We start from the raw sequence: 142791 nt of genomic DNA on the forward strand, positions 1-142791 counted from the left end.
TCATGAAGTTAGAAACACAAATGGGAGGGACAATTAGGAGAGGGGCTCTAATACACTAGAAACCTCATAGTTGTTCTTGATTTCATTACATTTTACTGCATTGATGTTGTACATTAAATCATCTAATCTATCCTCTGCCCTGTGCAGGAAGAGATAGGTAAATAAATGGGATTGCGGATATTGCAGTTAATAACATTTTTCTATTTATAGTACCACCGACATCTGTAAGAGGGATCACTAGGTGTGTTTTATACAGGTAAGAAGAATAACAACCTATGGGGATAGTTGCTTTGTAACTCAACTCCAAGGAACCAAAGAGGCATCATCCAGATTCAGCCTCACAGAAACCCATCGCATGTCTTAGGGGTTGAATGTCCATGGTTCCGAGCATCTCCTGGAAAATGCTGAAAATCCTCACTCACTGAATGGAAGCTGAGTGCTCTCACCACATTTGGGAAGGTGTGAGAAGTGCCTTTCAATAATGGGACCTTAAACTACAAGGCTGGGGAAGTAACACAATAGGACCCCCTGCCTTAAAATACAAAGGTGAAGACTTCTCTCAAGGAATGTGTTTGCTGCCCTCCTCCCTTTCTTTCCCCAGATCTTGCCAATTCCTGTATTCTTCCAGATTCCTCAGGTTGGAAGTGTCCTGATAAATAAGAAAAACTAGAAGGTAGGAAAATTTTTGGACGTTTGTTTTCTCTAAACTATCGTGTGATCAGGCTGTTGGTTCATACCTTCTGTTGTTGGGAGTTCATCAAATTGCTATAAGAAATAATAACTGGCCTTTTCTCTTCAAACCCTGATGATTTCCATATTTCCCCAATGTAAATTCCCCCACTCTGCTTGTCAAAAAACCAGCCATCATCATCTGCACCTCTCTGCAGCACCAAACAGTGAAGTTTCCTTCAAGTCCATTACCATCTCTCCAGAGCGATAGGACTGTTTTGCATTCCCTAACATTTTTCATCATGAAGCGCATCCCAGAGGATTTCTGAAGTGCCTGGTAGACCTGGATTCCTCAGATATGGCTCCCTTGAGCTGAGATGCTCTGAGTGGCCTGGTTTCCCAAATGGTCTCAAAATGGAAACCTCTTGCATTGCTTTTGAAAATCATGGGTATTACTGTTCCTATATATTTAAATAATCTTTCTACCCTGAGCAACTCATGGCAGGGTAAATGCAACATTCTCTGAACAGTGCAGAACAGCTTTGGTCATTATTTTTGTGCTTATGAAGTCTGAAAGTGTACACAAGGAGCATCATATGACACACGAAGACAGGACCGTACAGAACATCTGTCCGTTACGTTCTGCAGAGTTATTTATGCAAAGAAGTGAAAGATGACATCCAATTTCACCTCTGATGTTTGTAAGAAGCAGAAAAGAAATTCCTCTCTTTTGGAAGAGGAGCTCACTAGTGTAATTCAGGGCTAAATCCTGCCTGATGTTGAGCATTTCTGCTCAATTCACCCTGATGTTTTGCAGCATGCTTCCAGTGCATTCTCAGCATCCCCCTCTCCTTCATTCATTCCACAAACTCTCTGTTGCCTCTGAATCTGGATGAATTGGGACACAGGCTCATTCTGCCCAGGATGGTGTTGTGGAGCAGCATTTCTTTGGGCTTCCTGTCAGTTATGTGAGAGATACCATCCTGCTTCTCAGCGAGACTAACAGGGGAAACTAATGCTATTGTCGGATTTTTCCCCTCCTCTTGTTTAACTGACAGAAGCCCACATCAAGCATTTGTGTATCCATACACTCCTTAATGGTTTGTGTCTCTCATCTAGGAAGCTGCTAGATGAGCCAAGTGTACTTTAGCTTAGCATTTTCTTGTTAAACAGGATATTTGTGGGCAGAAAGCAGCGGATGTGTCTGGGAGGCCTGGCGCAGCACAGTGCAAGGAGGGTCACGGGGGGCGGCTGTGGCACAACAGGATGGCAGCCGTCGACTCCGAAGCCTCTGCTGCCAGTGCTGGCAATCCTAATCCTGACCAGCGGTTACCAGTTGGGAGCAAGAGAAAATAGTTATTTTTTGGCATCCTAGGTGCTGGCACACCTACGTGACCCTACGAGGAAGCTGTATCTGGGGTGGGGTGGCAGCAGGACTGCAGAGCTGTGACTGAACACCCTCCCGTCAGGGCCGGGATCGCAGGCCACCAGCTGTGTGACAAGAAAACACCCTCCCAGCGACAAAATGCTGCCCTGACCCGCGCGGCTCAGCCCTCCCGCCCGTGAGGGCGGATCTGTGAGGGGCCCGCTGCCGGTACGGCCTCCCGCGCACCTGCGCCCCGTCCTGCCGTGGCGTCGTTGAGGGAAAAATGCCCTGAAAATGGCACTGAGCTTCCCCGCATCGCCCCGGTCCGGCCTGGCCCGCCGGGCTACGGCCCCACCGCGCCGCGGCTGGCGGGGTCGCCCGCCCTCAGCCTCAGCCGCCGCCGCCGCGGGGGGGTGTCGGGAGGTGCTGGGGGCGGGGCGGATCTGCCGCAGCCCGCCTATCGCAACGGCCGGGTGCCGTGACGGACGTGCGAGGCGCGCAATGAGCGAGGTGCTGTCGCTGGGAAATGCAGGCTCGGGCGCGGGTTCCGGCCAATGAGAGGCGCGGGGGCGGGCCGCGGGCGGGGCGATGCGTCCCGCCCCCGCGGCGCTGCGCGCGGCCGAGGCGGAGAGGTGGGAGCGGGCGCCGCCGCCGCCTGCTCGGGCTGAGCGGCCGCGGGGCCGGGCGCAGCGGGCAGAGCGGGCAGCCCAGCGGGACGGACGGGACGGGGACGGGCCGCCACAGCAGCCGCCAGAGCAGCAGCAGCAGCAGCCGCCGCCGCCGCCATGGATCACTACGACCCGCAGCAGACCAACGACTACATGCAGCCGGAGGAGGACTGGGACCGGGACCTGCTCCTCGACCCGGCCTGGGAGAAGCAGCAGAGGAAGGTGGGCGCATCCGCCTCCCCTCCGCTCCCCTCACGCACGCACCGCGGGGCCGCCGGCACCCGCCCCAGCCGCCCCAAACGGCCGCAGCGGGGCCGGTGCGCGCCCGGCCGGGGGCTGGCGAGGCGGCGGGGGCCGCGGGGGCGGGCGGAGCGGGCAGGTGATGGCGGGGCGGGAGGGAGGGAGGTGCGGCGGCGGGTCCCGCCGCAGCAACAGATGTCCGCCCTGTCACCGGCGCCCGGCCCGCTACGGCGGGCCCGGCCCGCAGGTGCGCCCGGGCGTAGCGGGGCCCCCGGGGGGCGGCGGCGGGCCCCCCCGGCAGCCCCCGCCGGCCGCCCCGCTGCCCGCGCCCCGGCCCCGCCGGCCCGGCGGCGGGACGGTAACTGGCTTCTCGTTTGAATGGTGTGGTTTAGGGCAGGGCTTGCGCGGAGCTCATGTCCAAAAATGGTAACATTCGGCCCTTTTTTTTTTTAAACCGTAAGGGTGGCGGTGGGGAGGGGAGCTCAGGAGGAGCTCCAGCCTCGCCGCTCTTTAGTTACATGCTTGTTTTCCCTCCTTCTTTGAAGCAAAAGCATCCTGTATTAGATCACTCTGGAATCCTAATCCCTGAAACATTTCCGTTTTAGTCACTTCGTCAGGCAACGATAAAGCAGAATTTGAAGCAATGCTCATGCTAACATGGCCGGGGCACCTCGGGGTGCAGCAGGCTCCTGCCGCTCTTCCCAGCCAGTCACTTGTTCGCTCTGGGCTCGCACGTCGGATCACGCCTTGCTCTGCCCGAGCTGCGAGCAGGCAGGAGAATCCCCAGACCTTCCCTACTGGAGGGGAGGATATTGCCTATTTATGCATAGATGATACATTTATATATATAATGTGGCCTGAGGTGCGGGGCTTCTTGTAAGCAGCTGGGAGCCACTGGGAAGGAGGGCACACCAGTGAGAAGACTCTTCTTCCTCTTTAGTCCCTCTCCTTCCCCTCTCATCTGCTTCCAGATGAAGCGTTTTCAGGTTCTCCTGTTCATAGCTGTCTGAAATGGTGCCACTGAGAAGTTGCTCCCTTGGAGTCTGATGAGTTAATTGAAGGTGATAGCTACAGAGCTGCCGTCAGCCGTTTCCTCGCTTGGAGGGACTTGGGTGGTGAGAGTAGACAGCATGAAATTAAAGCACACAAACAAGGGTATTTAATGGAGAAAGAGTTGGTGGCGTGTGAGCTTACATTTCAACAAAGGAGAAAGAGAGGAATGTAATCTTGGTCTGGGGTGTGAGTGCTGGATGGCTTACCTGAAGACCAGGCTCTACTCCTCTGAGGAGGGAAGTTTCTTCCTTTTCAAAAGATCTGCCTGGCTGTGATCCGTATCTCCAGTCGTACGCCAGTATCTGGCTAACACATCTAGGAACAGTCAGTGGGGCCCAGGGCGAGATGGGCAGTATTGCTCACAGGCTGTGAGGGGAAATTGTTGGCGTACTGTGGGGTTTTCTGCCTTTCACGGTGAGGGGAAATATTTTATATGTAGTGGGACACTGGCTTGGTTGTCAGAAGCAGGGGTTGAAGCTTTGGCTTAAAAAGAAGTCCCAAAGCCCAAGCTGTGGTACGTGCCCTAAAGGCCATGCTCTTTTAATATTACCTCCTTCCAGGAGTTAAGTCCTCTTGGTCCTATCACAAGAGGGGGACAGAGAGCTACTCTGTTAACTTGGGTTACTTGTGCAGAGGAGGGGAGAAGCCAAGAGGGAGTTTTAAGGAATTAACACATTTGTTTCAAAATAATCCAAGCCAATTTCTTTTGATGGTCAGCCGCTCCCAGTTGAATTTGATGTGGTGGGTGTTACTTGCCAGCTGGCTGAACGCAAGGGCTGTGTATAGTTAGGTGCCCTTCTCTGGTGGTGGAGTCACTCGGTTGTTTCTCTTCCTGCCGATGGAGAGCTGAAGCTGTTCCCTTCTGCAGCGGGTGCAAGCTCATAGTTTTATCGTGACCCACCCCTCTGGTGTCTGTAGGTAGGAAGATCAGGTCTGGGAGTGGTGGCTCTTCCCAGTTGCAGCCCATCAGGCTACCTCCCCCCCCCTCAGAGGGTGTGATGACCGGCCCCCAGCCTGAGCAGGCTTTGCAGATACTGAGGGACAGTCTTGTTCCCCTCCCCAGGGTCTGAATGTGACTGAAAGCCCTGTTGGGATCTTGGGGCTTGCTTCCTTTGGAGGTGGGGAGATAACAGTATCCACCAAGCATAAGCCTGGGATGTATGGTGTAGTAAAACTGCTACCCCTTCTTACCTGTGAAACAAAATCATTGCAGTAATTAAATGTTCATTACTGTACGTGTTAGTTAATAGCTTACTGAGGTGAACATGAGAGATTCATGCTTCCCAAATATTCCTGTAGGCTCTCTTCAGGCTCAGTATTTCTTGGTTGACTCATGTGTTTTAGGTTTTCCTTCACCTAAGGAATAGCTAGAGAATTTCTGACAGAGGAAGTCTGTCTGATTTAAGTACTACCAAATTATTGTTGTTGTTATTATTTATAGCACTGAAGCCGGCCAGCCAGTGAGGCAGACTTGAAACTTTTGTGCTCAGACCCTCTCTGGGAGGGTCTAAAGTGGTGGCACGGTCAGTAATCCAGTGAGCAAATGCCTGTGCGAGAAGTGGCCGTGTCTTGCTGGTTGTTTGCAACCCAGCCCCTCCTGCCCCAGCTCAGTAAGGCTCTGCGGGCTGGGGATAGCTGTGCCACAGTGCTGTCCTGCGTGGTTTTGTGCAGCTGGGACTAATTGAGACTAGGGAAGCAAACAGCAACATCTCTAGACTCGCAGATGAATTGAATCCAGCTCCCCTTCTCCTGGCTGCACGGGCTCAGCAGAGCTCATGGCAGGCATCAGAAGCGGGAAGATCTGCTGATTTGTAGTAACGGCCTCAACAGGCGTGCTGTAAGAATGACAAGTTTGCTGAGTTTTCGGGAGCTGGTTCATGGGTTTCCTACCTGCGCTGAGACACAGATACGACAGCTTTCGCTGTGTGGGGTGGTGCTTGAGATACAATCTCATGGGCTGCTTTGAGATGGGTAAATGAGCTGCAGAGTGAATTTCATATTAGGAGGGTGAAGTTTGGCCTCTTGAACGTGATACAGAGAAGAGACGCTGGTCTCGCACCTCTTCCCACCTGCCCCTTTCTGGGAAGTCACTGTTTTACAGTGTAGGGATAGAGTGACAGTTCCTGGGAGGAAAGCAGCTTTCTACGCAAAGCCTATTTTTCATGTCTATCAGAAGAGGTTTTAAAGAGCTTGTTGCAGCATTACTGTTCATAAGCAGCAAAAAATATAATGTGCAGAGCAAATTCAGCTATTTCTCTCTTGATATAAGCCTCTGCACAGCCTTTTGTGCAGGAGCAGGGGGTCTCTTCTGGGGATTAAAATACTTTCCCCTTTGCACCGCTGAACTCTTCTCAGTAGTTTCTTCTAACAGCCTTTTCTTTCTTCTCCCTTATCTTTTCTTTCCTGTCTGAAGTCAGGCCTCAAAGTAGCACTAGCCAAGGCATAACAAGATTGATCCTGCTGTTGCCCAGTGTTACAAAGCAAAACTTGCTGAAAGCCATTGCAGCAGTCTCACCTAGCTGTCAAGGTAGAGAAGCATGCCGTGTAAAAAGTATGTACGTGGGTGTTTACTGGCCAAGAGATTGTCACTTGTGCCCACGAGGACATTTCTCCCTCTTGATGACAAATGGCCAGCTGCAGTGTTCAAACTTTCCCCGAGTCACCTGGGGGCTTTTGGTGAAGGAGCTGGGTTTGGCCTTGAGGGACTGGGTGAGCCACTTGGTGCATGCCTGGCTTGTCTTCGCAGGTGAAGCGAAGGGTAGTGGTGAGAAGGACAACCTCCTGCCACCACCTCCTGAGTGTCCCAGGGAGGTCAGGAATGACACTGGGGTGAAGCTGGTGCTGCTTTGAGGTGCTGGTAGGGGTCAGCCCTCGGGCCCTGCATGCAGTAGGCTCTCCTGTTGGCCGCTCTTGTTTCATGAACTGGTTGCTCAAGGTGCACCTCCTTCAGGGTTTATTTTAAAATCTGGCCTGAAGCAACTTGTCCAGACTGTAGAGCTGGGGCGGGAAACTTTAAATGCCAAATTGCTTTCTGACCTGACAGCTGCCGTCTTGACAATATGAGTAGGAAGCAGTGTTCATCTGCAGCATGTAGAAGACAGTCATATACAACTTAAATGCTGTAAGGAATGATAGTAATGCTTTTCTTAAAAAAAAAAAAAAAAAAATTCAAATTAATTAAATGAATGTGCCTTGTCTTTATCCAGTGCTGCTCAGCCTCACCAGGTTGGCATTTTGGTGGCAATGTGGCAGTAAATGATATCTCTGGCTGAGAAAATGGCACTGTTCAGATTTATGGTGCTGCTGAAGCAGTGATAGCACAGACTTCGGCAGCACCTTTTCTGCCCTAAAGTAGTACTTACTTAATGCAGTTATTCATGAGCTTACAGAAATTCCCGGTTAGAAATGGCAGTCTCCCAGAACCCCTGTTGCCACTCTGTGCCATGCACTGCATGTGAAGATACACATAAATGTAAGGGTGATCCTATAACCTAAAAGCCACGGGTCTCGTGGCCCTACTGTGTCTGCATCCAACAGGTCTTACTGCTCTTGTTATGATTTGAATTTTGCTGTGCTAATCACCTCTCTTTTTGAGGTGGGGTTGTTAATGATAGAAAGTACCTGTTAAATAGAGCCCAGGTCCCTCATGGAAACACCCCACCCCCAAGCCTGCTGGTAGCATGCTCAGATCAGGTGGTATGAGTGTGACTAATATCTCTGACAAAATGTAAAAGTCAGAATCACAGCTTCCTTTTCCCTTGGATTGAGTGTCATCTCATCCAGACAGGGTCTATTTTGAGAAGGTTATCTAGATTTCCAGAAAACTACAGTTGTGGTAGCTGCTGGGATACCACACCTGATCTGTAGTTTGCTAAAATTTCTTTCAGTACCATCATAGATTCAGCAGTGAGGTAAATAAATGTGCGTTGTTGGTGAATGTACAGCACTGGGTCCCTCTGCTCCTGCTGTGTGTGACACTGCATAGTGCTTGATGGGCCACAGCGAGGGATGGTCCTTGCGTGGTCTTTGCAGTGTGGGTGTGCTGTAGGAAAGGTGGCCCTGATGTACCTGAGGATCCTCTGTGCCTTATTTTGCACCGACCAGTATCAATACAGAAGCAGAATGGTAAAATTTGTAAGGCTGCTCGCTCAGCTGCTCTTTCACAGTCAAACAGGCAGGCAATATAGGTCACCAGATACCTCTTATCTTTCAGATCAAGCTTTTGTTGTTCAACATAGGTAGCTTATTGCCAGATACTTGCTCTTCAAACCATTAAATTCAAAAGTTGCTGTAGGGGGCTCTGGAAATATCTGGCTTTGTAGATCAGTTATTTGTCCTTGTGTGTTAGAGCTGTCTCATACTTTCTGTGATCAGGTTTCATCAGGATGTGTGCTTGTGGGTTTTTTAACAAGAACATTATTATTCATTGTAACCTCTTGGTGCATGATGAATGAGGCATGTGCGCTTTGTAGTGACTTACCCGCCCGTTCAGCATCCTATTTAAGGGGGAAAACTAAGGAGAAAGCAGGCATGGGTTAAAAAGGAGACTGCGTGTTCTTTTGGGGGGCTCTATAACAGATCCCAAGGATCAACTCATGAGAACACAGTACTCGCCAAACTGGATTGAACCGTTCCTTCTCCTAATCCTCTAGGGAAGGATGAAACACCTCAAAGGCATCCAGCTACCAGCCCAGTGATGTAAAGTGTGTCTGTCTGGGGAATTTCTTGCTGACTGCTTCAGGCAACCGGTTTAAATTCTTGTGCCTGTGATTTGGTAATGACGTTTTTTGCCATGCATAAGTGCAAAGGCTAGAGAGGATAACATTGTTTTCCTCCCTGACCGCTTGCAGTGCTCAGTGACATAGCTTGGGGCGTCTGACATGCCATGTAGGGTATCTTTAAGCAGAAGCTGTTTGGAAACTTCAGTTTTCTTGGCTGTCTGGTGAGAACTTGTCCTCTTAGAAGGAAGCAGGTGCTTTTCTATGAGGTGGTGTTGTCTGGCTATGAAATTCAAGTGTAACTGGATGGTAGCTGTGAGAATGTGGGCCAATAAACCTGTTCAGTAAAAGAGTTCGTGAACACTGGGATCACATTGTTAGAAGCTGTGTATGTTACAGTGGAGACCCAGTGAATGGTACCTGCTCTTCCCAGCACTGAGGTTACCACCACGAATGGTAGTAATACGCTCCCCAGCTGCTCCTGCTGTAGGCACCTTGCTCTTCTCATGTGTGCTGTGCGAGAGGTGCAGTTCTACAGCCTAATGTGTTGCATGCATTTTTGACTGGAGGAGGAGCCTGGTTCAGTTGGCGTTCTCTGCCAGGTTATGAGCCTGTGTGCTTTTCTGTGCTGCCTCACTGGGATCCACTTAAGACTTTGGCCTGGAGTTCTTAAGGCACAAGCAGCAGTGACAGAGATGGTGAAAACTTGCACGGCTCTGCTGGGGGAGGACTGAGAGCATTTTCCAGCTGCCTGTGGATTATCACTGTAGTGCCTGACACTTAGGCTGTTCTCCGGGGTGCACTTACGCTAGCAGAGGATGGCTGTGCTCTTTCTGACGATGAGGTGCAGAAAGCAGTCACTGTAGAAAAGAGGCTGGAGAGCTGTCTGCGGAAATGTTGGGAAGCTGCTAAAATACAACATATACAGTGGACTGGTCTCACTTTAACGTGTTGCATCTGCCTCAGGGGCTCGCTGGACTGGTCTCACTTTAACGTGTTGCATCTGCCTCAGGGGCTCGCTGGATGTACTGCTGTGATTTTTAGAGGTATTTTGTGCAGTCTAAGCAATGGTGTTTGAGGAGGATGGGGGACAGAGTGCAACAGAGTTTACTCTTCTTTTATATAGGAACATAAAACTGATTTCTTGCCATGTGTGACTGTTGGAAACATGATGGTTACTGTAAAGAACATGCTTAGTGTGACTTCTACAAATCTTGTATAGCCATGTAAACCGCTCTCATCCCCTGAAAGCCATAGGTGAACTGTGCGTGTTGGGGGGAAAACATGTGTGGTATGCTTGGCAACTGCTAGGTGAGAAAAACTTGACCTTAGCAAGAATGGCAGAGGGTCATCTTCATAAAGGCATAACATTTGCTCTAAATCTGGGATTTTGGGGCTGAAGCATCTTACACAGAGCTTGGATCTGTTGGGATGAGTTGGCGTAGAGTGGTGAGTTAGGCTTGTCAGCAGCAGGACCTTCTGTCTGGTGCTAGACATGACAGAAAAGTCTCTTTTATTGAAGTCTGTGGAGCCACCCACCGCTTTATTTTGACCCCAGCATGTGAGACTGGCATACAGGTTCTCAATAGAGTCACCCAGATCCCCAAGGCAGAACTGGGGACTTCTTGGGCCAACCCAAAAGATGCTTAAGTGAGCAAAACCACTAGCATTAATATGATTAGCAAAAAAAACTTGCTTCCTCTTCCTCTCCTGCTGTTGCCTTCCCTGCTCTCATTCCCCCACTGCTTGAGAGCAGAACTTGGTCATAGGATGTTGATGGTGTGTCCTGGTGCCAGTTTAACCTCTTGGCTCCCTGTTAGGCAGTAAAGCAGAACCATTTTTTCCCCATGTTGTTTTCCTGTGGTTGTGTCTTTCCTGCTCAGCTGGTAATGTGTGTATCCTATTGGTAAGGGCTGTGTCAGGCCTTTGCAAGCCAACCCTTGTACCAGTTGCAGCTGGCTGACCTCAGGCTTTAACCTGCAGTTGTCCCCTCTTCTTCTCCTTCTTCCAAATCTGTTGCTGCTTTGAAGCACTCCAACATGAACAAGGCTCTGCAGAGACCTTCTCCACCCTCAGTGCACTGAAACAGCTCCCATTGACAGGGCTGGGGTATGCATGAATAAACAGAGGGGATTTTGGTCTCTCATCCAGATGAATCTTTGATTTGTCATTCTATCTGCGTAGACTGAAAGCCTCCTAGAAATGTGTTCATCCCTGTGGTGTGGGAAATGGCAGCAACTGGCCTTTCCATTGTATTAGAGCCAAGATGGGAAGTGCTGGCAGGTGAAAAGGCTGTGTCTTGGCTATTAACGCTCACTACAGTGGACACCACTGATGTGAGTCTCCGTATATCACCTGTCTATTGCTCAGATTGGAGTGGTTTCAAGTAGGTCTCTGCCAGTAATCCAGAGCTTCTGGGCAAACTTACAGAAACACACTAGTGTGGATAGTTGATAGGCAGGTGAGGCTGCAGGGCAGGCTTCTTAAGCAGCAACTTGTTCCACATCCTTTTAGATGGCTTACGTGGTCAGTGGGAAGGCAGGAATGACCTAATGTGTCAGCTGGTTGGTTCTTTGCTCTTCTGCTTGACTTTGCAGTGACTGTGCATTACTGTGGTGTAGGGCCTGCCTTTCAGCATAGCACAGGTGGGCTCTGCTCATGCATCTTATGTGTGACCCTTGTGATCTTGTATCTCTGTGCCACACAGCGCAGTGTGGATGGGCAGCCTGTTTGCCCTGCTCCTTCCACAAGCAGAGTGCTGTATGGCTGGAGAAATTTCATGCAGAATACTCATGCTTCCTTTTACAACACTAAGGACAACTCTCCCATCCTACAGAGGTGCTGAACCAAGGCCAGTTGGCAGCAGAGGAAGAACTTCTGCTTTCCACAGCCTATGGATCAGGCAGCCAGGGCCCTTGCTACTCCTCGCTGCAGCACATGATGCTAAGCACTCGAACTTCACTGCTGCTGTAAATGGAAGTTGTGCTGTTACATCTTCGCTCCAGGAGCTAGCCCGTAAAGGCCTCTGAGAGATGAGGGAGAGCGAGAGAACCATGTATGGTCTCTCCATCCTAGCCGAGTGTTCTTTTCTTCATCATGGAAAGTGATGCGTACATCCCAGAGCCCTGTTTCCTGGCCAGATTCCTTGGCTTTATAGGAGCCGAGTTTCTCTTGCTACCCAGTGTAGTTACCTGCGACCCCCCTCAGTTTATTTAAATGTACCCTTCAGTAGATGAGTTAGTTCTGCTACTTAAATGTATTATCCCCAAGGAAAACTTTAAAATTTGGCTCTACAGGTGAAAACAAAGCAAGTTAATTTCTTAACTGCTAAACAATGCTGAAGAAAGGACACTTTGTTTAAAGCTGTTTAGACCAGGTCTATGCCAAGGTTTATCACAATGGAAAATACTTACTTTCCTAAGGAAAACTTTGATTGCAGCCAAAAGCAGTTCCAGCTTTTTAAGTGTATTTATGCTTCCAGGTGAGTTTCCTACATGTCTTATCTGGTTCGGGAGATGTGGAGATCTCCCACTGATGAGGGAGGGGAGAGCAGTAGCTCAGATGCAAGGGCATGGTGGGAAGAGGAGTGTTGGGGTACATTTGTTCAAACCTCTGCCTTCCCTCTAGCTCTGCTCGTGGTGTTGCTGTACAGGAGGAGCATCTCCAGAGGAAGCATCGATCTTGGCCACACCTGGCTCCACACACAAAGCGAGACCTTGCACCTTGTCAGTGCTTGCTCATCAAGCACCTTTTGGCGGCGGCACTTGCAGGCGGCTGCGCTGCGCAGAGAAGGCTGGGTGGGGGCAGCGGGGGAGTACATTCATGAACACGAACCAGTCTGTTTCAAAATGGCTAACGCGTGGAAACTTGCCGTTTCCCAAGGGTTTTGTTGGGCCGTTGGGGAACTCTGGCCAGGGATGAGACTATTTCCAGCTGTGGTGAGCCAAGTGTGAACTCACTCTGGGCAAGATGCCCAGCTCCGCTGGTTTTCTTCTGCCAGAAATCCTCACCCTCTAGCCAGCAATACCAAACTCAGTTTCTGCCAGTCCTCAGCTAAAGACTTCTGAAGGGAGAGGAGAACAAGAAGACCAAGCAAAGCAAGATACTGCTGAGAAGGGGGTGAGGGGAGGCACTGAAGAGCTTGCACAGGGGGCACAATGGTGGGGTGTCACCACTGAGGGGTGGCTGTTGTGGGTGAGGGCTGGCAAGGGGTGTAAGGACCCACTTTTCCTAGAGCAAGTAGAGAGGACAAAGTGGTGGGTGTGCAAGGGGTTGGCTTTCTTTGGTTAGGCAGAGCTACCCAACCAGCAGGGAAATACTGCTGGCAGTACCATCAGGGTAGTCATCTGGGAATGAGTATTGTTCCCTTCATCATGGTTTCAACACACTGGGGACTTCCTCTGTAAAACGGGATATTCCTTTTCTCTTTTGTGGAAAGTGTTGCAGGGCAGAAGGTGCCCTTCCAGGGGGAGGCTGTGCATCTGGGACCTCTTGCCCTCCACAGAAAAGGCATGGCCACAAAAAACTTCATCTTCTAGAGCTGGCAGTCCTTCTTGTTGCAGTCTCTGTGCATTGGGATAGGACTTCTTGCAGGGATCCATTGGTCCAGCTGCTTTTCCACAAAGACTGCTCTGCAGTCAGGTGCTGCAGAAGAACAAGGAGAGGTGTGAGAGTCAGATGAGCAGGGAGTCTCCCTGTGTGTTCCTTGCACGGATTTTTAGCAACTGGAGGGACTAAGGGATTGACGCCCGTTACTGTGGTCCTTCCAGTGCTGGCAACAACTGCTAGTGAAAGGAAATTTCTAGCTGCTCTTTCTGGTGAGTGCCTTTGGCTCCTGATACTGTGGGTGTTTGCATTCGTCTGTTTGGAGTTAGCAGGTCTCTGTTAAAGAGTTTCTAAATGCCTGTAGTCACAACTCCTTGCATGCTGAGACAAAGCATCACAAACATGATACTGTGTTGGTAACTTAGCATGCACACACCTGTCTGCAGCCTGTCTTCTGGGTCCAGTCATGCAGAGGTGTTGGAGCTGACAAGGCCAGTGTATGAACAGGAGACCTTCTGTTCCTGCAAGCGCACCTCCTCCAACACTGATAATTTTCATGTGCAAATGTATCATTTAGTGACACATTACACTGCTCCTTGCTGTTGCAGCCTGTTGCAAATGGTCTGACCTAGCCAGCTACTGACAGCCTCCTACAGGGTGGACTGCTGAAAGCCATTTCCATCCTAGACCTGAAGGAGTATTTCCCTCCCCCTCCTATAATGGCTTGTTTCTTTAAAGCTGTTAACTGGCCATAATCCAATCATTACTACTGTAATTAGTGAACTGCTTACAGTAACTAAAACACTTGAAGCGTAATATACTCTGTGTTTGTGGAGCTTGGAACAACTGTTGCCTGCAGTCCTGTGAGAGGCAATTACTGCTGATGATCCAGGGGTGGGTGCAGGGGACACAGGGCAGCCTGGCACAAGCCACAGCTGCCTCTCGTGCCAAGCCCCGGATGGTGCCACGTGGGCTTCCCACAGGAGGGAGAAGCTCAGGAGCCCTGTGGAGGTGAGCCAGTGTGCCCAGCTCATGGTGATCTCCTGCTGCCCCTTTGTCAGAAAGGAGCCTGCTCTTTGCAAGCTGTGTCAGAGGCTGCTGGTGTTGGGTGGAACTTGCAGGGCAGCGGGTGGCATTGAAGGTATGACGTAATTAACATTTGTTTTATTGCGTGATAGAAAATGCCTACATTGCGGCAGGCTCAATGTTTCCTCTTGCTGTCAGAATGCCCTCTTGTCCCAATGCACAGTGTCTGTGCTCTTCCCCCACCCACCAAATTACTAACTTTGTAGGCAAGGCCAAGAGACTTCAGCTCCTGGCCCCGCAGATTCATTCTGCAGGACTTGGGGTTTCCAAGCAGACACATCCCTCTGCTGTGTTCTTCTGCCACTTCTCCTTTTGGGCTTTCCTGAAGGCTGCTCCTGCCCCCTCCCCTTCATACCCTGACAGGAGGGCAGTACCAGCACACTTGTCTTCAGCCTTTGTTCTGCTTCCTCATTGTTACCTCCCAAGATGAAGCTTGTAGTAACTCAGGCTCTTCCTTCTTGGGGAGGAGGAGGACCTTGGTGAGGAAGGACTGTGGGCAGCTTTTAAAGTGGAGAGCCCTCCTGGATGAGAAGGGGTGAGGGTGAGTGAGTACACACAACTGCAGCAAGCAAAGGCCCTGCAGTGGTGAAATACCTACCTGCCTGGTTGCCAGCTGTCAGCTGGCAAGCGTGCTGTACTCAGCAGCTGAGTAGGGTATTCATTTGCAGTATTTGGCCTGTGATGGGGTCAGAAAAACGAGAAGTCTTTTTGGCCTAAAAAAACCCCCAACCAACCAAACAAAAAAAAACCCAAAAATGCAACACACCTATAAAACAAACAACCAAACAAACACCACCCCACCCCCCAAAAAAACCCAGCCTAAAATCCACTCCCATCACAGGGTTTTCATTTTGCTCTACAGCAATTATCATACTGCTTTTCCAGGCTTCATTCCTGTGTGGTGCTGGGCAATAGAGGCACTGTAAGATGCGTGGTCTGCATTGTGGCCCCTGGCAGGTGAAATGAATAGAGAAATAACTTCTGATGAGAATGAGTTTGTTTCATGTGCTCTGGATTTAGCTTAGGAGGGGAGAGATGTTCTCACCCCTCTGGATCTTGTGCGTGCTGTCAGCGTCAGCCGCTGCTGTCTATATACTTACCTTATTGCCCCAGAAATCTGCTGTTGTCACTGAGTTGCATGAAAGATTGAAAATGTACTTATTGCCATGTAGGTCAGAGTGGTCAGTAAGGTGAGGAGCAAGTCCTAGAGTGCCAGTGGCCAGAGATCTATGTGGTGAGCCCCATGATGTGCCAAGATCTCTTCCTGCTGGCCTGAGCAGTGTCTGCCTGTTGCCTTGCCCTCTGCCTTTGCATCTGTCTTCATCTTCCTGCAGTCTCTTGATATATTTGTAGCCTGCAGGGTGCTTGGGGAAAGGGACAGTGTTTCTGTCCTGCGTTTGCACAGCAGAACTCTGATCTGTGAGCGTGGTTCCCAGATGCTGCAAGACCACAAGCACTGAAGCAATGGTAACTGGTTGTAGATAGACTCTTTTTGGTTTTTTGTGTTTTTTTGTTGTTTTTTTTTACTTTTAAGTGTTATCTTAAGACCACTTGTGCTGATTACAGCACATAAAAGTTGTTTCCCTGTTTGTGGTACTCGTTTACAATCCACTTGACTCAAAGAAATTTTTTTCAGTTCCGTATTCTTCTGCACTAGCACCATGCGTTTGACTTGCTGTTGGTTATAGGTGCTAGCGCAGCCACTATCAGCACACCCTGCTTGAGTACTTTCAAGTCTCTCTTCAGGATCAAGTCTAGTAATAGATGCTACTCTAAAGTAGTGGTGCTTATGTATTTCTGTCATCTTTAGCTTCAGATGTCTGCTTTCAGTCTGCCACTACGAAACTGCAACTATAGCTGTCCCTTTCTCCACACCCTTTCAACTCTGCTAGTGTAATACAGCAGGTTTTTGTAGCGAGTTTCTGCTGTGGGCATAGCCAAAGAGAATAAAATCACCAGCATGCTATTTTTTGTTAAATTTTGCTTTGAGTTTAAAGCCTCTGATGGTACTCCTTGAGATCTCTTCTTCTATCTATTTTTCCCTATCTTAAATTCTTCCTCTTCTCCCTTCCCTTCCTTGCCCCACCTTCATTAACAGGAGCTGGGAAGGGAAATCTCTGTTCCCATCTTACTCTGCCATTGTGTGCAGTGATCTCATATGCTTTGGACTGAAGATTGCTGTTCTGCTTAGGTGGGTTGCTGGCTTTCATGGTCTGATACATTAACAAAATGATGTGGTGCTGGAAAGAGCTTTTGAAATGTTTCGTTAGTAAGTTTTTAATAATTATCTTAATCTCTTTCACGTAGAGACTATTTTGGTGGTGTCACTTTCCTTCAGAGCTTATTTGGAAGTTCCTCGCTGACAGTGGGCTCCGGCAGCCTCTAACTGAGTAAGCCTTGCTCTGCTTCTGAGCAGGGCAGCAGCAGGCAGGCTTGAGCTAGCGGAGTGTCTACACTGGGCACATTCAGGCTGTGGGCATCGGAGGTGTGGATTCTGTCTACACAGCCCATCCAAAGGAACAGCTCTCCAGGCAAAGAGCAAAGCTCTTCATCAGTGCTGGGGTGCAGTACACTGTAAGGGGTGTCCTTTGGATAAGTGTGGCTCTAGGTCTGAGTGCTGTCCTGATGCTATAGCAAAGAGTGAGGCATTGGTAAAACTCGCTTGGGTTTCTGTTCCCCTCTGACCTTCTTGTGTGGTGGATTGCTAAGTCACATTCTCCTATGACTTCTTCTCATGTGAACCCTTAATGATGTTTTGTAAGGCTGCTTATTTGTCATGAAACTGCAGTGCACCAGAACTACCCTTCCAATCTTAGTAGAAGAAAACAGAAATATTAGCTAGACATGCCTGTTTCTATCAAACTGGGGCTTAATTTACCCCTATTTGCTCCTTGCTTTGCCTTCCCAAGAGGATATGAGTGGGCAAAATGTTTTACATATGTATATTGGGGATGACGTACTGAGAGCTCTTAATGTGGTTTATGTAGCACTTATCTGCTTTTTGGCTAGTGAATTGCTGTACTTCTGCAGCCTTACAAAAGGGGTGAAAAAAAAGTATTGTGTAATTGCAGTCTGTAAAATGTATTCTAGACAGTTTGCCAGAGGGTGACATAAGGTATATTCAAATTGGCAGTCCCTGATGATTCCAAAGACCTGCCAAAATCTTATGTTTTGCACCTAATTTATTTAACTTTTGCATATGCAAGTGGTGAGTGTTCTCTCTTTGTCCATTTACTTGGGACAAGACTCACTCCAGATGCAGTTTCACAATCTCAGTCCAGTCTGACTGCTTATCTGCACTCGTTCTCAGTTGGATGTGCCCATGATCAGTACTTGCGTATGATATAGAAGAGTGCATTTTCAGCCCGATAATGGAGCTGATCCTGCTGAGCCTAAGGTTAGGGGAAGGAGGAGGTGGCAGGATGGGGGAAGCGAAGGGTGAGTGCAGAGTGGGACTGCCCACTTTAATGGCAGCTTGTCAATAAAGTGGTCAACGCCAGCCATGAAACCAGTCCCTCAGCAGTATGGTATTTGGAGTTGTAGCAAATGCAGAGGGGACGTGGCTCTGGCAGCCAAAGGAGTTTGAGGTTTGTGCTCTGTTCCAGGCTTCTGAATACCTTCTACTAGGTTGGAAAGCAAAGCAATGCTTTCTCACTTTCTTTAAGCCCTGCCCAAATTCCTTGAATTTTTGCAGCTTGGACCAGGTGATAGTTCTAGTCTGCATTTGAAAAGAATAAATTGTCCGCCAGCTCTCCATAGGTAGGAATGCACCTTAAAACCACCTCTAGCCGTGAAAAGATATCTGAGATTATGGGGGAAGGGTTTTGGAGTGGAGGAATGGAAATCTGCCTGACACATAGTGTTGGAAGCAGTGAGACTGTGCTTATGGCTTGATAGAGTAAGGGGGCTGCACTAGCAATATCTGCCTGAGAAATACGTGTCCCCAGCTGCCTCCTTCCCTCTCTTGCAAGGCACAGCCTCTGCATTGCTCCAGCATAACTGCTTGTGGACATGAACTGTGAGCCAGATGAAAGAACTTAATCGGTGTTAAAATTAATTTGCCAAAACAATAAGAGGGAGAAGAGTTAAACCTAGATAGCTCCCCACAGTGAGGGAGCAGCAAGAGAATGGGAAAGAGCTGGAGAGAGTCTAAGGGGGAGAAAAAAAACCTTTTAACTGTTTTTGCTGTGGAAATAAATATCAGTGGATCTGTGTTCTGAACATCACATTGCCTGGTTCCCCAGGCACTGGCCCTGGACTGGGATTTGGCATCTGTCTCATTTTCAAGTCCAATGCAGTCTCCCGCCTTCTGGAAGCAAGTGCTTAATAGTTGGTCAAAGAACCGCTGCACAGCAGCTGCTGAGCTGGGAAAGAAGCTGCTTCTGTTGCCTATGCAGGAACATTAACCGCCTCCTCTTAGGCCCTGCAGAGATTGCCAGAGCTCAGAGCAGTTCACACGAACCCAGTTGCTGAAGCTTTGAGGAAACAAAGCTGCAGCTCAGCAAGTGCTGTCTTCAGCCCTCCAAGTCTGAAAGCTCAAAATCTGAAGACTTTGCCATGCTGCTTTGCAGAATACCAGACTTCTTCCATGAACAGGTACCAGTAGTCTGATCGCCATCTTTAAAGAGCAGCAAGGCTGCTGTAGGGAGTTTGGGGAGCAAAGGGCTGTGCTCTGGTTTGGCTCCTCATGCCTGGGATCTGATGCTTCCCTGTTGGGTTAATGCAACAGGTTTGGCTGCTGCTACAGTGAGTTGAGCAGGAATCCCCTGTCAGCGGGGAGATGCTCTACTGACGCTGCTCCACTGATGGGTGACTGGCTCTTTATTCCCTAGCAGATGCATAGTGCTCTGATCTGATCTGGTTTTGCTGCCTGGCCACTGTTCATATGGAGCTGTGTTGCTCTGCCAACTGTTGCTTCAAGTATAGTTCAAAATCTGCAGTGTGAACATGTCAGGGCTCTGTACAGAGTCTTCCTGGGTAGAGCTCAGCCTACAGCAGTCCTAAATACAGAGAAAATGCACAGAGAGCTGGAGACAGGCTCTAAATTATCAGGGTTGGGTTCTTAAGCATCAGGAAGTCAGGAAAAAAAAAAGTGCTAGAGAGTAGCCTGCTAAGCAATGCAAGAGGCTTAGCTGTTTTGGCAGCTGAGAAGGGAAGAAATAAATTCTAATTCACTTAACAATACCTTACCTGCGTGCAGAAATGGGCTGGCTGGCTCATGGCATGGGAGACAGTCTAATGTGGAAATGACTAACTTCCTCTGGCAGTTGCCAGTACGGTGCATAGGATGTAGGAGGTAGGATGTGAGGAGGTCCTGGGCTGCTAGTAAGTGTAGCTAGGCTTGTACCAAGTTGAACTTAATGCTGTGAAAACTCCACTTTCTGAGTTGGATTGCCTGTTTTGTGCAGGAAGAAAATGTTTCCCTTACCAGCACAATACTCTGTGGCCATCTGACTGCATAAGAGGAAGGAAGAGTCCTGCAAAGGTTAGATCCTACATGCCTTGATGATAGGATATGTGATCCCGTGGGAGGGAAGAGGATCCCATGGGAGAGAAGGGCTGAAATTCATTACTTACCTGGCTTCCAGGCTGCTGGTTCAGGTCACTTTCTCTTCCCAAGCTGTGGTGGGTGCTGTAGGGTTATGTGGTCATAACTGCACAACACGTGTGGCAGCAGTTGGAGTGGGAGCACAGTGGGCAATGCACTGCACCGGATGCTTGTGCAGCAGCCGCAGTGCCCCTGGGAGATGGCCAGTACCTACTGTAGTGTGTAACAATCGCGTGATTGCTTGCTGAGGAAAGGGTTGGGACAACTGTGCGCTTGCTCTTCAAGCCCACCCGCTGGTTATTCAGCATGTTGGGAGTGGGATTATTTCTTCCTGGCCCACAGACAAGATCAGCTTGAGCCTCCCACTGCAGGATCTTAATTACACATACCCTTTTCCCTGTGAAGCTGCACGTAGACCGGTGTTGTTGTTGGACATGGCTGTGGCTGGTGCCCAGCCATATGCTTGGGTCAGAGTGGGGTAGATCACTGGATAAAGCAGACTTCCAGGGGACCGGTTATGGTGGAAATTGCATTCATCCTTCTGCAATCTTCCATTGTGTGGACGTGGTTTTCCAGAGGAGACAGCAGCAAACACCAAGCTGAGGGCAAAAGGACAATCAGTCTGTGGAGACGCTGTCCTGCTGTTCCCACTGCAACTTTGTGCTGACGTGCAGCTGCCAGCAGGAAGAGGGTTAAGCGCACATATCACATGGCACGGTTCTGTTTACTGCATACTTCTCGTAATCGGGGCTGGCATCCAAATCCGGAAGAAGATTAGCACTTAACCAGAGACCCTGAAACAATGTGTTTCATGTTGGTATTCTGTGAAGCTATGTAGTCTGCCATCAGCTCTGTTGCAGAGACCTACTTGTCCCTGCAGCTCTCAGAGGGAGCTATGGGGAGAGCAGAAAATGGACAGTTTTAGGAACAAAGACTGGATTGGACTGAACTGCATTTATCATTGGCGTAAGCTTGAAGCCAGGGGAGTTTTGCCAGGAATTAACTTATTCCATGAGAACTTGATCTCTACCAAAGAGGGTTCTGGCTGGACCCTGGTCTGAGATTAGTGCATGAAGCTATCCAGGCTCGACAGCAGCTAGTTTGGGAAATGGGACCGTGCCCCTTGGTGTAAGGGTTTGGATGGGTGTCACTCAGGGATTTGGCCAGTGCTCAATACAAGCAGTTGTAGTGGTGTAGAACCCAAGTATAAAATTCAAATTAGTTTTTGAGGTGTGGTTTTGGACAAAAAGGAAGGTGTAATTTTGCAGCATGGTCTATAGCTTACTGTTGCTATAAGCGTGGGCATACCTGTAGCAAACTTCCATGCAGCCCAAGGCAGGGTGTGATTTTTACCTTCCTACTGTCCCTCCAGCACAAGGCAGATTCCTCTGTTTCTTTCTCTAACAAACTCATCTCTGCCCATACACGTACACAGCATGGGGCTTTTCCCTTCTTCAGTCTAGTACCAGTTCACTTGTGAAGACCTGCTTTGTCCTCCTTAAAGCTTCAACACATGGCAGCAACCTGCATTGCTGCTGATTTCCAAAGCTGTTTCTGGAGACTCCTATCATCTCTTAGGAATTGCAGAAGTCTGTTTTCCCCCATGCTTCCAAAGGTCATTTTCCATTACCCTCTTTCTGTCTTATCTGAAAAGTCTGATCATCATGCATGGATGAAGTTTATATGAATTAGATATGGAAGAGGGAGGATGGAGAGGTGTACTTCCCCCCCACCCTGTGATGAGGCCAAAGCTAATTGAAAACGAACTTCTCTTGACCACCCTGTTTGTTATTGGAGTCTACCTGCTTAAGAAGCTCTTGGGCTGAAGGGGAATAGGAGAGGTTTCCTGGTCTAAGCACAAGCTTGAAATAAACCTGTCCATGTGTCTGTTAGTAATGTCAGAGGGACCCTCCTTTTTTTCTCAACAAAGTTGACTTTTGTTTACTCTTTTGTACTTCAGCAGGAAAGGAGGTGAGTTCCTGCTTCCTATTCTGCTGAGTGCTAGCTAACCTATGGTATGGTTTCTTAGCCACAAATATTAAAAATATAGCAGTTTGAGTTTCTTGAATTAACGTTTCTATATTGGTTTTACACAGGACTGGATTATTGTAGGAGAAACAGAAAGCTGCTTGAACTTCCAGAAATAATCCCTAATTCTTCTAATTAGAGGACCCGTGGTGGATGTCTTAGGGTGCTAGCAAGATACCTGTTTTCAGTAGATAATTGACAGACCTTGTATGGATATTGCTGGAATGAGGTTTTGGGGTCTTCTGAAACAAGTGGCAATAAATGTTCCGTGGCCATTTGTACCAGGGTAATTTGACTTCCTTGTGGTAACTAACACTGCTATCTGTCATCTGCATGCACCTTGCCTCACTCAGATGATTCCCTGGTTGAGAAAAAGGATGACAAATGTCATGGCAATGATGACTTGTAGACTGCACACAAACTGCAGGTCCTGCTGTTTGGTTTTCTATTTCTTGTCAGTGTTTTGTTTGGTTGTTGGGTTTTTTGGTGTGGGTTTTTTTTTTCCCCTAATGTAATACGATGCAGGATCCAGGATCTGCTGGTTTTATTATTCCTACTGTATCTGTGCATGCATATATTGCAGTAGAAATTATTTAGGCATTCTCTAGGTAAAGACTAAAATATCCCAAGTATCACAGATCTGAAAAAAACAGGGTAGGTCAAAAAATGAACAAGACTCAACAGCCATGCATTTTACTGTGTAACCATTAGGAACAATCACCATATATCAGTTGCGATAGTAAGCTGAATTGCAAACGTCTTGCTTAGCAACTGTTGCAAAGGAAAATTGTCAGGCAACAGCAAAATAAGGAATGGTGAGTACGGAACGCATTCTTTTTAAGAGATGAGCTGTACTCTGACATATTATCTGTGGCTGAATGATTTGGCATTTTCTTACACGAATGTTAAGAATATAAGCATTTATGAATATGCATCAAAGCAAGTTCAGTCTAATCCCCTAGCTTCATAAATGCTCTTGCTGTCTTTCTGTGTGGAGTAGATATCTCTAGGCAGCTTCCCAACTCAAGGCAGCAGGGTTGAAGAGCTTGGCATGGTACTAACTTCTACAGCCAATCCTTGGGCAACAGTGATGAGTTTGAGTGGACATCCACCATGGTAACTGAAGAATGGTGGTTGGCTTAGTCATTCCCTTTCCCCTAAAATAAATGAGGTACCTGAGAGGACTGTGACCAATACCACGTTTGAGGCTTCCTTCCTGTGGAACTGCACCAAGGTTGATGGTGGTATAAGCACGAGTGCGAATGAGGTACTGGTGTGTCCACTCTTAGGTACGTAGCAGGACAGGGCAAAATGATGAGTGACATAACATATGCTGTCTGCAGAACTGCTGGCTCAAGCAGTATTGGCTGCGGAGGCACCTGAACGTGGAGGATGAGTCTACAGTGAAGAAGGCTTTAATTTTGTCATGTATAGGTATGCATATGTTATAGAGAACACTGTGTTTAAAAGAGTCCATGAAGGGGGCTAATCCAGTGGTCTTTAGGCCTAAAGTCTGTAATAAAAAATTGGTACTAAGCTGAACAACTGCTTTAAGCACTTATGTTAGGCAATGTCTGCTTCCATACGTCTCCTGCCCTTGCTACTGTAATCTTAACAAGGGACTGTCTTAGAAGAGGCATATGAGTAGCCGCTGGGTATCAGAATACAAATACTGTCAGGGTAAGAGCACTCTCATTAGGTGTTACTTATTCATGGGAGAAATTATTAAAGACAAAAGAAACCTACCTTGAACTGGCACAAGATGTGCCTCAGTGTGCAGGAGCCTTTCTACTGGGTTATCTGTGAAAGGGTACTTGACACATGTCTTAATAATCAACTGAAAAGGAGTCCTTAAATTCTATGCAAAAATAGATTAAAAAGTTATGTCAGGAAGAGTCAGGGTACAGCTTAGTAGCAGTATGCCCAGACTACTTGCCCAGTCTTGGAGTGACTTATTTTTCCCAGTATCTCAGCATTGCAGTGAGGTTTTATAGTGCTTTCATTGCCCTTCCAGGCCAGGGTTCAGCTGGAACCAGGGCGCTGTCTTCTAAGTACCTGCCTTTTCTTCCTTGCCTGTCCCAAATGTATAGCATGGGGCAGGGTGGAAATCAGTGTTTTGCTCAGGTGACAACATAGCTCAAGTGGAAGCTCTCCAAGATGAGAGCTGGGGATCCTCTACAGCTGCTGGAGGAGGCAGGTGCTACTGGCAGATACCAGGGAATCCTGTGCTGTCGTTACTGACTTGCTCTTCCTTGCAATTAATAAAAAAACCTGTTTAAAAAAAAAAAGTGTTCCTTGGATGCACCTGCTTTTCCAAAGGCTGTGCATTTGGTGGAAAGCAAATGGTATCTTGCTCTTGCAAGAAGTGGATGGGAGGATGTATGCAGGCCTGCTGCCGGGCCTGTCCCCGGTGCTGCGTGGCCGCCAGGGCCTTTGCAGCGTGTGCGAGACCCGGGCTCTCTCTGCCCCCTGGATACCAGTGGTGCTGCGCTGGCTTCTCCCTGTGGCTTGTGCCTCGTAGGCAGCAGTCTCCTCTCTTTCTTCCAGCTCTGGCCTATGTGCTTGGCAGAGCAGCCTGTCAGCCCAACACAGGGTGCCCCTCTCCCCCCTAAATGAGGGTGCCCCGCCCCGTGCTGGTGGCTCTGCTGCCTCCCATGTCCGTCTGCAGCGGCAACTCATCTCTGCCAGCCTCTTCAGGATGGCGTGTGCTGCATGTCTATCTTGGTCCCGCCGCTCTGGTGGGGCAGCACTGGGTGCTGGTCTGTCTGGGAGACGAGGGATTGCCACCCCACTGCCTTCCCCATCAGCGAGAGCATGCTCTGCCCTGCAAGCAAGCCGGCCATGCCTGCACCCTGTGAATTTGTGGGCATCCTCAGTGTAGCTTTGTCTCTGTTCACCAAGCGGGGAACTTGGCAGGTGTATCTGCTAATACAAGAAATCAGCTGACTTGTGTCAGGAAGCAGGGGTAAGAGGTGAGAGACCAGCTCTGGTAACTAAGGCTGCTGAGCAGGCATCCATCTATATGTGCTTCAAGGGTGTACCGAGTGGGCACAGCTGAAAGAGCCTGCTCAGAAACAGAGACAATGGCTGAGAGTATGGATATGCGAAGTACAACTTTGTGGTGCTTGTGCATTGCCACACGAGCAAATTACACTCTGAGTGTCCTCAAAGTGATTTTTTCCAGGACCAAAAAAAATCCCATGTAGCCTAAATTGAGGTACTGGTAAAGGACTTAAAAGGTTGTGGGATGACAGAAACCCAGGATGGTGCTCTGGTCCTGTGGGAGCTCCTTTCCTATTGCTGGTCATGGGGAGCATCTCAGTGAGTTCAGCTTCAGTCTACTGTCAGCACATTGCTTAGGTCCATAGGCTTTTCCAAAATAGCCATAGAAAGCTCAAAACTGTCTGGAATTTTATAATGCACCTGGGTTGAATAAATCCCATGACACTTACCAAAGAAACTGAGATTTCTGCCCCCCCCCCCCCCCCCCCCCCCCCCAAATGCCATTCAGGAATTATATGGGATTAGAGGTTTCTCTTTTCCCTGGGGAAAAAATCCCATTCTGCTATGCCAGGGCCCCAGGGTGACGGGCTTTTGTGGTAGCTTGGGACCACTGCTGTAGAGCACCTCTGCATTTTTGAATGGGTACCCCCTATTTTGAAAACCATTAAGTACACAGGTTTACTGGCCATTAATTTGTGCAGCATAGTGTTTCATGCATTGCAGAAGACAGTAAAATTAGTGGTTCCAGCTACCTGTGTGCAAGTATAAAGCAGCGAGCATCCTTGTACTTTGTTCTTCCTGACAGGCTAGACCACAGATCATTTCCTGTGGTCAGGAGCCACATCTGAGAGTTTCGAAAGCAACGTATGCAAGTTGGGGACCTTGTAGCTAAAATAACATACATATCAGATGAGATCAGAGCATCCTAGAAAGAAAAAAAGCTAAGAAAGGATATGGGTTAGAGATATGCTTGCACGCATACTCAGTTTAGGCTAATAATGTGTTGTGGTGGTTCACAGTGTTTTTGATACGCTGTTTTATAGGGTGTGCTGAAGCACTGCTTTTTGAAGCAGCCCAGTTCTCTTATCCACCCCGAATGTGGGTAAGTCTTTGTAAGACTACTTCAAAACTTGGAGTATACAAGGTAAAAAGCACCCCATTCTTTGAACGGTTTCACGTGTGCATATGAGAGAAGGGCACCTCCCCATGCTACCCTCAGAGCTGCTACTGTCGGTGGCATTTCTCACTGGTAGTTAATATGCAACCACAATGTCCACAGAAAGCCTAGATTTCAACAATTATTTCTGTACCTTGACAATGTCTTTTTCAAGAGTGACAAGGGAGGGGCAGGAAAGGGGAGATTTACTTTGTATTGCCTTAAAAAAGCTAAACAAACCAACTGTAAGCCACACGGTATTGGTCTGACCTTCATCTAAGTCAAATCCTACATAAAATCTGCCGTAGATGTATGGAACAATTGCTGCGTGATTATATTCTGCTCTTTCCTACTGAACTGTAAAGCAGAAGTAAATTGAACATCTCGGATGATTTAAGGAGTTTGCTTACAAAAATGTTTTGTTCCTGCTCTCTCATTTGCAGGTTCAGGACCCCACTGTGCTCTGTGTGCAGGTGCAGGACAGAGCAGTGTGCTGTTACTGTAATGTCCATAATTGTTGTTCATCCCATTCCTTCCTCACCTGTACTTGTGGTCTTCTAGGGCATTGCTGTGCATTAAGCAGATGAGTTGGTGAGCTGTTCAGGGCTCTTGCCTGTTTTGTCCCAGTTTATTTTGAATTTAGGATCCAGTAAGATGTTTAAGTAGTTCCAATACAAGTCAGTCCTTGAGGATTTGTCACCAGTGACTTTTATTTGTCATTGTGTTACTCACCTGGCTCTGATTAAATCTAGTTCTTAACAGCTGGGCTTCATAAACCAAAACATGTTTTCACCTTACTGATCATCTTATTTTTCTCTATCACTAATAATTACATTCAGTGATATTTGTGCTTGTATGAAATACAAGCTTGTGTAACCCCCCTGCTTAGTTCTCTCCATGATGGAGACTGGCCACTTTATGCTTTCATTTTCTATCTTCTAGCTACCTTATATTCCAGGAGAGAACATCCCTCTTGCCCTATGACTCTTTGCCTTCGAAGTATCAATGATGTTATGATAACAGCAAAGTTAGCGAAAATAAGTCAGAAGTCAGGCAATGAAGAAGAAAGGTGTAAACTGCATGTTTGTTTCTGGAGGTATGGCAGGATGGGACAAGGCAAATAGGTTTGTTCCTTACTAGACACCAGCAAACACACACCAGAGCAGCGTAGGAAGCCAAATTTCATTAGTTCCGCTGCTTACTGAATGGCTTGTTATCGAAGAATAAATAGGTTAATATTTGACTTTGGGGGTGAGGCATTAATTTTCAAGAAGAGCCAAAACCAAGTAGAAATTAATAAACAGTACGTAGGAAAGGGTGCACTGGTATTATTTTGCACCTTTCAAGGATGGCACCCTGCTTGTTATGTTACTAGTGATTTAATTTGCCAAGGACAGTTGATGCTTAGTGGTGCTAGGAGGCTAAGGCACCTTCCTGCAAAAAAAAACCCTACTGATAACCAAAGCCGCTGTTGGCTTTGCTAGCCCGACAAAGGTGAGGGGGGATCAGGACACAGCCTCAGTGTTGCTTAAATTTGATGCCATTTTAATGATTAGCCATGATCACTTAAAGCCTTCACTAGGATGATGGTGTTGACTTAGTGCCTGTGGCAGGTGCAGTCAGTTCAGCTGTACTACGGCAGCAGACCCGTCTGAGTGCAGGTGGAGCCCCTTGTCTGGAGGGGCAGTACTCCTAGGGTGTCCTCCTCCGCTGCCCTTTGGATGAGACTTGTATGTCCTTAAGTAATGGATATCCATTGCTCTGCCTGGGGGGTGAGGCCGGTGATGGGATACTCATTTTAGTTACCTGGCATAGAAGGCTAGTGGATTGCTTTTGGCACCACAATTAAACTAGCTTCTTGGTGGGATTTTCTTTGTGTTGATCAGGTCTGGTACAATTTTTGAAAGCTAAGCGCAATTCTTTGTCATACATGAGGTGGGAATTAAGCTCCTGTGTTGACTCTATCTCATCTCTCTTCAGAAGGTAAAGATCTGGAGTAGGGTATACCTCAAGGATGGGGAAACTTTTCTAGGGCTCACAGCTGGTTTGAAAGAAGACTTTGGACCTAGAGGTGGAGCAGCTGCGGTTCAGGCACACACTCATCCTTGCTGCACCTCTTTGTGGAGTTAGCAATGTTCGGCAGTGGGGCAGGGTAGATTAAAAACTATAGCTGAGGTTTTTTTGAGCCTATTCTCTTGTTAAAGCTGGAAAAACAGCTTTTGGGAAACATTGTTACCCAGTGTGCAATTACACTGCTGCTTGCGTGCTTCTGCTGCACTGGATGGTGTGCAATTAGCCCTGTGTACTGCAGTGTTCAACAGCCCACTGCGTGTCAGGCTGCCTTTAACTCTTTTGCTCTTACAGCTTTGCAAGTCTTGAGCCTAGGAATCCTCACCTAAATTTAGATGTAGCCACAGAACAATGCTGAAATGTGATGATGTGTTCTGTTGATTTAAGTAGGCAGCATGTGCTACAATGCGACACCCAACTTCTGAAGTGTATCTTGCATGGCACCTCTCCCTTCCTTTCTCCGTCAGCTTGGAAGAACCCAAGTGAATGGATGGCACTGCATTAATCTATTAGCATTTATGGGGCCAGAGCAACAATCAGTATGTTCATGCCATGATTTCACCTGCAAGATTCCCTTTGTGCCCAGGTGAATGGGCAGAGGAGCTGTGAGGGCTCCTGGCACAGTAGTTAGAAAGCCAGGTCCAAGCCTTCAAGACTTCATGAACAACACGTGCTTCCCGGGGTGGTCGCAGCACATGGAGGGCTGCTGAGTTCTCTGTTAAATTCAGACAAGTGGGATAGAGATGAAGAGCGGCACACAGGCCCTTTAAGAACGAATTGGCAAAAGAAGAGCTCAGTATTTAAATTTAGTGCAGACGAAGAGGGAAAAAATTCCCTACAGCATCTGGTTTATATTACTGCTCTCTGCTTCAGTAGAGGGTGTGTTTACAGTGAAGCTCTCCAGTCCATAGCAAGGGGGGTGCTCAAGCTGTTTGTTTCTGGGGGAGTCTGAGCTCAGGCTATGCCTTGCAGCTACCCCCATGTCCTCCCTTTCGCCTCCTTGACTAATCCCACCTCGGCTGTTGAGCAGAGCAGAGGGGTGCCCTGTTGGGTCCGAGGTGTCTGAGCATAGCACTCCATCTTCCAGGGCTCTCCAGCAACACTCGCTGTCCTGGCTGCTTCCCATTTTGCTCAGCCTAGAAGTGGGGGCAGATAGTCCCCTGATGATGAGTTTATGCGGACATATGACCGGTAGCTACCTACAAAGACTATAAAACTGCTGATGCATCTGTGTCCTGGCTGCGTTAATGCTTTGAACAGAGCCAGTCACTTCTGACTTGTTCTAAATGCAAGGTTGAAGCTCAGCGTGGGAGGTGGAAAGAGCAGAAGGATGGCTGGGTTTTAGTTGTGGTGGAATTTCTCTTCTGTGTGTGTGTGTGTTTTCTTTATTAAAGCATGGTTTGTGGTCTCTGAGCAGTTTCAGCAGAGCTGAGCGCCAAAAGGAAACCTGAACATAGTAGCATTAGTGGAGCAAGCTACTCATCAGAAAGTAGTAGAGCTTTGCACAGGTCTGTGGTAGCCCATGCAAATGCTCCCATCCACCGGTAGCTTGTGCATCCTACTGTGTATCTCCTTGAGGACTGACTGCACCTCCAGTCACGTATGCTGTAAAAGTACAATTGTCGGACTCAGCAATGACCTCCTGTGCTCTGTTTGGCGGGCAGGGAGGTTAAAAATTCTCCTGAGTTCAGTAATAATATAAACATATTGCAACATTTCATCATGTTCGAGGATAAATACACATTTTTTTTAGACCTAGAGCTGTGAAAAAAATAATTCCTAGCCCACAGGGCTAGTGATCATTTCAGTGTCTGCTATTTGAAACTTTTGGGAATAGATGCCATATGCTTCCAAGCAGAAGGAAGAGGGATGGAAAATTCTGGATTTATGTTCATGTATAACACAGATTTTTCATATGGTCATTCTCTCCAGCTGCTGCTGGACCAGAGCCTGTTGCCACCACCACCAGACTGAGATTAAAGCTCGTAACACAAATAAACTCTTCCCCGGCTATTTTTGCAATTTCCCTATCTAAGAAAACACAAAACTAGTCCCCACCTTCCCTTTTTCCTTCTTCTGTCCCAGGATGAGTCAGAAGCAGTTCTCATCTTGCAATTTTCATTGTTCCTTCTCTTTAAACAGCAGCAAAGGCAAATAATAATTAATCTTTGCCTGGCCCCATTCAAATCAGTTCCCTTCAACTACCAGTCATCCTTTATAATTGAATGCATCTCGTTGCAGATGAACCAAAAGTTAAACCTTCCCCTTGCCTCTCTGCCATCCTTTTCCAACCAACCACCATCTTTTGAACTGCTGTGTTCATTTCACAGTGACTGTCCTCCTTGGGGCAGCCTGCTAGCAGTGGGGAGAAAATACCTTTTCTACACTTGGGAGCGGCACAGTTGGTGGCAAAACTGGCAGCACTATGTGTGTGTGCACCCTGTTCTCTTGATGATGCTTTGGGAAACACTGGTACCTGGAGGGATGTTCAGCAATTACTGCAAAGGGCCAGTCCTTTTCAAACTGTTAGAAATGTTCTTTGACCCAAACTGCTTATACTCTTAACTGTAGTATTACAGCTTTTTTTTTTTTTTTTTTTTTGGGGGGGGGGGGTAATGAAAAGTGTGTGTTTTCCATGGGGGAAAAGCAATACTAGGGTGAATTTGGTTTTGAATTTCTCCCCCTACCCAACAAAAAAAAAGCCAGATACTGGAAATCCCCAAATCCCCATATTTTGGCCAGTTTCCTTTCCCTTCTGCAAAATACATTTGGGTATGCAGCTAATAGTTCAATTGTATCTGTGAGGTGGTTTCCAAAGGGAATTGCATCTCCCATGATTTGTACCAGTCAGACTCCTTAAAAGTACCATCCTACTTGGTAGCGTATTGTGGAAGATGCCTTTAAATGAGTTCCTGTACAGTAGAAGAAAATGGGAGCAAAAGGCATCTGAACTACAGCTCCTGAAAGACATCACAACTCCACTGCCAAAGCAAAATCCTGCAACTTGTGACAAAGTATTTCTCTTAGATGTGTCCTTGCTGAAAACAGGTCCTTTTCTGTAAAGCAGGAAAAAGATGTCTCTGATTCACTCTAGCCAATACTTCAAACTGTCAGAGCTATCCTGAAACTTGCTCACTTTCTAAAAAGGGTGAAGTTGCAGCTATCGATTGGGAACACTCACTATTTAGTAAGAACATAGCTGGGACTATGGTTAAGGTTGAAATGGAGCTACAGAAAGGAAGGGAAAATCCCAACAACTTAAATTAAGTGATGTAGAAATACGTAAAAAATTTTAATTTTAACTTTGTTTCTGGTGGAATTTTACTCTTCTTGAATCCTCTCTGTTTCTCAAGATACTATTTGCATTAATGGGACATCTTGGGACATTTGGCATGGCAAATAAGAATTGTCCCAATCTTTTTTTTCTTCCAGCCTAAAGCTGGTCCAAAAGAGTGGACATCTAGCTCTTTTTATTGAAAATAGCTAAGACACCTTTAACTCGGAGGTGTATTCATTTTCCTTGATGAAAATACCTGATTTTTCTTCTCAAATGTCTCTTCCAATCCTCTGCCCACCTGAAAGCTCCTCCTTAGAGTGGGAAAACATTGGGTTTTTTTCTTCTCATCCCTTAACTGGGATTGCTGAGCTTTGGAAACAGTGCTAACATTTTTATACCCAGTATGATGCCTCCTCCTCTGGCTCACTGAAGAATGCACCTTTTATACCAATGGCCTTTCCTATAAATGGAAAGGCTCTGGGTATGTGCAGAGCACAGTGAAAAAAAACTAGTGCTGGCACTCAGCATCCAGTTTACATCATCCATCCTCTCTTGTGGTGAGCTCTTTGACCTCATCTCCTAGAAATGAGCAAATGCAAGAATGTGAACGTGTCTGTGGCTACTGCTTAAATCACTCTCTGTCCTCAGCCATTGGAGTTGCTACAGCTCCAGCTCCTTCCTTCAGATTATTCATATGCTTTCCTGACAGCCCTGCGTGCAAAGTTAATTCCCCCAACTGGATACAGTAGTGTGGTGTTACGAATCTATATTACATTTGGGCTTGTCGCATCTTTCCAGAGCGTGACTGAGGAGCAGAGTGTGACACTTACAGAAGGTGGTCCTGGGCTGGTCCCCAAGTGCTCACCAGTCAATAGGGATTGCCGTCCGTTTGCCCAGGGCATTGGTGCTGGGGCTTGCCTCCCCAGCACCCCCTCGAGCGCTCTCTCCGAGAATGCTGTTTGAAGCCTCCAGCTCTTTGAGGTGGAAAAGTGGAAACAGCAACTGTTTCCTGATGGACTGAACTGGCTGGTAGCAGTGTTTTCCTCCCAGTTCTTTCTGCAGTAATCTTACTGCTAGGTTTAAAAAGAGACCAAATTTTTCCCATTAGTATCTGGCAAAGTGTTTTGCGTGTCTGCTTTTAAATAATGCAGCAGCTCCTTATGGCTCCTTTGGACTTGGTTGGAGTCACCAAATTCCTTCTGTCATTCTGCCACTGTCCCCCACAGCGAGGGGCCTGATCCCAACCCTCTGCAGTCAGTACAAACATTCTCCTTGGTAGCCTTTGGGTCAAGTCCAGAAAGTTTGCCGACTGTGTTTCCTAGGCTTGACCTAGGGCATCTATTCTAACAGGCTCAGCACCTTCCCAAAGTATTGCAGATTCCTGGTGCATGTGTCTTTAAGCCTCACTTCCTTTTTTTCCTTTTCATAAAAGTTTTGGAAAGTTAGACTGTAAAACCATAGCACAAGCTTTTTAAAGAATAAGCGGTACCAATGGATACTAGCTCGGAGCTACCTGGAACTGAACCTGCCTTTGCTAATGGTCCAGGTTGAATAAAAGATCAAAGAAAGAAAGAAAAAAAAAAAACAAAAAACCAAAAACCCTTGAATGTTTCTCTTTCCCTTTTAATCCTTGATATCAGTCCCACATCTGACTACTTTTAGAGAGAGTTTCTTGCTTTGATAAACTGTATAAACAGTTTCAAGACAAAAATAATTCAGGTCAAAATAGATAAAAATATGAGGTTTTGGTCATGAGATGAAGAAGATCTTTAAAGACTACATCCCCTTAGGTTGTAGGACCATGAGGTTGGAGCAAAGACAGCAAATTGGGGGAAGCAGAAGTGCTGTGCTGTCCTCAGCCAGGTGTTATGTTGGGTGAGCCAGCATTGCCTCCATCTCTTTTAATGCAGTTGCTGCTCTCTTGGGGTGTCTGAAACATTGAACCATAGCAGTCTGGAACAAAGCTCCTGCTGTAATTATCCCCTATCATAATTTTTAATCTTCCACTGCCTTTTTTCCTTACTTTGCTTTAAGATCTCCATCCTGGTCTGAACACACATGCTGGGAAGACCTGACGTGACCTCCCCTGCGTCTTTGCTCCACTGCAGTACTGAGCCTCAGTTCCTCAGCTCCATGGGGCTGTGCCCTGGACCCCAGTATGGCTCCTACATCAGATTAGCCCTTGACAAGCTGTGTTTTTCTACCACTGCTGTTGCTGGTACCTTGGCTCAGATACTTGGACACCTCTACACTGGTTTTCACTGTGCTGTCCAGGTGTACCCACAGACTTGGCACAGATCTCTTAAAGCACACCTCAGTACCAGTCAGGGCTATATATGCTGGGTGAAGATATGAGATCCCATCACTCGCAGTGCGTGTGGTGGTAAGGTGGTGTTAGAAACTTGCAGTGGCGTGCAGACGCCTTAGGGCCCATGAGGATGCTTGCTAATTAGACCACTCCTTGGGCTGTGATGCACACTGAGAAATAGCTTGCTACTCAGTGCTAGTGTAGACAGTTTAAATCCTGTTTTATCCTGGCTCTCAGATGACACATTCATGCCTCAGCAAGGAACATGTCTTAAGATCCCAGAAAAGACCATCTTCATAATCTCACCACCCACAGTAGCTTTAGCGCTTTTGGTATCCAATTAAAAATAAGTCACGATGCAATTCAATTTTAAATATGACCGTTACATTAATAAATACCCTTCCCCACAAGCACAGGGCACACAGACACTGATATATATGAATTTATGTTGTTGTTAGCTGTTTCGTGTGCTGGCTATTTAAGCTATAAGTGAAAACACTGTTGAACCTACAGCTGTGCAAACGTGTCTGCCTGCCTAAGAGTTGCAGCCTGGGAGGAGAGATGCCTGTGGTCAACTCCCAGTAATTCACTGATGATCTGATCATCCTGACACTGTTTGTCTGTGCACTGTTGAAAGCCTGAAGGTTCAAAGAGACATGTAGTGGACACGATGGCAAGCTTGTACCACAGTAAGGATCTACTTCTCTTCATACATGAGAAGGTGCAGATCTCGGCACCATCCTGATTATCTGTGCTGGCTTCTCAGAGGTAACAGCAGTAAAAAGTGACAACTGCTGCTCTGTGTGTGTGAATGAAAAGAACGCATCTAGGGGTAGGTGGAGGAGCAGCTCCACATTTTCATGATCTCTCTGTTGGTCTATGTCACAGAGGTGGAGGTGGGAGGGAGGGGGGATGCCGGGGTGGTCCCTGTTCAGAGTTCCTGAGGCTCAGTGCCGTATTTTGCCTTGTAGAAGACATTTACTGCTCATGTGGGTTAGCAGTGGGACTTTTTTTGCAGTGCCTTTATGTAAACATTCAATATCTTGCCTACACCCAGATCAGTTAAATCCTTTCATCCAACAATAGATGTGACGTTCCCTACTCTGACCTGACATTTCATTTCCCTCCAGAACGGCTGATGGATCTCCCATACAGCTCCCATACGGGCTCTCAGTTATCTTATGTCTGAGTAACTGCAACATCCTTTTTTTCTGACCTCCATGAAGCGAAGCAATCCAATCACACTCACCCAAACAGCTGCAGCAATAATTTTTGTCACCCATCACTTATAAACATGCCTTTCAGTTCATGTCTCTCCAGTAGCACCCCTTTCTTCACCTTGTTAAATATGAGGCACCTGTTTTGTTTTCAAGGCCCCATGTCACCTCTCCCATTCTTTTTATCTCACTGCTGTGAGATGTCAGCTCTCACCTCTATCAGCCCCTGATGCTAAATGTCTGTTCATTACATTCTCAAACAAATGTTTTCTTGCTCTCGTTTGTGCTGCCTCTCTCGCTTAGGAGTAATCTGCTATAGACAACCTTAGTTTACTATGATCTTGGTAAAGAATGTGACAAGAGGTAGGTTGTGGGTGTGCTGAGACCACTGCCAAGCACCCAGACTAACGCTGCCTCATTGTTCTGAGATGCGCTGTCTCCACCCTCATCTCCGAGTCTCATTGAAAGTGCTTTGGAGCACAGAGCAGCTTTTTACCCTGTGTCTGTGTAGTCCCTAGCACAGTTAAGGTCCCTACTGATCTTCGTGGCCCTTACTACTTTGATAGTATGTGTGCATCACAGTCATCTTGTCCTAGCAGCTGTTTTCTTAATTTTGGAAAATCCTGTATCGGGTGAATGATCTTAACAATTGTTCAAAAGAAGAATCCTCTTGAGCTGAGAGTGATGCATTTCACAGCTGCAAATGAGCATGGGAACTCTGAGCATTGACAGCACATTAAGTCAGGGACAGTGATGATGGCCAAGGGGACAAGCGTATCCAAAAGTCTATTTTCTTCCTGTATGTTTTCGCGAAGAGTTTGTGTCACCAGTGATGGGAGTGAAGCCCAAATAGTACATCCACGCCATGTACCCTTCAGAAACTCTTTTGGATACAGGTATCCTTTCTGATTCCTTGCTCTTTGTCAGGGAGCTCTCAGGCTTCATGCCAAACACTGCTTTGGAGCCCCTTTCTCACTAGAAAAGCAGCTATAGATTCTTTTAGCCAGGACACTTGCTATCATCCCTTAGAAAAAAACAGATTATTTCAAGTTTTTTCTGCCTTCTAGAGCTGCAGTCACTAAAGTTCTGCAGCCTGAGAAGCCTGGAGCAACGCTTTGTGCTAATTTTGTAGCATCCATACAGAGCCGTGGGCAAATACATTAAGTTGCTTCAATTATTCAACCTGTTTACTTAGCTCTGTATTTAGACAGCCGGGATAAATGAAGCTGTAACTTCCTCTTCCTCCCTTTCCCTTCATCAGCAAAGTAAACAGCTGAAGAAGGCCACAGAAAAAGCAACACCTGTGAATCCTCCCAGGAAGCTGGAGGAAGCACCCCCTTAGGGGGGCAGCAGCATGCAAGATGGACACAAGGGCTCTGAGAAGTCCCAAATGTCTCTGAACCTACGCTGCAGAAGGGCTTTCAGCCAGATCAGCTCCGGCACTGCTGGCTTTGTGGACTTAGTATAAACCGATAGCCCTCCCTGCCCCATGAGAGCAGAAGCGCAAGACAAATCTTTGGCACAGCAGTTGTATTTACATCTGCCTGTGGAGCAGTGTGAATCCTCCAGAGGGAGGGCACTTCCCTGCCCTGCTTCCAGTTGAAAGAAGTCCCATACCCTTCCCCGTGCTCTCAGACAAGCCATGGCTGGAGCGGATCCATATGTCCTGATTTGTGTTACAGTGCCAGGCGTTCGCTGTCTTCCCCCCCGGCCTTTTCCTGGGACCGAGTGGGTGACACTCACTATGAAATCAGTGCTGGGTCTGGATGAACCCTCCGAGAGAGTTTGACTGGGCAGTGAGATGTAAAGTGCAGGCCTGCCACCAGGGACATAAGGCTGCTTGTGAAGTTTTCATCCTGGTGGCCTGGCCTCATCCTGCACTGGACAGTTGGAGTTCAGCCTCCCTGAATCAAACAGTCTTGCTTTCAGGGGTTTGTTGCCACTTTTCAGTCCATGAATAGTTGCATCCTAGTGCTCAGTAAAATGATTTTTTTCCAGCATATCTTTAAATGCTATAAAGCATTTGAGAAGCTCAACATATAAAGTGCAGAGACAAGCTCTGTTTAATTTTTGTTATGAGAGAGCTTGAAGCAAGTTGACATTTATGAGCTGATTTCGTAGGAGACAGAAGAGCGTGAGGAAGAGTCTTGCTAGTCTGAGCTTCACAATAAACTCTAAAAGACCGTACTTCTAGCCAGTTGATCTCCTTGTACAGTTGGTTGTGGTTTTTTTTTTTTTCATGGTTTTTGCGTGTCTGCAGACTTCTTGTAGGTGCCTAGCTATTAATGTTCCCTGGTAACTCTGGGATAAAGAGACCTTGTACTTTAGTGATCTGAAATGTCAGCCTACTCATTGATTTAATGGTCAGTAGCTTTCAAATGCCAGAAGCGGATTCTTCCTGAAATGGTGCAGCTTTGTAGCAGAAATGGAGTTAAAGGCTCCAGAGGTGCAAATGTAGAGAAGAACAAATATTTACCTTGTGTTGGACAGGAAGTGCGCTGGATTGAGATTTCTGCCTTTGCCACTTTAGCCCGTCGTTAGCTAATAAAAGGGATTGTTCTGACTCCAAAGCAGTTAATACCATGCTATTGGAAAACCAGTGTAGAAGTGACTCTGGCTTTTTTTTTTTTGTCCTGTCTTGCAGGAGAGGAGAATTAAAAATTGTGCAAGACACCGAGAACTGTATTCCACTGAGCAAAAATGAAAACTCCTACACTGAATTTACTTGTGCTTCTTGCAAGTGATGTGCTGATTCATTGCCCTCATCCAAAAGGATTAATTGATTGTCAGGAGGGTTTATCTTCTTTATGCAATGGTTCCTAGCTCCTCTGGACAAAGAGAGGCTTTGATGGTGAACTTCACGTTCCCAGTAGGATCCAGCCTAGCTTATGCACTTACAGTTAGGGCTGGGACTCTTACTGCTGTAGTGTTGTTCTCATCCTAAGCTATGGAGATGGGTTTTGGGAAGTGGCTAAGAAGCAGTGACTGAGCTCTGTGTTTCCAAGTTGCAGGCGCTGTGCCCTGCAGTTGGGAAATGCAAGTAAACTTACAATTTTCCTTTTCACTTTCAGTAATTCCTTATGCAGCCACTAAATGGTTCTTTAGGTGGATGCTGGTATCACGCAGTACAATGTAATGATACCTCCTGTTTTCAGGACATAGTACTTCAGAAGCAGCGTGGGCTATATTTTGTCTTTCAGCCACGCTTGGAACTCAGCGGCTGCAATTAAACCAGAACAGGACATTACCACTGATGCCAGTGGTATTCAGCTGCTTTCGTGGAGGTGGCGAAATAGTGCTGCAAGTGTCTGTAATGATTTATTCTGAATATCCATTTAATTCCTTCAGCCTTTCTAAGAGAATTGGCCAACTCCATTGGAAAGCAAAGTTCTTCATTGTGCAACATTGGTCTCACTGACCATCATACCCGTAATTCTTTAGAGGTCAGCTGCTGAGTATAACTCTTCAACACAAACCAAGCTCTTTGAACCACCCCTGTGTCCTGGAGAATGGGCTTGGACAGTAAATGCTGAAAGGGTTTATCGAATGCCTGCTGCCTTTTCAAAATTGTTAAGATGGCTTCAAATGCAAAGCAACATGCAGTGGAGGTGTTTCAGATTAGAAGATGAAATGAGTATGGCAAATAGTGGCTGATCTCTTAATTCAAGTTCAAATAAAAGGCACTTTGGGTGGCTCCCTGGACTTGCGATGAGGTTTCTGTAGAGGATCTCCAATCCCTGGAGCTCCTCTGTGGGGAGAGGACAGCCATTTCTGAGTATTTTTGGGCATCCTAGCAGACATCCAAGTACACCAAGGAGTAAACCAAGAGGTGTAGTATACAGAGGTGAGGGCTGTAGGGCTGCACTTCCTCCATCACAGCTGAAAACCACCAAGCTATATGTGCACAAAGGTTCTGTCACTTGCAGCCTGTAGGCACAGAAACTATTCAGTGGGCCAGGAGGCTGTATTTTGGCTCATCACAGTTGTACTTTATAAGGGCCCTTTCAACACCCAGCTTTCTTCACTAGGGTTGTTGGTGTGACCTGTCTTGTCCAGCTATGGCCTTTCTTGGCCCAGGGCGTTGACAGGTTCCAGGATTACTTTGTAGTTACTCCCTAATTCACTGAGCACCTCCTTGTCAGCTTAAACCACAGCCTTGGGCAGGAAAAGAAGATGCAACCAAGCCTGTCTTTTGAGTCTGTGTTGAGGTGGGGGATGACAAGCAGCCACCCGTGAGACCCCAGCAATTCTTCCAAGTGCTTTAAGGTGTGAAAAGGAGATTTGGAGAAGGGGGTGCCGCAGAAACTGTCGGAGAGCAATAGCACCAGGAAGGAGAAAATCACATGAGACCCTGGGGGTTAATGCTGATAATGAATTAGTGCTGAGTGTAGGGAAACTTGGACTGGATGGTTGGGATTTGTTTCATGGCCTGCCCAGCCTTTCAGTCCGAAAACTTCCAATTAATAAGCTAATGACGGCCTAGTCTGTCTGTTCAAGGAGCAAGAGTGTGGTGACTGTGGGTTAGCATCCTCCTTACTTGATACAGTATATTCAGCTCCCAGACTACCGAGGTGGAAAGGATCCCATTTAGGGGCAGCTGGAACTGCTTTATTAGTAATTCTGTTGCTTAAAAAAGCCGTGTGTGCAGCAGTTTTCTGCCTGGTCTTAATAAACTATTAGTCGTTATTAGCTGAGTGCCTCAGTCATTGTTCCAGATAATTTCATTCAAATAAAATTCCTTGCAGTATGGAATCGGCTGTAGAATTTGTTGCAAGAATTAGCAGATCTGTCTCAGCAGTCCTGTAATGTATGGAGCTGTAGTAAGCAGGCGTCGCGGAGAGTTTGCCTTCAGGCCAGGCAGGGAATGCAGTCTGGCCGTGCAGTCAGAAGCCCAGGTGCACTCCTCTGAACACATGACTAGCAGAAGAGCAGCACTTGCAGCTGGGTAAATTGATTTTGTTTTCCAGCTGTGCGTGATGTATTGTTTGAATATCCTGCTTTCTTTTCTGGTGACTGGAAAGGGAGTCTTCCTGTCATTTCCCCTACAACACTAGAAGAAAGCCTGGGCTAGCACCCATAGCTTTCAGCCTGTTTGAGACCTCACTTTGCAGAGCACATGTGCAGACAGCATAAAACTGTGCTACTAGGCTGAGATTTGTGTGCTAGCAGCTCCATTCCTTTCTTAACAGGAGCCAAACCTTTGTGGACACATCTCAACAGCAGAGCTGTGTTGAAATACTTGTTTAAAATACATCTCTCAGCATAAATACAAGGAAGGAGGGTGCCTTGGTGGCCATGAACACTGCCTCCCTTTGAGCGTGGTGGTGGTGTTCTGGAGAGGCAGTGCTCCAGTGAATTCTTTCTTTGGTTGCTCAAGCCAGACCTTTCTCCTGTCAGAAAGGAGGCAAGCAGCACTACTCTGGCTCAGTTACAGCTTCTCCGGGGCTGTTACACAAATATGGCAGTCTCTTGGCTGTGTCCGAAAGTTTACACTCACCCATGGAACGCAGGGCTGCATGGAAGAGTGATTTAGCAAGGAGAGAAGTAAAGAGCATCTGGAAAGGTCAGATAAAGCTGGAATGTCACTGTCGCAGCCACAAAGAGATAAAACTGCCCATTAATTTTTTTTAATATGTGTCATTTATGTGGTTGTGGTAGCTTCGACATTTACATTGCTAAAATTGCTCAGCGACTGAAGTGCCTTATGACTGTTTTCTTGCAGCAAAGAGCTCTCTAGATCTGCTCTCTGTGGTGTCACAGCACTGCTGTTTTCCAGACAGAAGCATTCTTTAAACTTAAAAATGTTGACTTACTGTCCCGCTTCCCCAGGTTTCAGGAACATTGCCTGAGCCACTTTGGTACCTGAAAGGTACTGAATTTGGAAATGACAGTGTGAAGAGGAAAGGTTATTGACTTTCAGAAACAAAAGCAAAAGTTTGGGAAGTGCAAAGGGTACTAGAGAGTGCGTGTGTGCGTGCACGTGTAATGCAGAGAGAAGCAAAGGAAGGTTTGCAGTTGGCAGGACTGGGAGGTACCTGGAAGGAGCTAGCTGAAGATGGTATCTCATTAGAGCTTTGGCTGCAGGACCTCCAGCAATCACCTGGCTGTCGTTTTTAGTTAACTCAGGCCTGGGCAAGGGTTAATACAGTGAACTCTGAAGAAACAGGGACTTTTCATGTCATGTCAGAAAAAGGGTGTACATGCCTGTTAAAATAGGTATGCTTGTAGAGTTTACCGCAGCAGTAAACCTGCCTCATATGCTGAGGCAGCAGCACAGTTAATCATATTTGCTTGGTTTTAGTAACATTTGTTACTCTTTTTATTATTGGACAGGTTATATTGTGGTAAAATATGAAGGTCCTATTGTTCACACAGCATCTAGCACACAAATAGCAAGAGCTGATCTCAGTGTCAGGGATCTTGCTGGTGAAGCTGGGGTGTAAAAAAAGGAAGTTACAAATCATAGCTAGATGGGAGTGGGGGGTGCAGAGAGCAATGATGAGAAATTCATGCATGCACACGCAAACACACATGTGCTCCTTCGTCGGGCATCCTCCGCTGTGAACACCGAACAAGAGGCAGACCTGCAGGGGCATCCTGGTGGTCTGTTGTGTCCAAAAATGAAATTAAGAGTACAATATATGGAAAGATACAAGGTCCAAGAAACACAGCTCTGTTTGCACCTCTTGTGCAGTTACCGTAGAAAATTTATGCTGGGAGATTTGTATGAGGAACATCCAGTTGATGATATGTTTTTGTGCTATTATTTAACAGTAAGTAGTTTTCCAGCTCTGTGAAATTTCCGTAAGCCTCAAGATTAACAGAATATTTGTTTCCTTGTCTTTGGGACAGGGCGTTAGAAGTAAGTGGGAGAATAATCTCCAGGCTTCTGCATCTGCAGGCAGCAAGGAAGCACATCTGCTGCCTCAGAGCAGTGGTTTGAGCTCACGACTGGGGAGGCAGTGCTTCCCACCTGGCAGTGCATCTCTGCCCTCTGAACTGGGGTGCCTCACCTCACCCCAGCAAACACAGGTGGTTTTGGTTTGTGTGGGGGGTTTTTTGGTTTGTTTGGTTTTTTTTTTCTTTTGTCCGGCTGCTCCCAGGGCCAGACCTGCACCAGAAAGATGGCTGGCTGCTCTCGGCAGCCCTTTCCACTTTGGAAAGCTTGTTCGCTGATGACGGGCAGCACAGCGGGGCTTACCGGCCACCCCAAGCCAATTGCCACCGCTAGCTATCACTCAGGGCGTGGGGAGGAGTGGCTGTGTTGCCCAGAAGGTGGATGGGGCGAGTGGGTGGTTTCAGTACGTTTCCTAGAATAACAAAAAGAATCCCGTGCAAATGCATGAAGCCAAGTCAGTAAAAATGGCTCCAAACAAGACCGCCAGGATTGCAAGACCCAGCGGACAGCAAAAATTTCAGCTCTCCCTTCTTCTCCTGCTTCCCCGACTTTTCTGCCACATTTCTCCAGCCTTTTCCTATCTGTCAAATCTTCTTCCAATTTACTACGTACGTAAGAAGCAAACATAACATAATTCTTACTACGTAAGAAGATATTTTAATCCTGTGCAGTATATGCAACAAATGCATCATAAAGCTGCTTTCTGTTTAGTATGTTTTGATGGATTGGTTGGTCTGTGAAGAATATAGTTTGTGAATCCCGTTGCAATTATTAAAAGCATTCATAATCCTGCTTTCTTGTAAAATGGCCTAATGCATCCACACTGGGCTGCTGGTTGTTGCTGTTCCCACATGCTGTTGTGCTGCTTGTGGTATTATGCTTACTGGAGTTCATGTAGGACCTGAAGGGTGCCTTGAGAAAATGTCTGCACATCTGGGAGTTGTCTAGTGGAAACTGCATGTGCTTTATTAACCCTTCATGGTCCATGTCCTCAAGGAGCTGAGGTGTCAGCTCTGCCACTGATGGTGAATGCCAGCGTTTTGCAGAGTTGTCTCACTTCAGCATGTCTTAGGCTGTGATGTAGTGGAGATGGTTCCAGCAGAGAACTTGAAGTGCTGGCTCTGGGACTTACTTTTCTGCCAAGCCCTAGGTGACTCTTGCAGCAATAAAAATACTCTTGCCAGGCTTTATAATAATGCAAAGTTTAGAAGATTTGTGGTTTGCTTTTAATTTAATCTGTGTTTCTTAGAAATGTAGACCCAGTTGCCCTCCCATCCTCAAAAGGTGTGAAGAGATGCCCAGTTGAGCTATACTGGAATTATCCATGATTTAAAGCAGAACTTTCTGATCTGCTTTGGGCTGATGGAAAGCAAAACTGAAATGGCTTCAGAGGAGTCATGCAAGAAAAAAAAAGTGCCATCTGGTGACCTGTGGGTTAGATCTCAGGCTTCGTCCTCAATTCAGCATGGATTTTGTAATGTGACACAGGGCCAGTCAGTAGCTCTAGGTATTTTGCTTTGTCTGCTTTCCAAATATGAGAAGGAGGTTCGTGGGCATCCACAAACTTCCTGACGCAACTTGCTCTCATACTTTGATATGCGATGATGATGAAGCATTTGAAAGCATCTCTGCTCTCATTTGCCCCTCTGGAGGAGTGAAGGAGCCTGGCTGCAAAGGGGAGCCAAATAAATGAACCTCTTCTCACATAATACAGTGCAGGCAGTGGAATGAAGAAAGTAGTGCCAAAAGGATGTACTTCAGGATACAGGGCCCATTTTCAAATAAAACCGCTCTTACTTGAACAAAAAAAACCACTTTTATTTCTCAGGGGAATAACAATAAAAAGCAATAAAAGGTGCTTAATGACTTAGTCTTTTTTTAAAGCTTCCAAATCTGGAAGGAAACCAGGCCATCTTGAAAAAAGAGATCCCAGACTTTCACAATGCATGCATCTGTCCAAAGGGCCATTGCCATGAAAGTATTTACAGCTGCACTGTTATCCTGCTCCATTCCACAACCCCAGTGCAGAGCAAGGCCAGAACACAGCAGTGGGAAGCTCAGCAGCTGTTGAGCAATGCTTTTTCCAAGGAAAGATTCTGCTACGCTATTTGTAGTCGTGTAAGCATGAATGCGAGCAGGTTAGTTGAGGAAGCCCAGCTTCCAGACGAATAACAACAAGCCCCAATTCCCTTTGCCATTTGGGGTAATCTTTCTTTTGAAATTCTGTGCATGGTGTGAGAGTGGTGAAGCATTTCTAAATTTTTGGCATGCCGTGCTTCAGTATCAGCTGAATCCTTTCTGCTGTGGTTCCCCAGCAGCCTAAGATGGCATGACTGCTGTGGTCCACTCCACCCTCCTGCTTGGCCCATGTATGCCCAATTTTCTCTTGCAGAGGCTTGTTAGACTCTGCTGAACTGCCTCTGTGCACTAACTGAGCAGAAGACTAGCCTTACCAAAGAAAGTAAACAGTTCTTTGCTGGGTCAGTGAGTTGAATTGGCTCTGGGAGCACATCTGGGAGAGGGAGGGAAGAAAGACCTCCTTTCCTTGTGGTAGCACTGAGCTTTTGGAGCGGCTCATTTTTTAAGTAACCTCGCCCTTCTATTTAAAGAGTGATTGAGGGGTTATCAGTTTGTACAAAGGAAAGGGTTTACTTGGTGTGCTATTCAAACACCGTGAAACACATTCATTAGCACTTGGACAAACTTGTCTGCCTTAAAAAAACTAGTTGCTACCGTTTACTCTTCAAACATTACTTTTGTGTCAAACAGCTTCTGCATCTCCAGGTTGGGCTCTTTGATTTGCCTATTTAAGACCATGCTGCACTGAGGTGTCTGAAGCTTTTATGTTTGCTTCTTGTGTTTTGACCGTCAAATGGTAGCACTTACTTTTCTCTTTCAGACCGGTTCACATGGAGCTCTTTTGAGATAATCCCTACTATCACATCTCTTGGATGAGATGGTCTCTTCCCCATCAGTGCCCCACATGCCCATTGTTCAGAACATGGGCTGACAGACTGCAACCACAGAAAATGTGTCTTGTCATCAGTTGTGGTGAAATTCATTTCTCTCATATGAGACATCCTCATATCCTGACCCCTTGAGGTCAGAAGGCATTTCCAAAAAGAGTTTTGTTTAGCCTGAATGCCGCTGACTGTGTTGTAGTTTGGACCTCAGTCCTTCCCACACTTCAAACTCATATTATTACTCCAGTGGTGGTGCATAATATCACTAATTACAGAGTGGCTGTGATTTCTATCATTGAGGTGGCTGCAATGATCCTTCTGCCAGAGGCTCTCAAACAGTGGGAGTTTGGGACTGTGCTAGACAGTAGTGTTGCTAAGTAGTGCTTACTTTTATCCTTTCTAGGACCTGTACTTCTGCTGAGACAGGTGATAGCATCATTATTAATCAGAATAATGGGGGGAGGGAAGGTGGGACAGTCACGCAGGGGAGGGAGGTCTGCTTAGCAGCAAGTCGATGAGAGCAGAGGCAGCAGGACAGACACTACTAGGATGTGGTTTATGTGGCTGAGGAGCTCGGCATGCTGTCCCTCAGTGTCTGTCTAAGGGCTGCAGTGTTTGCTGGGGATGGAGTAGACCAGAGGCAGTTGGCCGTACAAGAATGGTCCTTTTTTTCTCAAGCACCTGTCTAGGGATGAGAAGATCAGGAATGCTGTTTTCTGTTCTCCTTCTTATTATGTTAATATGCGTCATCTAACACCACTGGAGTCCCTAGCAATCTGAGCACTTAGCATGCCTTAAAATCAGTTTCAAGGTATTCTAAACCAAACACAAAATGTAGGGGCCTCTCCAGAAAATCAGACATGCTGGAGCTGTGAAGTGACTGTCTCTCTCAGACTCCTTCTGTCATGGGAACACCCTGCAACTTCTTTGGATATTTAGGTACTAATGCTTGTGCTTCACAAGGACAGCGGGTGGAAAGATGATAACCTAACCAGTATTTGAATCTGTGTCATGGTACCTAGCAGCACTGCTTTGGTTCTGAACTGTTGGTTGGTTTCTGGGAAGATTGACTGACTTTTTTTTTTTTTTTTTTTTCCCCTTTCTCTTCCTTCCTGTGTTTTAGACGTTTACAGCATGGTGTAATTCTCACCTCCGCAAGGCTGGGACACAGATTGAGAACATAGAGGAAGATTTCAGGGATGGTCTTAAACTCATGTTACTTCTGGAAGTCATTTCAGGTGAGAGAGGTTCTGTGTGGTGCTCTCAAGTGTCCCGAGTATCTCCGTTCTGAAATCTGTCCTCCCCTTTTCTTGCAGAATAGGGACAGCAAGGGCTGTAATGCTGCAGATTTTGCTGGAATATAAGAACAGCTGCTTTCTGATTCAGAACAAATTTCTCCCTAACGAATATCTTGTCTCCAGCAGTGACCATTAATGTGCTTTTGGAATGTACTCCAAGCCTCATAGCCTGTGCAAGCTGCCCATTACATTCCTGATCCTGCCTCTCTGCTTTCCTCTGCCCATCAGGAATGCACAGCCTCCTGTGAAGGCTCAGGCAACGGCTCTTACTGCTTGGCAGGGCTGACGAAGCAGCTCTGGGAAGAGTGTGGGAATGCTGCACTGGCAAATCGTACCAAAGCCACATGACAGTGGGAATAGGATAGAAGTTGTTGGAAGAGAGGAGTCCAACCAGTAAATCTTCTGTGTCATTCAGTTTCAGCTGTGACTGAAGTTTTTCCATTCTAGTTTCAATCTGAGCTCAGTGCTCAGGCCTTCAGGGAAAAAAAAAATCCCAAAGAAAAGCAAAATCCCAGAAAACCCAGTCTGAAATAAAAACAGTGGCATGAACAAGTTAGGTCAGATTTGTTTTCACTCCCTATCACAATGTCCCACTACTTGACAGATATCTCCCAGGGATTATTTCATATAAGCAATAATCCCTATTGATGTGCTGATGAAATAAATACCTTACTAAACTATTGTGGGAGGCATTGAGGGGGGATAAGACTGTATGTATGAAACTGGGATTGTACGCTCACAGACTTTCTTTTTATGACTTTTGAGCCGGTAATAGCAACCCAGTGACTTTAACTCCTGACCTTCTTGGTATATTTTGCAATAAAATTGCCACAATAGAAGCACTCAGACTGCCTTCCCTCTGCCTTCCCTTCCCTTCCCCTTTGCCAGCTCCTGCAAAGATGCTGTTAGTATATGTGTTTTTCAGAATTTATGAGTATAGCATAATACCTCAGGGTTTTTGCCCATGCTGGTGGTTTGGAGGCACCAGAGTTCAAAATATTATCAGAGCTTTGCAGCACGCGCATTGCTTCTGCAGTGCCTGTAAGAAATGAGGTAGCAGAGTGCTATTGTATTTACGTTCCCTTGCAGAGCAAGGGCTGCAGCCTGGAAGCTAGGGCAGATGGGCCTTGATGGCTTAGCTTCTAATCGCTGAACTGGAAGATAGCGGAGAGAAGCATGGATGAGGCTCGGAGCTAAAGCAGGGACTCTCATATCTCACACTGCTTAATTTCCTTGCCTCATGTCCCACTCTTCCTCTCCTATTGTCCCTTTGGGAGCCTACTGCCAGGGCCTGTTGGACCCCCCTCAGTTTGGGAAGAAGCTAAAGTCTCTGAGCACACTGGTGGTGTGGGCACGGCATTTTGCCGTCTGCTGCAGAGTGGCTCTGTGCCCGCAGCCTGCTGCTAGATGACCAGCGGGCAAAGGCATGGGGAGCAGCGGTGGGCTGCATCTCACCAGAGGCCATGGTCCTTCACATGCTAAGGACTGAGCATCCTTTCCTTAGAGCCAGCAGAAGCTGGAAGCACAGTTCTCCTAGGTACAGTGGCAAAAGAGGAGAAATTTAGCACAGCTGGTTTTTTCCCATTTCATTTCCATCATTGGCGGCTCCATTTCCAGTTGTGAGCCCCACTGTTCTTATGAAGCCTCTGTCCAGCTGCTGGCCCAGCTGCTAGCCCCTTTGGCCCATAGTTGGGGAAGCAGCAGCGCAGCCCAGGAGCCACGTGGGGGTAAGGAGTCTCCTGCTGGTTGGCAAGGGCTTGCCTGTATGTTCCTGCCACGGTTCCCACTGATCACTTGCCAAAAGGGTGAGTCTCCGGATGGCTCTTAGCCCTCCAGTTCCAGCTTCTGGCCTTTCCTTTCAGCTCTTGGCTCACTCCACACCTTCCTCTTCCCGTATCTTGCGGGGCTGCAGAGCTTCTGATGGGAATTTGGCATGGGCAGGGTTGCTCTGTGACAGGCTGATCTTTTCCTCTAATCCAGAGGGTGATGGCTATAAGAGCCTTCAGCCGTGAGAGCGCTGGGCCAGACTGGCCAAGAGCCATGTGGAGCCGAGCACCTCCTCTGCCTGGCCGGGGTGTGTGGGAGTGAGGGAGCGCTATCTCCCTCTGCCCCCGCTGCAGCGGTGGGTGCCGCCACGCTGCCGTGGGAGGAAGGAAGGGAAGCTGCATCAGGGAAGCTGCTGGAGACCCTGGGGTGGGAGAGGGACTGTGCCGCTGGGGCTGTGGGAGACCTGTTTCGGGGCAGACCCTCCCATGTGTCCTTGGGGACACACCGCAGCCGGGCAGGTAGGAAGCAGTTTTCCCATCTGACTCAGCTTCCCAAAGCATGGGAAGCAATGATGTTCTGCAAGAGGAGAGTGCCTCAGTTTTACTCAGATGGGTACCTTCTGGTGGTGAGCTGTGCTGCTGACAGAAGGGTCCCCTTCCAGCCCAGCTAGAGGCCCTCGGTCCCCCAGCCAGAGTGTGGTGGGGGAAGCACCGTGGACAGTCCTGGGCTCATCATGAGTCCTCTCCCGTTGGCCTCTGTGGTGGAAAGTAACAGCTGGGCCCCCCCCAGAAATTGCCACAAAGGATACACTTTCGTTTTTTACTGCATGCATTTCCTTCCCCTGACAAAGCCATTTAAAAAAAATACTACAAGACTGAAAAAGGCTAAGCTCACCTTTAGTACTTTTAAAATAGTTATAAGGCTTTTTTTCTCCCCCTCAAACAGAAGGAATGACTAATTGAAATTTTTCCTAAACAAATTTTCTGTAAACAACTTCTATGACAACACTTCCTTGCATTGTTTGGCTTTTAAAGTACAGCCTTGGGCTAGTACATGAGAATCGGAGAATGGAAGCAAGTAGGCCATTTTCATTGTCCCAGTTGGGAGAAGTACTGAGAAATAAAGCAATGATGCAAATAGCTGAAAGTAGAACATATTTCTAGCAGGCTTCCCTTTTAACAGTCTACATCATTAATAATGTGTGGCATGGAACCAGATGATGCTTTTCTCTGGAAATCTAGATTAGTAATGAAGTCCAAGTCTGAAGGAAATAGCCATTGGGTTTGGGGACTTTTTAAGTTCCAAAAAAAAAAAATATTCTAAAACAAATATCCTATTGTGGTATTTGAGAGAGGGAGACTGCATTTTTGCAATCACCATCAACTGCTTGAGGATCACATTGCTGTCAGAGGGAACAATCCTGCTTTCCCCAGCCTCAGGGAGAGCAGTTCAGGTGCTCTCCCTTGTGTTGGCAAAGCACATCATGTGGCCGCAAGGTGACTTGGATCAGCTTGCTGTTCCAGCTGAAACCTAATCTCTTGTCCTTATTTTTCTTTTTGCAAGGCTAGTTTACAGTCACATCAGCTGAAGAAAATGGTTATTTTTTAGCTGGCTCAACCCATTTGTTGACATTGTCTGCTTAAGTCTATTGTGAAACTACATGTAAAAGTGTCATTGTGAAACTGTCACAAAAAATGCTTCCATTTGTATTTAGAATGACTAGCATTATCCAAATGAAAAAAGAAAGCAATGTACCATGACGTGTACTTGAGGCTCCATTAAAGCAAAAGAGATTTTTTTTAATCCTGGGATGGAGGTAGTACCATAAATACATCTTTTTACTTAAATTGTCAGACATCAGTGTTTCATTTTGAAAGTGAATCTGGTTTTATCCTTAAGCTTGAGAGCTAATGACACCAGCCTACGGTAATCACTGAAATACTTTTAAAGGATTTTCATTTCCAGACTTTTTTCTTTGTAGGGCATGGCTATGGAGCCATGCTATTTTTTTCCCCTTTTAGCTTTTTCTCACTCCTTTGTTAGGAAACAAGCCATCCAGTTTTAGCATGAAAAACAGTTCTTTAAAAAGGACTTTTCTTGCCCACCCTTAAGCCTCAAATAAAGGTTTTGAGTCAGCTTGCATTGACTTAAATATTCAGGTTCAAGATACAGCAGGAGACTTTCAGAACTGAATAGGTCAGGTGAGTAATTACTTGCCTAGACTTGCCCATTTGATCTCTTTTTAATTATCTCATAACTTTTTTTTCAAAGTGCAAAACCTGCTTGCAGTTTTTTTAGATCTTTTTTGTATTCTGGAGCTTGTGATCTGAAAGCAGCTGTTCTGCTCATTTTTTGGTGTTTTGTGTCACAGGTGGTTCCTGATGTCCCATCTAATTATATTTCTAGCAGAGGTTCCTCTGAAAAGTCCATTTGTCTGTCCAAGCTTTATTTTGCTTACTCTGCGTGTTGGGTTAGTGTTCGTAAACGTAAGCTGTGAGCATAGTTACAGGCAGCTATCAGAAGGGCATGACTGCACTTAATGCACCTCTTTCAAATAAATAAGGTCAAGAAAGTGCTTTTCCAAATCTTCCAGCTTTGTTCCAGTCAGGAGCTGGCGTTTGCCCTAAGACTCATTTCTATCAGAGGTTTACCTGCTCTTACCTTGGAGCTAGACTGCTTCCCTCTCTCTGCCTCATTATAAACATTTAAAATTCATACCGCTGTGTAAGAGACCATTGCATAGAGTTTAGAAATAGATCAAACACTTAATGGAAAAGAGTTGAGATGACAATCCTTACAGTTATAAAGCCACTTGTCAAAGAAGTGATTTTATTTCCTGATACAGGCAGTTGTCACCGTTCAGTGGAGAGACTAGAGAGGTAGGAGGTCTGTATCCTGGCTGGGGAAAAGAAAAGGTAAAATACAAGATCACCCTCATACTTGACTGTAGGGAGTTCCAAGGAGGAGAGATTTGCTTTGTAAATTGGGTGTTGTAAATGCTGGAGGGGACCTCCTCACCTGTCTTCATGGGGGAAGGAAGTTTGTGCCATTTCCAGGCATCGTTATCTGCGGTTAATGGTACTGCCTAGCTCAGTGTGGTTTTGAAGGACCTTTTCACCTCTGATACAAACCTGCTGTGGAAAGGACTCGCAACTGCCTACAGTTCCTCTGTTATTAAATTATCTGGGATGCAACAAAAAGATACTTTTCTGTTTGATGCTTTCTAGGTGTACTTAACGGTGAGTGTGGCTGTCTTGCATTCACTGTTGAGAAAGGATGCAGGGAGGTCTATCCTCTGCCGGGCTGAGCAGTGGGAGCCACCAGCATGGGGAAACACCCACCAGGGAAGCAAGGTTTCAGAATTGTTTTCTAATACTTTTTTTCCCCTCTTTTCTTATTAGGTGAACGTTTGGCTAAGCCTGAAAGAGGCAAAATGCGAGTACACAAAATATCCAATGTGAACAAGGCCTTGGATTTCATTGCCAGCAAAGGAGTCAAACTAGTATCTATTGGAGCAGAAGGTAAAGAAAACAGCTGATTTATCTGGGCTCAAGCTGTGCTTAGCTGTTGCCTTTCTCTCACGGCTGCATGTCATTTCCCTTTGCGCCTCCCTAGCCCTACCATGTCCTTGTAGAATAAGCCATGGAGGAAAAAAGGGGATATATTAGGCCTTTACTCTGGATTTAAATCCCACCTTCATACCAAGCTGCCAAACCTGATTCCCACTTGGCCTTATTGGTCAGGTCCTCCTGCTTTTCTCCTCGTTGTCATGAGTTAAGGAAAACATTGAGCAGTGGCAGAAACAAATTAATTGGAATGTTTGTTTCCCAAATGAAGAAAAATCTCAATTGAAGTATAGCAGCTGCTTGTATTTAGCTTGTTGCAGAACTGCTGGGAAAGATCCCCTAGTGCTGTAGGACATCCCATGGGTCAAAACCAAGTGCAGTCCCCAGCACAGGTCAAGGACCCCAGATGCTCCAATTTTCAGGGCTTCCAGGCTTCTTTTTGTGCACCCCAGAAAGCTGGGTGCTCTGGCTGGAAGCCTGTATATCGTTGTGTAGAGACCATAGTGGGCAGCACCAGGGATGGTCTCAAGATGAACTTGTGGATCATGCAGACAGCAGGGAGTTGTGTAGGATTTTTGTCTTTTCAGCAAAGATGGTGGGTGTTTTGCAGATATGTCACCTAAGACCCAGAAGGGCTTGCAGGTTAGTAAGATAGTTTGCTCTTTAATAAACCTTAACAACTTGTCGTCTTATCCAGATTGTGTTTTCATGACACTTGTTTTCCTCTGCTCTGGACCTGTGTGTGAGTCCTGCCCATGGACTCATGTTGTCAGTGTTGCTGTGGAGACACGCTGCTTCTGTGGTATTTCTAGGTTTGTCTTTACAGTGACCACGAAAAATGAGGGAAGTTTGTTATCTCCATCTTACAGATGGAAATATGTGGTTTCTCCAGGGAAACTCATGACAGAGCCAGGAAATGAGCCTGTGATACAGTTCTGGATGAGCACTCCTCGTCTGGGAGAGTCATGGGGCTGCGGGGCTGAGCCCTGCCTATCTTAGCCCAGGAGGTCAGAGCAATGTTGGCATGCTGTCCCAAATTTTGGCCTTTCAGGCATGTTCTTGAGGACATCTCCAAGACATGTGCCCATCCTATGGTCCACTTGTTCTGCGTCAGATCAGGCAGGATACCTCAGCTGCTGCAGGTGCTTACGTTTGCCTTACTGAGACCTTTACCTCAATGTACTGCTTTAACTTTATGGAGACTTTGGAACAATTTGAAACTAGTATGCAGGGATATTGTAGACACTTCTTTACTGCGGTTGGTATTTAAGAGCAAAACATAAGACATGAATGGCTCAATGATATAGATATTTTGTGTGCAAAACTTTTGCTCAATTTTCTCAGCTTTTCCCACAGGAGCAGCCTGAGGGTGTTGCTGGCCCTGAGTACTGTTTATGTAGCACAATGCATATCTAAGGTCATTTTGTGCCCTTACAAAAAAGACTGATGCATCCAGTGTGTGTTACAGTAGCCCATATCAGTATGGGACCCTTTTCAAACTGGAAGTTTGACCTGGAGCCAGAGGTCTTCTGCCTTAAGACAGGTCCTGCTGTCATTTGGATCTCAGACAGGTATTTGGATCCTTCTGGGAGTCTAAAGCATGCATAAAATCTTCCCTTGTCTATTCCTGGTTTTTTCCTGGTTCTGCTCTCCCTGGCACTAGTTTGCCTTTTCCTCTCCTTCCACTGGATTTTTATTTTTTGATCTCTGCCTCTGAATCAGCTGTGACTGTACCCTCACAGCACTTAGAAATCATTTGCAAGTAAAATGATCTGTGACCAAAGATCTCCAGGGCCCAGTTATTCAGTATGGATTAATGGCAGCTACCCTGTTCAGAAATAGGCTGAGGTGCCATTTTGTGACAGAAGTTATGATTTATATCAGTCTGAACAGTGATCCTGACCTCCCCTGCCAAATGTTCCTGGCTGTCCTTTGTCCTGGTGCCCATGCAGCCATGTGGTGAACCCATATGGGTTTCTTTATACTACCAAAGGTAGCATGGCACTGAAGTTTAGACCAAGGTTAGCTTTGATTTTTATATGGAGTACTTCAGCCTGTGCTGTGATGCCAGCTCAGTGTGATCACAGTATCAGCTCCCCCACCCCATTGCCTGCCCACATGCACCCAGACCTCTGGTTGTCACCAGGAAACCTGGCCTTCTGCAGGGGCTTCTGCCCAGTCCATCCAGGTGCTTGGTGTACAGTAAATTACACATCAGCTATAAAAATGGACTTTTACTTTGAACAGCACAGCAGTAACTCTGTCCATGGAAGGGATCATAAACTTTCCTGGAGCATGAATTTTAAGGGCTTACTTTCAAACTTTAAGAAGAAACCATGCAACAGCAAAGTAGAAGATAAAAGCCAACAAGGCAGTCATAATACTGTACCAAGAAAATGAGCTGTAAATGCCTCAGTCAGGTTGGACTGATCTAGGAAGTTTTCCAGGTGGCTTTTCTCCCAGGGGAGGAAACCACCATCTAGTAGCAGTGTGGTGGTATGGGCTAGGGCAGCACTCTCCTCACCTTCAGGTGGCTTGCTCCAGCTCTGGGTATCTGCTGGTCAGCAGGGTCCTGTGTGAAAGGTCTGCAGCCCAGCTGTAGTTCTCTGTATACATTAGATAAATGGCATTGGCCATCAATGTCCTGGCTTTTTTTTTTTTTGGTGGTTAAAAAATAAGCTCCAGAAAGAATCCCAAGGAGACTCTCAGGTCGGCTTAAGCCTTGTGAAACCTTGTGTTTAATCAACTTAAAGCCAGCAAAAATGTTTTCCTGGCATTTATCTCGCATTTCATCGAATAAAGATCCCTCTCTGCTGTTTACAAGCCAAACTCTGGAGCTATGTCCCAGTGAATGAGAACCAGTGGAAGAGAACTTCCTACACACAGCATGAGTGCAGGACATATTCCATGTCCACATTAAATGGAGGGTGAACTAAGCAAATAGAATAAGCAATGAGGGTTAAGAGCAGCTTTTTACAACTATCTTTGACTGTTAACAATTCAAGATGATTCTAAACGTCTTTTTTTAGCCAGTCTGTAGAATCAAAGCAGTTGTGGATACAGCAGATCTGTGTAAAACTGGATCAAGGAAGGCTCTAGCCTGGTGCAGCTTCCAAATGGTTTTTCATCTGCTTTTAAATCTCACTGTCATCTGACACCTCAGGAGCCTTCTTTTGCTGTAATAGATTCCATACTGGTGTCAAATGCTCCTGGGATTTAACAGATTGAATAGGTCAAGTATGTGACCCTAAGACTGTTTTATTTGCACCTCTAATCTGCATAGAAAGTTGCTTGCTTAGACAGATGTGGCTCAGTTCAGCATAGAAGTAATATTGGATGAACTGATCCCTAGTCTCACCTGTGCAAGTGAAAGGAGAAATTAAGCTTAGAGATTTCAACAATTGCAGAAGTCCTATCTGAGCAAAATACCTACTGAAGCACCAGGCAGAGTAAGCATACATTTGACAGTGGAAAGAGGGGAAAATAAGGTCTCTCCATGTCAGTGAGTGAAACATAGCATTATATTTGTCCCTATGTCCTGCCTACTCACAATTAGGGAGCTGAGATGTACACCCCCATCATCAACGCCAGCCATCTGTCCTAAATCTGGCTCGACCATCATTAGCAACATGCTTTCTGAAGACAGGGGCATCGATGCTTGTCCTGCTTCATTTGGCTTTTGTTAGGATAAACAAAATATAGAGCAGCCTTTATTTTATGTCACCATTGTTGCTCTATGTCTCCAATTCCCAGATCATAATGCTGCTATCCTGCCAGTTGTTCATCCTCTGCAACTCCTTCTCTCTATGGGGTAACCAGAGGCTGTGTTCTCATGGGCAACTCAAAAGTAGCTAGGGCGGGGGTAACAGTTTCTGTAGCATTGATTCTGCTTCTAACTGCCCAGGCCAGGGTAGAAAAGTAAACTTAATAATTTTTGCATTTTTCAAAATTAGTTCACGCATTTAAAAAAGGTGGTGGCATTTTAAAAGCCACAACTGTGTAGCCAGCCAGTCTTGTTCCTAAAGACTGGGTATTTGTCAGGCTCTTAATTGTCTGTCAAACAAATGGATGAGAGTACTGTGGTTTTTGCATATTTTGTTCGTGGTATTTGGTACCATAATGGGAGCTGGGTGGAAGCATATTCACTGGTGCAAAAAATTTCCTTCCAGTGGATGCAGATGCCTCATCAGCTTTAGCCAGCAACTGATCCACCCCCAAGTTGAACGTAAATCACATTAATAACATGTACTTGCTGCTGCTGTTCAGACAACAGCTGCTGGTGGTGGAGGAAGTGCAGGCAATGCTTGCCAGAGGTCCTGCCTAGGAAGAGCGCTTGGAAAGCACAGTCGGGCAGAAGATACTGTCTGATTATTAGCCTTTTAATATGTGAACTGTTCTCACATTACTGAGCCTTACTTATATCAGCAGGGAACAAACACAGTGTCTTTAATTAAACATTAGATTGTTCTAGCTTTGTAGTGTTATGTTCAACTTTTCACAATTCCTGTGGAGTTTCTTTCTCTTTGTCATCAGGAAGCAGAAGGGTTCATGCAAACCTGTTTTGCAGCCGTGTTTTTCGCTTTTGTTTCTTGGCCATATTCCACTATATTAGAAAGAAACTGGCAGCAGCTGAAAAGCGCTGAAGGGATCCTAAAGGAAAAGGAGGTTGGCATTGGGGAATGCAGGGGTGGAAAACCGAGTGAGTGAGGGCCAAAGAGTGTATGGCCTTTCTGATCGGGCTGGCTGACTTTGTAACCAGGCTGCCAGGAGAAGTTTTTTAGCCCTGGAAATGAAAAATGCGTGCCCACTTCTAACAAATAATAACAGTTTTGTCAACTCTATTTAAAAGGAAAAAAAGAAGAAAAGGACTGGGGATGGTGTGGTTGGATAAATCTGCATCCCGGGATGGATCAGTCACTAATCTCACTGACACCAGTATCTGCTTTGTAGGTTGGTGGGTTTTCTCTGTGTCAAGAAAAGGCAAAATGATGTGTAGAGATAAAGTGGTGGAAATATTCTGGGCTTCTTCCAGAGCAGCTTTGCTTTGGTGCACTGCTAAGGAAGAATCAGACATGGGAGTATGGAGCACACATCTTCCTTTTTAAATGAGTAATGCAATGAAGAGGGCGGGGGGAGAAGAGATGCCTTCCACCTTAACTCCATGAGCTAACTTTATGAAACTGGAATTTGAGAACGTGACCAAAGCATAGTCCTGAGTTCTAATGCCACATTAGCAACTTAACGCCATCTGGTTTTATATAAGTATCTTGACCTTTATTTCCAATTAAAATCCATGGAACAGTAACATTAATTACCTGTTTCAGCTCACTGATTGATTTATTAGCGTTCATAAAGCGTTTTCAACATTAAAGTATTGCCATCAGATTTTAATCTAGTCCATTAAAATAAAGAGCTCAATTTAGTTTCAGATCTTAAATATACCCTAGAGTCCTCCTGCCAACTGCTGTGGTTTTTACAAGCATTGGGTTTTTTTTCTTTTTGAAAATCCCCACAAATATCTATCACATGAACAAAACAACTTTATATTTTAGCTGTAGTATTTCAGGTATTTGTAACAATATTAAGAATTTTCCTTTAAGTTGACGGCGGTGCTTTATTGGAGGGGTGGAGAATGCAAAAAGGACAGAGCTGAATATACTTGCCGTCACATGACATTGTCTTACACCAGCCTAGCGGACAACCCCCTGACCCTAAAACACCTGTAAAAAATGAATTTGTGAGAAAACTGTCAACAGGCAAACATAGTTTTTTCATGCCAGCAACAATAACTGTAGTTCTTTCATACTGCAGTGAAAAGTTGTTGGCTATTTAATTCTGGGCAAGCTGATGCCCCCCCAAGATATCTGTGTGCACTCTTAAGCGCAGAAAGGAGTGGACACAGGGGTTTACTGCAGTAGAACAAGGTGGCATGTCTTGTTTTCGATCTTTTAAATCTGTAAATCCCTAATGCAGATGTATGTCAAAGCACAGGGGAGATTATCCTTCTAATTTACAGTTCACCACGTGTATCACTAAATCACAAGCTTTCAGGAATTTGGACCAGATGGACATGGTTTCTGAAACAATGTGTTTGGGGTGCATGCTGCTTGTCTGTTGGTTTTCAATACACCAAGGTTCACATTTTGAAAATTTTGCATAAGAGGAAAAGCTTTTTTTAACGGCTTAAAAGGAAAATTTCAAATATTGTTACTTTTGTGACAGGATCCAGACAGGTGGCAGTTGCCTATACTACAAATTTCTACTTGCCCCAGACCATGATGTGTTCCTGCTGGGCAGCTTCATGGAAGCAGTGACACAGAGGTGTCTACAGTAGTACAAAACCTGCCAGAGAATGAGTAGGAGAAGGCAGCTCAGTTAGTTTCACTATCCAAAAAAGTGAAGGCTGTAAATCGTATGAAGTGTGTGTTCTGTGCAGAACTTTTGTAGATGCTGAGGATCAGCACTTGAGACCCAGCTGCTCACCGTTTGGACTGTTTGGCACTAATCTATACATGATAGAAGCCCCTTTCTGGGCCAGCACCTCCCCCAAGAACCTTGATCCCCCATCCTAAACAGATCATACCTCACACATGCAAACAGTTGCTTTCTAAAACCTCCAAGTTGTTGACCCTTGCTGATTTATATTGCGGAGTCCAATGAGCAATAAAGCACAATCTGCTTAATTTCTTAGTTTATGTTATGGTCTGCTCAGGCTGGTCAGCCTGAGTCTTTGCTTCCTCTTCAAGCAGGATGCACGTACTTTGAGGAATGCTCTGTTGCGTCTTCTGGCAATTATAGGACTGAAAGAAGTCGTATACAGGCAGTCTGGCATATTTAGGCTTGTTTGAAACAACAAGCATTTAGGCTTGTTTGAAATTAAAATGTTGATGTTTCTTGGTTGTCTTGGTGGTATCTTGTTCACACGACAGAACCAGCTGTCACTGCTCATCTGCGCTGGGAAGTCTCACTGGTTCTTCTGGTATAATTACACTGGGGCAGTTATATAGGTGACTTGGAGTAGACATATCAGAGTAAGAGAGGAAGGCTTTTCTTTTTCCCAGTTTGGCTTATATGGCTTCTAAGTGATAGGAATTAAACCTGAACAAGGTGTTTTTAAGCCCCTGTGGGGAATTACACTGATCTAAATTGGTCCTTATTCCTGATCTTTTGGATCATTGGTGTCTGGTTTACGCTAAGTATTACACTGCAGGAGAACCAGTCTGATTACTGGGTCCTACTGGGCAAGACTGTGCTGTACCAGCAGAGCATATGGGAAGGCGGGGAAGAACAGTTTTCAGCTGCAATTCCAGTTCTCCCATCTGCAAAAAGGAATGCTCCCCAACGCTCCTGTTTTACTAGGATTTGCACTTGCAACTTGATGCCTTCTATTTCTTCTCTTTCTACCTTTTTTTCCCCATAGAAATCGTGGATGGCAATGTTAAAATGACTCTTGGAATGATCTGGACCATCATCCTTCGTTTTGCCATTCAGGATATCTCAGTTGAAGGTAAATCTTAGTTCTTTCTAGCCACTGTTCAACAATGAACAACTGGGGTAACTAAATGGCTTTGCCATTTAAAAGGTCTAGAATGTGCTCTTAGGTGAGTCACGGGAAGATCCTAGGGAGCTACCCTTCCCAAGCTGCCCTTGGGAAGGTCATGTCACTGATGTTTCTAGCAAGGTTCAGATATACTGAGAAGAGTTTTTCACATCCTCTTCTTGTAAGAGATTTTAAGAGCAGCTCAAAAGGATGGCTAAGCCTGAAGGCCGACTTTGACATTGGAATCTGCTGCATTCCTTGCACACTGATTCAGGGACTAGCACTGAAAATGGACCTATCTCTTCCAAGTGCTACAGAACTCTCCTCTAATCCTGAAAAGGTATCTCCTTATTACAGAACCTCATTAAGAAAATATAGTAACAAAACTATCCCAGTAGACTCTTCCAAACAAGGGATTTTCTGACAAGTAAAATTAAATAAAGCACAATTCAGCGCAGTCTCTACCAAAGAGGAGTTGGTCATGTTTTTCTAGCATGTGTTCCAGAGACTCCTGCTTTCTAAAAAAATGAGTTGATTGGTGTGCTTGTTTTCTTTATCTAGAGACATCTGCTAAAGAAGGACTTTTGTTATGGTGTCAGAGGAAGACAGCCCCCTACAAAAATGTAAACATCCAGAACTTCCATATCAGGTGAGTTACAAGCAAGAATTTAGCTTTGCAGTCTGTGTTAGTTTCACATGTCTCTTGGTATATTCAACAACGTTCCTGACAGGCCTCCTAAGGCAATGCAGATGCACGTTATACAGTAACAGTGCAGTCCAGAGAGACACCTAGGAAATTAAAGGCAGAGGTTATAAGAGGATTCAAGTACCTACATCCCAATTCCTCATTCTGGTTACAATTGCCGCTTTCATAAAGTTCTCCAGAGCATTAAGTTCTCTGAGAGCAGCATATGTGCCATGGGCCAAGCAAGACAGTTTTTGCTCTGTGAAAACTCAGAACACTTTAGGAGCCATGAAATAAGGGCTGCACCAGAAACTTTGTAATGTGGCAGAGTTGGGAAGGGATGAGAGGTTTTCTTGGTCTGCTCTTAATATTTCCAAATTGGCAGATGTTCCAGTGAAGATTCTGCATAATAGTGCTTTTTCCAGCATGTCTTGGAGAGCTGTATGAACCATATAAATGTAAAGCACTTTTTTGAGAGCTTAAGTGCCACCCACACTAGCCAGTACTATAGTGGAGCTAGCTATGAGCATCTGCCTTTTTCCTAAGGCACGCACTTGTTCCTCCTTCAGGACTTGTATCTACACCTTTTTTCAACCTTGAGTGCTACACCTGTCCTTGCATGCTCCACAGGACATGCACAGAGAGTTCAGCAAAAAGGAGGTGGCAATGCAAAGGGCAAGTCCTAATCACAGTGGATTTTCGTAGGGGTTGAGAGGAATCTTTATTGTAGTCTCATGCAGGTACAAGATGTGCCTCTTCCCCAGCACTTACAGAAGCACTGTTACCTAGAAACTAAACCAGAATTAGTTGTCCTGCTGTCTTGGTGCCTTCCCTCACTGTGTTTCTCCCTCGCTGAGCACTGTTCATTGTGCTCTCTTCTGTCTCTCTTGTAGTTGGAAGGACGGCCTTGGTTTCTGCGCTTTAATTCATAGACACCGTCCAGAGCTCATCGACTACGGGAAGCTACGAAAGGTACAACTCAATTTGTTTGTCAGACTTGATGCTTGGCTCCTCAGAAGTAAAGAGGGAGAAGAATTAGCTTGATAAATATAATTGGAGAACTTCAGCACAAGCTGGCAGTAGAAGGATTGGGGGTCAGGAAGGAGGGATGAATCAGTACATTCAGGCTTCTTAGTGAAGCATGAACTTAATGAGCTTCCTGCTTGACTTTCCCTGCTTTCAGGCTGCCTGATATGAGACACATGTGCCCCAATCCCAGCTGATGAGCAAAAGCTGGCAAATTCATTAATACCAAATATGAGACTAGTTCTGTGCTAATGTCACAGACTAGCGAGTCAAATCAGACTTAGCATTTCTGTGGAGGGTTGGATAGAAACCGGTTACCTGGTGTTCAAGTGCATAAGCTCATTGAGGGGTCTGTGTGCCCTCTATGGAGGCCTGTCACATGCTTCCAGCTTAGCACTGAGTCATCTGCAGTACTGGGCTTCTCCTAGCATGTAGGTATCAGGTGCCAGGAAAGCATTTGCCATAACACTCAATTTTACTTTAAAAATTGCCAGTGGTAACATGATATCTAGCTGCTCCAAAGTTTGCTTCTTGTGTGTCTTGGAGATAAGATTACTAGGTGGATGAAGAGAGTAAGAGTTCGGTGGTTTGTGCTGCCAGCAGTGTCTTGACCCAGCAGGGCAATGGAAGACCAAACTGGGTTCTCATCCTGCTGGCATTCCTGCAGTCTGCTGAGATGCGGTTTCACTACATCTGTGCACATGTGGAGTGATATGTCACCCAGAGCATAATTCATGTGTCGTTACCAGGGCTAATACACAAAAAGTTTGACCATCTGATCTCACAGGCTGGGTGTTATAAAGTGCGTACGTGCTTAATGTTAGCTAGGGAAATAAACATACAAGCCCATTACTAATAGACCTGGGCTCTTGGATCACTGTGCAAATAGACAATATGTAAATGAGTTAATCAAATTAGCTGTATCCTTGAGGTAATGAATTGTACAATGCCTGATCTGCTTTTCAGTAACCTTTTAGATCTTTACTGTCTGGCAGAACAGTCAATTATATTATCTGATCAGTTTTAGTGCTGGAGACAGCACATGATGAATAAACAGTGGGGAGAGACTGTACCTGTTTACATAAACAAGAGCAAAAAAAGGAATTATTAGAGCTACATTTTCAGTGCCTGATCTTGGGAAAATAAAAGCAGCTAAGCAATGTGTGTCTGACAAACCCAGCCAGGTAAATGCTACAGCGCTCTCCATTATCAACAAAGCCCTAAGCCAAACCCAAGCAAAACAGGAGTGAAGGAAAGAAAGTTATTTGCTCCTGTTGCCTGCAAGTTTTTTAAGGTGAAAGAAAGGGTGATTGTCCTAGCCAAAATCAGTGTAGATGGGAAGGGATCTGACCTCCTTGGAGTAAGATTAAAGGGAACCAGCATCTTTTTTCTCCACTTGCCTTTGATCCCATCCTTCATCAAGTTCCCTCTGCCCTCCTGCAGTCTTCTGACTCTTTCTGTAGCATTTTTATTGTTTTTCTGCCTCGATTACTCTAAAGGCATGAGACTAAATGCATGTTTGAGAACTCTACCACAGCTGAAAACTTGAGCAAATAGCTGGGAAGAACTTAGCTCAGAGCCTAGCCTTTAGCTCTGGCAGTTGATGTGTGCTGAAGGGAAGAAGTCGCCTTTTTTATGCTACATCTTAGAAACCTGTTTGTAGAATGTATAAATATGGCACCTTCCTAAACACAGTATTTGCCTGGACTATTTCTGTCACTTGTTTCCTCCTTTATCACTTCTTTCTCCTCCCTTTGGCTCAATTCAACTGACTCTTGCTGTTCTCCTTGGAGCCTACTTCCCCTCTCCCCCTTCCTTCAAAAACAAGCAAACCAACCAACCAACCCACCCCAACATTTTGAATTGTCCCTGGCTCTGCAGGGGACTTACCTTGCAGAGAAAGACATGAGAAAGGCTGCTGAGAAGCAGTCATCATAGTAGATAGTAGATTAGAGGTCCACCTCCAGGTCTCTTCCAACTCTAGGGAGTGATTAATGGCATCTCAGTTGTGTGTGCCTTTGGCGATGTTGTGTGTGTTTCTGTGTACACGCACACACACACGTATAAGATAGAAAGGTGAACATCAATCCAAGCTGCCAGACCCTGTATTGGCAGTGTATGCTAGCAAAAGGTAGCTACGTGTTTTCTTCCCAAAAGTTAGCAACTTCTTTTGTCAGCACAGTTTTGCATTGAGTTTATGTTCCTAGGTATTTTTCCTAGTCTAGCTATATTAGTGGAGCAAGCAAAATTCTTTCCTGCCTACACACACTGCCTAGCTGAAGTTGCTTGTGTAGTCCAGGCCCCAAAATAAAACATGGAAGTCCACCCAGCATGGTGTCAGTGATTCCCTGACACCACAGCTACTTATTTGGTTAGATGGTTTCTATTCAGCGCAGGTCTGTCTGCTATTGTTCAGCTCACTGTAGGTAAGATCTCGAGATTCATCTCATGGTCTGCATGTGAGGGATATGCAGAAGATGGGATTTCCCTTCCTCCTTTTACTCCTGACTGTAGCTCCACTGTGAGCCACATCTAAGATCTTTTTATCAAGTACAATCATTGACTGATGGCTCAGACAGCCCCTAATATACCGCAATCCATATAGAAACATTGCCATGCTGGGTGCATTTATTACAGATATTCCTGAAAACATATGAGTTGTACCAATTGGATTTCTTTCCTAGTGTCTTCAGCTCTGGTAGATGTAGTAAGTGCTTGCTCTCTCTAGATTTTCCTCCCCCTCCATCTCCTTTCCTGATTTGCTAGTTAATAGAAGATTTTTTTTTTTTTATGTCACACTGCAATAATTGCCATGGCAACCTTGTATGCTGCAAGGACTTGGAAATAGCTGGAGGAGGAGAGAAGACTCCCCGTGTGAGTTAGTGTTGTGGTGAAAGAGAAGGAGCTGCAGTAGTCTTTAGTCAGCAAAAGCAGAGAATGTGCCAGGTGAGCATCTGTTTAGGACAGGTTTGGTGTCTACCACTGTTAAAACAACGTAATTCCTCCATGGTAAAATGATAGCTTTCCTCGTGGATGGCCCAGCTAGAGCCTGGCAAGTTATTGCTCCTCTTCATGTGTCTGCCATTTCCGTGTTCATGTAAGCAGAGTGGGAACCGAGGCACCTCTGCAGAATGTCATCTGGGTCAGTGCTCTTCTGGAGTGTGTGTTCCAGCTGTGGAAGGAATCAGGGGACAGGTGACTTGGCTTTTGTTTGCTCTGCTGCCTTTGGATCCCTAAAGCGTGGCTGCAGCCATGGTGCTGCAGTGCTGTACTGCGAGGCTTGGAGCTGCCAGGTCAATCTTTACTACTTTATGCCTTTTAATGGGAGTCAACTGAAACAGGTGATTTGGAATAATGATTAGCTGGCGTACAATGGGATGGAACTGAAAGTGGTGGAGTTTGGAGGAATTTCATAGGGCTCAAAACCCTGTTGTAGTCTTGGACAAGCCCCCAGGGGAACCCTATCTGTTGCACAAAGAAGCAACTTGTGATGAGCAGCTCCCCTGTCCATGAGGGGTGAAGCTTTTCCCATAGGGAACAGGGTCTTGCTCAGGTTTAGCTCTCTGCTCATCTCCAAGCTAGTCTTGGACTTAGGTAGCCTTGCTTTCAGTAGCACTATCTTTAGCTTCGTTCCGCAAGGGACTATGTGATCACACATCTTTCTTACATATGAAGTAGAAGTCTGCTAGCTTCATCTAGGTGAGTCTCCAATTTCCCACATGTTAGGACTTCCAGCCCTTCCTTTGGGAGTGCCCGATCCTGGCAAGTTTTCCCATCAGGAAACCTCTCCCAATTTCCAGCTTCAAATTTCTTTTTAACCTTCGGCAACATTGCTCCTGGCATTGTTACTTGCAGAAGTAACAGACAGCAGATAGGAAAGCTATCTGCAGTGAATTTGCCTCCTCCCTTTCCTCCAGGAGAGGCTGACAGATCTTCAGGCAGCTCATTCAGATGGGTCTGTGCTAAGGAAGGGTCTGTGCTAGTACTAAACACTCTGTCAGGGCATTAGCAATGCTGTGGTGGTCATGCTCAGCATAGGCTGAAATTTGGTACGCAGTGGTGACATTTCTACAGAAGTAGAAAATGGCACATGGGCTAAGGGAAGACTGGTGAGGGAGCTGCCACTTGGCATTTCCAGATGCTCCTGCACTTGAGTGAAAGAAAGGCTGTACTTTTCTTTCCTAAATGGAGCTAAGGCCCTGTCTACACATAGTGACCAAGGTATGTTATATACCAGCTAGTCTCACCTCCTCAAATAAGGCTTTTGGTTACACTTTGGGTTCATAGAGGTTTCTCCACAGCAGGCACAGAAGACAAGTAGGCTGAAGTTGAAATGGTACCGCCTCTAATTCCATGGCATAGGGTGGTCCCTTGTGGCTGGAGGATAGTAAAAATCTTCTGCCTGCGCTGCTGCTAAACTCTGAAGAGGTGGATAAAGGAATACGATGCTGATATGGGATGCCAACCTAATACATGCATTAATTCCTAGGGAAATGTCGCAGGAAGCTGCTTTTCAGAATAGCTCAGTTTCCTAGTTTCATGAAGGCTGTAATGCAAGGGCTACATAATGACCAGTGCCATAAAGGAACTTTTCTGCATGCCCAAGCCTGCCTAGCTTCACCTTTCACGCTGGGTGGGTTCAAAGGAAACTGCCTGTTGATTAGAGTTCAGGCACAGCTTAATCTTCCAAGTCAATGCAATAAGCAAAGGCACATGATCTCAAATAGAAAAGAAACAGAACATGGATGCCAGTCTAGAAAGAAGGTGAAATAATTATACTCCTTATTTCCTAAGGTGGGTCTCAGTGTGAGTGGCACAAATGACAATACAGAGAGTACCACCCTATCCTTCCTCTCTCCTGAAAGACACTTAGCAAACATGGTGACTAAACAGTAGCAGTTTATGCACAACCCTTCCTCCAGCAGAAGCCACCTGTCTCAACAGTAGAAACTGATAGTGCAAATGTAATTTGTCGTCCATGAAATGGATTGATCCTTCAGAATAACTAAGTATTATGGATATATAGGAATACAGGAATCAGGCTTGTATGAGGGTCTCAGACAGGTTGGTAGGTGTCTTGTTGCTGATCATTATGTTTGAATGCTGGCAACAATTTGCAGAGGTCTTTCATTTCCAGTGATGTGTGCATTTCATACTCTCTTGTGTGGCTCTTTAGTTACCTTTGTGATATGACTCATGATGTGATAAGTCACATTTAACTTTGTTTAGGATTTGATTACTGTGTATTGATGTCTGTATCTGAAGTGCATCCTGCCACAGCAGAAGGTTTATATATAGAGGAATAGAAATGTACTAAGGAAATGACAAGTCCTGTGCAGTGCCTAGAACGAAAAGCAATACTCAGACAAAATGGGTACTTTTATATATATTTATTTTGTAGAGATTTGTTAAAACATTTCTCTTCCTCCCACTCAACTGGTGTTCAACAAACTGTACACTAGCTAAGGACAGCACCCATTGCAGATGTTGTTACTATTTTAGTATTGCTTACACGTTCTGACAGATACACTGCTCTGCAGTTCTTTAAAATGGAAGTTGCAAACCTAATATAAGCACGAGATGTAAATGTGAGATATGACCATTTACTATCGGTATGATGTGAAGCTAATTTTACTTTCAACTAGGTTCAAGACAAAATGTATTATTCCTTCTTGTTGCAAGTGCATAGATTATATGTTAATTATCATATCATGAGTCTCCAGGCTCTGCTTTCAAAAGGAAGCTACATGAGGATTCACACGTACCTTTGGCTGGACAGGACAGTTACCTGAACCATTGGTTTGATATTAGCACAATAGCTCTATTTTGAGAGAAATGCTGTGTACCTTGTTACAAGTTGATGCTGATGCTCTGTCTCTGTTTCTTTCCCAGGATGATCCCCTCACTAATCTAAACACAGCTTTTGATGTGGCTGAGAAATATCTGGATATTCCCAAGATGCTGGATGCAGAAGGTAAAGTAGAACTCAGTGGCTTTTAACTTGTTTTGCCTCGAGAAATTTCCCACTTCTTCTAGGTGGACTTGTATTGTACAAGAATTCAGTAACCTCTGAATGCTCCCTCCATCACCACATACTAAATGTATAGGGAAAAAGTTACAACGGAATAATGAATCACATGTTCTGCTTCCCTTTTCCTCCTGTGCCCCTCAGCCTTCTGAGTCTGGTGTGGAGATCTTAACCTGGGGTTGACACATTAGGCAGTGATGCATAACACCTGGCTATGTCCACTGCTGACTGAAGTGTTCCCTTTCAAGAACCAGGCTTAATACTGAGTTAATGTATGGTGTAGGACTGCGTTCCTTTTGCTCCAGAATTTTTTCTCTGGGCTCTTTCTGACGTTGCTGGCGATCTTCCTTTTGGGGGCATGATGTTAGTATTGTAAACTGCTTCTTCTTGACTACTCAGAAGTGCTGGGCATGAAGGTCCCTCACTGACTGGGTCTGGAGACCAAGGCAGAGATCCATGTTGTTCAGAGGTGCTTTTGCTACTGACTGTGACTGCTTCGCTGAGGCCACTGGGACAGCAAGGATTACTTTTCAGAGCCTTGTCAGGACCAGCTTGGCAATAGACTTTGAAGACTGTAACTCTGGAGTACAAACAACAGCCTGAAATAGTTCACTGGTTGTTGGCTGCTTGCCTGAAGCCAGCTGGTTTCAATGGTAGAAGCTGCATTCCAGGCTTGGTTTGGACAGCAGAAGCAGTTAAAGGCTTTTGTTAAATAAGGGAGTGAGAGGAACAAGGAGGAAAGGTGGGGATAGGACAGCTGAACCCAGTGAACCTGTATTTGGGTAACTAGGATGTTCATATTCTTAGGTAGTATTTCCCATCCCCAGGGAAGAGTCTTTCTTCCCCTGCATTCATCATGCTGAGGTCACAAAAAATCATGAGGTTTCTGGAGTAGTTTCAAGTGCTTCCTGCCGTTCTGTAGGAAATAAAGCCACCGCCAAAATAAGTGGATCTAGCTTCAGATCTCCGCAAAGCTAGCAGTGATGAAGAGGGCCCCTTGCAGGAGCTCCCATTGCTCTTTCCCGATCACTATCCTCCCTCATGGAGTGGAGCTAATGTGCATTCCTCCACACCATTAATTCTGATCTCTGGAGGTGCTGAGTTTCCCCTGAAACTAATGAAAGGGCCTTTTATAATTCAAGCCATCATTGTGTGGAAATGGTGGACGGGGGCATGGAAAGGAAGGGATAAAGGATCTTTCCTGAAGAACTGCATGGAGGAATTGCAGTATAATACGTCTATAAAAGCCATGTCAACCTGCTGCCAGTTTGGATTGATTCAACCCATCATTCACAGTAATGTTCTCAGGATGGGGAATTGCTGTGACAGGAGACATGCTGACATATGGCTGCATTAGCCTGGCCAGACCCTGGAAGCAGTTTTATCATGAGGGAGGGGAACCAGGAGGGTGATCCTGACTTCTGAGACACACACATCTTCTGGGGAATGCTGGGAAGCCCTGTGGAGTTGCTATGACAAGCATATACCCCAGCAGGCCTCCTGGACAGTTGTGGTTCTCCCTCTCCTTTGCTTTCCTCCCATCAGTTGATTATGCTCTTAACGTGAGGTTTTTTTTGACAGACATTGTTGGAACTGCCCGTCCTGACGAAAAAGCCATCATGACCTATGTTTCTAGCTTCTACCACGCCTTCTCAGGAGCCCAGAAGGTATCACAGGATCCCAAGCTCCCTCCACAGAGCACACCTGGTGCCGTTGCTAATGTCCAAACCTTTTTTTCTTTCTCTCTCTCCTCTCTAGCTACGGGCATCTTTATTATTATGTTCTTGGTAGAGTTGGCTGTTGGTTCAAAGTGGTGCCCCAGACATGATACATGGGGGAAGGGAGCCAGGAGTCCCATTTCCCTATAGTCAGTGGTACTTCCAGTACTTACATATGCCAACACCTTGGCACGCACAGAAATCCGAGGGAGTGGGGAGCTCTGCCTTCTGTATTTGCCTTCCGAATTGCTGCCCTGATGGTCCAGGACCTGCACCCCCTGTTCCTGGGAAATCTGAGCTAGGATGCTTGGTCTCACAAAGGTGGAGACCACCACATAGATGCTCTGCTCAGCAGGACACTGCAGCCTGCCCCCACTGGAAACAATGCTGATACCTATTCACTTTTTTCTTTCTTGTTCAAAGATGGAGGAACAGAGCTGACTTAGTGGTTTTATGAAGGGTTCAATGAATACCCAAAGCTTTATCTTTTACCTTATGTATGCTGCAGGTTCCCGCACCCTTGCTTCAAGGTCTGAACCTGCTGGTTTCTCCAGTTGTGCCACAAATTCAGTCCCAGTTCACCTGGGGCTTACAAAGCATGTCTAACGAGTACATCTGCGGTGATTTTGCAAACAGCGCATTGCTTATCATGACTGAGATGCCTGGTTTTGTTCATTTGTTTCTTTTTTTTCCCTCTTGTCTCACCCACAGTGCTGGAAATCGGGCAGTTGAGTCCTTGCTGTGTCTGGCTTAGCCATTTTCCTGTTGGTAATGGAGTCACTTAAGGAAAACATTTTGTGGGTGAAACCTTGTAAACATCTCTCGCCAAAGCCAAGCAGCCGCCTGTACTTCAGTGCCGTAGGAACAGGCAGTGCGTGTTGCAGCAAAGCAGATAATGTGTAGGAAGTGCACTGTGTAGGAAGGCTCTGATCTCTAGCTCCTCGGTGTACAGAAAGGCCTTGAGCGTGGGCGTTCAAGCCTCAAAACAGGCTATTTGCATCCTTGGGCCAGGCCCCCGGACCACAGCTGTGAAGGTGCAGAGCCCAGATCCTCAGCTATCCCCCCGGATTGGGGGGTGGGAGGGAGGGGTGCCGCTTTGAGCCACAAGCCAACGCTGCTAGCCACCTTCTGATCCGAATTCCCAGCTCTCCGCATGGAAATCTGTTTGGCCTGTCCTGCAATGCATGATGGGAAGTTTTCTCCCCCTCTCTCACGCCACCCATGACTGTTTTGTTTTATTCTATGTGCTGCTTCTTACTTTATCCTTTCAACCTCTTTTCCTTCTCTGCACAGATATTATAGGCACGCTAAGGCCGGATGAGAAGGCCATAATGACCTATGTCTCATGTTACTACCACGCCTTCTCAGGGGCACAGAAGGTGAGACTTTACCACTTAACAACCCCCTCCCTGCTCCCTGCCCTGCCCACCACTCCTCTCCACTGAGGAATGGGCCAGACCCCCCATCTGCCCCAGGGTGTTTGCAGGGAAGCCCAACACATCCAGCAATGTGCTTGGATGTGCCATCTGTAGTCTTGCTGGAGAAGTGATGTAAATGTCCTTTCAGACAGGCTTGAGCTGCTCCTTCCCTCCAGTTTCACACCCCAGTGGTGGAAAAAGCATTTAGTAAATCTGGCATTGAAAGTTGAGTGAATGTCTGCTCTGACAGTCAGTACTGTCCAGAAGTAACCCCCCCAGAAGTACCACAATCCAATCAGCCTACTCCAGGAAATCATAGCCTGTCCCCCTTGAGCTGCCTTCCACAGTCAGCCCCCACTAGGTCAGTGGTCTTTTCCTAGGCTGAATCATCTGTGAGCTGGTTACATAGCACTTTTGTGTTCCAGCCACAAAGTCCATTCCTACCAAGCCTTGAGCTTTCCCAAACTTGCACACTTCTCCATTCCTTGCTGCACCTTGGTCATTCTCCTCTGTTTCCCAAACCACCTCTATGTTTTATTTCTCTTTCCTCTGCTTTGCCCATTTCCATAACTTCAGTCCTTCTTCCTCTGCTTCCTCTCTACTCCAAAGTCTCTTTGCCTGGCATCGGGACATTTGTCCTCAGAGGAACCAAATAGTCACGGTTCGCCTTTGAGCAAACTTCCTCCAAAACAGCAATTTCCCTGCAGTCCTTTGAATAGAAGAAAAAGGTCCATCCTTTCTTCCCATGCCATAGGCTGGCTGGGCTGCAGCCTTTCCACAAGATCACTGCTAACTTCAGATTGTAGGCTTTGGAACAATAAAATCCAAAGTTCAAGACTGCATTCTTCATGTTACGAACAGATGTAAAATCTCCATGTTTCCCCCAGCCTCAACTTCTTTCTCTCACTAGGCCTTTTTTATTTGAGACACAGTCCATGTGTTGCCCAGCTTGAGGGCTAACTTGAGTCCAGGAAGAGTCCATCTCTTTTGTACAAAGCAGTGCTGGTGGTCACAGCATTGATGCAGTTACCATGCTGTGCTGGCTTTCAGAGGGCAAACGCAGGCAGTAGGTTCCAAGGAGCAGCTCTTTAGTTCAAGGTTTTTGTTCTCTGCCCTGTTCCATGTAAATTACATGATACTGTCTTGTTTCCGAGGAACTGGGAATATGTCCCACAGCAGTGCAGTAGACTTGCCCGTTTGGCATAATTTGTGTAGTCATGACTTTTCCGCTAGGATCCTGCTTTGTGAATAGTTCAAAACCCTTAAGACCAGGCTGCAAGCTCCGGCCAGTTGATACTTGCCCAGGAAGACTGTAGTCTCAGAACTCATGCCAGCTCAGTGATAAAGCATGCTGTTTGCCAGGTGCTCCTGAGGGACTGCTCCATGCTGTCTGCTTAACCTGAAGAACTCCAGATTGAGGAAACAGCAAACCACAGCGTGGGAAGGGTTGTGGCCTGCTGCAGGAGCAGCTGTGCCCCTCACCAATCCCTTCCTCTTCCCTCTGTGCCCATTCCACAATTTGGAAACCTGCTCAGCAGGTCCTGTGCTCTCATCAGCAATTTAGGTGCATGCTAGGTCTCCTGGGATAACTGAAAACAACCTTTTACTGCCTCAGGACCTGAACCAAGTAGCTGGGACAAGAACTAGAGATGGAGCTTCTTAGTTAGTAAATCTTCTATCCTGTGTAGTCTAACTGGCTTATAGGGAAGATTAAAGTTTTATTCCTTTATTAATTTTTTAGCAGTCCTGATGGGCCAGCAACTCAACTGTGCCCTGGCAGGAGAGGCACAGCTCCTTTTTGGAGCTGCCCTAGCCATACGTTAGCCAGCTGCTTAGTGACACAGTTTCAAATCCCCAGGCAAATGCAAAGTGATTACTGACTACAAGCCCCAGCCCAGATTGTAATGTGTTGCTGCCTCATGCACAGTTAGGTGACTTACTCTGATATTGCTCCATTTTTCATTCAGATTTTTCATTACTGCCACCAGTCCTGAAGGGGAGGTCCCATGAGCCGCTTTCTGCTTCTTTCACTCTCTTATACTGAGCCTTTGAAGGTACAGGGTCCCCAGCCTGACATGTGTGTGTAGATGGCTGCTTTTTCTTTATGCCATTTTTATATATATATATATATTTTTGTAGGTATACTTGCTTTGGTTGGTTTGCTTGTTTTCTAACTGCTTCTGACTTTCACACTAAATGCATGCAACTAGTGGTTGGCTTATATTTTGTAAACTTGATTTCTGGGGTGAAAATTTCTAACGTTTTACCATTTTATTAAGAGATGGTGTTTGGCATACAGCATTCTAGGGTGGTCCTCTGAGGCCAGAGGACAGCGGACAGCAACAGGCAGGCATCTTCCCTACGTAGTACACTGGGAATGCCTGTCTTTGTGATCCTCCTCAGCAAAGAGACCTGGATCCATGAGCTAGAGAGACAGCTAACTCCACTTCTCCATTTCCATCCTGAGCAGCCCAAATCAGGGTTGAGAAGTACAGAAAAGACAAAAGGCAGAGAAATTACTGCTACTTCAGCTATTCAGATTTCCATTCTGAGTCCACCAAACAGCACATGCATATCACACAGCAGTGTGGTATCAAGCAGAACGCCCTGGGCTTGCCCTCCCCACAGTCTCTGAGTGCAAGTAGTAGAACGTGTCAGCACGACGCTGCACTGAAGCTGATCAGCTCACGCAGGTTCTCTGAGAATACAGATATGCAGCTTCCAGGCCCCAGGATGGTGCATCTTCTCAGTGCTGCTCCATGCCTTGTGGACATGCTGGCTTGTTTGGAGCCAGCGTGAGCATCCTAAATGTACCATTACCTTTAGCAGTGTGAGGAAGCCAAAATGGCTTTTTTCACTCCACTAATGAAGGTGTAAGGGGAGCTGCCTTGGCCTCATGTAAACATCTTAGTGCACCATTCTTCTTTTACCTGGAAGTGTTTCTCGGAGGTTGCCATCACCACAGATCAGCTCATGAGCAGCAGTGTGGGAGGTATTTGTGGAGGTTACCTGAAAGCACTAGGATCCTTTTGTCCTACCTTGCTCAGAGCAAGTCAATGTAATGTGTTGCTCGCGACATTAATGGTGATAGTGGCCACAGAGCCCTTCCTGCTTCTGCATCAGCGCACGGTTGCATAGAGCAGTCTGGAGTAGGCAAGAACCATTGGGAAGCAAGTACTAGCAGGGGAGAGAAAGCCTCTACACTTCAGCTGTTAGGTTAATACAAATAATGTTGTATTTGCTGACATTCAGAGGGCTTTTGTGTTTGGACAGATGTTGAACATGCATATATACACACACACATTTAAAAACTTGGGCAGCTGGATGAAATCTATCGTCGGATACATGTAAATATGCCTCTGTGAAATGGGGTCCCTCCTGCGTAGCTGGCTGCTGCTACAGTGAGCTCCTGGAGTATAAAAAGAAGAAACTTAAGAGTGCGCAGGGAGCTCTTATCTTGGGACAATTGAGATAAATGTTAGGCACCACCAGTTCCCTACAGTCATTAGGCACATCATGGTAGGGCTCTGGCAATGTCTTTTTGACATATTATTTGGTCCCATGTCTACCATGTCTATAAAGTTTTCTCTGGATATCAAAAAGCACTCCATTAAAGTACAAACTTGAGTTAAAAACAGATCAATGTAGAAGCTTTCTTAAATGTAACCATCATTTGCACTTTTTACAGAGGTTTTGGGGTTTTTTTTAAAGTGAAATTGCTCTTTCCTCCTGTACAGGTCCCTCTGATGTGTTTTAGATTAGTTAATATCTGTGTATCTGCTAGCTGGCCCGCTTAGTGAAGGGACATATGACTGAATATATGTTTTTACAGCTTCTTACAAATGAATAAGATTGCCAGATCCCCCGGAATCTTAGCAATCCATACATCACTGTATAACCTATGACTTTATTGCTATTCTTGCTGCCTCGCATCAGCTGCAAAAATTAGAGGATTTTTCTCAAATGGCCTTGGAGATTGAATAAACAGATAATAAAAGGCCTTTTAAAAATAGAAAAAGGTTGAAACTTGCCAGCTATAAGCTCAGCAAAACTTCTTTTGGCATCACTCACACATAGTTTTAAGGCAGGACACAGCATTCGCAATTGGTCTGTTGTAGTGTTGGCAGTTGCCCTCTCCTCTTCATCTCCACTGTAGGGAGGACTACTCCGTAGGGTCCTATGGGTAGCTCTAGCATCTTCCCCAGGCACCAGGGCAATAGCTGTACTGTGGTAAGAGGGTGCTGAGCAATCTCCTGACACCCATCATGGGGCACATCCTCCGAGGCTTTGTGGCATGGCATCACCATGATAATGATAAAGGGAGCTGATATCCACAGATACATGCTATGCAAGGATCAGCCTGCTGTATGTTCCCCATGCCAAACACATGCATGGCATGCCAGGGAAGACTGACTGCTCCTGAGTTCATAGCTGGGATTTTTCTGATCCTTACTTTGTTCCAAATTCATGTTTTAATGTGTTCAGCTCCCTGCAGAGAGCAAGGTTTTTGTCCCAGTATGGGGGGGGGGGACCAAACTCAACCCTAAATAGTAACAACAGGCTCTTTTTTGGTGAGACTTATTTCAGGAGAGTAAGCAGAAAGATTGTCCAGACAGGGGGGAAAAAACCCCCTCTTCTCAGCTGGATCATGAGACCCTGAATACATGGTAGGTGTCATGCAGCAAGATGCTGGAGGAGGTGGCCCTGTAATGAGTGCCAGAAATATGGAGAAAGCTGAAAGACAGTTCTGCTGGGCAGAATTTAAGGTTAACAAGGAGTCTCTACCACTTTGTCTTCCAAACAAAATTAGGAATTTTCCAAAGTCTGGTCTATGGATTAACTCTGTTTAGGTAGTTTTTTCCTGGGGTAAAAGCATGTAGAGAGTCTCATCAGTTTGATACCACTCAGTTACTGGTGTTGCAGCTCTGAATGCTGGTGAGGGGAGTAGAGGCGGTGGCAGAAACCCCCTGCCTTTGTAAAGAGGTAGCCAGGGTCCCTCTGGTAGGAAATAAACAACAGGACCCTCTCATAAGAACAGCTTCAGAAAAGGCATAGAAATGTGGTTGTCTCACAACACATAGGGTGGGATCAGTAGAGCTGAGAATCTCTGAAGCAATGTATTCACCTGAGAAGGGAAAAAATAAATTATTATAGAAGGTCAGATGGAAAGCAAAGAGATCAGGACAGACGTTTCGAAGCACAGACAGGTTGCTAGAGCCAAGGGTAGGAGACTTTACCTGTAGGTATGTGGCAGGAAGCTAAGCTGCAAGCTTTGGGTTTTGTTTTGGGTTTGGGGTTTTTTTTTCACAGTTTTCCCTTCTGTTCTTCTTCTCTTCATCAGGCGGAGACAGCAGCAAATCGTATCTGCAAGGTGCTGGCAGTCAACCAAGAAAACGAACAGCTCATGGAAGACTACGAAAAACTGGCCAGTGATGTAGGTGTCCATGGTGCTGTTGGTTTCTGGGTGGTGGTATGTGGAAAGGAATTGCATTTAATGATGATAGCTAATCTTCAGGAATGCTGTTGGCCCATGTTTCCCTGGAAAATTCCTTTTTTTCCTCTTCTAGCTTGAGAAACATGAAAGATTGAACTTACCTTAAAGGCAAGAGCAATCTACTTTAAAACAGAAAGCTTCCATAGAGCAGCTTTGAGTTTCTCAGTTTATTAAGAGCAGCTGCAGAAATGCTAAAATTGAAGGAAAAAATCAAGCTGGTTTAACTTGCATTCCTCAGGACTATACAACTTTATAACATCTTTCATACAAATTGTATGCCGATATACTGCAGAAGTCAGGAATTGGATCAGAGAGAATGGAAGTTAGAGAAAATTGAGGAAAGAAATATGCATTTGCTGATAGCTGGAAAAAATCTGTGTCAGCTACAAGCAGGAAGCTGCTGTGGTTAACTGAGAAGGCTGACAGACTGACAGCTGTGAAACTACAGAAGTGACCAAATGTGGACTGGAGCATGTTTGTGGAAGATAAGTAGGGAAGGGAAGATGGAGAACAGAAGGGCAAATGCAGCCCATAAGCCTGGGTTTCAGCCTGGTCTGAAAAGCATAGGACACTACTCCACTCACACACTAGACTGCCCATGGCATTAGCATTTTGCCAACTGCCTAAATAGGTTTGCTTAAGGAGGGCTATTCAAAGAGCAACACTGACTTCAAGGAAGCTAGAGTGGGAAAAGTGTAACTGGAGGCAAGAACTCTATTTCTCCTGTCAGACCCTTCTGGAGATAATATGACTTACAGCATCCTTTAGTTATGCAACAGTCCAGCAAAACTCTAAGGCTTAGTGTAATCTGAGGACATAGTTTGGTCCTGATTGTGCGAAAGCTATGGCTTAAGCATGTTGGATTGGCAGTGCTGCAACAAGCAGTACTACTTAGTGTGGTAGGGAATGGGCTGCTCATCAAAAAAAACAGTACTTCCAAAAAATCTAGCAGACTTTTCTTTACAAGTCCTGCTGGTAGCAGAATCCTTCTGGCAGCGGACATAGAAGTAAACAGTCCCTAATGAGATCAGAGCAACACCTGTAGTTTTAACACAATTTTCAGTTCAAGGCTTCTCATCATTGCTCTTTGCAGCTGCTGGAGTGGATCCGTCGCACCATCCCCTGGCTGGAGAACCGGGCCCCAGAGAACACCATGCAAGCCATGCAGCAGAAACTGGAGGACTTCCGGGACTACCGCCGCCTGCACAAGCCCCCCAAGGTCCAGGAGAAGTGCCAACTGGAGATCAATTTCAACACCTTGCAGACCAAGCTGCGGCTCAGCAACAGGCCAGCCTTCATGCCTTCAGAAGGGAAAATGGTCTCGGTGAGTGGGGGTAACTGCTCATATATACTCCAAACATGCCTAAAAAAAGGGGACTCCTTTTCTGCCCATGGGTGGGCAGAGCATGCCCACCTTCAGAGTGAGTTACTCTGTGATAGAAGACCCACAGAATATAGTTCAGTGAGGCCGTAATAAGAGAGGATCAAGCAATCATTGCTTCCCTGTATCTAAACCAGACTCTGAGGCTCTTTACAAGTTGTATGCCTTTATGAGGAGACGTCTGGGTGCCTCTCATTTTTCCTAATTGAAAAGCAGTTGGGTTTTGTTGAAGTTTTGTATGGGGAAGTGTTTTGAGAGGGACTCCGTGCAGACAGGTATATCCTGACATTGCTAGTCCTACTTATCTAAAGTCTGGCACTTTGTCTTCCTGACCTGTCTGCGCAACCCTGTGAGATTAAAAGGCCGCATCCACTCCCCCCCAACCAATTGGAGCAGTGTAGCTCATGGAGACTAATGCTGATGTACATAGAATCACAGAATCATAGAATGCTTTGGGTTGGAAGGGACCTTGAGAGATCATCGAGCCCAACCCCCCTGCAGTGAGCAGGGATTGAACCTGTGAACTTGGCGTTATTAGCACCATGTTCTAACCAACTGAGCTAACCCCGCTGGTCATCTTCCCCCCCATCTTCTAACCTGCCTTTTCTTCTCGTGCTCCTGTCTCTAGGATATAAACAATGCCTGGGGTGGTCTAGAGCAAGCTGAGAAGGGCTATGAGGAGTGGTTGTTGAATGAGATCCGGAGGCTAGAGAGGCTGGATCACCTGGCAGAGAAGTTTCGGCAGAAGGCATCCATTCATGAGTCCTGGACAGATGGTAATGCCAACCTACATGCTTCCTACTGTCTGATGTAGTGCTGTCCATTATGTAGGGAGAAAGAGATGGATCATGCATAGGTCCTTCCATGAAGTTTTCCTCTCAAGAATGCTAGGTTCATTTCTTATTTTATTGGAAAAATAGTGGATGAAAATCAGCCTGAGCTCCGTTCTGCTACATCATGCGGCCACATTGGCATTCCCTAACTGTTGCAAAGTGAGAACTTTGGGTAGAAAAGAGCTACAGAGCAGAGGAGAAGTTACTGTGCAGTAAATGCTAAAGCTGGCATTTACAGGACCAGCATAGCCCAGTTTGCACATACTGAGACGAGTCCAGTATAAACTGTGACAGCACTGGCTTGAGCTGCACTATGTGCCCTTCTCTGTTGTTAATGGCAAACTCACACTCTGTGGTTTGAAAGTGAGAACTGTGCATCTCTAGGCCAGCATGCATCAGGGCAAGCCTCGGGCAGGGTGTCTGGAGTGGGGCAGATGCCTTTTTGAGGGCCCCCGGGGTTGCCTCAGTGGGGGGGAGCTGGCTTTGGGGCCATTGGGTCCTCTCCTTCATTCTCCTGTCCTTTGGCTCCCTCCCCAGGTAAGGAAGCAATGCTGCAGCAGAAGGATTATGAAACTGCTACCCTCTCGGAGATAAAGGCCCTGCTGAAGAAACACGAGGCCTTTGAGAGCGACCTGGCTGCACACCAGGACCGCGTGGAACAGATTGCTGCTATTGCACAAGAGCTGAAGTACGGCACCCCGGCGCATGTCCCATCCTTGGGGCCAGAGAGGCTTAATCAGCTTTGCCCTCTGCCCTCTGGAGAGCCATAAATCAATCCCCATACAAAAATTTTGGGAAGTTCCAGTGTTTCCAAACAGTATCTAGGATACTGCTCTCCAGTATCCGGACGCACCAGAAGAGCAGGCCAGAAAATGGATGAGTCGTGGATGCTGATGAGGGGGTGGCAGGATTATATTCCCAAGCCAAGTTTCCATCCTCCTCTTCCAGCTCGTTACGCTGCTGTGAACCCTTTCCTAAAGAGTCTGACCTGCTGCTGGTGCCTGCTAGGTTTCAGAGTTGTAACACCATCATACTTTTCCAGGAACAGAACGAAACAGCAGAAGATAGCAGGCTCTCAGTTTGCATTCTTTTATCAAAAAAATCTTCCTTATTCTGGCAGGAAAAAAAATCTGCTGATGCTTGAGCCCATCGTGGCCTCTGCTGCCACCCTGGGCCCTTTGGCCCAGGAGTACTACACCATGTGCACTCTGGTCGGCACTTGCTCCAGGGCATCCTCACAGCAGCTCAGCTCCCTCCCTGCTTCCCCCAGCTTGGAAACCTTCACCTCCACTCCTTTTCCTGGAGTGATGAGTGACACAGGTTACCAGGAGAAATGGGGTCTCCTCAGGGTGGGAGGTTGATTGCTAGGGATGGCAGACAGGTAAAGAACTGGCCTCTGCAGCACAGGCAGAGAGATTTTGAAGCCCTGCTTGTTTCTTGGCAAAAACAGTCTGAACAACTTGGCTTTGTTTCCTATTTTTAAAATATTTATATATCACACTGGCCTATCTCAAGTTAGTGTCTCGGCTAAGATCAGTACTCTTGGGCTGAAGGACTGTTTTTCCTCTAAAAAAACAGGATTATTGGATCAAGATCATTATCTCCTTTAACAACACAGATTTACAGAATTGCTCCCTTGTCCACTGGAGGATTGACCTTGGAACGGGAGGAGGGTTCAAGGCAATCCTCTGTGTCAGTAAGATTAAAACCGAGGCTGGCTAGTCAGCAGACATTAGCTAACCTGCCACTTCCAAAGCACATGCTACATGCCAGCCAAAGCAGCTGCAGCTCTAAGAGCAACAGGGAAGGCTGGGCCCTAAGCTGGGGGAGAGGTGAATTCTTCCAAAGTGTGAGAACAGTGGGCTCTGCCATCCTTCCACAAGCCATCTTCCATCTCAGAAAAGAGCTCTTTTCTCCCCCAGAGATACACTGCCAAGGAGATAGAGAGGGTCCGGAGGAGGTCACTGCAGCTGCCCGTGCCAGGCATGTTTGGGGTCACAGCACATTCCCTTCCCCAGCAGTAGTGGTCCAGCATGGGTGCGTTACAACCCAGGCTTTCAGAAGTAGTTTTCATCTGCAGTGCTGGCTCTGCAGCAAAGTAGATCAAGGAACTGATCTGGATTAAAAACCCAGCAAAGAAGTTATTTTTAGGCCAGTCAGTTTCCTGACTAGTTTACCGCAAGACTCCACCAACAGTTGTGCCCACACACCTCAGGAGGGCAATACAGTGATGGGAAGAAACAAGGCTCGGGGAGGCAAGATGAAACTGTTTAAACCTGCATTACTGCTTAGAGAAATGCTCATCAGAGGGCCCAGGGTCACTCAGTAGCCCAGTGAGTTATTCTGTTTTCTCTTTTGAGGCTGACACTTCCCAGGTTGGCTGGTCTCCCTCTGCCTGCAGGTTTCTCCCTTTTTGACCACGTGCAGAACCAAGAGCACAAAGCAATACAAGGCCACAAGCTTCATCTTACCCTGTGCTCTCCTTTCCCCAGCCATACTCTTACCAGCCCATCTTCCATGAGTGCCAGCCTATAGACATCTCGGCAAAGCACTCCTTGTCAGGTGTATAGGAGAGAAATGTACACTGTAATTCCAGGATTGTCCTAAATAAATGAACGGGTTGTGTAATTTAGCTATTCCATACTATGCAACTCTTAGAACGATCTTAAGCAGTTTCTCTGCATTCATAATAAAATCTTTGCTGCCCATTCTGATGTACAAGATGCACATAGTTAGCCTGCACGATGTTCTTAAGCAGAATACAGGGGCATATTGCTCTCCTCATAATCTGCTTATTCCCAGCTGAAGCAAAAGTCTATACTCCCTTCCCCCAGTGCCAGTTTATTCCCATCAGGCAGCCAGCACCAGTCTTTGTTGAGGCCCAGGGTGGTGGTTGTTTTTCTTCCTGTTCTGTGCTGCTTGATGTACCATAACGTACGGTGTCTCCAAAACTAGATACTGCTGTCTTCCTGGCTCACTTTACTTGCAGAGACCATGAGCTCTTTGTCTGAATCTGTCCTCAAGGCTCATAAAGATTTCTAATAGGTTTCTCTTTCTTCTCCAAAAGGTCTTTATTTGACTTCTTGTCCTTTTTCTTCCCCACCCCATATAGTGAGCTGGACTATTATGACTCTCCCAGTGTCAATGCCAGGTGCCAGAAGATCTGTGATCAGTGGGATAATCTGGGTGCCCTAACCCAGAAACGTAGAGAAGCCTTGGAGGTGAGACATGTTACAAGTTGGGCATTTGGGATTACGTGGGTAGATCATTTGTGGGAAGCAAGCTGCAGTGGGCACGAGCAACCAATTTCAGCTCTTTTGTGCACTCCTGGAACATCCCGGACTGTAAGCGAGGGCTACGTTTCAGTATATTTAGCCTGCTTTTCCCCTTACAGCCTAATTATGGTGCCATTCATTTGCTCAGGCTATTGATTGGTTTCTGCTTTTCTGTGTTTTGTAATTTCATTCTGCTTGAAAAGACTGTCCTTATTATGTTTTATTTCAAAGGACCTCAGATTTTTCCCTCGGAGGAAAAAATCCATCCTTTGTGTAATCTCTTAACAGCAGAGAGACTTCTACTGTGGTGCCGTCCTGGGAGCACCAAGGAGGTGTGAAAGAAAGGAGCAGCTCAGGCAACCTAGATATCTATGTGCTTATTCTTCTCTAACCATCTTTCCTGATTTTCTTTCTTTTTTTGTGCATGCCCAGAGGACAGAGAAGCTACTGGAAACAATTGACCAGTTGTACCTGGAATACGCCAAACGAGCTGCCCCTTTCAATAACTGGATGGAAGGGGCCATGGAGGACCTGCAGGACACGTTCATTGTTCACACCATTGAGGAGATCCAGGTACAGAGCAGTCATTTGCACCACTCAGGCTAGGACAGAGAGAAGTCAGGGGTCTCCTGCATTCCTAGCGGTGCCGAATTTGTAGGTCATGTTTTGGTGCTGCTGCTCTAGTGAATCAGCCTTAACGAGAGAAACAAAAAGGGGCATGTTTTTCCTTGATTTCCTCAAAAAAAATGTATCTGAATAGGTATGAAACATGCTCACACCATCCTAGCAGGACACAAAGAACTGAAAGTGGATTTTTCAGTGTAACTCCAGAGTCCTATTAATGAAAGCCTGAAAATGGAGAGACTCTTTTAGGGTCTTGTGGGTTTTTTTTTAACCCACATGAGCAAAGTTTAGTGCTGCTCACAGGTTTGCAGGTCAGTTGTCCCGTGTATTGTCATGTCCATGTCATTTGGTCCTATGTGATAGGATGTGCTGTGAGGGCAGTTGAGCTGCCAGCTGGGTTCGGTGCTGAGCACAAGAAAAATCAGAATTGTCTACTTTGGTGTGGATTAGTATTTGAAGCAAACATTTTCTTGTCTCCTGCAAGACAACAGAGACAGTATCTCAGTTCTCCCCCTTCTGAAAGGGTGTTACGAAAGTAACTTGAGGTAACAAGTAATTACTTGAGGTAACAGGTAATTTTCAGACCTTTTGAGAGCAGGAATTACTCTTACTTGGGTTGCAGTGGGGACTTCTATTTCTCCTGCTTGATGGGCTCATGAAAAGAATCCGAGTCAGCTCTTTGCAGGAGTGGCTGACATCAACGTGGCCATCAGTGAGGCAGTGAATGGGAAACCAACAGGGGACACTAGGCAGCCAGGGGGGTGAAGGGATAGTGAAAGAACCCTAGCCTGGTATCAGCTCTGTTACTGAGCTTCTGTTTGTTTCTTCCACCCTTCCCTCCAGAACAAAGGGGTTCATTAAGTCTTTCATAATGCAGAACAAATCTGAACAGCATTTAAACACTTCATTCATCTCTGTGACTGTTTGCAGTATCTTTCCCAGCCCCCCAGACTTGCATTACATCTCTATGGCCGCTGCAGCAGCTGCAAAGTAATGAGTCACCATGTAAGGAAGCAATTTTACAAAAAGTAATTAAGAGTGCGTGTGTTGTAAGAGAGTGGTCAATCATGCGGTTTACTTTCATTCCCTCTTCTGTCCACACTGTTCCCTCGATTATCCCTGCACATGCCTCTCTGTCCCCCATTCATTTTGCTGCCTCTTTCCCTGTGTTTGCTTCCCTAGTCTTGATCTTCCAGGCTTCTGGGATGACGTACCTTAAAGGCCTGTAGAAGCAGTGGGAGATGAGCCAGGACCAGTTGGCTTGTCAGCTGTCCACAAACTACCAGCAAGCGTGCCCCCACCATCGATCCTTGGAGGACAATCTGGGCACCTCAGCAAGATGGGGAACAGAAAGGGCCTGTTGTGTTCAGGGAGAAGGAGCTGGTTTTCAGCAGCAGGAGCATGTGTTGCCTGTGCGAGTTTGCTGTTGGCTGGAAGACCTTCACCTAGTTCTAACTGACTCTGATCAGACTGCATCTGACTCAGATTATTCATCTGGAGTTATCTTAGGTGTAGAACTAGTACATACCTAGTGGAGAAGAAAAACACGGTGCATTTACATGAGTGAGACACGACTGCTTTAAAGTAATGCTAGTAGTCAGGTCTTCTTCCCAAAGGGGCTGGCAGGCAGTCACTGAGCAGTGTTGGAGAAATAGTTCCCCCTAAATTATGAGCCAGAATTATTCCACCACTTTTTGGGATGTGCTCTCTGTCACTGGTCAGCATGGGGCAGAAACAGATGGAAAACGAGACTTCACATCATTTAACTACTTAAAACAGCCTGTTTAGTGATTCTGAGAGAACCTGAAAAGTGTATTGGGGTAACCTGCCTTGTATCCTGGGAATGCGTAAGCTTTTGCAGTCACTTCTGCAGGGATACATTTGCTGAAGAGGCTATTCAGTGACTAATGCTCTTATCCTCCCTTTGCTGCTGCCTTCCTTCTGCAGGGATTGACCACAGCCCACGAACAGTTCAAAGCCACTTTGCCAGATGCCGACAAGGAACGACAGGCCATCCTGGGAATCCACAATGAAGTCTCAAAGATTGTCCAGACATACCATGTCAACATGGCAGGAACAAATCCTTACACTACGATCACCCCACACGAGATCAATGGCAAATGGGAACATGTGAGTTCTTTCCAACCTTGCAAGTTAGTGTGGGAAGATGCCGCTGCTCTATCACTGGTGCCCCAGGAAGTAGATTATTTATTCTTCAGTTACCCTCTCATGATTACTGCTGTGGTTTTGGGGTTTTTTGGTGATTTGTTTTCAGCTCAGTTGCCATGTGCTTGGAAAGTGGAAGAGATCTTCCATATAGATGCCTAAGGGGTATCAGATCCCTTTTACTTTCTATTTTTGTAATGAAAGATGCTAAATGAAAAGCGTTGAGGTTTTCAGTCCACAGTTGACCTGACAAGCAAGTAAGTATGGCATGTGAGTCAGTATCCTTTTTCACCATTCAACCCTTCAGATGTTTCATCTCTGCAGCCAAGTAGCCTTCCCATGCTGTAATTCTAAAAGCATAGCAGCTCTCCATACCAGCTGTGCTGACGGTTCTTACTACCAAAGGAGATCACCAAAGTGAGATCTGAACAGGGTCCTGCAATCCAGTTAAGATGAGCCACCAAAAACCCAAGTAGTGAATGGAAGCTGCTTCTGGTCTTCCATAGCCTGAGATGAGTTTGCAGCATGCATCCTACAGCAGATAGGATTCATGTTCCATGAGCCTTCCCACCGTGTCCTAAACCATATGACTGCTTGTTTTCAGTGCAAACACCCACTCCTCCCTCCCTTGCGGCAATTTCTACATTTACCATAGATGTGCCTTTGTATGTATAAACTGCACACTTTGTTACTCTTTGCTGTAGGTGCGGCAACTGGTTCCCAGAAGGGATCAAGCCCTGATGGAAGAACATGCTCGCCAGCAGCAAAATGAACGACTTCGTAAACAGTTTGGTGCACAGGCAAATGTCATTGGACCCTGGATCCAGACCAAGATGGAGGTAGTGCTTTGTTCATTTTGGAACAGTCTGTTTTCCTCTGTGATCTTCACGGATATTCTTATCCTTGGTCTTTCTTAACTACTGTCATGGTCATTCTTCCTTCAGGTTGCAGCAAGAGAAACTTTCATAGAAAATATGGAGAATCCCAAGATTGATATTGGTTACTGAAGTGCTTGTACTTTTCTTCCACTAACTCTTTAGTACAGAGATAAAAAATATGACTTAAAATGGGGAACACTGGTATTTCAGTAGAGTTGTGTTTATATGCAGCAAGTTAAAGACCCTACATCAGAAGCATATTTTGTGTAACTGCTTTCACAGCAATGTCTTGGTACACATGACAAAATAAATACAATTAGCATATCAAACATCAGCAGAGGAGATGTATATTTAAGGGAGATCTTCTCTCTTTAGGTAAGATTTGAGTTGAAGGAATTGAAGTTGATGAAATAGAAAAATAAGAAGCTATTACTGATGGCAGGAGCTATAAAGAAGAGAGCAATAACAAATATGCCTGTATGAAGGGACTAAGTTAGTGGCAGACAGTACATCAGAAAAAGATCTGGCTTGGTACATTTCTAGCTTAGGGACTGCATTTTTTTTTTTTATCCTTGTATTAGACACATCTCATGTGACTCACCTCTCTTGGAAAATGTTCAGGGCTCTACTAAAATTTTTGCTGACACTGTCTCAGCTCATTTAAAGTAACTGCTCCATGAGATTTTTTTTTTTTAATCATCATCCTGTGTGAGCGTGAAATAGCTGCAATAAATGTCAAGCATGTTGAGGCTTGTCCTTGCAATGGGGTCTAACTCCCTTGCTTTTGCTAATGCAGGAGATTGGCCGCATTTCAATAGAGATGCATGGGACCCTGGAGGACCAGCTCAACCACTTGCGGCAGTATGAGAAAAGCATCGTGAATTACAAACCAAAGATTGACCAGTTGGAAGGAGACCACCAACAGATCCAGGAAGCTCTTATCTTTGACAACAAGCACACCAACTACACCATGGAGGTAAAAGTTTTGGCAGCAGATCAGACAGCTTCATCTGCTGTGGCCAGTTAGCATCAGCCACATCTAGCTCTGACAACGTGTTGTGGTTCTCAGGAAAATGGAGAGCTTGACAATGTGGCCAAGCATGCAACAACATGTCGCTGAATTTTTTTTTTTGCCTTGCTGTACTTCCTGCCAACCCATTCAAATGTACTTCCAAATACAGACAATAGAAATAACCTGAATGAGATCAACAGTATTGCTTGAAAAATTGGCTGGTCTCATTTCTCCTGCCACCCGATTGTGGCAGCCTATTAGCTGGGATTAGAAAAAACAGGGGAGTGCTGGTGATAATGAGCTGCCACAGCCTGGCAGAAGAAAAAAGTCCAACAAAAGCTTTTTAAAATTGGAGTCTGGCTTTCTGTTGACAACGTGAGGTTTCTTGGAAGCAATCTGAGTTCAACGTGAGTCCAGCAGAACACAGACGGGCTTTGAAACTTGTCTTTTGGTTTCTGGCCAGCTCTCCATTAAGCAAAAGCAGAGGCAGTGGAGGACCAGTGTCTTCCAAGGACCATGGTTTATTTTCTTGGTAAGGAGAATTTTCTGCCCAAGTAAGTCCTAGAAGCACTGGGTTTGATTCTCATTGAGGTTAAAGGCCCCAAATATGTCACTCTGACAAGGCAAAGGAACTTTGCAATAGGACCAAGACTTTCTTAATATCAGGAATTGGCCTCTTCAATTTTTTTTTTTTTTTTTCAGTCAAAATTCAGATTTTAAACTTCTGGTTGGCTCACACTGCAGATGACAAGGAAGCTTTTCTGAGCAAATGTACTTCTCCTGCCTTGACCACCAGGATCATTTAATTTGCAATAAGTGGCACATTTGATTCACTGGCCTCAGAGGCAGAAGAGCTAGTTTTTAATTTTAAAATTGTCCTGTCCTCTTTTTCCAGCATATCCGAGTGGGCTGGGAGCAGTTACTAACGACAATTGCTAGAACCATCAACGAAGTGGAAAACCAGATTCTGACCCGTGATGCCAAAGGAATCAGCCAGGAACAGATGAACGAGTTCAGGGCTTCTTTCAACCATTTCGACAGGGTAAGTCAGTGCTGACTGCAGCTTGGTAAGCTACAAGCTTCCATGTAGACTGCACAGTGCAATAAAAAACAGTCACTGTGATAAAACTAGATCAATAGAAGATGTTTCATTCTTAGAAATGCCACTCCTGTGGAGCAGTTGTTCATGTGAAGACTGCTAAGTGATCATTAGGCTGGGGGGAGAAGTATATCTTCACAGGAAACTGCTACGTTTCCTGATAAAGCTAAAGTACGGAGAAGTTTGAAGGCTTATGTAGGAAATTAGACTTTTACACCATCTTCTCCAGAGAGCAGGTTATTATCTTGATTTATAAAATTCTTTGGAGCAGCTGTCCTCCACTCTGACATACCATCACATAAACCTGTATTGAAGAAACAAGTATTGCTCTTGTATGGAGCAAACAGGGGGATCTGTACACACCATGGCATAGCATGGCGTAGATAAAGCCTGCCTTGCCTTGCTGTGGAAATACATGCCAAGGCGCTAACGGGTACAATAAGAAAAGCATTCCTTAAAGGAAATTCTCCTCCACTCAATTTGCCAGCCTGTCTGCAGCTTTTCCTTCTACAACCCAGATCACAAAGGTGTCATGCAGAGAAGCAGAGACAGCAGCCCAAGCCTGAAATCAGCTCCATTATCAGCCTCTTCAATGTTGTCTAGAAATCCATGAGCAGCCCGCAGAGACACTAAGTCAGTGATGCAAATATGGGTTGCTCTCCACCACTTGCTGCACCAGCCAGACTGTTTGAAAGGTCTCCAGAGAACAGGGCTGCAGCCTGACTTCAGGGATTCACAACACTTTCAGATTGCTGAACGCTGGCTATTTCAGCCCTTCTTTAGCTGCCTAAGAAAAACAAAAACCATGGCTTCTTTTCTTAGCAGAGGGACCCATAAAGCCCTGTAGACTTTATATTTTGACCTTCATATCATTTGCCCCTTCCTCCACAACAGTCTGAATCATAATGCAGACAGAACGTGGGTTTCCCATCTTCAACTGTGTATGTGATTTATGAAGGCTTAACGCTGACTTTAAAAGCTGATTTTTTGAGGACAGTCAACTTGGAATTGGCCCCACCATCCTGTCTGTAGCTTTCTTGATCTGGCCAGAGATGGTGGCGGCAGGCAGGGGCTCTTCGGTGCTTGGGGGCTGTCCTGAGCTAAAATTCTGCAGAGTGGATGGCGATTCTCAGTTCCTGTGGTAGCTTGTGTATAGTTTAATGGGTACCTCTAAACACTGGGGGAGTGGGAAATGAGCAAAGGGAAAAGTAGCTGCCAGGCCATGTTGTGCTGCGCTGTACAGCAGTGCTGTTTGCAGAGCTGAGCACTTGAAATAGCTTTACCAGTCAAAGCTCCACCTCATGTGCAGGTCTCATAAATACAGCCATAACACTGCTCCCCTGAGCTTCAGCTGTTTTTCCTTGTCTGTTCCTGGGATGCCCTGACAGCTAAGCTTCCTTGGGTGTGTTGCCAAACATACTGCCCTCACCTACTCCTTTAGTGGGACTTTTGACTAGAAGATTAAGGCAATGCTTTCCACTGCCTCTGCCTGCTTACCTGCACTCCGGGTTACTAGTGAAACACAGGGCTTCTGGCACTGTGGATAACAAGCAGTGACGCAAGTAATTCACTTGGGAGATGGAGATCTTGAGGCTTCTGAGCATCAACTGTTTTTGTCATTCAAATGCTCTCAAGATGTGACGAGCTCTCTGAGAAGGAACTGTTCCAAGAGCATTTTTAGCACATCCTGAAATGTCATTGTGATATCTAATGTTGTGCACTTTTTTTCTTCCCTGTCTTTCTATCGGCATGTCATTCTTTCTCTCCCTCTCTCCTCACCCACTGCATGGTGCACCCGTTTGTTGTCCTTCCACCTCCCTTCGATCTCCTCTGTGTCTCCCTTCCTTCTGCCCCACACCGTCACCCCACTGGCACTGCATGTCCTGCTGCCTGGCACACCGCATAACCAGGACCACTCCGGCACACTTGGCCCTGAGGAATTCAAAGCCTGTCTCATCAGCTTGGGTTACGATATTGGAAACGATGCACAGGTACTGAATGCTAGTGGTGAACACAGCCAGATGTTAAACTGTGAAAAAATAACAGTTTTTTCCTTTCTTTTCTTGTTTGTCTTAATCCATCTGTCATTGCTGTTCTTGTGTTTGACTATATATACATCACTTTTCTATATTACTTCCTCTCTAAATGTACTGTGGTATCTATTCCTTCTTAATTCCCTAATTGTTTGTCTTGGGAGAATTCCTTTTATGTCTTCAAACTATTCCATTTACTTCTGTGTCACTTAACACTCCTTTTCTTGTCCATCCCTCAATCTGTCTTGCTGGATATCTTCATTCCTTTTTTTCATCAACAATATGTTCCTTGTGTGTAAACTATTCCATGGGCAAAACCACCTTTCCTTCTTCATGGTTTCACAAACTACCTTTCCTCCATTGTTTTTCATTGTCCTGTAAATCCTTCCTTCCATCTCCTCCGCCCTGAAACTCATTCTTTGTAATGTCTCCTGTGGGTTCATTTCTCCCTGGACTGGTCTCCCTTTTCTCTCTTGGCTTTTTCCATCTTTGCATCATTCCCTGTAGAAGAAGACTGGTATGATGGATTGTGAAGATTTCCGAGCCTGCCTTATCTCCATGGGTTACAATATGGTAATGTAGAGCCCTCTGTCACTCCTGTTCAAAGTGATTCTCGTAGGCATCTTCAAAAATAAAGGGAGAATGTGTAGTGAATGAATCAAGGTAAATACAGCCTTATTTTCCAGAATTATCAGCAATGGATGTTAAATCTAGTATTAGTTGTACATGTGAAGTTCTTGTCTCATAGCAGTAGCTGAAGGTAAAAAAAATGGAAATCATTGTCTTAATTCCTGTGTATTTCAAATAAGAATTACGTTTATCAAACTGTGTAGCTACAAGTGGAAGAAACAATAAACTTCCTTATGTCAGTACCTGCACTCCACACAGCACACACAACCTCCCCAGCCCTAGGTATCAGTTGAACTCATCTGGAAGTATACATGACCTGATTTCTGAATACGCTCAAACACTGCTCCTCTTATTCCTACCATTTATTTCACATCTCTCTTCCTGTACATGTTAAGTAAGTTCAAGTTCCAGTTATCCTCCCCATAGCTTTTCCCTCACCAGAGTACCTGCATATTCAGAACAGTAACACGTGGCACCTTGAGAGGCACAACAACTAATAGGAAGAGCTTCACTGAAGACTGATGCTCGTCAAACGGCAGAAGAGCGTAGTGCAAAAATATTCAGCTGTGCTCTCAGTGTCTTTGCTCCTGATGTCAGGCAAAGCAGTGTTTATTCATCTTACTCATCAGCCCAGTATAAATACAGACTGCTTTGGTGTGGCATGCCAAGCCACAGTAACATTTGATTAGATACCTTAATTACTCTTGAAGGTATACTACTGTTCTAGATGTTTTAGAAGAGCCTGTTCCCAGGAGGAGACTCAGCTCTGCTCTCCCCTCCTCCTTACCCTGGGGAGGAAGGAGTCCCAGAGATGAGAATAGATGATCTTCTGTTTATATGCCAAAAGAAAATGCAGAAAACTACACTACAAGGTTTTGGCTTCTGTAGCAAACTTCTCTGTAGGATCTTCCCAGTAAAGGCTACTTCCCTGGGCCACTCCAGGTATGTAAGTCCTTCTGTCCAAAGCCTGTCTAGTTAAGATGAACCAGATGGTATTAAAGACCCCACAGACACTTCTTCTGTTGGTTTCTGTTCTGGCAGCTGAAGAGAACTGTGAAAGTTCTCTATTAGTAAATGAAAGTAAAAGGATTTGAGGAATGCAGATCTTCAAATATTGCTACAGACATCTAGCATGACATGTATTGCAGAGAAATTTGCGTCTTCCCCTGAAGTCTGTGTGATATTGTTCCCTGATAGGAGCATTGTCCTAGAGCTAGATGGAGCTGGATGTTACCCTAGGGCAGAGCTGAGAATATTTTATTCCAAAGGACAAATGAGTAGGAAGCATTTGTACATAACAGCAAGCTAAAAAAGAATATCCTGATTAAAAAAAAAGAGGTGGTTTCTATTTGGCTTTGTTTTTCTAGCTGTGAGATACGCTGCTGAACAGTTTCTCCCCACTTTCATAGCACTGCTGCCCAAATGTCCAGGCTTACATGACTCTCTTGTTCTCTAGGGAGAGGCAGAGTTTGCCCGCATCATGAGCATCGTCGACCCTAACCGCTTGGGTGTAGTGACGTTCCAGGCCTTCATCGACTTCATGTCCCGGGAAACAGCAGATACAGATACTGCTGACCAGGTTATGGCTTCCTTCAAGATCCTGGCTGGAGATAAGGTCAGGCTCCACACCTTCCTTTCCTGCATCTGCATTGCTCCTGCTTTCCTTTTTGTCTCTTGTCTGCGAGATGAAGCATCAAGGGAAGCACTCTGTAGCGCGGAGGGTATTTTCACAGGAACATTGTGCAGTGCTGGAGGAGTGCAAGGCTAAAGTGTGGGTTAATGAGCAGCCTGCCAAGGCAGTTGGAAGTCCTGTTCAGCTGTCAGTCAGAACTTTGCTGCCCACTCTTGCTTTAAAAATTTAATTAAGAGCTTGGTTGCAATATTTTAAAATGTATGAACAAATTCAACAGATGGTTCTTGATTAGTCTTGAAAAAATATTAATTACTGACAGCTGTAAACTTGAGATGATCTTTCTCAGATATACATGTGTCACTATCAGTTGTTATACAATCAATTGTAGATTTTCATTGAGGATATGCTGTATCTGCAAGAGGAGCATCTTTTAATCATAGAAATTGGTCAGAAGTAGGAAAAGTTTCAAGGCGATACTAAAAGTTATACTTTTCTAAATTTGCATAATCAGTGGAACCAGCTGGTTAAAAAAAATTACATAATTTTATTTTTCTTATATAACAATCCCCACTGATTTTTTATGTAATTTAACAAATAATACATACATGCAATATATTAATATATCTCTATATTTGCTAATGATTTTATTCATCTCACCTGAAATGTGGGATACCATTTCTCAGATTGTAATGAGTTACCCTTAAATCCAGTACTGGTTTCCATGTTTCGCTAATAATCTTCTCATCATCTGTAATGTAGAAACCTATGACATCCATCCTTTAGGCATTTACCTGACTGAAGCCAGTCCTATTGCCTGAAAATTCCACATTATTCAGATAAGCTAATCACTGAATAAATAGGTACTTTTGGATACAGTATTACTTATTAACTCTTTTACTCCGTACAGTACATTAAATATATTTGTCAGTGTTTAATACGCTGTAGTGACTATAACATGAATCAGACAGTATTTCGTTATGAAGAAAAATACCTCTTACTCACTCCAATCATTAAACTGAAAGGCGGGGGGAGAACAAAAAAGAATAAAAAAATCACAGGAGAGAGAGAGATGGTGTGAAACCTGAACCATTGTTCAGACAACTGCGAACGCCCATGAGTCAGTCAGCTAAAGACAACATACTGGTTAGCAAACAGGAGCTATTGCTGCTTACTGCATGGAGAGAAGCCAAGCCACCTCAGCTCAGCTCAGTGAGTCTCCAGAAGCCGAATTTACATAAGAAGTTTTGCTTGCTTATTAAAAATGTCTGCTGTGAAAGGCAAGGATTGTTGGGGGAAACTGTGGAAGCAATACAAAGTGTTTGCTTGTCTGCTGTCTGCTTTGGTGCCACCAACCAGAGCTAGTGGGGATGGCTCCTTGCCTTGCTCTGAAGGGAGGGAACGGCAGCTCCCAAGCAGCACAAGCAGCTGTTACCTCCTGCCAGTGAGGGACAGGATCCAAATGAAATCTCTGTTTCCTCCCATTTGCTTTCTGCAGGACCTCCACTGTCAGCGGGGAAGGCAGTGTCTTACACTAACAGCTTATCTTACTTACCCCCAGGTCTTTTCTTTAGGTGTGCCAGCGTCTCTCCTGCAAAAACAATCTTTGTCTCCATTGTAAAAACCATTTTCTTGTCCAAACGGTAGGGAGTGACTGCATTTCCTCCCAAGGCGTATGCACAGAGAGCTCCCTGTGTGGGCGTACAGTACTGGTCTAGTTGTTGGGGTCCTGTCCCTGACTGTTGCCTGCTGCCCTCGGGGGAGCGGGGGTGGTTGTCCCTCTGAGGAAGGCCGGTTTTCTGAAAGTAACGATCACCTTATCGTTTGTCCTCATTGCAGAACTACATCACTGTGGATGAATTACGGCGGGAACTGCCTCCTGATCAGGCTGAATACTGCATTGCTAGAATGGCACCCTACAATGGCCGAGATGCTGTACCCGGTGCCCTGGACTACATGTCCTTTTCCACGGCACTCTACGGTGAAAGTGACCTTTAACTTTTTTCTGTCCCACCACACGCTCCCTCCCCTCTCCCCCGTCTGACACGCCCTTCTTTCTCTTTGCAAAGCAGCCTCTGCTCCGCTCTTTCTTGTGTTTCCCTGTTTTGCTTCAGATAACAGATCACATTTTTAAGTGGGGGGGGAGGACATTGACATGGCACCGCCTACCTTGCCCTTGAAATGACAGTTTACAAAATTATTTTGTGCAAAAAGTTAAGTTTTAAAAAGAACAGACGTATTTTATTATAGAAAAAGGTATTTTTCTCCACCAGATTGAAACTTAAAAAGAAAATGTTAAAATATTGCACCAAATATTTTTTGTTGTGACATAGGAAGTCGAGCACAATGTTACATTCCATCCTTTCCAAAAAGAACCAAACAACAACGAAACGCCACTTGTTCTGTTAACTTTTACATTTGCGTATGTCTCTTTTATCACGTTTATTTTGGGAGGGGGGAAGGCACACAAGTGCATGTGTTTGCTGGTTCACTCATTTCATGAAATATTTTATGATAAACTTTTGAAATCGCTGTGTTTTCTAGGGAAAAAATAATGTACACAGCTCATGTTTTCATATTTAATTAAAAAATACAATATGCCTCCTATGTTTATCAGTGCACAACTTTTTTGTTGCTGAGAGTTGTCTGGTTTCAGAACATGAAGCTTGAGAGTTGGTAACTTTGATATTGCTTGTCACAAACCATATTAAAAATTTCTTGTGATAACAAATCTAGACTTTATTCATTTGTATAGTCAAATTGTTTAATCCTATTTAGTTGAAACCACAAACACAATGAAGAGAATCCAAAATTAACGTTTTTTAAATTGAAATTGCAACACTTTAAAGGTAAACTTTCTTTCCCCCTTAACCTTTTCATTCTTGTTGAGTGATGCTGGAATTTTCACAGCTTTCTTACTACTTTAAAATAATGTCTTATATAATTTTTAACCATCCCTGATACACCCACATCTCTAAGAACAATATTCTTGTTATTCCTTAAAAAACAGCACAGTTACTAGACCTGTGCAAACAACCAACCACCGTATATCTTGAACCATCTATGAAAAATTCCTCCACTGTTCCATGCTCAGCATTGAATATCTTACTGCTCTTGATATCACATCTTCTGACACTATAAATTCTTCCAGAGCCCTCAAGATCGTCTTTGTATTGGACATTCAAAAGAAACCAGACTTCAGAACAACTCCTTTGGGACCTTTAATGAGTCATAAAGTATACACACAGGCGCTCATGCCTGAAAATCAGCAAAGGGAAGCAGCTAATCCCTTCCCAGCCATCTCATGTTAGAGGTGCATTTCCTGCCCTCCCACAACTTTTTTAGGAAACATGGAGTTAGGAGCAAAAAACTGCATTACTGCTTCATGACATGTTTCAAGCGAGTGGTTTTTTTAGGTATGACCACATACTGCTGTCTGTAGTCCCAAAGGCAATTTTTATTTTGAAGTAACAACTGCAGGAGCGGAGAATTCATGCACAGATTCACAAGGAGCTCCTGCACCTCTCAGTAGCGTTGCCCTCTGTTCTCCAGGGCAGAGCTAAGTCCTGAGGAAGGCACTGTACATTGTGGGTTGGGGTTCAGCACAGCTTTCCGCTTTATTCCTGACCTTGAGTAGGACACAATAAAATTGACAGTGTGGTGAATAATAATAAAAGTGAACAATAAAAAAATCAGTGTGGTGCAATGTATCCCAACCTGACAGTATCTGCATACTGTATTTGGGAGAGGGGATGCTGATGTCTGCTACCACCCTTCTTCCAGGAGACCCCAAGATCTGTGTTCTCCTGTAGGCCAGATAACGTGTTCACAGAGGGTATGCAAGGGAGCGCCATTTAGCTTCATACAGAGACAAGACCAGACTGTACTCGCCATGGTTTGTCTTCAAAGGTTGAAGCAGAGACAGTTCATGTAACTTACCTATAATTGCGTTGTTAACGAGCGCTGGAGTTGAGCTGAAGCTGAGTTTCCTGTGTCGTAACCCATGATACCGAGAAGCCTGGAGAGGTCGATATGAATTGTCTTGAATGTAGGACTTGCAGCCGCAGCAGTATTTAATCTGCTTGCAAGATTCAGCTACGTCACTACTATGTTGCTACACATGGGACTGTCCTCTTCAAAGACATGGAGTGCTGATTCCATTGCCATGTTTTAATGTACATAACATAGGTTATCCGTTTGAAAACTAAAACAGCAGAGGGGATGACTACAGGCATGAGCAGATAATCTATACTGACGTTTGCCTCAGAGCGCCCATTGCCCTTGCTTTGATAACCCTCTTTCCTCTTCCACAGTGGCTGCCCTGTCCTTGGTTTGCTGCACCTGGAAAAGGACATTTGCACTGTCAAACAAATTGAGGTTCTCTGGGTTGTACCCATTCCCAGAAGATGTAATGATACACCTTTTTTTATGCATGCTTTTTTTAAAATTTAAACAGTAATACCAGGGGGCGGGGGGAATACCTGTTGGGGTATTAAATGATCACTGTCTGGAGGAAAGACCCATGTTATTTTGAAATGAGGCTGGAAAAAGAGCATAGGTGTGCCTTGGGCCATCACCTTGGGCCCAGCTCTCCTACCACTCTGAGAATGGAGCCAAATTATTTGGAATGACCCTGGTGACAGCACTGTGCAAGTCCGTGTTTGGAGATTCTAGAAGTCTTTACAAAAACCTTTTACTGAGCTGTGGTAGTATTGCACTCTGTGACCAGGTTTCATACAAAACCCCCGCAGGGTGTAAGCATTCATGGTTTTATGAGACAGAAAGGGAACGGGTGGCTCGTCCCTGCTCGCAGCACAAATTGTTGGCAGTGGGTGGGCTCCAGCCATGCTAATGTTGCTCTGCTGGCACCACAGCACTGCATCCTTTGGTGAAGCTGAGGTGTTAGCACCAGAAAGGCCTCACCTGTGCTTCTGAGTAGTGGCACAGAGTTCAAAATACTGGCAGTAGGCGTGTCTAAAATTTAGGCACATGTACTGGTATTTCTTCTGCTTAGGTGACACGGCCTTTGACAAACTGGCGAAAGCTTACGCGACCTGGTCTTTCTCCCTAGGCTGTAGGTATGGCCTCCCCGTTCCCACGCCACCCAAGGGCGAGCACTAGGATGCTGCAACACGTTCACCTTCCTCATATGCAGCACAAGACGCATCTTGCAATCGTGTGGCCTAACAGACTCTGGCAGTTAGCATGCTGAAATTTGAAAACAGTTTTTTGTATTAGGCTCATGGTTTTGCAGCTAACGTGCCATTCTTTAGCCAAGTCCTGACATCAGCCTTGGTGAAATTTGTCTCTGGGAGCAGCTGTTTGCAGCTCAGTGACTGCCCCTTCCCCTGCCAAGAGCAGAAGCAGCGGACAATCCACTTCAAGCTCACCATCTCCCACTCAGGGATGAACTGTTTTCATCGGTCTGTCATACTCAATATTTTCAGGCAGAGAAACTGAAATAATGCTTTCCCCAGAAACGAACCATTTTCCTTTCATGGGTGTTGACATCTTTGGCTGCTGAGATCTCCGTACCTGCCCCTGCATGACTGTCTGACAGTACAGGGGCAAAAAGCACTTTAGTGCTCAGACAACATGGGGCTGTCTTGCCTGCCAGAATGTCAACCACATTTCCAAAAGCCTCTCAAATCTATCTTGTGACTGTTGCGTGTCTTCAGTGCTGCCAGCATCTGGTTTTGGAGCGGAGGAGCAGAGCCAGGAGTCTCAGAAGACAATGAAAGGAAACTGGTCTGCAACCTTGAATGAACTTGGTTTCAAAGAAGTGTTCATACATCCACGGAGGATCCATCCAGCTGAATCAGACTGACTGGTTTTATCAGGGAAATAACAGAGAGGGCGAGGAATAGAGGGTGACTGTAATGGCTGGGAAAAGGAACAGCTCGAACTACAATGACTTTGTTAAGGAACCAGAATGTGGGTATGATTTTCAGACATTAACAAGAAAATTATTTATATGACATTACTTGCACTACAGATGCTGGGGTAGGACACATCCCCCCCATCCCTGTAGTAGCCACATACTAAGAAAGCTTAATCCTGTTGAATTAATCAAACACCCAAGGTGGCTCTGGCTACTGAAAGAGTTGCTACTGTGTAAACCCTTAGAATCCATCGTATTATCTCTAAGCTGCTGGGAAAGTCTTAGCATAATACACCTAGATTAACAAAGTATAGGGCATATCCTGAGACAAACAAAGAACCAGAACGTTCCCCAGCATGCACTGAGAAAATGTGTTCAGTGCTGCAGTTGGTAGAAAAGTCAGCCATTGCAAGGGGTAAAGTTGGAGGCAGCTCTTGTACAGGGAAGGATGCTCTATAAGGCTATTTTAGGTAGATTTAAAACTCAGCAATTTAAACCCACAGAAAATGCAAGAAGAAAATTAATCTTTTCTATATTCTGAGGACGTACAGCCACTGTAGACTGTACATCTCACCAATAAAATGTTAAAATGGATTCCTGCCCTGCCTTTGGACACCACACAACAGTCAGGAAATAGTTTCTCAGTTTTGTTCTCTGCTTTGATTTCTGGGACACACGTGCATGAGAATATGTTGGTAGAAACTGCCCTTCATCCCATCCCTGTTTTAGCTCTTAGCAAGTTTGTTTACACCTTTTTGCTATTTGTCAGTAATTCCCATCCTGGTGACCCAGCAAGCATTCGAGCAAAATATCGAGAAAGTCCTCTAGCTATCGCAATACCTCAGTGACCCCAATCCTCATACTATCTGGAAAAACATAATCTCTCACTACTGCTGTGGGAAGCATCTAGTCTGATTCCCACTGTGCAGACGAAGAAGGCACATGGGGAAAAGGGGCTAGATCTCACTAGAAGGTAGAAATGCGAAGCCTGGATTTACAATTGCAATACAAATGGTCTCTGTTCAGCTGCTGCCCAAATCTGGAGGTATTGCTCACTAGGCTTTTCCCTGTTGCACCTAAGCCTTCTCTGCACACCTACACTTCTGCTTCGGGGCAGGCCTGGACCGGGCCATTGAAACATCTGGACACCTTGTCCCCTGTGAGAGTCCCCATCGGGGCCCGAGCAAGCCCCTCGCAAACAGCCCGCATCACCGGGGGCTGCAAACCTCACCCCGTGTACAAAGAGCGGCACGAACCAGCAAGACTGGCTGCTTGCTTTGCAAAGCCTCTGGGTGGGTTTGCCACACATTTGCTCCCTACGAGCCTAATTGCCTAAAATACCTTCACGTAAGGAGAGTAACACAAGTTCAACGCGTCATCCCTCCTCAGGGGATCCCCACCTCCCAGCGCGACACCCTAACCAGCGGGAAACCTGATAGGCTGCGCCAGGGAACATCTTCCCAGCCTCACTCCATCTGTCGCCCTGAAATAAAAATAAGCACGCAAGCAATAGGAGAGAAAGCATGAACCCATATCCTTGTGGTTTAGGCAATCAGTTTGCAGAAGGAATGCTGCATTTCAGTCCCTGATTTTTTAGGGGACTGAATTTTTAGATATTTTTTAGGTATTTTCTATTAAGTAGTCAAAGGATAAAATAGAGAACAAAGCCTCAGGGTGGGAAACAGGCCCTAGGATGCCTCTCTCGGCACACCAACCATTAGGTTGGCCCTTACACTTGCTCTCCCTCAGTTGTCCGCTCCATAGTGGCACAGCTTCAAGGAGAGGAGCCTCCCTCCTCCACCACCGCAGGCTCACACTGTGGTTAGGGCACTCTGTGGCGGGTGGGAGCCTGAATCTTCAGTCTGAGGAAGACACCGGACCCAAGCCTCCGGAGTGATGGGTATTTTAAACAATAGGCCACTTTACAAAACATAGCTGTTGGTCTTTTGGCAGCTAAAGAAAAGAACAAGTCCTAGTTAGTCCTCGCTAGAAACAGATGTTGGCACTTTTCCTTGAGTGGAGCGAGGCTCTGGTTTGCCAGCTGCAGGCAGGTGTGTATGTGCTGAGCAGGGACAGGACGGTAAGACCTACATCTCTCACCACTGCTTCCTAGCAGCTCCTCACTCACTCACCAGCACACAGACATTTTTGGTCACCAGATGTCCACCTTCCCGTGTCCCGTGCAGGGAGAGTGGGGACCTAGCTCTAGGTCTTGGATTCCTTCTGGGTGGCTGGCACCTCTGAGCTAGGTGCTGCAGGGAAGGCAACTGCGTTGGTTGTTGTCTCCAGCCAGAAGCGATTTGCCTGCGGTCCTCGGGGAGGTCGTGGCAGAGCAGAGAACTGAGCCCAGCTCTGTCACGTCCCAGTTTGAGTGCCGCAGTCATCCTACAACTGTTTCAAACCTTTTCCCAGACCATTCCCCCCCAGTTCCTTAATTGCTGTCGTGGCTTTTTGTATGAACCCTGTGGCTTTCGTTACACAGATTTGCCTAAAACCAAGGACTACTTTAAACCTCAGAGTTAAGAAAGCATTTTATACCTTCTTTATTATTAAGCACATTCAAACATCACCACCATCATTTTGATGAAGAATTTCTCTCTTTCTACTTCTTACTTGATTTGGGCATAACTTCTAATCTGTGGTACTAAACCACAGCATCCTGCTTACTGCCACAGAGAAAATAAAATGCCTTCTTCGGGGAAGCAAGAAAGCAGTTAATTTACCCCAGCAATAAACAGATTGTGTTTTTTAAGTATCCTGATTCCAGCTGAGTATTTGTTTACATTTGTAGGTGTACAGTCGGGATGCTAATAGTTCCCAGTGGGCTTTCAGACGGTCTTCTGAGAGACCAACTTTTCGTGCAACCAAAATAAGAAGGAAACTAAAATACAGCTTTATTACAGAAGTTGATTTTGCACATGATAGCTTCCAGAAACACCACCCACACACTAGAAGCAACGCTGCAGATTCTTCTAATGATATATTTCATACCTTTTAAAACTCGTGCAGAGTGTCCACAACCAAGAAAGGGAAAGCAGGACTCCAGCCCGGCTCAGACACTGCCAGAGCAGCCAGAGCTGCGTTCCAGCCGCACAGCCACATTCTTCCCCACTGACATGACTCCAAAGGCTGCAGAGATGCAGGATAAAACCAAAAAAGCTTTAACTGGGCTTCCAGCATGACTTATCTTCATTATCACCAGTAACTCAAATCCCTGTTACTCCCATACCACTCCAAGACTGCCACCTAAGGAGCTTTTTTCTGCTTCTGAGCTTCTTACGCAGCAATTCAAGCACACAGGCACACAGAGACTCTGGTGCTACTCCCGTAATAGTCCAGCTCTGCTGCCTGCACCGAATTTGCATAGAAAGAGTCACGGGGCTGCCATTTTGAGTGTCCTGGACAGTCTTATCAAATAAAGAAGTAAAACAACCTTACAAGTGAACATTGTATTCAAAGTTGTAAGATGTGCTTGCCCCAGCTACAGCTCCCCATTTTTCCTTTTTTAACCACAGTTAGCTTTGTTAAGCTGTCACATGACTCCATTTTCTTACCAAAAAGCATTCCCATCAGTTGCCTTGCAGCAAAAGCCAAGAGCACCCTGGGCTGCATTAGGCAGAGCGTTGCTGGGAGGTCAAGGGAGGTGACCCTTCCCCTCTGCTCCGCACTGGTGAGGCCATGCCTGGAGCGTTGTGTCCTCTGCAGGGCTCCCCAGTACAAAAGAGACACGGAGCGAGTCTAACACAGGGCCACAAAGACGATTGCTGGACTGGAGCATCTCTCATGTAAGGGGAGGCTGAGAGAGCTGGGACTGTTCAGCCTGGAGAAGGCAGAATGTGTGTCAACACCTGATGGGAGGCAATCAAGAGAAGGGAGCCAGATACTTCTCAATAGCACCCACTGACAATTAAAACCCGTGGAATTTCGTCTAAACACAAGAAAACACTTTTTTACTGTAAGGATGGTCAAACACTGGATCGGGTTGTCCAGAGAGGTTGTGAAGCCTCCATGTGTGGCAACATTAAAAAGCTGGCAGGACACTGTCCTGGGCAACCTTGGGGGGTTGGACCAGATGATCTCAAGGGGTCCCTTCCAACCTAAATGATTCCGTTTATTATGGATGTTGAATGTCAGGTTATCCCCACCCTAAATAATTAGAGGGCAAGAAATTGGAATGATGCTTGAGTTTAACATACTATGTCATAAATGTAACTTAGATAGTTACTCCAAGCTAAATCAGGAAATCCAGACACGATGCTATCAGAGGAGGGGGAAAAAATGGGCAAAACAAACTGTAGCTATATTGTAAGCATATGGATGGTGAAGATTTAACAAGCTATGCTACACTAAAGAAACGGATAACAATTTTTATCGCGATCATCATACTGCGAACCGTCATTGAATGACGCTGCAAGAACGCCATAAAATGAGTGCATCTCGGACACGGATAAACCCGAAAAGCCGTGCATATAGGTGCATATACGTGCATATACGATGCACGGCCAACCTGCTCCTGCCTAGCACCTCCACGTAAGCCTGTACCTTCACTGGCCGCTTTCTCCCACCCAAGGTTTCCCCCTGGTGTCAGCGACAGTAACAGGACCGCGGTTCTACCCAAAACAGCGTAACTCTGCGCGCCGGGGAGGGGGGGGGAGGGGGGGAGGGGGGGAGGGGGGGGAGGGGGGGGGGGGAGGAGGAGGAGGAGGAGGAGGAGGAGGAGGAGGAGGAGGAGGAGGAGGAGGAGGAGATGGGAGGGAAGGAGGGAGCGGCCTGCCCGGCCCCAGCGCCTACATCTCCCAGCGTGCAGCGGTGCCGCCCCGCGAGGGGCGCGGCCGGGGGCCGCCGCGGGGCACGCTGGGAGTTGGAGTCGGGCGTTGGCGGCTGCGCAGCATCCGTTGGGGGCGCGCGGCGGTGTCGGTCTCTCGTAGGAACAAGGCAGCCATTGCCGCCGCCGCCGGGAAGAGCGGTTTCCTCACGGCCCGCAGGACTCAGCGCTCGGCGACGGTGAGCGGCTGCCCCTCCTCGGCTCGCTCGGTGGCGGGAGGGCCGGGGGAGGGTCGGGCGTCGAGTTGCGAGCGGGCTTCTTGCAGCCGGGCGCTGCTGCGGGGCGGGGACGGGCCCGGCCTTTCTTGTGGCGGCGCCGGGCCGAGGCGGGGGGAAGCGGCTGTGGGAGGCCTCGCTGGCGCCGCGCAGCGTCGCCGGCCCCGGCGCTCGGCGAGGGGCCGCTGGGCAAGGGAGGCGCGGGGGGAGCAGGCCGCGGAGGACGCCGCGCTTCCCCGCGGCTTCGCGGAGCGGAGGGGAGGGCTGATCCCGGCTGCTCTGCTCGGAGGGATCGCTGGGAGCCGTCGGGGCCTGAAGGCGAGCGTAAAGCTCTCGCGTCCGCCGCGGAGAGCCGGAGGGGCGGTCGCCGCTGTGGGGGCCGACGCCTCGGTGGCGGTGAACCCACGGAAAGGGCCCTGCTGCCTCGGGGACGGCCCTGTCCCGTCTCGGCTTCTCAAAAAGGCGAACAAGCAGATGGGCTTTTGCTGCCGTCCCACGCTTCCCGGGTGATCTGAGGCCGGCACGTTTGATCTTGTGAGCCACTAGCGAGCAAAGGCGGTTGCATTGTGCTGGGAACAACGTGTGAAGCTCCGCGACTCGCGGGTGTCGATGCAGATCGCAAACCCGTTGTGCTCCCTCATGTTTGATTAAATAACGCGTGGACAGATAGTTTGGATGTCTTTCGCTGTGGTGCTTTCTCAGACAGGCAATTCCGTCCACCCCTGTTCGTTTCCTTCTGTGATTCTTCTCCCCACCTTGTTTTCCTAGAACTAAGAACTAAAAGTGTTGAACAGCAGTTATGCCGTCGTTTTAATCTGCCAAATCTATGTTGTTCCCAAAATGAGTGCTGTTGCCAGAGTGACTGTTCTTACGTTTTAAAGCACATAGTTACGTAAGTCTGTCCTTCCTCTGCGAAGGCCTGTCTTTCCCTTAATACCCACTGCTGGCCTTGCCAGTGTTTGTGTGGTAAGGGTGCATCAGGAAAACAGTCTGTCGGAGGACTAGCTGCTCTGCGAGGGAGCTGAGTCAGACCTCTGAGCTGGATTTCCATGGGAGCATAAAAATGCAAGTGTGGGCACAAAGGAGGGAATGGTTACAAAGGGCAACATAGGCCCTTGTAGGAGAAGCACAAAACTCTTCACGTGAAAGCAATTAAATAGCTATCACCTTGGGTCGTGGTTCGGGGACAGTTCAGGCTAATCTAAGTAGTCACGCTTCTACCCCTTGCCCCATACGAAGCCCTATATACCCTGTCTTCCAAAGCTCTGGCACTTCTCTGATGGCACGGTGAGCCCAGCCCGAGTAAAGAAGCAAATCAATAGCAACCTAGTGGGAGTTAACACAGAAGGTAAATCACGCTAATTCAAAATACTGCATCCAAATTGTCTTGAACTACTTCCGCAGCTAACGTGATATGTTGTCTGTTTACTCTGTCTGCTTTATGGCCCGGTATTGTACTGTCAGATCACATTGTATTTCCACTCCTTAGGGCTTGGATTCTTTGTTTTTTGTATGACAGCAGGCTGAGCCAAATAATTAATATTTTCCAGTCACAAGAACTTAAAAATTTCTAAATCACATGAACTGAAAAAGTGACATACTCAAGGTAAACAATGGAGCTTCCCTAAAATATCTCAAATTATGTATTCTGGACCAGTAGGTAGGTTTGAAAATCTGAATGTCTGGAATAGCCTTTGGTTTTGCCATTGTTGAAATCTCATAATAACAAAATGTTTCTTCTTCTTAACTTGATAGACTGTTAAAATAAGATACCTTATTGTTAGTGCAAATCAAAATAATTAGATTACTACCATTTATCTTTTGGATGCTAATATAACTTTCATTGCAGCAGTGCTTTCAGGTGAAAGCAAAAGTTTGAGAATGTTTTATGTCGTTATTCCGATGATTAGCGCAACAGTTTTGTTGGGTTTTGTTTGTTTGGTGGCTTTTTTTTTTAACTGCTCTTAGCCCAGCAAATTTATCTTGGAGCTTATAGGGTGGGTTTTTTAATGCTCTGTGGTACCAAAGCCTTATTAGTCCAGCAACAAACAAAAACATTATTTCGGATACAAGAAGTCTTAAGTTATATGACTAAAAAGGATAAAGCAGGGAGTTCTGTGTAGGTTCTGCTAGAAGTCAGTAAGACAGGATTTTCTCACTTGTCTGGCTATAGAGAAGAATTGGGTTTTTAACATATGTACCTGGAGAACGATAAAATCAAATCCCATTTAACCAAAATTTCTGAGAGGTAAAAGTGATCTTGAATCACCCTGTTTTAGGTTTGTTAATCTGATAAACAGTGCTGTTTTCCTTCTTAGCATCAACCTTAAGATGAGTGGCTGCCGTGTCTTTGTTGGACACTTAAGCTCACGCGCTCGGGAACGGGATGTGGAGAAATTCTTCAAAGGATATGGACGCATACGAGAAATCCATCTTAAAAATGGATTTGGATTTGTGGTAAGTAATACCTTATTTTCCTTTCTCTTGGTTGCAGGTACTAGCCTTGCTAGGCTGACGTCAAGGAAAGGAAGATGCTTAAGGGAATAATAGTTCCAATGGGAAATGGAAAATAGTAATACACATCTTAGACTGCTTTTTAGATACTGGGATTACAGTTTTACCCGCTTTTGGCCAGATTTTGCTCAAAATCTTGGTAATATTCTAGCTACATTAAATGCATTGTCTGATCATAGTCTTCCATGGATTTAAATTTTATGCGTTATTTCTGAAGACAGTTTAGTATCCTGTTATGACATTACAAAACTTGACAAAGTCTTGACCTGGGAAAAAGTTTATACAGAGTCACTTATGTTCCTCTCTCACTCCTTCTAGTCTGCTTGGGCATATCTCTGAGTAATGGGCTGACATAAAAGCTAAGACAACAGGTGTAATAGGTGCTTGCTGTCGGATTTAAGCAGCGCAGCTTTTAACTCTTGCGCAGCTAAAGCTAGGCATATTCACTACCGATATATGTGTCTGTCAGAGTGTTAAATGAAATGCACAGTTCATTGGATCTTTGTTTCCTACCACTGCTTTCTAGAGCTCTATGCTCATCAACTGTTGTCCAAATTTTTACAGCTTTACAGGTTCCCAAGCTGGCTCAGGATCTGCCTGTTTCTTAACTATTATCTGCTGAGAACTGAGAATTAGCTGTTCTGCAGCACTGAGTTCAAACTGGAAAGGTTGATACTGCCCTCGCTCTATGGCAGGCTTACATGGCATTCGTTCTGCCAAGATCAATCCCTTGGGTGAAGCTATGGGAAAAGAACAAAAAAACAGGCTTTGCCTACTTCAGTTTCATATGAGTATTACTTCTCGACTCCTACATGTGCCGGTTCCTGATTGCCCTGCAGTATGAGCTACTTCTTGTTGACTGCCAGTAGGTAAACACCTGCCTTTACCTCTTTAGACCGGAGGTAAACGGTGGATCTAGACGTGAGCCTGCGTTTATTTACTGCATCGTTTCCAGTTGCTGCTATTTCTCAATCGCCTTTCCCCGAGCGTTCCTCTTCTCTTCTTGGGCTGGGCTGTTGACTCATTCAGGAAAAACTTCTGTTCAACTCCTGTACATGAGTCAGCCAACCATCCTTCCTCTCTTCACCAGTTCCTAGGCAGAAGCATTTGCTTTTCAAAGCTCACTAATAAGCTTGAATAATAGTCCCATAACTCTGTCTAAAAAATTTAGTTGTTCTCATGATGAAGAATTTTTTCCTTACATCTGAACAAAACTTTCCCCGCCTTTGCCTGTCATCCCATCACTGTGCACCCACATGAGGAAAGCACTTCCATCATCGCTGTAACTGTGTTTTAGGTATTGGAAGACTCTGACTAGATCCCCTTTGAGCTGCCTTTTCTTCAGGCTGAACAAACACGGCGCTCTCAACCTTTCTTTGTTCTCCAACCTTCTGATCAGTTTTGGTGGCCTTCTGCTGGTCCCACTCCAATTTTTCAATGTCTGTCTTGAGCTGGAGGGGCCAAAACTGTACACGGTGTTCGAGGTGTGGCCTAACAAATGCCAGGTTGGGTGGAATAATCCCATCCTTTGGTCTGCTGGCTGTACTCTTACTGACGCAGCCCAGGATGCGGTTTGCTTTCATTGCAGCAAGGCCACGCTGCTGACTCAAGCTTAGCGGACTCTCCACAAGGATTTCCGTGTCCTTTTCAGCAGAGCTAGACTCCAGCCACTGAGACCCCAGCCTTTTCTGCTGCTTGGGATTATTCTATTCCAGGTGCAGGACTTGAGATTTATCTTTTGTTAGAACTTGGGATTCTTGCTGGCCTAATCTTTCAGCCTATCGAGGTCTCTCTGTGTGGTGTTTTTTTCTTCTGGAATATCTATTTCTGCTCCCATTTTGGTGTCAGCCGCAAAATTGGTGAGGGTGTGCTTGGTCCTGTCATCCAGATCATTTATATATATATAGAATAGTATTGTGCTCTATGGTACCTCACTTGTGATGGGCTGTCAGTTCATCTTTGGTTTCGGTTGTTTAAAATCTGTATTTGTAAAACCTCTTACAAAAGTAAGATCTTTGTAACTCGAGTGTTACTTAATTTTCCTTTGTGCACTTCTTCCGTGTAGTAGGTATACACATATATATTTTATCCTTATTCACACAAACCATTGACCAAGTCTGAGACTAAGGTTGGAACTAGCCGCACCTAGACTTCTCTCTGAGAAGGAGTTTAGAAAGCAAGGGGGTGTATTCTGAACCTCGTGACTCAATAGGAGGGTCCTCCTTATCCCCTGCATACACAATCTCTCTGTGAATCGTTCCAACTCAGTGTAACTTAATTTTCCTTTATGCACTTCCATGTAGTAATAGAGTGAACCTTGCCATCTTCAAATCTTTAACTCAGTCGCTGTTTTCATCAATTTTGTCTAATCACTTTGTTAATCACTGATGATTGGGCGCTATTAAAATAGCACAATCAAATCCTGCGATTTGCCACAAGTAAATTCTAAACTGCTACTAAATCAAACTGTGTAAAGTCACTCATTCATGACAAATTAACATAATTAGCAGGATTCACAAACCTGCATTCGTGACAATTACAAAAGAAAGAGGTTTTACAAATACAGATTTTGAACAAGGGAAGCCAAAGATGAACTGACAGCCCATCACAAGTGATTCTGATTGAACATTGTTGTAGTGTTAAAAGCATGTTTCATTGTGCTTGACGGAAGTCATTGCTTGATCTTTGAAACTGATTAAATTTACTTAAATTCTGTAGATTTCAGTGCAGAATGTTTTCAAACTTCACACCATAAAGCTAGTATATAAAGCTAGATAGACTTGCAGGCATTGTTTGTTAGAAACTAGCTGAAATCATGGGAGTTGTAGGTGCTAACTATTGATACTCTTTAAATGCTGGGCCTAAATTAATTTTCTCAAGATAATCTTTGCATCATCATAGAATCATAGAATCGTTTAGGGTGGAAAAGACCTTTAAGATCATCAGGTCCAGTTGTTAACCTGACACTACCAAGTGTGATGTTTCACTTGGTAGTGAAACAGATTGCAGTGCAGAGAGGGGATGATTGCTTAAGCCAGTATTGCTTCTGAAAAGCTGTTTGTAGTTATGCAAATGGTTTCTTCAACTTGAGAAGCTTCTTCTCTGTTGTTCATTGCTCTCAAGCTGCAGTTCCACATTTTTTTTTTTCTCCATCCACACTGTTGGTTCAAGCAGTCCCTACCCAGCTGCTTGTTCTCACTGCTTGCGTTCTTTCCTTTCTCCCCTTGCCTCACGTGGTGTTACCTCAGTTGTTCAGCCACATAATGAACCTACCTGGGAAGCTGATCTAGTTGAAAAATAACACTGTCTTTTTCACCCCACCTCCTGCACAAAGTGTGCTGTTTTTCATCTGGATAGGTTTCTTGACCTAGTTTCCTGCAGAGCTGTACAAACAGCTTTGCCAAGAAACAGTGGGCTGGATAGCGGGCAGAGGCTACTCGGGCTGACTAAAGCAGCATTGCTGCCAAAAGCGAAGCGACAGATGCCGTTGCAACAGTATATGGAATTGCATATTACAGCTGATCCAGACCCACAGGTGGCCAGTGGGGCTGAAGACGGGCTTATGTTTCTTACTCTTCTTACACAGGCACCTTTTTGCCAGACTAGTGAGCTGAATTAGCTCAGAAAAAAATTAGAAGGGCTTTTTTTCTGGTTCAGTCTTCCTTTGCCAATTCAGTAAGAATTGAATCAGTCCCAGAACTCTTAAGCGGGTTTTGGGAGTGCACAGCTCTCCTGCTTTTGGTTGCAGTTGATCAGCTCGTGCTGTTATATAGGATTTCCCTGTATGTAGGGCTGTGTTGCAAACAGTATGCCATGAAGTAATCCCCCCACCTTTCTCCTAAAAAGTATTTTAGATATTTCTGTAATAAACCAGGTCATGTAATTAATTTATTTTATATAGGTCCTGAAAATAGTTACACTGAAACAACTGAGGGAGGCAAAAGGAGTTTGCAGGGGGGAGGGAGAAGAAATGGTCATGAATGGGAACATACTGGCTTTTCAGTCATAAATGTACTAGGAATCCACATCCTTGTTCAAAGTTCTGGCTGATACTTGCTGCAGAAATGTAAAATTTATAAAGAAAACATGTTTTCTAGCATTTGAATATACTATGAGGGAAAACACTTTTTTATTCCTGTTTTCTTTCTAGGAATTTGAAGACCACAGGGATGCCGATGACGCAATTTATGAACTAAATGGTAAAGAGTTGTGTGATGAAAGGTAAGCTTGATACCATAATCTCCTTTGAACAGCAAAAGTGCTTTGCATCCAAATACAGTGCATTAGCTTGTCCTCTGACACCCGTTTCTTGTGGTTCTGGGGGGGGGATACACCTTCCATAGCTTTAGATAAAGAGGTTCATTGGGATCCTGGCTACAGCCTTACATAAGGCAAAGATAGTTTGGGACTGGCAGAGGGGTGGTTTGGAGCAGGGCTGACTGTTTTCTCCACTTGCATTTATTTCTTCTTCAAAGCTAACTCAAAGTCCTGTCACTAGAAATATTTAGTAAAAGTGAATTGAATTTATCTGTTACTTATCTGTCTGTTAACTTCAGAAAATAAGTTGATGATAGCCTCTCATGATTTGGAGTGTTGCCCTTCAGTTTGCAACAATGCAGACTATGGTCGTATATTACAGTAATTTTTATTTTGATTGTGGAAGTTGGGTTTAGGTCATTAGGTTGTTTTTACTTATATTGGTACTCTTTTCCCTCTGTGATTACTCTTGGGCTCTGGTTGAGCAAATTTAATTGTTTCAATCTGAATTACAGACCCATGACAATTTTCATGAAAGTCTGAGAGAGATGAATGAGACAACAGAATACCACTGTTCTGGCTCTTTAAGAAATGCCAGTGACTGTTATAAATCATTGCTTGCAAGGGCAAGATAATTCTTGTTTGTGCACACGTGCTGCCAGTTGCGAAAGATTTAAGTCAGCGTAACTGACTTAATTTAACTTTACTTAAAGTTTGTGTTTTATTTTTTGTTTGCTTGTTTTGTTTTGTTCCTGTCATAAGGGTTACAATTGAGCATGCTCGAGCCCGAAGAGGAAGGGGCAGATTCGCACAACGGTTCAGTTATTACCAGTCGCAGAGTGGATCTAGGTAGGTGGTCTGGACTTGTTGCCTACAAACAGAGTAACTGAAGAACTGTACTGAAATACTGTTTGCTTCTTGTGGTTGGAGTTAGGGATCCAGCTCTGTTTCCTTGTATAGCTTCACGAAAGAAGTTTTATGTTCTCAAACCTTGGAGGTCCATTACTATTATGCACCTCCTCTGGCTGAGGAGAATGCGGATTTGAAAGCAGTTTAACTGGCTCGCAGAGGTTCACAAACCTATTATGAAATGCTCCCTCTCCATGTTGTAGGCACTACATTGGTCTTGCTTGCTACTGTTGTGGAAATGATGTGAAGGAGTAGTGCTGCAATTGGATTGGCTGTTTTTAACACTAAATCAAGAAAAATGCCAGAGCCGCTCTATTGAGGGTTTTGTCATTAAACTGAGCTTACAGTCTGAGTAGAATTATTGTAGAGCAATAGTTCAAGGTATTTACCGTCTAACCAAGCTTTCACATTTCCAGTTGTATGGTTATCAAAGTGCTTACTTCAGCACAGCATACAAAAGGAACTGTATTTGAGAAACAGCGCTAGGGCACAAGATACTAGCATGTGCAGAAGTGTTTAAATACCAGCTGACTGTGTTTGCTGACCGAGCAGATGCCTTGCTGAAGGAGAGCCTCTGTCCGACAATGGAATCTGAAGAACAGGACATAGCTTGTATCTAGAATACCGGTAGTGGACATACAGTATTTGTGGAGTTGTTCACTTTCAGTGATTTGAGCCAGTGGTGAACCTTGTGCCAACTTGCAGTGGAGTTTGTGAAAGTTCTTCAGATTTGCATATATTCCACCAAACAACTACACATTACATCTTTGTACTTTATATCTGCTTGTGTGAAGTAAATATGTATGCAATAATTTACTCTGCAGAAACATTTATAGTTGTGGACTAAGGAGAGTAGAGTTTGGAAGAAAGATGAAGACTTAACTGACGTAAACCTCTGCGTTTGTTTCAAAGTCAGAATTGCTGCCAGTTACAAACCAGTGTCTGGAACATCTAATTTGCATATGCAAGTATGCTAATTAGATTATTTTTTCTTTAGTGGCAGTAACCTTGATGCGGTATAATTGGTCCGAGGTCCAGGCTTAAAGTGGACTTTTAAAGTAGGAAGTGTGATTGAAGGTCGTGGGCATCTGACGTTGTAGTCATGTTCATGACGTCAGACTGCCGATGCCAGACAGGAAGAGACTGCGGTTTGCAATAATGGAAAAATGAGACTCAGCCTGCCAGTTTTGGGACTCTGGGACCTCTCTTTAAATGCCCGGAAGATCTGGATGTTCTGAAAAAAATTGGGACACTTTGAGGTATGCACTGAAATGAAATTGCCTATGCTTCAGTGTACAAATCAATACGCACATTTAGGATTATGTTTCTATGCGAGGAGAAGATGAGAATAATTTTCTCTAAGGTCAGTGTTCTTGATTCTTGAATCTTTTTGTGGTAATACAAAGTAGTGCCATTGTTAGAATCCTGCATTACTTGCCAAAAGGCTGGCATACGTTTTTCCATAGTTCTCAGATCCCTTTGTATTCAGAATGACTAGGATTGGGAACAGAAATGACCTGCAAAGGCAGTATTCTTTCCAGATGTCTTACTCTTCTGTATGAACATTTTCAAGCCACAATTTCTTTTCTGAGAGGGTCTTTAATTTTTGGTCAAGTGAAAAACATCAGCTTTCATTCAGGAACTGTAAACTGCCACGGTTATTTCAGGGCAACCAGTTATCTAGCTCTTATTTTACTAAAATACGAATATTTCTACCCACAAAAGTATCTAATATAGATCATGGTGGCATTTATAAATATTAAAAAGTGATTTGGAATTTAGAAGCATGAGCTAAGATGCCTTTAAATTGTGCCTTCTATCTTCCTGTCACGAAGCAGAATTAATCCTTCCAACTAAAAAAAAAAAAAAAAAATAAAAATTGCCCTTTACATGAATATCCTCCAAAACTGTATGTGTGAGCCAAGCCTGTCAAGTACCAAAATTAAACTAATTCTCTTCACGTTATTTTTGTTCTACTAGGCAGTTATTTCAGTGTATCTAGAAAAAATGGCAGCTATATTGACTGCCTTGTTCTTCATCAAAATCCTTTTTAATCCCCTTGTAGCAGCTCTCTTCTTGTAGTGGACTGTTAAGTATATTCTTGACTAGGGAGAACCAAATCTGAAGTCCAGCGACAAGGGAAGTATTTAAATCTCTCAGCAAATTATAGAAAACATCAGATTTCTTAAGTTCTAAATTCCTTACACTGGAGACTTTTTCCTTTTTTTTTTTTCCTCTGAACTCTTCTAGCCGGTATGGACCTCCTGTTCGTACTGAACACAGGATCATAGTTGAAAACCTTTCATCCCGTATCAGCTGGCAGGTGAGTTAACATCTTATCTTCTTTTTTTACACCTTATTTTACTACCCTGTAAATAGACTGGTCTCAGCCTAATTTCTTAATAAAGCCATCATAAATATTTAACCTCAATAAAAAACAAGCAAAAAAGCTTCAGTGATTGCTAAAAATTAGCATTCAGGCACTTAAAGAAGTCTTTTGTTTCACAGCTGTGCAAATAGTTCTATAACTAAATTTTGTAGTTAGGAACTACTTGCTTACTTGTGTTTACCGACTGATAAAACTTTTGAAGACTCTAGATTGTTTCTAAATTATTAAACTATAGCATCCATTCAAACCATGTCATCCTTTTGTATTGTTACACCTGGAAGTGCATGCCTTTGTTTTGAGTGAAATTTATGGTCTTTTCTTATGTTTTGCAAACTATTTTTGTGACACAATGCATGATCAAGAAGTCTGGTAATATGTCATTAATAAAGGGAATCTTAAGCAAGCTGTGTAAAGTATGCTTGCTGTAGATATTTTTAAGAAAACCCAAACTTTCAGTAGTTGTCTTTTTGAAGCTTTCTTACCACCTTTCTTTTTTTTTTTTTTTATCCCTCGCTAATGTTTTGCTAATTTTTAGCTGGCTTTTAACAGAATAACCATACAGTCAATTCCTTTAGCTGTGTTCTGCATAGTATACAGTCTGCAGAAAGTTTACTTTTTAAGGGCATAGCAACAGACACTATTTACAAAAGGTGAGCGAATAGTGGAGTTTAGTCTTGTTCATTAACCTTTATATTCTCTGAATAAAGAGACTTTAATTAGCGTACTGAAAGATGCAGTAGAACACGTTGAATGTTCAAAGCCTTGGTCTTACAGCTAAATCCGCATGAGGAGGCTGTTTGGCTTGTCTGGAGCTCCACTGATGTGTTTCATTAAGAGCTTGGTTACAGTCCATGCAGATAAATGGTTGAACTAGGTTTGTTTATCTTCTGCATGACAGGTTCAAAAGGTTCATAATTGTACAGTTGTGTTAATTATTGAATAACTGAAAAAACAACTTAGGAGTTGATGTGATGAGCAAGTGGATTTCATCTAAATATCTGCTGGGTATGCTATGCGGTTATGTATATGAAGAGATTGTTATAAAACACAGCGCTTGGAAATGACAGCAGGGACCAGAGAAGTAAGCTAGAATGGAGTGTTAAGGAGAGTAAATCCTATAATGCTGCTTAGTGTTAAATTCATAACTTGACAAAAAATTAACGTTTCTGTAACTTTCTTGTGTATATTTATAATGGCTTTATGTGTACTGACCATCTTAGACTGAAGCCCACCCAATTCAGATTTCATGCTGACGAATCTTTAGGATTCTAATTAAATGTTTTAATGACTCTCTTAAGTATATGATAAGTTAGCATGAGAGACTTTACTTCTTGATACCTGTCTAAATAGAAATCATTTGAAGCTAACATCCATATGCAAGCCTCATTTAGTTTTGAAGCTGTACTGCTTTGATACTGGCTATAGTGTTTTAACTTCTTTTAACTATGCTACTTACACAACAGATTAAAATAGCTAATACATTAACAGTAGTGGCATTATTCTTCCTTTCTAATCCCTGAGCTTCTAGTAAGCACAATCGATATGGAACCTTGCTTTAAAACTTAGGTGCATAATTTCATCTTTGGGGTGTGTGTGTGTAAATCCCCATGCTTTGAGAACTTCTGTCTCCTTTAAAAGTTACTGTGTTGGGATATTTTAAAAAAACCACAAAACAAACCACAAATAAAATTTGTATTCAGATCAGTTTCCTCAAATTGTTGACTATACTGTTAATATATAATCTCATATCTAAGCAGTAGACAAACTGTCAGAATTCTCCTTATTTTAGCAAACATATATTTCTGCGTGTTCAGAGCTTTCCAACCACCCTCATTAGTTCTTCAGTATCTGTGAATTTTCAAGCAGTTGGGGAAAGTAGATCTGTGTTACATCAAGATGTAATTTTTAATATGTGTTTTTCCTATTTATGGTTGTCCTACACCTTATTTCCCTTTGCTGCTAAGGACAGCAGGGTATTCTTGTTGTGTTTAAGGTGAACCAGAACGGTAAACTTAGGATAAAATTTGACTCTTCCACTGGTTAAGTAAAACCAGATAACTTTAAAACATTCCCCTAATAATAGCAAATACTCTGTTGAGCTTTTATAGCACATGCGCACTTACTCTCTTTTTTAAGCAATAATGTTGGCATCTTAATCATGTTGACATTACTGTTAGAAATGGTATTTCATGATGATGATCCTTACGATTCAGTGTATATTGTGGCAAGTCTGTGGGGGCCTCAATTTTAAAGCCTAAAGTTACTGAATTAGAAAATAATTACGTAGATTAACATTTTCTAACTTCCTTTTGACTTACCAGTCCTGGTCTGGTTAAGCTCTCGTTGACTTGAGCAGAGCCAAAATTTCGTTCTCCATCTCTGAATTGGGGTAAACATACTGAGGTTGAAGTATTACTTTTAATGGTGCTGTAGGGCCAATTTTTCATTTGCTGTTAAGGTTTCTTTGTGTTAAGCACATGTGAAACAAAGAAAAATATCTACTAGTTTGCATATGCCAGTTTTTAAAATGAAACTATTGTATTTTAATTAAAAGGTTAGCTAAAACTAAGCCTTCTTACATTCTGTGGCAAATGTTCTAAAGTTTTTCTTGGCTTTTTGTTTCGTAGTCTTTTCTTCCTTAAGCATATTTCTAACCAAGTGCATTTTGAACCTCTTCTAACAACCTTGATTTGGTTAACCCTCATTTTTCTTGTGTCGAGGAAAAAGGACCAAAGATTTGGGGGTTTTCTAGCAGCTGAAATTCTAGGGTTTGGCCTGTTCTGAATTTTCCTTTTGGTTCCTATGACACTCCTGTTTTTTGGCGATCTAGATCTTGGTTTGCCTGGGTTTGATCTCGATTGGCTAGCACAGATCATCCTCGGGTTCTTTAGCCACTTCTGGAGACTATGTCCAGTGCTTTCAGGGCCTCTGGTACCTCCGTGAAGCATATTGCTATGAGCCATCACTCTGCCTTTCTCATGTAAGAGAGTTCCTCTTGGCCAGCTAGGTATTGGACAAGCAACTCTTTGCTTAAGGTACCTTCTTATATCATCTGCCACTTGTGGCATATTGCGGTAAGTAGTCTGGGATTATAAAATACCAGATACTGTTTGGTAAAAGTACTGCTTTAACTTATACAAATGTTTAGCTTTTTAGTGACCTTTTACATTATTTGTTTGTACTTTATCCTGTTGCTGAGCAAGTAATTTTACAGTGTCTGCATGTTTAGCCTCTATTAAGTTAAATACAAAGGCGTCTATTGACGTGGCACTGTAGTGTGACAGATATCCAAGTGAAATATAAGAAATTTTTTTCCCTTAGTAAAATTATTAATTATATAGTAATTACACCTTTTTGCTTTTAATTTTGCTGTGAAGTTGGGGGAGGTGAGCATATAGAATGAATTTGTCTACATATATTGGATTGTCATTTAACTGGGGTGTTAGTCATGACAATTTGCATTTAATACTACGTTGCTTTTCATCTGTTACAGTTCTGATTTCAGTGCATATGTTGGTATTTCAAGTATTGCATTGCGTTTTCATAACAGCTGATTTTGGGATGCAGGATTATTTTAAAAGCAGTATTTTATCCACTGTAGTTGTAAAGATGAGGGATCCTTTATGCAGCTCCTATTACATAGACTGTTTCAGAAACCTTTTCTAAATCATATGTCTTATGTATAAAAAAATACAAAAGCATTAAACAGTTTTAGCAGAGAAAGTTTGTGGGGGGGATTACTGCTAGCTGACTCATTTGTGTCCTGTTTAAGGCTAAAATGTTCACTTTTGCTGCAGGACTTAAAAGATGTCATGAGAAAGGCAGGGGAGGTCACCTATGTGGATGCACACAGAAACAACAGGAATGAAGGGTAAGTTCATTTTGCGTCTAAATCTGTGTGATAGCTGAAACTGTTAAAGGCAAGATTATCCTTGTTAATAGAAAAGAAATGAAGCATAAATCTATGGTGTGTCTTAGATGCTGAAATTTCTCCAATTTAAAGAAAAAAACAAAACCAAACAACCCAAGACACAAACAAACTGTCAGTAAGTAGGAGTTCAGAAGTGATATTGAACTCAGTCTCCACTCTACCATGAAAACAATGTGTCAAAGCAGAAAGGGAGGAGAGAACATCTTTTAACAGTTGAGTTCTGCTGTCTTTAACTTAGTTATTTATGTATAATCATTTATGATCTGACTCCTGAGGCTAAAATACCTCCTGTCTGTGGCTGGTTTGCACTGGTTCAGCAGTCAAAGTCATGAGAAATGAACAAAACCAATCTCCATAGGGAATACGTAGCTGCCTGCTCTGCATTCTTAATTCTGCAGACTACAAAGGTCCTGCAGACAAAGCAGGAGAGGGGGAAGTACGAGTAGAGTGCTTGTGCTGGCAAAACAGTGCTCTAGGGCCGCTGCAAGCAAATGCAACTTAGACTTTTTGTGAGGGGAAGACAAATTAAAAAAACAAAGCATTAAAAATCTGTTTAAGAGTTAAAAACTGTTAAAAATCTAAATAGGGCAGGAGAGTCTGCAAGTTTATTTTCCTTCTTGGACAGCTTTAGAGTGCAGTTTAGTGGAGGACTGAAAGATATTTCCTCAGCTGGTACAGGTTTGTGTAGCTTCCTAGATTTTCTCCTCACTGCAGATGAGAGTTCTAGTAATGTTTAAGACAACGTGAAAGGTATGGATGGCTAGGACTGTTAGTGTCATATTTTCCTGTTAACCAAGTTAAAAATTAGCTTTCAGAAGATAAAACATCAAGCTGTGATCAACAGACTGAAAAAGGCCCAAACTTGTTCTTGCTTTTTCAGTTTCTCTGAAACTTTCTCTTTTTTTCCTGATGGTATACAGGGTTGTGGAATTTGCATCTTACAGTGATATGAAGAGTGCACTGGAAAAATTGGATGGCACTGAGCTGAATGGACGCAGAATTAAACTGACTGAAGATCACAGAAGGCACAGGTATGTCACCTGACCTGATAAAACTCTGCTGAGGGCACGTATTTGGGTAGTATTGATGCCAAAGTTTTATTATCTAATTCTTTGGCCCCAAGCTAAGTATCACCGCACAGAACCACTTTCTAGCATTGTAAACAGATTTAGATAAGAACTAACTTGCTGAAAACAGGGTAAATAGAACACTTTTGGATGAGAGTAAGGACTTTTTTTTTTTTTAAAGCTAAAACTTGGTATTTAAATGAAAGGACTTTTTAAAAAAATATGAATTTTGGTATTAAAAGCGTTCTAATTTAATGGAAAGCTGCTTCACAGTCCTGTGAAATGTCTCTCAAACAGTTGTGAAAGCCAACCTTTTCATGAGAATAAAAATAGCTTGCTTGCATTATTCCCAAAGCAGTTCTGCCGTTTAGTCATTAAAAACCCATGTTAGCTGCAGCTCTTTCATTGCCTCTCTTTAAAAATAAATCCATTTCTTTTCATGAAAAAAGGGATGCATAACTAGAGAAGGTGTTAAACTCTCAGGCCTTAAAGTGTGCTGGTGTTCCATGCCTTTAGAAACTTTTTTTAGCATCTTGAAAGAAACCCTCATTTACATGGGCTTTTCTGGAGAGAATAAATACCACAGGTATTAATTTTCATTTCTGTTCTTTTCTTGGTAAATGGCTAAAAATTTGTTCTTTTCTTGGTAAATGGCTAAAAATTTGGTTGTCTCCTCCTGGCGGGGGTGGGGGGAAGGCATCTTTTATTAGGCTGTTCATATTTTGCCAAGCTAGCAGAGAATGTCAAGGCTAACAGTTCCTGCTAGCCTTGGCCTAAGAAGATATTGTTGTGATGGAGCATAACAGAAATCTAGCAGCACTGTGAAATAACTGAATGCTGTGCATAGCACATTCAGATGTTCAGATGGACGTGCTGTGCATACAAAGTAGTTGAGAATTTAAATTGAGTAGTTTCAAATTTAGTAGGAGGTGAGACTACAGCTTTTAATTGTGTTTCTCTAGAAGCAGATCTCGGTCAAGGAGTTACTCAAGATCTCGCAGCAGGTCCAGGTCTACAGGATCTTCCAGATCGGACAGCCGGTCCAGGTCAAGATCAAGGTCCAGGTCCAGGTCTCGCTCTCGATCCCGGTCCCGATCTCGATCCCGGTCTCGTTCTCGGAGTCGTACACCTAAAAAGAGTTACTCCCAGAAAAGCCACCGCTCCAGCTTGCTAGCTTCTTCCCCATCACCCTCTTCTTCTAAAAGAAAATCTCGTTCTAGGTCAAGCTCTGCTCATAGCCGTAGCTAACCTGCTCTTAGAGATGTATTAATGCATTTAATTTGATTCAAGTTTCTTGAAGACTTGAGACAAATTATACGTGAGAACTGGGAGGGGAAGAGTTAAGATGATGAAAGGGTAACCTCCTCTTACATTGCCAAAGTGCCTGTCATCAAATAGGCCATCTCTGTGAGGAGGGGCTATCAGCTTTCTCCTTTCAGTGAAGTCTGGAGTGGGAAGTCTTTTTTTTATTTTTTTCCCTGCTATTAGTAAACATTTCTATCATAGATATATTATGTACACATGATGCTGAGGTAACGGGATGAGACAATACGCTGCTTTCTCCCTCTCTTGCCCCCCACTTTCCCCTCCACCTCCAAGGCCTTTGACTTCCAAAATACTACGTTAGCTTTTGTCCTTGGTATTAAGTCCAAGAACAGGAAATATAGATTTTATTCCTTTAAAGTTCTGTGGCTACTTTTCTGTGTGAGAATGAATGGACCAGCTGAATTTAGTTTAGAGTTTTCCCGGTTGCTTGGCTTAACAGGCTGTTTTAAGTTCCAGCTTTAAATGACCTTGATAATATGCTTAATTTGCAGCAGACTTTCAGGAATACATACTGGGCAGTTGAATACTGCTCATTTGGATAATGAATCAGTACAATGTTAAGCAGTAATGAAAGCTGGAATTTCCTGTTAAAATGAGATGTACCATCCAGATGTCAGGATTATTGGGATTCCATTATAGTTTTCCAGTAATTCACTAGTATGTGGTACTGTATGTAGAGGCCTTATTTGACAGGTGACTCCATAAAACTGCACAGAAATGTCAATATGCATGTCCATGTTTTTGATGTTTATAAAAGTGACATAGCTTTCATACCCAAAAGTATGATACTGAATAATGTGTGTATGACTAGCAATAGTCTTGACGGAAAGGAAGGTTATTTTAGTAATGACAGCAGCAAAAAAATCCCAGGAAAAGGGTAGTCAGTTGTGACAGGAAAAGCTAATCATGTTAAAGCGTAAAGAGGATAATTTCTTCAAATCTCCTGAATGCACAGTTGTTTTGATTAATAGAAATTTCCACTGCAAATACTGTTTGTTCTTATAATTTGGAATTAGATTTTTTTTTAACTTCTGTATCGTTAAAGAAGGGAAACTTTTTTTGAAAAATATGTAAATTAATCCCAAAGTCTTATGTGTGTTTAAATGTACCATTCCTAATAAAATAAAACCTTTTTCTGGCTTACTTTGCAGTTTCGTTTAGTAATGTTACTGTTGCTGTTGTTCACTTAGTACAATCTTGCAAACATGATCAGAAGGAAATTTATTTGATGGTGTACCCATATGGAAGCAAGCAGAATGTAAACTAGAAACCAGTTATGACACTTAAGTAAGCAGATGCTGACGGACAGGAGGACAGGATAGGATTTTACTGTCATGGCTATCAGTGGCTGTTTGAATGGATGGCAAATAGTGTTTTTTCCGCAGTCCTTGCAGACAGGTTTGTGTGACGCCTCCTTGTGCACCAGTTCAACCAAAGAACCAGCAACCAAATGGCCATAGGCGTTGGAATCTTCCCATAGGTAAAATCATTTGTCACTTTTGAAATAATGGTTCCAGAGATTCTTACATTGCCCACGCTACTTCTGTGCATCTAAGCCTTCAAGGCCGACACCCTTTCTAGAGCAAGTTACTGCTAATCATGCTCTTTGCGTGTTTGGCTTGATGTGATCTGAATGTGCTAGCAGTTCAGAAAGAACACAAGGAACAAACAGCAATCACTTTGCAGAGGAATCTTAGTAGATACGGCTTTGTTGGGAAAGCTGGGGTATGCTCAGCTGTGTTAAATGTCAGTATTGCTTGCTTTGGTAAATCTCTTACGCTACCAAAACAACTCCCCCAAATGTCTGCTGCCTAGCCTAGTGCCTTTCAGACTAGCAAGTACAGTATCAGAAACCTTGAATGCTTCTGACCACAGCATGCTTACCTTGCAAATTGTTTAAATACAGAGCTAATGTAGATCTTGTGAATTTTATTGATTCTTTATTGTACAACATCATCTTCCTTCCATAATTTTTTGTTGAGTCAGCAGTGGCAACAGTAAGATGAATATAGACCAAAGAACCCGCCTCTCCTTCCCCCCCAAACACCTTGAGGTTATAAGCAAGTTTATAATCGTCATCGTGATTGCAACCATAAATAAGTACAGCTTATTTCTGGACCTAAAGCCTGGTCTACCCATAGATTTGTGTTGCTATTAATACTGGTTAGAAGTACTTTTTTTAAACTTATTTTAAATTGTATGATTGAGCTTGCATATTCATAGAATCATAGAATGAATCATAGAATGCTTTGGGTTGGAAGGGACCTTTAGAGGTCATCTAGCCCAACCCCCTGCAGTGAGCAGGGACAGCTTTAACTCGATCAGGTTGCTCAGAGCCCCATCCAGCCTGACCTTGAATGTTGCCAGGGATGGGGCCTCCACTGCCTCTCTGGGCAACCTGTTCCAGTGCTTCACCACCCTCATTGTAAAAAATTTCCTTCTTATGTCTAGTCTAAATCTATTCTTCTTTAGCTTAAATCCATTACTCCTTGTCCTGTCACAACAGGCCTTGCTAAAAAGAATGCCCCCATCCTTCCTGTAGGCCCCCCTTAAGTACTGAAAGGTCACAATAAGGTCTCCCCACAGCCTTCTCTTCTCCAGGCTGAACAACCCCAACTCTCTCAGCCTGGCCCCATATCAGATTGAACTGATAGTGGTTTAGTGTAGAAACGCCTATGACTGTTTCTTTTCTGTGCTGGCGTAGTAGGGGTTTAAACATCTTTGCCAGCACAGCTGCATCCAAGTTAACTGTAGTACTGGTTTCTAAATGTAGCAACAGGTAACTAAGGGTGGCAAGATTGTAGGGTGGTGATACCAATGCAATGTGACGCAATGGAAATAGACCTCTCACTAATTTTTTTAACGTGTTTTTCAAGGTGGCGAGCAGTGGCTCTTCATTCCCCTAAGATACAAAGGTGTTTTAGGTGATGAAAAGGTGAGCTTTTGAAATACTAAGAATATTAAAACTGATCTTTCTCCGGGGAAAGATTTGTTTATGGTAGATGTGAACTTGGCAGCTTTCTCAGTATTTATTTGAAGGGCAAGGATAGGAATCTTTAGCAGCTAAAAACAGTTTTCTTAAGGGAAAGGTTGAGACCCTGGCTCTTAGTTGTTTCTTTTGGTATATTAATTTCAGTGCCTGGAAAAATAACGGATTTTGAAGCCCAAATTTTTATTTACTGTGCACATGACTTCCTTCCATAGCTGCTTCAGTGTCAAAAAAGCTTAAGCCTTTACAATGTGCATGGGGGAGAAGGCGGAAGGGTGGTCTGATTTCTCCCCACCCCCCCCATTTCCTGCTGTGTCACCACATTTTTTTCTTAAAGAGGACAGACTATGAATAGTGAATAGAATTTTTTTTTTTTTTGCCTTTGGGGGGGGGGGGGAAACCCAAACCAAACCTCAAGACTATCATATCAGGAAGTCCTAACAATTTTGAGCAGCACAGGCCTGTTTGGCATGCAGCAGAGTTAGAAACACAAACTACATTTTTCATCAGGGTTTAGTTTTGACCTTACCTGACATGTAAAATGCTACAACTGTGTACGCTTACTTAATTGCTTTGATGAAGGATAACCCACTGTGCCACTCATTGTGCCGCTCTAAGTTGGTCATGTCTGACCTCAACTTGGAGCAAACCCAATCTGGAAACTGGAGTTTTAGGGCATATGACTTGGTGCAGAGGGTTTAAAACGACAGTTCAGCATCCCGAATAAAATACTTGCTTGGTGGTCAGCAAGTGTAGAAAAGTCTTGAGAGGGAAGAAGAGGGACTGGGGTAGACAGAAGCTGTGGATGGGAAAAAAGGACAAGAGGGAGTTTGAGTTCTGACAGGTGGCAGTTTCGGTGTCAAAGACTGCTACAGATAGACCACAGAAGGGAATACAACCTTTATCCTCATGACAACAGTTCAAATTTAGAGGTTTCCTCCAGCACATGATCTCGAGATAAACAAATTGGGGAACATGTGTGCTTGTTTGCTTTGCTTAAAAATACCTGGTGTTCTGCTGAAGAGGAAAAAGGTCTAAAGAAAACTGAAGTTGTACCTGTGTTCCTGTGACGAGATGGTATCTATGAGTCAGGTAGGCATCTTGATTAATAGACACAGACTTGCTTGGTAGACTCTTTAGGGAACACATTATAGTCTGAAACTTGGCTGACTTATTAATGTATTTCAGAAACCAGATTATTTTAAAAATAGAACATTTTTAGACTGCATTGGAACAAATTATTTATCCGCATCAGGTGCCTTAGTTCCAACTTTACAGAGCACAGGAATGTTAGCTCCGCTTTAAAATAACTGTAAATAGACTTATTTAATGTATTAAAGTCATATCTTTTACAGGCAGCATGTTCCAACATCTGACATTTTCCATGAGCAAGCTGGGAATCATCCCTTCCAACTGGCAGAAAGCTTCTGCTCCCAGCCCTGCAAAGCTGAAAGGAACAAAGCTCTGAAGTCATGATGCATCTACAAGTAAATCTGTCATTACTCCTACCCTTATTCTGCAAACCTGATCCTTGAAGAGCAGTTTTCACAAATTTCTCCTCAGCAAATGGAGCTGACATAAGACAATACAAATGTCAAATTTATATTAGAGTCAAAGGTTGCACTTGTACCTTAGGGGTGCAGCTGGACAATATGGCTAGGATGATCTAGCAGCTTGCTGCTGGCAAGACAAGCTACCATCCCTTGCCCTGTGCCAGCTCTGATGCTCACCTGATCCTCCAGAAGCCAATTCAATTACATCACAAAAAGTGGGTACTTTGGGTCTCCTGCAATACTGCTTTTTCCAGTCCTCTCTGGGAGGGAGGAAGTGGGGTGTAACTCCCCTGTGATCCTTCCGTTTGCCTCCCTCACAAACCCGAGGATCCTATTTTTCCTAATTTTATCTTCCCATTCTGTTCTCCAAGCGGTCAGTCTCCAAACAGAACACCATCACTCCCTCTCTGTCCAGGGTTTCTTGTGCTTCTCTTACCACAGGACGTTTTCCTCCCAGGGGAAGCCTTTGCTACAGCACACAACTGCTTGCAGCAGGGGGCACAGCTGGAAGTTGAGCACTGCAATTAGTTGCGTTTTGGCAACTGGCTACATCCCACCCCAAAAATAACAGTGTATTTTCTGTGACGTTTATGGCACTTCTTTATTATTAATTACATTCTCGCCGATTTAACACAGGGCTCTTCATCCAAGGGTATCCCAGCAATCTGTGAAGAGAACCTTCATTGTGCTTGGCCACATCACATCTCCGCTTGACCGATGAGGACAGCAGAGTGGGCGGGGGGCTCCCCGGCGGGAGGCTGCCGGGGGGGCCAGAGCGGTGCGGCCCTGGCCCTCCCGCTGCCTGCCGAGCCGCCCCGCGGGCTCGCAAGGGGTTTGCTTCCTCTCCGGGGAGAAAAGGTTTCTCTGTCAAAACTGAGGTGAGGTAGCACCGTGCTTCCGAGCAGGGAGGAATGCGCCGGGATCTGCACCCGCAGTGCTCTGCCATTGCTCTAGCGGAGAGGGCCAAGGGCGATGAGTTCCGAGGTGGGAAGTTCTCAGCTCCGCCTGCTGCTCCTGCTGCAGCCGAATCGTAGAGCCGACTGCTCTACAATTCCTAAGTGGCTTTAGTTTTCTGACAAGGGTTTTGGAAGCATGTAATTTCCACTGCGTTGCCTTCGCTCCCCCTCCTCAGCCATTGGTTGCTGGAAGACTAAATGCTCTGCATGTAGGAAAGGAAACATCAGTAAACATCAAGGAAACATCAGTACTTGAAGGAGCATAGAAATAGCCAGCACAAGTCCATGTGATACATTTCATTTACTGAGCTTGACAGCCTCTTCGTGCGTCACTGGTGTTGTCAAACTATGGAGCCATACATTTCACCTGCTGACTGATGCCCAGCCATTCCTCTGCGTGTACAGTACCTGAGGGCACGTTTCCCATCTTACCAGCGCTGCAATCAGTTACCCCTCCACCCCCTCTCTTTGCAAACCTGCAAGAGAGTTGTTAGCCTTCCACCCTGGGGGGGATTTCCTAGGACAATAACGCTGATTAGCTAACAGTTATGCCTGGCAGAGGGCTATAGCTGGGCGAGCAGCACAAGCAGAGTCCTCCCTGCATGTCAGCTTAAAGGAGGGGATACAGCAGAAACACTGCCGCCACATAAGGGAGCCATTCAGGCCTTGGATAGAGTCAGCACCAAGAGGAAAGTGCAAGGGTTAACAGGCTGGGGGCCTGCCTTAGAAACAAGGCCAAATTATATGCTGTAGTGAAATACTAGCTAATGGCAGCTCTGTATGTCTGGGTAGTCTCAAGATGTTCAAAGGACAATCACTACTATTGATTTGCTGGGCCTAGGACCATGAGGGAGAGGAGAGTTTATAGTAAAACCTGCTCTTCCAGATTAATGAAGGGCTTAAAATAAAAGACGGAGTTTCACTGGTAATGAATGATACTTTTGTGTTGTGTTTTCCTGTAACCAGGGATGAACGGCTTCTCTCCCTGTTCTCTCCTTTTCCACTCTAGAAAACCCTTGCACTGTGTGGGCATATAGCAGTGGCAGGTTGAGCTGGAAAGATCCAAATCAGTATGCTTAGAGTGGATGTTTCAGTTCAGACCAAGAACTGCTGTAGGTGTGCTACGTAGGTGTGATACAGCACTGCAGACCCCGAGATCAGGTTCAGCAGGATCCTACATGCACACTGGATTTGTTTTACCCAACACCCAGCTCTCTGGCGTTCTAAGGCAACCGATTTCTCCTTGCGTCTCAGAGGCCTGTGGATATTACTTTGTGGTTGATAGAGGTAAGATGTAGCAGGTCTCACCTTTAAAGGAAATGAGCCCACACTGGTATAGCTGAAGTCATTAAAATCTGAAAATGCACCCACTGTAGGGCCTTGAATGCAGAAGTACCCCAAACTGATACTAACATTTGAGCCAGGTTTTAGCTGGGGATAGGGTGGAGGTGTTGCAGCAGATACTGGCACTGCAATGACAGGACAGGGAGGTAAGGAAAAGATATACAGGGAAAGAAAGTAAACTGGATGAAATCTTTGCATTTCGCATCTGCAGGTGAAAAGAATTATTCCTCAAGCTCAGTGACCGGGACTGCGTGTCTAGCTCCCACTCACCACCGGGACTTCTGGTTGGGATTTTCCTAAGTGCCTCGGGACATCAGGAGTCCAGGCTGGCAGCATTCCAGCCACCAGCCAGAGCTCTCCAAAAGGGGCAGCAGATTGTGCCTGCATGGGCAATCTGTCCTTCTGCTGGTACTGACCACCACAGAATCAGTATCTGGCCTCTCTAGACAGCTTATCCCTTCCATGCCTCTGGCCAAAGATGGAATTTACCGGCGCTGGAGTTAAACACAACATCTAGTGCTTCAGCCTGAAGTGTTGTTTTTGATTGCACTTGGCTTTGTTCCTTCTGTGTCTTTTTCCCAGTAAAGCTTCAGATCACACTGGCTCTTTAACAAAAAGTATAAGCAAGCAGCTCTGCTGTTTCTTATGCACATGGCCATTGCCATGTTCTCTGCATCACTGCCAGTTCCTGTGAATGCCTAACTGAAAAGTGATGTGCTCAGAAAAACAAGTTTTCTTATATGTTTGAAAAGCTTCCTCGTCTTTTTCCTTCAATTTGTCACAGCCTATTTCTAGCACTGTACAAGAACACTGCTGATCATGTAGACTGGTCTTCCAGGTTTGCCAGAATGCTTGCTTCAAGCTTTCTGCCCACACCTGCCCTCCGTTTGTTTCAATTTGCTTTACCTTTTCCCAGTTCTGGCACTTGGATGGTCTAAAATCCACATCTGCTCATTGTACATACTCTCCTGTACTTCTTTTAATCCAGTAGCTCGTATCGCTTAGCCTTGGACACCAAAACGATCACACCATGCTGTATTTCCCAGTGAGAATGGATGATACTCAGTATATAACTTTTGAGACCCCCAAATCTCCCAGCGAACACCTTGCAAACTATGAGTGAATTTACTTAGCTCGGCTAAGACCTTACAAAGCCGCATTGCGCACTTTCCTACCCCGTATTTGTCTGTACTACCTGAACAACCGAAACAGCTGTACACGGAAAAAGAGTGTGGTGAGAGTGGTTTATGCTTGTACTCACGAGAGAAGAAGCTGTGGTGCTGTGCAGCACCCAGCGCTGTCTTGGACTCTGGCCTAAAGTCTGCCCCACACGCTGCTTCACCATGACGGTGCGGTTTACGTAACGGTGGGGTTTGTCCAGTGCATAGGCAATGAGATCTCAGGGTACCAGCGTGTCAGCTGCCATGCAGTCACAGAGGGAAGCTTTAGCATCAGACGGATCACGTCAGGCAAACACGGCCCAGGACGGTTCGCGGCACGGCAGCAGGCTAGGCGTTCAAAGAGTATTCAGCCCTCTGAGCGCTCCTGCCAAGGGCCAGCGCACCGTGAACGCGGCCAAAAACGCACCTCCGCTCCCACCGACGGGTCGGCAGGCAGGGCCCCGGCCCGCTGCCCGGCCGCGGCGGGGCTGGGGCGGCGAGGCTGCCCGCCCCCCGCCGCCCCCCGCCGCCCCTCGCCGCCGCCATTTGCAGAGCGGCCCCTGCGCTGCTGGCGGCGGCCGGGCCCCCGCCAGGTGGTGCTGTAGCACTGCCTCAAGGAAAGACCCTTTCTAGAAAATACTTGCAAAATCCGTCTTAAAATAGCCCTGGTCACCCAAACCATTGCCTTTGTGGAAAAAAAAAAACCCAAAACAAAACACATACACACAAAAAACCACCCCCCCCCTCCCCCCCCAAAAAAAACCCCAACCAAACCATAACAACACCCCTGACTAGAGCACTGGAAACTCTGTATTCCTCCCCTCATGCGGTTTCCGGCACGCTCACCTGCCAGGGGAGCGGAAGGAAGAGGTGGGGGAGCGGCAGGAGGGGCCCCTCAAAAATCAACCGAGGAGCTGAGCCATGTGCAGCGCTCTCAGAAGATCCGCTGGAAGCCAGGTCTGTGTGTGCAGATATGCTGTGTCCCATCCCCCTGCCTCCCTGGCACTGCCTCAAGCCCTTGGAAGTCCCTCGGCCATGAGGGCCACCGTGCGGACTGACCCGAAGGGCTGCGGCCCTGTTTCTCCAGCCCAGCTGCAGCCCCGGGGTAGCTCCCCAGACCCCCACAACAGCTTCTGAAGGACCCAGAGGCGCAGCTTCATCGGGGGCCCAAATTGCCTGCCTTTGCGACCACTGGCAGGGCAGGAGAGGGAGATGGAGAGGTTGAATTAAGATCCAGATACTAAATTGCAACGGTAAAAACCACAAACCAACCACCCAGGAAACCTTCACAGGCTAGTCGTGAGAGGAGAGTGGTTAGCAAGGCTTAGAAGTAGCGAGAGCTTACAAATGCTTCTCTTCCGCACTAGACCGAGAAATACAAAACTGTCTGCTGAGGAACCAGCCACCCCCACCCCCAGCATCCTCCTCCCCACACACACGTGTACCCACAGGAGCTACCCAGAACCCTGCCCCTGCCCCGGCCCTGTGTCTAGCCAGCGTTGGGTATATACCACATGTTGCCACTCCTCCAAAGGTGACAAAGAGGCTTCAGGAAATAGCTTTTGGCTTGGTCTGGAGAAAATTTCTTGCTGTCTGGGTGTGACTTCTGAGCGGATTGCTTTTCTGCTATGTTTTACCGCCCAGTGCCCTGAAGCAGCCCTCTCGTAACAGGGCTGTTATTCCCTGGAGGCTACCCTGCGGGCTGGTGGGGGGCTCTTGGGGTGCCTTTCGCTGGTCCACTCCAGAGACCTCTGGCACTCACCAAGCCAGCTCCCCGAGGCAGCCTCTCCACACTCCAGTCCTCTGCCAACGTCCGAGCTTCATAGAGGCTACTCCAGGAGAGCATCCCCCACCCCTAGTGAAGGGGCCGAGCTCTCCCTCCTCATCAGTCCTTTTACTGCAAGGGGACTCAACTGGATTCTTGATTCACCCCTGGTACCTGGGAACAGAACTTGGGGCTCTGAAGTGTTTCTCTTTCATGACCAGATCCCTCTGCTTGAGAGCTTGAGGCCAGAACAGCCAGACTTCAAACTCCTGGAGGAATGGGTCAGCTCCCAGACTTTCCTGGACCCTCCTCCTGCGGTATGGCAACAGGGTGGTGGGTTGCTTAATCATCTTGTCGTCCAGAGAAGGTGGCAAAGCCCTGGTCTTGGATTTCCCTGATCCTATTTGTCTTTACCAGGAGGCCAGCATGTCCTGCCTTGCCCTTCCTGGTACCTGCTGGAGTGAAAAGCAGGGAAGAGAGAAATGGTAATGAGCTCCCAATCAGCCCAACTTCCCATGGACCTTACTTTCCCAGGATTTGGAAAACCTTGGGCAAACAGCACAGGCCATTTTCAACAGTCTCTGGGTTAACACACTCTGTTGCTTTCTCCTCAGCTTAACAGCGATGGCCATCCACTCTAAGCTCTCTTCTCATGAACAGCACTGGCAGAACTCCATCTTCCCTGTGCCACCATCCAACATTCACACAGTATCATTGGCCTGCTAGCAGCCATCTCCCTGGCTCCAGAGGCAAGGACATCTCAGCCCTGAGCCTCAGAGCACGCAGAAGAGTTCCCCTTCACATCCCCTCCTCTACATCCTGGGTGCACTTATTTTCCTTTTTACCTGAGAAGCAGGTCCAGGCCATTTTAAGCTACAACTTCTCCAAGAATAAGCACTAAAATCAAAAGGCGGTGTTTGGGAATGTTATCCCAGGGTATTCAAGCAAACACTTTCCAGCATTTCATTTACTGAGAAAACACGCCACTGTGGAAAGCTTTTCCGGTCTTCAGTATCTCTGGTACTTTTAGTGTCTTCTTAAGGCGAGACCGTCACTGGGGGCTTGCCCCACTTCTTATTTGCAACTGAAGTACACGTAAAGAGGGCAGGGGAAGTGGCTGCTTACACCAGGGTGGGAGGGAGCTGCCCGCACTTCAGAGCTCCTGAGGCTGTCCGCAGGCAGGAAAGGGCTGCTCTGTGACGCTGGGGCCTGAGGTGAGCCTGTGACAAGGAAACAGCAAGGCCGATGGGATGTGAAAGCTGCGAGCGTGTCAAAGGCAGGACGGAAGTGTTGTAGGGGGACAGCCCTATTTTTAGCTGCCTCTTGCAGAACTTTGCTAGCGCTTGCTGGAGTCAACGGCCGCTTCCCCTTTCCTTGATGTAAGCAGAGCTGACTGGGTTCAGATCTGGTTTTATTTGTCACTCACGCATTAGTATTGACTGAAGGGTCCCTCCAGCCTCTTGGACTCAAAAACACCCATGGTCAGAGAGTCCACTGAGAACAGAGAGTCCTAAGGAGAACAGAAAGCATCTGACACTTCCCTGTCTCCATTTCAGGGCTGTGAGAGGTAGAAACTGAAGTTGAGGCTGCAGAGCGTGACTCTTAGTCACATCAACGGGGGATTTTGCAATGCAGCGGGTGCAGGGCACAGGGCAGGCAGTGTGCAAGCAAAACTGAAGTGCTTTGCAAGGGCATTTGATTGGGGCTCTCCAGCTGCAAGGTCGGAGTATTGCCGTGCAACCCTCACTTTCCTGCTCCACTTCAACCTGCTCAGCTGCTCGAGGTGTGTGGGTGGTGGAAGGGTTTAACACACCTCAAATTAACATGGGGCATTGTGGAGAGCAATAGGTTGCCATGAATGTCCTCTGCCTGGTTCCTTTTAACATTTGTCAGTATTAAATGACTCCTACGCCTGCTGTAGGGAAACGCACAGGGAGAGGCCATTCCTAACCCAGACTAGAGAGATTAGGCAGCAAGGCAGAGGAGCAGCCACAGGGAAGGAGCATGAGCTGAGATGTGACTTTTCTGTACAGGCTGTAACCACCAAGACAAGTTTCAGACTGGTTCCAGTTGCTGGGAGTTTGGATCTTGCAGTATTCAGTTCAGGGACAGGTTGGGAAGAATGGTGTCCAGGCCCACGTAGCCACAGCTTGCTGCTGGTCTCAGTAGACCTGGTCCCCCGCTTGTTGTCAGAGAGGAATGAGATTGCTGTAGGGATGAGAGAAACACACATTCAGCGCCAAAATAGATGCAGTTCTGGGGCATCTCCAGAGCAAACTCTTCCAAGCCTGGCAGTAGTGGGGAGTAGCAATGGGATGAGCAGATGAAAATCATGCTCACTCTGTGGCTATAGAGCTTGATGTGACTAGGAAGGCAACACAAAGCCCTGCCCCATACTCGAGTCTCCCAGCTATAACTCTTTCAAAACCGCACATTTAATACCACTCCCAGAAGCCTAGAGCTCCCCAGAGCCTCTGTGAGGCTCTGCTTTGTATCTCATGTTTCATACTGTCCTTCATCCCTATGGCAGATACATTCATTATCTATATAGCCCGTTCTTAAGCTGGATTGATTAAGGCAGGGTACGCAATTCTTGAATGAGAGATGTGGATGGAGAAGTGCTTTGTGCTATGGCAATTTTATTTAGAAATGAGAAATCCTTTACAAGCAGGTAGCAAGAGGAGCAGGTTATTGCCAGTGCCATTGCTGTCCAAGGGAAAGTACTGGAAAGTCACTTTGGCCTCTAGATGGCAGCCCTAGTGCTCACACACCAAAATGCTGAAACATACAGAAAATCCTTCCTTTCAAAAATGGGGCATAAAGACAGGCCTCACACTTTAGTAGTTCAGACCAAAACCTACGGGCAGTCAAGACTGCATTGAAAACAAACTGGATTTTTTTTTTTCTTTCTTCTTGTTCAGAATGAGGACTATGGATTTGCCCCCCTTGGACTCAGCACTTGCCTGTAATGGACTGGGAATTGTTACCTGGGAATTGACCCTGACATTTCTGAAGTTGCACTGAAATCAAAGCAGAGATGCGGTATGCGGTAGCTCCTTTAGGCCTCACGCTTGTGCATGGTTGGTGTGTGCTTTGCCTGATGCGCCAGCAGCTCTCCTGGGGTGAGAGCCAGTGCCTCCTCAGTGCTCAGGAGGGTCAAAGGCTTTGATGCTGTACTTGACCTTTAGGCATATGTGAACTTCAACAAAACCTAAATGCCACTTTGCCAAAGCTATTTGTACGGTAAACTGCTTTATTGTTTCAATAAAAAAATGCAGCCAGGCATTTAATGGCTCCCACGTACAGCCACTCTGCGTGATTTACTTTCCACCTTAAGGTTTGAATGCTTCTTTTCTTTTTTAAGCATGGGGACAAGAAGGGAGAATTAATGTCCCTAATGTTGACAGATGTATCTTCATGCTCTCTCTATTTTAAATGAGATAAATCAGCCTTTTGAGGGAGAAGAGTCATAAATATTTCCTTGTGTGAATGGAGATGCTGGCAGTGGGAAACATGGGAATCTGTCAAAGCTGGCTATTAGCAGAAAGTGTTAACAGACCGTCTTTCTAATTGACTTAAAAGTTACTTGGTTGACCCCATTTCTATATTTCCTGAGAACTCATAGGCATTACTTCTTCCATCCTCGCAACACCCTGCAAGCTAAGTGCCATAGTCTAAGAGGGGACTGAGGCTGTCAACCAGACTTTAAAGGTATTTGGTGCCTAGAGATGGGAACTGGGGTTTGTATGTCCAACCTGCATTGAAATCAAAAGGCGGCAGGAGCAATGCCCTTTTGAAAACCAATTAGGCACTCTGCTGGCATCCTGAAGTGGCTTGATACCTGTAATACTCCTCCCTAGACAACTTGCGGGAAGTGTGTGTCACAACCCTGCATGAACAAAGTGCGCAAATAAGGCAGATGACATCCACAGGGTAAAGAAATGTGACATTTTTAAATTGATAGTTTGAGGAGGTGATAATAAGATAGGAATAAAGTCCTCTCAGTGTGTAATTGTGTCATGCTGGTGCCTGGTACAAGTGACGAGCCTTGAAGCGGAGCAGGGCCGAGTTGGTTGTCCTCCATGGCCAGCAAAGCTGGGGGGCTCAGGAATGCATTTCTCACGTTATGGGCAGTTGTCAGATCACGCTCTTGTCAGAGGTGGGATATACTCTTCCTGATGCCAGGAAGGAGCAGAAAGGAGAATAAATATATAAGAAAATGAGGAAACAACTTTTTAAATAGTTTTTTAGTTTGGGGTGGGTTTTTTCCGCTTTAATAAAGCAGAAGAAAATTTGCAAGAAATTTATGGTCTGATTTGAATCCTGCTAATGCTCATGGAAATCCCTTTAGTGACTACTGGACCAGGTCCAAGAAAAGCAGGTTATTATTCCCTTAACTTCTGTTCATCCATAACTGTACCCTTCTGCATGCAATCTTTTTAGATCTTGCCAGTACATTTAATGCAAACCTCAGCAGCAGCGGACCTGGATAAGACACTGGGATCAGCTGCCTCTTAACTCTGAGCCAGTCTTCCCAGAACACTGGTGGCAAAGGAGAATGCCTTGACGATACAGCAGGTAGCTGTACCCTTGACTGGAGCATCCCAGTAGGATCTCCTATGGTAAGACCCAACTGAGAGGTATGTGACTTCTCTCTGTCTTGCACTGAACTGCTCTGCCAGCTGGGTAATTTTAGCACACCAAAACCAGAACAGCTCAATAAAATGGTTTCTGCGTGAACAGCTCAATGAAAATATCTGTTTGGTTGTGGTCAAAAATGCAAATTAAAACCCCTTTGGGATAGACAGAGAACGGATCAGAAAATGGCCTTGTGTTGCCAGGACCAGAACAAAGCCGCACACCTGGAAGCAATCTCTCCCCCAACCTGGGAGGCTGGAGATGAGACGAAGCAGGTCCCAGTCCTCGCTCTGCCAAAGAGTTTCTGGGTGCTCTTTTTAATGTGTCGTTGCTAAATCTGTGCACCTGCCACAAAAGAGGTCACTGAGAAAACTCGGCTCTTGTTTCAGCACCCTAGGGACAGGGGAATACTTTTGGGGAGTTTTGCACTTGCATCACTCTACATCTGTGCTGTCCTCAGTAAACGTGTTTGAGTTTGCAAAGCCAAGAAGTTTGAGCCAGGAGTACTTGTGCTGCTGGTAAGGACACAGTTTCTACATGGACAAGGTTCTTCTCCACTGCTTGGAGAGCAAGACTGTGTATGGAAGAGGTGGTGTGAACACTCAGTGAGTTTGGGCTTGAAACTTAGCCTGAACCCTGAGTTACCCATATGTAAATCTACCAGCACTTGGGAATTCACACTGAAGGTTATACCTAAAATATGTCCACCCATATTAGAAGGTTGGAAATATGATTTAGGGATAATTCACTAGCCTTCCTTTCTTTCCCTGTCCTGCATCTCTGCTCTGCAACTATGACTAGGATATCATAGGGCATATGGGCTTGGTCTAGACTGAATACGTTCTTGTGGATGGGGTTTTGAGTTTTGAGCCACAGGGTAGCTATGGCTGCTCCTGGTGAGGTGGGATTAGCCCTCACACATACCGCCAGCTGTCTTTCCTCCCATGATGTTGGTGTGCTGTACAAGATGCAGAGTGGGAGCATGTGGTACGTGAACACAGAGGTTCCTGTTGAGGCACAAGGAAAGGAAGCTCGTGGTGTGCCCCCCAAAAAGGGAACAGGAGCTGCACCTTCCGTCCTCTTGGGCTATGAATAAAACCACCTCTCAGGTCCCAGGAAGCTGAAAGTTGCTCCAGATCCACCCTTATGTGAGAAGAAAACACACCCCATGCTTCTGCCTACATGTGGCTGCAGGTTCCTTGCCGCAGCCTGAGCCAGCCCTCCCTGATGATGTGTGGCCTTTGGGTGGTGTGACCGTGCTTCTTGGGAGCGGGGCTGTCCGGGCCGGTGCTGCAGTGGGCTTCCTCAGCTTCCCTTTCTGCTGGGTGCTGCCCCTATGAAACAGCCTCTGGCCATCTGGAAATTCAGCATGGCCCTGTATCTTCCCAAATGAAGATTTTGTTAAACAGTTTTATATTTCTAATCGTTACACAGCTCTGTTGTAAGCTTCCCAATACCTGCCTCAAGCAGTTCATCTGAGCTATTCCTCCCATGCTAATCTCTGTGATCTGTGGCATGCATACACCATCAACGGGAACAGGACCTCCCCTCTGCTGCACCATATTTGCCAGAACAGGCATAACTCAAGATAACCGGATTTGAAACAATCAGAGCAGGAAGCAGCAATAACTGGCCTGGAGGGAAGGCAGGGAGTTGCCCGTAGACAATTTTTTAGGGGGGGGTGCCCAATTTGTGATATCTGATCTTCTTCCACACTCCTTTAGCCTCACGTACAAAGGCAGGATGTAAAGCTTGCAGGATCATCCCTCACCTCCCGGCTTTGAGTGCTTGAGTTTAGATCTGTACCATCTTCTTTTTAGCTGCAGTGTTTCATGTGTGGTGGCATGTGTATTGACCTGTGTGTGTGCATGGCAGACTTCCAGAGCTGCATCTGGTTCAGACACTGGCGTCATTGCCACCGATGCTACTTTGTGAGGATGGACAAGGTGGTGGATATTCACATTATTTTTTCTCTGGAGCACACGGACCCACAGGCTGACTGTGGCACAGCTGATGCTTCTCATGACTTGTCCCCCACAGCCTATATACAGCGAACATGGCGGCCGGCTGCCCAGTCAGGACCTCCATATTGTGGGGGTCAGGACAGGCCGGGGCAGGCCTGCCAGCGCCCTCACTGATGAATTGACAGCTTAGTCACCAGGGCTCTCCACAGAGCCATGTAAACACCACCCACAGTTCCCTGCATTAGCCCTTGCCACCGGCTCCGCCGGAGCCCTGTCCTTCTGCTCCCCGTGCCAAGGGTCATGAGCTGGGACCAGCAGCCGGGTGCCAAACGCAGGCTGTAGCTTTGTGCAGCCGGTCTGCTAGAGGTCGTCACACGCCTCCTTAAGCAAACAGGGATCCACGCCAGTTGATAAATCATTTACGAGGAGAAGTCAGAAGCAAAGAACTAGATTAACCAGGTCACTGGGTGTCCTGAGGGAATGACGTGTCAGTGGAGCTGAAACAGCAGATCCCACAGTTGCAATCTGTTGCCTTCTTCTGTCCTGACAGCAATTCATGGAAATCCCTGGAACTAGACACCAGAGATGGAAAAACCCATTAGCTCATCCCAGTCAGCTCACTAGTTAGAGCAGTCACTCCCATTGTATGTTTTCTGGCAAAGTTAAAAATGTCTCAAGAGAGGGGATTTCCACCAGTTTCTTCTCAGGGGGAAACTATTCCACCTATCAGGAAGGCTGCCTCAAGCAGTGCTATTTTTGCAAACCAGAAGTAACTCCAGAACCCAAGAGAGAAAAACAAAACGGATTCTGCTGCAGGAACTGGGGCAGTGATGTTTTTCTGCCTGAACAGACACGTGCCACGCGGGGCATATCTCCAAATGGAAGCTCCATGTGTACACGTGTGTTTATACACAGCCACCGAGGTGTGCTCACGTGTGCGTATCCTCCCTCTCCTTCCCAAGGGTGGGATGACCTTGTGCCTTCCACACAACCAATGTGTTGTAGTGTGAGCTCATGCCTAGTTTGCACTTGTGTAACTCCACTGACATCAAGGCAAAGCACGTTGCTCTGAGGAGGGAAGACACACGTGGAAGATGGGAGGCATCAGCTGATGGTGGTGCTCCAGCGCCCACTTCCCCTGTGAGCACAGAGAAGTCACTTCTTCTCATGGGGCCTCAGGTCTCCTCGGCTGTGTCAGGGGGAGAATGGCCCCCCACTGCTGCTGGGGGCTCTGAGGCTGAGCATGTTAATGGTTGAAAGCACTCGGGGCCTGCACGAGTAGGAAAGATGATGCAATGCAGAGCTGCATCGCTGAGGTTGTCAGCAGAGGCTATGGAGATTTTGGCAGCTAAGCTTTTCAGCACCTGGGAAGCACTTTGGGACAGTGGGGAAATAAATTAGCTGTGTGACGGCATTTAAAGCCTTATCATTAGTTTCAGAGCTAATTCTGCATTTAGATGAATGGGTGTAGCACACATCGCCGAGCTGGAACCTGTAGAGATAGTGAGGATTGCTCCCTGTTCCCGTTTAGAAAGCTTTTGGCCAGCAAAACTGTAACTTGCAGTCTTGGTGGCTTAGGTCTGGGAGCAGAGATTTGTGGCTAGGGTAGGCACAGTAGCAATCCCAGCAGCAAACAAGCCCCGTGCTACCCAGGGCTCTCATTACTAGTGCCACGGGGTGTTGGCTATATGCCTCTTACAAGAAGAAGGCGGGGTATTGCCTGGGCGTTTGCCCTGAATTTGTGACTCCTTCTCAACTAGTCATTTTATTTGTCTGGCACAGCTGGCACAGCTGTCTTCCCCATAGGGGACTCCTAAAATTTAGGTACTGTGTTTTGCACTGTTCTAAGGACTCGACTTTCATTTACCAGCCAGTGATGCTGAGCACCCTGTGCACCCTTGTGTTACTGCAGGACAGCTGATGAAGCCTGCACTGAACATACCCAGCTTTGGCCTGGGCTTTCTTCTCTCCAGGGTTTTCACTTTGTTCTGTTTAGCACAAAACACACTGAAGCATGAACAAGGGGTATAAAAGAATGACATGAACTATGTAAAGGATCTAACCAAGGAGGCACAGGTCAAATTCTGGGCCTTGACCAGGTCCCTTTAGTTGCTGTCGGGTACTAGCCAGTTGACCTACTAAGCCCCTTGCCCCTTGCACTGTGGAAGGATAAGAGCAGGTAGAGCCCAGTAATATTTTAACTACGAGATTAACTCTCTGCCAGTTCAACAACAGAGTGTCTTCTATTTCTGTGGATGAAAGGTGCTGACTTGAGGCTCTTCCACACACCAGCCCATGCTCTCCTGCCACCAGTCACAGTGCTGGCCAACCTGCCTTCCTCCACGTCCTGAAAACTCCTGTTTAACCCTCAGTAAGGAAAGGAAACCTCAACTCCAGAGACAACTGCCTGGAAAGGCGTTGTCATGATTCTCTACAGCCCAGGTCTCTGGCACAGTTTGGGTGGCATTTAATCCCTAAAGGAGGAGCAGAGGAAGAAGAGCAAGCTATTTTTCTTCTAGATGCTCAAGACTCTTTCGCCTCTCCATTTCCCTACAACTGTAAAGTCCCAGCGCGCCCCAAAACCACACACCATGGTCTGAAGAGATGTAGGGAGTCTTTTGAACTGTCCAGGCACGCAGATGCATTCCCTTCCTGCTCCCAAGTACTTCTGAGACCCTATTCTCTCACACCTTGAAATTAGTGGGCATTTTGCCGTTGCTCTCAACAGGTGCAGTAACAGCCCCTGTGAGACGGGTCCAAAGCTCACAGAAATCAGGGAGGATCTTTCTGCAAACTTTGTCATGGCAATGGAAACAAGTTTTGCACATGGCAAGGCAAAAAGCAACACCAGCTTCATTGGCATGACCTGTTACAAAGGTTATACTTGAAAGAAGAAAATACCAAGTGTTCTATCTAAAAATGAAAGTTAAGATTTGTACAGGGAAAGCTAACCTCCCCTCCAGTAACATGAGGCTGGTTGCAGCAGCATCCGGTGGGGCCCGAGCAGCCACCAGCCAGACGAGCCCATCTCAGAAAGTAGAACTGACTAATCTGAGTCGTCTGCGATGAGTTGGACATGAGTGAAATCATGCCCTGTGTAAACAGTGTGAAAAGCAAACGAAGATGATAAGGAGTGGGGGGTTTTTATTGTTATTGTTGTTTTTCTTGATTCTGTGTGGGAGAGGATAACAATATCGGCAAGGATTTTAAATAGTGAAGCAGAAGCAAACAGCGGCAATGTGGCCCTGGATGTTCAGCCCTGGTAAGACACTGCAGGCTCAGTTTCCTGAGTGCTTGTATTGAACCACCTTTAGGAGGCCTGGTTTTCAGTAAGTGCTCAGCACTCAAAAACAACCAGCCTCACCGGAGAAGTGGAGCCGTGATCTTTATCTACTGACCACGTGCTTTGAGAGCCATTTCCACCGGAGAGGCAAACGCTTTCCTTCCGCTGCCTCACGGAGCCATCTTTCCTACCTCAGTTATTTGCACCAAGACTGTATGGGGCAGAAATGAACCCGGGCCGCAACAGAGAAGGTGGGGGGACCCTGCCCAGCACGCAGATCGTTTGCACATCCTTGCAGTGTGGTGGGATCAACCAACACCCTGGTACAGGGTGTGTGTGTGTGTGTGATGTGGTTGAGGAGCACACGGTCGCTGATTTTCAACTGCCTACCTCTGTTCTGTGCATGGCCTTGCGTTAGTTTCAGGCGTAATAGCATCATGATATCATAATAATATATCGCGCTCTGATGACACCAGCGCATGGAGCAAGCCACAGCAATCTGATCTCATTCTGCAAACGTGGAGATGAGCGTTAGTGCTTCACAGGACCAGTGGATGGCAGGTAGATGGAGCTGGCAGTACCCACACTGTCAGTCCTGGGTGGGAACATGACCTGCTGGGTTAAATTAAGTGGCTGGGAGCTTAACACCTCAGCTCTAGATCTGCCTCAGCGGCTGCGGGTGAGTCACCAAACCTATCTGCATTCACTTCTTCCATCTGTGAAATGGTGACAATAATATTTCCTCACCTGATGGGGGAGGGAAGACAGCTTGTGTGCAAGAGTGAATAAATGTTTACAAAGCACCTTGTGAGCAGTGCACAGGCCGGCTCTGGCTGTGCTTAGGAGGAACCCACGTTGTTCCCTCCGCTCCGGGTTGCACCATACTGTGAGCACGCCGTGAGGTGTAAACACTCCCCTCAGAGTCAACAGTTTCAAATGAGAGCGAATGAGGTAATTCCACAGGAGAGAAACAGAGAGTGAAGACTTAATGTGTTACCAGTAATTTCAATAAATTCCATTCAAGGAAAAGCAAAGTAACTTTTTAAAAGAAAATAAAGAATAAAGTAGAAAAACAAATGAGCTGTGACCAATTTTTTTTTTTTAATGGTACCATGATCTTAGGTTTCACTTCCCAAATGGGAAACAGAACAGAGAAGTGAATCCCCTTGAAATAAAAGTGAAGTTAATAACGGGACGTCTTTAGCTGCTTGCCACATCCTGTGTATGCTGATCGCTCTGTTTATAGCTGGCAGGAGCCCTTCTAGACTCTTCTTTACCATGTTAACTCTTTGCTGAGCCAAACTGTGTTGCATAAACAGTAGGGAAAAAGCCTTCCTGCATCTCACCTCCAGCATCACAGTGCCCCACGTGCTGTCCTGCGCTGGTGCTCACGTCCCCTCCTGCACGCACAGGCGCTTGTGTGCACACCGCTGCTCCTTTGCCCTCCCGCCGGCACAGACCCACACTCCCCACACCTTGCATAAGCCAGCACTCACACAGCCCTACCTGCCCTTGCGTAATCTGCACCCCATCCCAGCGCACGCCGTTTCTTCTGCAGTCTAGGATGCTCACACAGCCATGTGATGGCCACTCAGTGTCTTGTTCACATGTACACTAGCGCTTGTTCTCATGCACGTACACAGTTCCTTAAGCCAGCACAAACACACACACTGTTCCTAGTCTAAGTACATGTGCTCACCAGTGCACACATGCACAGAAACACCTATTTTTTTTCTTTTTCTGGTACTAAAGAGAGATGGAAAAGCATGCACTTCACAAACACACACTGGCCATAACTGTATACAGCTCAGCTATGAGGTGGAGCTATCCCCCTCTATAGCATCGTCATTGCAACAACCCTGCTTCCTGGGATGAGCTTTGTGGCTGAGGGTTCAACTGCTTCAGGAAACGTGGCTTAGATTGGCATATTCATTCACCAGCACTGCTTTTTTCATTGGCCTAATTTAGCCTGGACACTTAGCTTTTGGTACATTGCTGGCTTCTGCTGCTGCTGCTTTTCATTCTGCTTATACTGTTGGAGGTGATTGTGGGACCCTCTCTTTGTCAGCAGACTTGCTCTTTTGAACGGTTTCACCAAAAGAGCCTTTGCCATCCACTGCCCCCACACCTGCTCCTCACTGGGCCTTCACCATTTCAGTGGCACTTAGAAATTCTGATTTGCATTTTGGAACAGCTGCATTTGCAAGAGACACTGCCATATCCACCACAGCTGGAAACTGTGGCGTTTTGGGCCATCAACGATATTAGATGTGACAGATTGTTCATCTCTGAGCCGCACATCTTGAACACATCTGAACTTGGGAGGAGCTGCACAACTCCACCCAAGCATCCCGGCATTGTACTGGTGGGTCAGCCAACTGCAAACTTCAGTAACAATTAGTGGGTACAATTTCTCAGCTAGATGTACACAAACTGAAAGGCAGTGAATTTTTTTTTTTTAAATTTTAATTTTTAATATGTCTAACAGTGCTCATTCTGTGGGCCTGGAGATAGCAATTGTCCATCCACAGATAAACTACAGCAAGAAGCAAAGCAGCACAGGTTGTGCATGTGCTGTTATTGCAGGGCAGTTGGAAGGACACTTTGATGGAGAAATTTATTTCCAGGTAATTTCAGTCCTCTCTGCTGGGCTGGCAGGGAGAATGGTCATGGCAGACATGAAGACACCAGTTACTGCAGAAATTACATTATGTGGTAGCCATTGAAGGGGCGAGTTTCCTGCTGCTAGGATTTTCTGCTGGACTTATTATCCAGCTGAACTGGCCACATGCAGGAGAGCTGAAAAAGAAAAACTGATCTCCCTGACCCCCCCGAAGGTGGTCCCAAACTTCTCATTAAGCTCTAGGTACTTGCTGAGTAACTCCTCCCCTGCAGAGCTGTGGGCTGGCATCTTGGCATTTCCCAAGTGGCACTAGAGGGCAATGTCCTCTCCTTTCCAGGAGAGCTAATCCCAAATGTTTGAGAGTCGAGTTCCAAAATATTGTCAGTCACCTAAAGAAAATATAAAAAATTGAAAACAATAATGTTGAATTCTGCATGTTTTCCTTTTAAGTCTTTAGTCTTTGGCTCTTGCTCCAGAGTTTTCATGTTTTTCTCTGCACTAGCTAGCAGGAAAAGCATGTTTTCTTAACTGAAAAATTAGATTCTCTTATAACCACACAATCTATGGAGCAGAGTCTTAAAGAAAAAAAGTAGGAACAAGCAGGAGCAGTAGCCTTCCTCTGCTCACAACTCCAGTAGCCAGCAATCAATATCTCATGTGTGCAGTACCTCTTGCCCGCCTTACAGAAGGCAAAGGAATTGTAAGGAGGAAGTGCCCTGCTGTTGATCTCCACGACTGCCTGGGCTGGCAATGTCGAGGAAACTGTGCCATGGAGCAGGGCATCGTGGCGTCCCATCAGCACTCATGACCTGTACTGTAAGGCAGCCCAGACACCAGCCTCAACGCCTCTGCTCTCAGGAGGAGCATGATTTGATGCCAATTAGTCCAGGCTTCACTTTCGTTTCTCAGCCAAAAGCCTACCTTTCCACGGACCCAGGACCCCAGCGCAGCACTGGTGGCTGGGGGCAGCGAGAAACCCTGCTTGAAATACGTGCCAGGTGTCATCCAGCAAATGTTCTCCCCTCCCTTGTCCTTCCGCTGAGCGTGTGGTGAAGCTCCCACCTCTCTGGGGCAGCCACCTGTGGATACGTGACATTTCCCCCTCTCTCATTTCTCCACAAAGCTTTCTGTGTGCAGGAAAAGTTGGAAACTCAGAAGGCAGCCTTCCGCTCCCAGCCCAGCTGCCTCCCCGCATGGAAGGGTTGGGTGCCTTTGCTCTGTGTCACCTCTCAGCCTCTGATCCCAAACTCCAGTCTCAGAATCCACATGGTTCTTTACTGACTTCATAAAAATAAACAAAGGCCTGGTAGCATTTAGGTCATACTAGTAAATTATTTACACATACACACCCCCTTCCGTTTCTTACTGCATGGGTCTTGGTGTCACCACACCCTGCCAGGGACTGTGTTATCCCCAGCGTGCGGTCCCCACTCTGTGACAGCCAGACGCTGATGCTGAGCAGGTTTTTGGTCCAGGCTGGGCTTTGCCAGCTGCTGCCCAGGGCTGGACGTTGCCCACAAGGCAGCTGCATCCAGCTGCTGCAAAAGTGGGTCTTGGCAATCCAGCCAGAGTGGGTGCGCTGCTACGGGTGGCTTGGCACGCAGAGCCGAGTTCAGGCCAGGTACGAGCTTATCAGCAGATCACATCCAGCGGGGAACAGTATTGTGAGGCAGACTGGTGGCAAAGCACAAACTTCCCTTGTGACTATTTTTAAAAGCACCTTTACATCTTTCTTTTCAACTTGCATGGCACAAATAAACCGTAAGCATTAGCCAGTTGTTACTAAAGGGAACCATTGTTTTGTAGCCCTCTGCCTCCCTGGTGCAAATGAAATAATATTATACTTCTCAATCTCCCTTCAAGAAAAAAAGTCCCCCACCCAGCTCTGCCTTTGATCCTGTTTCTGTTCTTCCATGCTGCCTTTGGTGGACTTTTGATCTTGACTCAGCATGGCCCGTCTTACAATGTTTCTTTAGGTCCTGTTTCAAAGTGGGCAAGCAGACATGGACTGTGATGTGTGACCAGGTTATACAATGACATATTTTTCATGCTGACCTACGGTGCAGGTCTTTTACATGCAATGCTTGAACAGTCATTGCCCATGCCCACTGCTGACCCCTGCAAGCCAACTTCTAATTCAGAGTAAGAGGGTTGCCCAATTTCTTCTGAAATTTCTTGCTTTCACATTTGTGTGCACTGAACTTTCTCTGTCATTGTGGTTTGGGTTCTGAGTTTAGTTAGAAGCTTCTGGAGTTCCTCCCAGCTCTGCTGAGCCTCGTTTGCAGTTA

At 45.6% G+C, this 142791-nt stretch overlaps 2 protein-coding genes across 17 annotated transcripts; both read left to right on the plus strand.

Moving 5' to 3' along the window:
- The first annotated feature begins 2820 nt into the window (after positions 1 to 2820).
- On the plus strand, positions 2821 to 93638 carry ACTN1 (actinin alpha 1). 13 transcript variants are annotated; one of them, XM_075712610.1, is made up of 22 exons: positions 2821 to 2925; positions 45937 to 46051; positions 51280 to 51399; positions 58865 to 58951; positions 59546 to 59633; positions 60563 to 60641; positions 66588 to 66669; positions 68305 to 68390; positions 75201 to 75293; positions 76447 to 76677; positions 77363 to 77510; positions 78105 to 78255; positions 80680 to 80788; positions 81275 to 81415; positions 83414 to 83596; positions 84337 to 84471; positions 85307 to 85486; positions 86418 to 86564; positions 88532 to 88612; positions 89162 to 89227; positions 90741 to 90899; positions 92754 to 93638. In XM_075712610.1, exons 1-22 carry the CDS (start codon positions 2821 to 2823, stop codon positions 92910 to 92912), a joined length of 2745 nt encoding a protein of 914 aa, XP_075568725.1. In that variant the 3' UTR covers positions 92913 to 93638. The 13 variants fall into 13 exon arrangements, with proteins under 13 accessions (XP_075568725.1, XP_075568726.1, XP_075568728.1 ...); XM_075712611.1 differs by lacking the exon at positions 68305 to 68390 and adding an exon at positions 69735 to 69820; XM_075712613.1 differs by lacking the exon at positions 89162 to 89227 and having other exon boundaries at positions 78087 to 78255.
- Positions 93639 to 101690: 8052 nt separating this feature from the next.
- LOC104025378 (serine/arginine-rich splicing factor 5) lies at positions 101691 to 119371 on the plus strand. 4 transcript variants are annotated; one of them, XM_075713246.1, is made up of 8 exons: positions 101691 to 101799; positions 104154 to 104292; positions 108500 to 108570; positions 109369 to 109455; positions 111766 to 111838; positions 115702 to 115775; positions 116756 to 116866; positions 117865 to 119371. In XM_075713246.1, exons 2-8 carry the CDS (start codon positions 104167 to 104169, stop codon positions 118148 to 118150), a joined length of 828 nt encoding a protein of 275 aa, XP_075569361.1. In that variant the 5' UTR covers positions 101691 to 101799; positions 104154 to 104166; the 3' UTR covers positions 118151 to 119371. The 4 variants fall into 4 exon arrangements, with proteins under 4 accessions (XP_075569361.1, XP_075569362.1, XP_075569363.1 ...); XM_075713247.1 differs by having other exon boundaries at positions 117868 to 119371; XM_075713248.1 differs by lacking the exons at positions 116756 to 116866; positions 117865 to 119371 and having other exon boundaries at positions 114828 to 115717.
- Positions 119372 to 142791: the final 23420 nt, after the last annotated feature.

This window comes from Pelecanus crispus, chromosome 6 (genome assembly GCF_030463565.1).
Source record: "Pelecanus crispus isolate bPelCri1 chromosome 6, bPelCri1.pri, whole genome shotgun sequence".
Taxonomy (NCBI): Eukaryota; Metazoa; Chordata; class Aves; order Pelecaniformes; family Pelecanidae; genus Pelecanus; species Pelecanus crispus.

Excerpts from the sequence above, each read along its gene's own strand:
- ACTN1 (XM_075712610.1), top strand. The coding sequence starts at position 2,821 with ATGGATCACTACGACCCGCAGCAGACCAACGACTACATGCAGCCGGAG. Across the intron at positions 68,391-75,200 it reads CCTTCTCAGGAGCCCAGAAG|GCGGAGACAGCAGCAAATCG; the intron begins GTATCACAGGAT and ends TCTCTTCATCAG. Across the intron at positions 81,416-83,413 it reads ACACCATTGAGGAGATCCAG|GGATTGACCACAGCCCACGA; the intron begins GTACAGAGCAGT and ends TTCCTTCTGCAG.
- LOC104025378 (XM_075713246.1), top strand. The coding sequence starts at position 104,167 with ATGAGTGGCTGCCGTGTCTTTGTTGGACACTTAAGCTCACGCGCTCGG. Across the intron at positions 109,456-111,765 it reads CAGTCGCAGAGTGGATCTAG|CCGGTATGGACCTCCTGTTC; the intron begins GTAGGTGGTCTG and ends GAACTCTTCTAG. Across the intron at positions 116,867-117,864 it reads GAAGATCACAGAAGGCACAG|AAGCAGATCTCGGTCAAGGA; the intron begins GTATGTCACCTG and ends GTGTTTCTCTAG.